The sequence below is a fragment of the Stegastes partitus genome, unplaced genomic scaffold (genome assembly GCF_000690725.1).
Source record: "Stegastes partitus isolate 25-593 unplaced genomic scaffold, Stegastes_partitus-1.0.2 Scaffold297, whole genome shotgun sequence".
NCBI classification, from domain to species: Eukaryota; Metazoa; Chordata; class Actinopteri; family Pomacentridae; genus Stegastes; species Stegastes partitus.
The window spans coordinates 210097-350985 of record NW_007578028.1 but is presented as its reverse complement, the minus strand read 5'-3'; the positions used below and the strand labels follow the sequence as shown (position 1 = coordinate 350985).

General features: G+C 41.3%; 10 protein-coding genes across 14 annotated transcripts in view; 5 read left to right on the top strand and 5 right to left on the bottom strand.

The window, feature by feature from the left end:
* LOC103358218 (intercellular adhesion molecule 2) overlaps nt 1–3398 on the bottom strand; it is a 4102-nt gene extending 704 nt beyond the window's left edge. The window contains exons 1-5 of the mRNA XM_008283096.1: nt 3127–3398; nt 1990–2265; nt 1570–1890; nt 1190–1453; nt 1–929 (exon numbers count right to left, since the gene is read on the bottom strand). The exon at nt 1–929 is cut by the window's left edge and continues 704 nt beyond it. Coding sequence (XP_008281318.1) covers nt 778–929; nt 1190–1453; nt 1570–1890; nt 1990–2265; nt 3127–3169 — 1056 coding nt within the window. The 5' untranslated portion in view covers nt 3170–3398 and the 3' untranslated portion in view covers nt 1–777. The remainder of the gene's footprint in view (nt 930–1189; nt 1454–1569; nt 1891–1989; nt 2266–3126) is intronic.
* An 880-nt stretch (nt 3399–4278) lies between these two features.
* On the bottom strand, nt 4279–18430 carry LOC103358217 (hemicentin-2-like). Its single transcript, XM_008283095.1, has 11 exons — nt 18238–18430; nt 16058–16333; nt 15663–15983; nt 15263–15490; nt 13549–13776; nt 13183–13446; nt 9388–9639; nt 9158–9304; nt 8562–8780; nt 8040–8282; nt 4279–5617 (listed from the first exon to the last, which is right to left on the bottom strand). The coding sequence occupies exons 1-11, from the start codon at nt 18293–18295 to the stop codon at nt 5415–5417; spliced, it is 2439 nt and encodes an 812-aa protein (XP_008281317.1). The 5' UTR covers nt 18296–18430; the 3' UTR covers nt 4279–5414.
* Nucleotides 18431–43001: 24571 nt separating this feature from the next.
* On the top strand, nt 43002–59471 carry s1pr2 (sphingosine-1-phosphate receptor 2). Its single transcript, XM_008283094.1, has 2 exons — nt 43002–43613; nt 56272–59471. The coding sequence occupies exon 2, from the start codon at nt 56398–56400 to the stop codon at nt 57511–57513; it is 1116 nt and encodes a 371-aa protein (XP_008281316.1). The 5' UTR covers nt 43002–43613; nt 56272–56397; the 3' UTR covers nt 57514–59471.
* A 1622-nt stretch (nt 59472–61093) lies between these two features.
* Nucleotides 61094–73791, top strand: dnmt1 (DNA (cytosine-5-)-methyltransferase 1). The gene is made up of 34 exons (XM_008283093.1): nt 61094–61323; nt 61782–61818; nt 62552–62659; nt 62763–63000; nt 63091–63163; nt 63290–63371; nt 63473–63513; nt 63594–63648; nt 63747–63830; nt 63943–64052; nt 64198–64316; nt 64437–64529; nt 64628–64779; nt 65031–65218; nt 67229–67409; nt 67543–67640; nt 67846–67993; nt 68096–68211; nt 68284–68485; nt 68576–68709; nt 68797–68976; nt 69568–69792; nt 69886–70078; nt 70262–70352; nt 70440–70580; nt 70701–70983; nt 71096–71237; nt 71565–71731; nt 71857–72034; nt 72123–72318; nt 72414–72577; nt 73032–73148; nt 73312–73405; nt 73499–73791. The coding sequence occupies exons 1-34, from the start codon at nt 61277–61279 to the stop codon at nt 73534–73536; spliced, it is 4515 nt and encodes a 1504-aa protein (XP_008281315.1). The 5' UTR covers nt 61094–61276; the 3' UTR covers nt 73537–73791.
* A 2101-nt stretch (nt 73792–75892) lies between these two features.
* On the bottom strand, nt 75893–78770 carry eif3g (eukaryotic translation initiation factor 3, subunit G). Its single transcript, XM_008283092.1, has 10 exons — nt 78672–78770; nt 78535–78581; nt 77986–78074; nt 77430–77489; nt 77213–77317; nt 76898–77093; nt 76681–76791; nt 76432–76568; nt 76085–76191; nt 75893–76001 (listed from the first exon to the last, which is right to left on the bottom strand). The coding sequence occupies exons 1-10, from the start codon at nt 78692–78694 to the stop codon at nt 75986–75988; spliced, it is 891 nt and encodes a 296-aa protein (XP_008281314.1). The 5' UTR covers nt 78695–78770; the 3' UTR covers nt 75893–75985.
* An 891-nt stretch (nt 78771–79661) lies between these two features.
* Nucleotides 79662–81186, bottom strand: p2ry11 (purinergic receptor P2Y11). Of its 2 annotated transcripts, none has more exons than XM_008283090.1 (2): nt 81094–81186; nt 79662–80841 (listed from the first exon to the last, which is right to left on the bottom strand). In XM_008283090.1, exon 2 carries the CDS (start codon nt 80770–80772, stop codon nt 79864–79866), a length of 909 nt encoding a protein of 302 aa, XP_008281312.1. In that variant the 5' UTR covers nt 80773–80841; nt 81094–81186; the 3' UTR covers nt 79662–79863. The 2 variants fall into 2 exon arrangements, with proteins under 2 accessions (XP_008281312.1, XP_008281313.1); XM_008283091.1 differs by having other exon boundaries at nt 79662–80786; nt 81094–81183.
* Nucleotides 81187–82673: 1487 nt separating this feature from the next.
* ppan (peter pan homolog) lies at nt 82674–86695 on the bottom strand. Its single transcript, XM_008283089.1, has 12 exons — nt 86493–86695; nt 86039–86209; nt 85723–85824; nt 85583–85633; nt 85224–85394; nt 84941–85017; nt 84562–84669; nt 84313–84436; nt 84146–84224; nt 83826–83955; nt 83589–83743; nt 82674–83501 (listed from the first exon to the last, which is right to left on the bottom strand). Exons 1-12 carry the CDS (start codon nt 86505–86507, stop codon nt 83083–83085), a joined length of 1602 nt encoding a protein of 533 aa, XP_008281311.1. The 5' UTR covers nt 86508–86695; the 3' UTR covers nt 82674–83082.
* Nucleotides 86696–92463: 5768 nt separating this feature from the next.
* Nucleotides 92464–97101, top strand: angptl6 (angiopoietin-like 6). Of its 2 annotated transcripts, none has more exons than XM_008283088.1 (7): nt 92464–92728; nt 93312–93644; nt 93904–94041; nt 94127–94334; nt 95207–95400; nt 96337–96607; nt 96696–97101. In XM_008283088.1, exons 2-7 carry the CDS (start codon nt 93327–93329, stop codon nt 96878–96880), a joined length of 1314 nt encoding a protein of 437 aa, XP_008281310.1. In that variant the 5' UTR covers nt 92464–92728; nt 93312–93326; the 3' UTR covers nt 96881–97101. The 2 variants fall into 2 exon arrangements, with proteins under 2 accessions (XP_008281310.1, XP_008281309.1); XM_008283087.1 differs by having other exon boundaries at nt 93312–93791.
* Nucleotides 97102–97268: 167 nt separating this feature from the next.
* On the top strand, nt 97269–102030 carry LOC103358208 (hemicentin-1). The gene is made up of 10 exons (XM_008283082.1): nt 97269–97500; nt 98230–98511; nt 98610–98927; nt 99050–99352; nt 99468–99743; nt 99906–100232; nt 100332–100568; nt 100720–100947; nt 101075–101335; nt 101464–102030. Exons 1-10 carry the CDS (start codon nt 97449–97451, stop codon nt 101652–101654), a joined length of 2475 nt encoding a protein of 824 aa, XP_008281304.1. The 5' UTR covers nt 97269–97448; the 3' UTR covers nt 101655–102030.
* An 87-nt stretch (nt 102031–102117) lies between these two features.
* trip10a (thyroid hormone receptor interactor 10a) lies at nt 102118–119677 on the top strand. 3 transcript variants are annotated; one of them, XM_008283084.1, is made up of 15 exons: nt 102118–102694; nt 108080–108195; nt 108793–108849; nt 109269–109416; nt 110228–110290; nt 110786–110890; nt 111005–111133; nt 111639–111785; nt 111923–112111; nt 114882–114905; nt 115522–115631; nt 115864–115996; nt 116259–116347; nt 116424–116557; nt 118153–119677. In XM_008283084.1, exons 1-15 carry the CDS (start codon nt 102671–102673, stop codon nt 118302–118304), a joined length of 1620 nt encoding a protein of 539 aa, XP_008281306.1. In that variant the 5' UTR covers nt 102118–102670; the 3' UTR covers nt 118305–119677. The 3 variants fall into 3 exon arrangements, with proteins under 3 accessions (XP_008281306.1, XP_008281305.1, XP_008281307.1); XM_008283083.1 differs by lacking the exon at nt 114882–114905 and adding an exon at nt 114426–114590; XM_008283085.1 differs by lacking the exon at nt 114882–114905.
* Nucleotides 119678–140889: the final 21212 nt, after the last annotated feature.

The following is a 140889-nucleotide window of genomic DNA, read 5'->3' as shown; positions in this document are numbered from 1 at the left end:
GCTAATGCATCCAAGATATATATATTCCACAGGTAGCACACAGTGGGTTTATCAGAGCTTTTTAGATGCAAACATGATGATAGCAGCTCAGATCAAACCATACAGTAAATGCGCAAACCACCAAAATCAATACAATGAGCTAGAAGAAGCTAAAACGCTCAGAGTTAGATGTTAATGCCCCTGGGTTCAACACTAATTCGGCTCTTTCAGTGTGTTGAAATGCTCAGCTCGGTCAGCTTTTGCGAATATGCAGGACAAAGCTGTTGGATGGGAAAGCACCGGTCGCTTGGAATTAGGTTACTGAGTGTACCGAGGATGCATAAGCAAAGTGACTCCATCCAGAGTAAAAGTAAAACTGAAACAGAAAGCAGCTGCCCAGAAAAAGCTCAGGAAGGGCATCACTATTGCATTTAAAGTAAGTGAGTCAAGCTTCCAAAAAAAAAAGGTTGCAGTTGGGGAGAAATCAAATTACTGACCTACGGGTTTTATACACAGATTCCCAGTAACAAGGCTACTATGGTTCATATAAATACACTCTGTATAGTAAATGTGCTACTTGTTAAAACAACAACATTGATTAGTGGAGCTTTAAAGACAGCAGCTGATGGAGATTATGCATTTTTAAAGATACCATGTCCAAGCACGAGCAGAAGCTGAGCAAACAGAATTAGACAATGCCCCTTAACGGTTAAGAAACATGCACCTGATATGTTTCCTGAAGCACAACATTTGCATAGTACCACCACGAAAAATTTAATTAAAAAAAAAAAGTCAGCCTCATATAGGTCCTGAAGGTTGTCCTCTGATATATTTGCTTTGGATGAAAGAAAATGTGCCATCAGGTTTCACAAAAAGTAGACCACCAATGACGAGCAGGACTCCCAAGGCGGCAAATACTCCAATTATGGCTGCGAGGGTTGTGTATTTCCCTGTGGGAGATGAGAATTTTCATTACATTCTCACTATCAGTTCATCTGTTCAGACCTTCTAGTCGTGCAACTGGAGAGTTTCTCTGTTTGTGATAAACCACACATGCCAAAACAAAGACTAAAACAAAGAACACAGCCAATAAAATCCCAGCAGTCGTCCCAGGGTGACTACCTAATGGAGAACAGCATGAAAAATTATACAGACAATAACAGTGTGGAGCCAGGTGAGAAATGTAATAAATATAGCAACAGTATCTTACTTGTAGCTTCGACGACGGTGAAATATTTTCTGCTGGTGCCCTGACTGTTAGAGGCTTCGCAGCTATAGTTCCCTGGAAACTGTAAGGATGGGGTCAAAATGGGATGGTTCACATTTTCATTCTTGCTCGCCTCTTGAACGGCTTGCGGGAAATGCCAGCTGTAGACTGGCATTGGGTTTCCCATCGCGTTGCAGTTCAAGGTTATTTTTTCACTAGCTGAAATTTCTACCGTCTCTGCTTCGGGCTTGGTGAAGGTTGGAGGGTCTGAGGACACACATCAAATCCAATTACAGACACAGAGAAAAAGAAACTTAAATACAAGCAAAATTCTCTTACAAATTTGACAACTTATGTTTGTTAAGACGGTGTTAGAAACTCACAGAGTACAGTCACTTTGTGGGACTTTGATTGCACTGCGGGAGGATTTTGTTCCACTAGCCCAAAGTCTAGCTTCGCTTCACACCAGATCGGCATGCCGTCATCATCCCTTTGGGCAGTCAGATTGAGGATGGATGTTTTACTGACTGGAGTTTGAGTGGCGTCTGGTAAAGTGTCATGATGGATTATCTTATTGCCTTTGTGCCAATACACACTGAGGTGGTTTGCTGGTGCAACGTTAACAATGTCGCACTCTATGGGATACTGTTGGCCCTCCACCATGGCACTGAGGGGCTGAGCTATAGAAACACTCTCTGGCATTTCTGGAACAAACAAACAAAAAAGATAAAATGAAAAAACAAAACAAAACCGTTGATTGATTATTCACAAAAGGACATAATATGAAGTGAAGGGTTACTTACGGTAAACGGTGACTGGCAGGTCTTCTTCACACTGCTCACCATTAGGCAGATTGACATAACAGGACGGCTGAATGACCCACGCATCCACAGAGCTAATATTAAAGGGAAGACTAGTGACCCCAGTCGTAAGACTTATTCCTCCGTGTGTGGACTCCCAGCCCATCCCCTGTGTCTCACTGTACAATGAGCTGCAGTTGACTGAGAAGGAGTCTCCATATTTCACCACAACTCTTGGAGGGCTCACCTCAAGTTTACAAGAGGCACTCGCAGCCTTTCCTGCAAGGACACAATAATTTAGGTAAGGCTTACAATGCATGCACTCATATACAAAACAGCTCTGTAGCCAGGTCAGGTCAGGGGACACTTTGCATGGGTTACACACCAGCCAGCAGTTCAAAAAAGGAGTAACTGACAGGAAACACTTGAAACTCAAAGGCTTCATTGGCATTCATATCAGTGCAATGAAGTTCTTAGCTCAGAAAAAACACATTTATCACTACTCATACAGACTGATGTGACGAATTACAACATAAAAGGAAAGTGCACAAAGGCTATGCATGGAAAAAATACTGTATATAAAAAAAGTATGTGCAATGTTTACAGTGCAGAAAAGTAATGATCTGCTCATGAGATTAGCAATACTGAATATACAAAGTACAGTGCCACAAGGGCATGTGAAGAGGAAAGTGTAAAAATAAAAAGAAGTGTAATGTTTATGGTACATGATGGAAAAATATTCAGTATTGTGCAAAACTGTACAGTAAGCATAAAACTATAAAAGTTTGTGGTGCTTAAAAACAATATTTGTGGTGATGACAATGATATTATTCAACTTAAAAAAACACACAATGGTGAGAAGCACAGTTCCTCCCGTGTTCTCTGATTTGTTGTCCAGGAATGGGATCTAAGATAACAACTTGGTAAAGGAGGCGAAAGTTAAGTAAATGATTTGCAAGCAAACACTAATACACGACCTATGAAATCATGCAGTGGTATGTGATCCCTGGAGCGAACACATAAAGTAGACAATGTGAACCGAACCATGGGCGTAGGCTCGCCGAGGAAAAGCGCTTGTAACGTTCACACCGTTGAATCACGACATGATGACTTCATGTACCTGGAAAACGCCGGAATTACCTGTGAACGCGATCAAGCCGCCGAACATGAAGAGGCACAGCATGGTTTCACCAACTTAAAAGCGAAGTGAAACATAAAATTGGTCCGGCTGTGTTTCCGAACCCGCGTTGCTCGTCCTCTACCTGTGTTTTCTTTTACCAGGCGACGGCAAAACAATTAGGTCCCGAAAGTAAAAGTAAAGTGTGATGCATTGAGGTGCCACTCGTAAACTCCCCTTGCGAGCTATGCAACTGCTTCCGACCCAATATTCTGTCACTCGCTCTGCTCCAGGCCCGTTGAGGTAGTTGTGCAAGTGTGGGTTAAAAGGAATAGTTCGACAATTTTGGAGGAAACGCCCAATAAAACTTTTATATGTTTGCGGTGGAGCAGCTGGATACAGCTGCCGCTTGATTTTAACGTTGCATAAAGACTGGAAACACAATTTACACAAACTGCATTTGAAAGTTATGGATGTGAAAGCCAGTAAATTACTTATGGTTTGGTGTTCATGCAGTTTCCACGCATAAAAAATCAAAGTGAATTCGCTGTAAGTGCCATGTTTCCGACAGCAAGGGAAGGCATCCAGCTCGTCAGACCTCCTGGATGAAGCTACAGCACCCTCCCGAGGAGCAGCTCCATCAAGGGATTTGGGCACCTTTGGCAAAGTGGACCACCCAAAGCACCAAAGTTTTCAGGATCTCCTCAGTTTTATCGCAGAAATATACAACACGTGTGCTAGATGGAGCAGATACTGCTGCTGCTGCCCTACAGAAGGTTGGTAAATCATAAACACCCCCAAAATCTGCAGAATAATAAATGCTTTTATATTATAGGCTTAGATCTCCTGTTATTCTCATCTCCGAAGACAGAAGAATTGCAAGTGCCAAGTTTGTGCTTTGATAGGGATACAAAAAATAATATTTAGCAACCTCTGATGTAAAGTATACAATTATTTAAATACAGCAGCCTGTTACTTGTCATGAACTTAAATATATACTCAGGCCTTTAGTTTTCTAACCGAATTGTCCTTGATTTCAATTTTGTTCATGACAGTGACCAATCACAACCATTCTGAAATATTTATGTAAATTCAGGGACAATTTAAAACCTGCATTTTACATTTCCTATTTCATTAAATGCTCATTTTTGTTAACCACACAAAGCTACATCATGTTTTAACCACATTAGAGTGTATTTAATAACACATCAATTTGTTTGAAAAGCCACATTTTTTAATAATAAAATACACTTTTACACCAGTCACAAATATTTACAGCAGTATTCACAAATGCATTACAATGTCCTTCATTTTGCAGGTGAATTCCAAATAAGTCTTCCATCATTTCCAATGTTTACTTACTTGTGTGCAGTCCATTTACAATACTAAATTGTTCAATCGTTACTGTTTTTTCTTCATAAATAAATAGAAAGATTTGCATTTACACAACATATTACTCAGAATATACAGTTCAGATAGGCAGTAGGCTATAACGCCTGCAGTCACTCATACAAAAGCACACAAGTGTGGAATAGGACAATTTGTCCCATAAGGCCTGAGCCTGACACAGTACGGCACTACAAAGGGGCCAGGCACAGAGAAGGATACAAACTCATAAACAAATGCAGAGTGGCTTACAAAGTGTAGCGACAGGACAGTGGGCTCAATAAATGGTATAAACAAGACAGATTCTGCAAAGCTGGTCCAGTTTTCACACGTTCCATGTCACACCTTTCAAGATACAAACTTGGAAGGCGCCGCATTACCGGTTAGTATGAGAAATAAAACCACAGCAGTCTCAGGTTTACAATATCTTAAGTGCTAAAATCACATTGAATTTGTAACAGAACTACAAACAGAGAGCTGACTTGAAATACATCATAAGGGGGCAGAATTTTATATAAAAATAATCAAACATTAGTGAAACAAAGATGACAAAAACAACAATAATAATCACATTAGATTCCCTTTGTGCTCATGAAAAATACAAAAACTTCTCTTGCAAGTCAAATTCCTTGCTCCTTCTTTCTATCCAGTGAAAACTGGTAAAGTCCAGTAGTACATAAAGAACTGTACGTCTCAAGTCGAGGTTGCTCCATTGCATAACTATATTACTCCTTAAAGGACGAAACACTATTATAAACGGGAAAACAGATGTGAGTGTAACTGGGTGTGTGACATATGAAGGAACAGAAGAGATTTCATAACTGTCCAGTGTCAGCCTGCTCTCTGAGCGCTATTCAGGCTTTAAAACGCTGCAGATCCAGGCGGTGGAGATGCAGAGTGGTCAGTTCTATCGACAGACGTACTGCTAAGACAGTTTAGTCATAGGCAGCTGCAGGTCCCAGCCGTTGTGAGCCACGTTGCCATGGTGAGTGCTGAGTTTGGCGTTTTTGAGACTGTAGCGGCGCATCTTGGTGTTCTTATAGTAGATGGAGTAGATGAAGAGGAAGACGATAGAGATGGCCACGACGGTGACAGCCACAAATCCAGCGATGAGGGGTAGGTAGTCCTCTGTAATGAAATTAAACAGGGAACATGTTATTGTTTAAAACTTAAAGTAATCCCCTTGAAATATAAGTAACTCTATTTCTGACATGCAACAATTCTTACTGCTCAAAGCAGATTCCCATTTTCTATGATAGTTGTACGTCACTGGATACACATGCACAGAGCACAAATATAGAAAGGTAGCGAAATGATCTGATTTTAGCAATTAACCTGTGTTCAGACAAGAATATAGCCCATTTGTATTTGTATGACAACAGAAACAACAGAGAACTATTTGCTATATTAAAAAAAAGCAAAACGTGCCAAAAACTTACCCAAGCTTTTGATTTCTGACATTTTGTTTCTGTCTTTTATGCAAACGGTATGAAATCATCCAGAAAAATGTTGCAATGATTTTGAAATAAATTCATGTGATTGGACTGAATCCTTCAAGAAGCTGATTGGCTTTTGCTGAGCTTTAATTGGGTGTTATTATCTCTATGTTGTTCTGTCGAGAGTAATATGCAGTAGCGGTAGATGGAAAGGTTTTGACGCCTTCTAAATGAGAGGTTATAGATTCCAATCACAGAGACAAAAATGGGAGGGGAATGGCTAAATATAATTTGGGGATTCTTAAACATATATTCCAAGTAAAAGTTCTGAGCAACAAAAACTGCATGAAAACTGTCTATAGTATGAACATAGAGGCAGAAGAGCAGACTACATTAGGACCTAACACAACATCAGTTCTTTGAGAATTACATTTGAAATGTTGGAAAAAAATTCCTTTGAGATTTTTCTCCATGTTTACATAAATGCATCACATTATTTCCCAGATTTGTCAGCTGCACATTCATGCAGATCTGGTGACTGGTGAGGCCACTGAAGTCCACAGAAGCAGATCACCTCATGAGAGCAGTTTGAGATTAATTGTCTTTGTAACATGGTGTATTCAGAGACTGTATATAAAAAGACAGATGCAGTCCCTGGGTTTGAAAAGTGAAGAAGATGTGCAAGTGACCGAAACCTGATTTTATTCAACAGCCAGCAGGGGGTGACTCCACTGACTGCAAAAAGAAGTCTGATTGTATAGAAGTCTATGAGAAAATGACCCCAATTCTCACTTGGTTTGTTACCTCTGTGCACATGTTCCTCGTGCATTCATGATGTCATTCACTAGTTTCAAGTTTGCTTTAATACATCACGATGTTCATTTAGTGAATGATGGTCCTTGTTCGCGTAGAATTTAAAGCAGAATCTGTTTTGAGGCGTGGGCGTCTTCGTCTGTCTCACACGTCATGTCTAGTCTCAACAAACTGAGAAGGCGATAATTAAATTCCAAACTCATCACTTTAAAACTGTAGTCTTCAAAGTAATAGGGTGAAGCCACAGTAGTTGTGTGTATCGTTTATATACAGTCTATGGGTCTATTATAAGGCTGAAAGTAGCCATTGAGGACTGTGGCTATGAAGAGATGCATGTGGTCAACAACAATACTCAGCCGATGACAGTGAAATGATGACTAATTGATATCATGTCTCAAAAAATACACTTCTGACACCACTACACCACCGCCAGCAACCTGGACTGTTGTGACAGTCAGTCAAGGCAGGTTAGGTACGTAAATTCCATCTGTTGTTGCCCTCTTTGACACTTCCATCTGTGCCTCAGCAGAAATCAGTCATTCCAGGCTACATTTTCCACTCTTCAGTTGTTTAATGTGCCTACTGCAGTCACAGATTTATGTTTTTGTGTTTTTTTAATGTAAAGAGTAGAACTGGTCCTCTTCTTTTGTAGCACACCCCGTTTAAGGTTTGAAGTATTGTGCATTCGGAGCTGCATTCCTGCTCAGAACAATTGTGACGTGTCTGGCCATTCTCCTCTCTCCTCTTTCATGCCTCTCTGCAGAACTGCTTCTCATTTTTTTGTATTCATACCATTCTGAGTAAACTCTAGAAACTGTTGTGGTGAAAATCCCAGAAGAACAGCAGGAAATAGTCAAACCACCCTGCCTGGCACCAACAATCCTGCTGCTGAAATCACATTTTTTCACATTAACTGAAGTTCCCGGCCTGTCCATTCATACATTTGCTATAGTCATTTCTACCCAGTACAGGATCTCCGGAGGACTGGATGCTACGCTAGCTGACACAAGGCAAAAGGTAGGGTCTCCTGAGCTGCATCTACAGGATTTTGATCATTGCACTGTTGCCACAGTATTAGCTGATTGGATAACTGCATGAGTGAGCAAGTGTACAGGTGCTCCTAAGAAGGTGTTAAGTCTGTATTGACCACCAAACTTCTGCCACAGGTCTGGTTGACCTACAGGAGCTGGGCTATGTACTTTATATATTTCGCAAAGAATTAACAAAAGTTTCTATGAGTCTGTTGTTGTAAATGTGCTATGCAAATAACATCGATTTGACAAAAAATATATATGCGTTACCTTTCAAAATCACTTCGACCGAATGCACTGTGGAATTCACATCATTGGTAGCGGTGCAGTTGTAGAAGCCGGCCTCAGACACAATGAGTTTGCCTTCAAGCTCATGAGGCGCCTTGTCTAAGTTGTAGAGCCACTTGATCTTTGGAGGCGGGTGGCCGTCAGCTTCACAAATTAGCTCCTCAGGATAACCTCTGAACACTGGGATTGTCTTCGGCAGCTTCGTGGTATTAATGGTAGGTTCATCTGTTGATACAGAGAAGGACATCAGAGCCGTGTGAGGACAAACACTTTTTAAAGACTATGACCCAAAATGTAAACACACTTGAGCTGATATGGAGTCCAGAATTCATGATAATATCTTAATTTTACTGAGAAAAAAAATTACAAGCTCGTGTGTACTACTTATTGGGAATGGAAATGTTTGCTCACTGGAATGATGTCACAAAAAAAATCAATCATCTGTCTATCATCTATCATCACCACGGTTTTATTGTGACTACAAAGCAGCAAATGTGATCTCACAGGAGACAGTGACGCTGAGAGGACTGGACATCATGTTTGGAGGAGGCTGTGGTCCCTCAGGTCCCAGGTCCAACTGAGCCTCACATCTGAAATCCGCTCCGCTGTGAGTCCGGTTCAGAGTGATGCTAATGGTAGAAGACACGTTTACCGGGGATCTGATGGCACTGATGCTGCAGTCTGGGTCACTCTCAGTCCAACAGCGAGTCGTTTGCATTGAGTCTGATGGACAAAAGAAGATTTGTGGGGGAAAAAAAAAAGACGAGATCAAGACAAAGAAGTTGTGTTTACATCATGCAGCCGTTTCTATTTGACCAATCAGCCGTAGAGATGGTAACAGTGGAACATGACTTCTGTGGGCTGTCAATAAAACACTGCTCACTCTCTGCTTTTTAATACTGCAGCGTACTTGTTGTCCTTATGTTGATAAATAAAGACAGATTTAAAATTATAGCCCATCAACCTAAAAGTTATCTAAAATCCTAATTCTAATATTTGCAACATCTGCTTCCTGAAGAAAATGTTGCTTTCCTGGAAAAACTGATTATTATTAATGTTCTCACAGAAAAGATAGAACATCTAAATAAAGATAACCCCACCTGGATTCATGGTTTCATTTCCTTGGTACCAGCGTATGCTGAGGTTTTGCACGGGAGCAACATTGAGAATGACACACTGTAGCTTGAGCTCTCTGTTCTCCACCACTGAGTTACCCAACTGCTGGACATCAACACTGTCTGGTGTTTCTACAAAAATAATAACAAATCAGCAGAGTTAGAAAATGTACAGTATATGACAGTAAAAGTAGAAAATTTGCAATAATACTTACTGTAGAGGATGACGTTTAAAGTTTTATTGCACAATCTCTCTCCCTTTAACTCCACAGCACAAACAGGCCTCGCGTCCCAGTGTTTGTGGGTGTCAGGAGACCAAACTTCGTTATCAGTCCTTTCACCCTGCAGATCCTGCCAGTATATCTTTAAAAATTTGTCTGTTGGCCTGCACGTTGCATTCTGCGCTGTGTTGTATTGCACCACCATCGGGTCTGGAGTTATGCTGATAGGACATTCCTGCTTGGCACCTGTGGAACACAGGGTGGGGAGCGAGAAATGTTATTCCAGCTCAGTGCAGGATAATAACACAACTTTTTGGAGCCTTAATGAAACGGTGTTGAAAAGCCAAAGGTCTCAAGAACAAAAAGCTATGTCTCTGGAGGCAACAGGAAAATGTTCAGGAAGGATATACCCCTCCCTTTGGGAAGTCTGCACTTGCTGCCCACCATTCTTTGTGCCGGACTTTACTGCAATATCTACACTTTAGTTTGAATGCGTCACATTCCTCCCTGGCAAATTCCTCTTGGTACAGTCAATAATGTGCTTCTAACTCACACAGACACCGTTTAATCAGACAGCTATAACAGCCACAGGGTGTGAGGGGCAGTTTAAAACATTAGATTGCCTATAAAAAGTCCACAGATCACACCACAAATGTAATGTCACAGATTTTCCATTTGCATTTACAGACTCAGTTATCAGTACTTCCCATTCAAAGCCTGTCTAACAGTGTCCTTACATTCACACTTTCCAGGATCCTCACAACTTCTTTTTTTAAACACTCCTGTGTCTCTTTAAGTTGGCAGGCAACATAAATAGGACTACCAGACTATAAACCCTGAGCGATCCGTTTCAATCTCGACACAAAAGAAAACATGAGGTCTCAAGTGTTCACACAACTCACTGTCTGTCCCGTTAGAAAGCGACACCAGCTCTAAAGTCAAAAGCACCGAAAGGAGACGAAGGGAGCTGAAATCCTCCATTGGAATCAAAAATAATAATAATAATAATAAAAAAAAGTTTTCCCCCCAACAGCTGTCGCTCTTCTTCCGTTACAGTGAAGTCACTCCTGCTTCACCTCTGCTGAGCCAGACAAGCGGACACTTGGTGACTTTTCAGGGGCGAAAGCTAAGCTAAGCTACACCGCTGCAGTCAGCCACAGCTCAACCCGGGCTGTGTCTGCATCACCGGGGAGGAAACCGGACCTCCCCCCCACCCCAACACACACACACACACACACACACACACACACACAGTGACCATATATGTAGAAGCTGTGCTACTAGCTGACAGACACAGTGCTATTAAAGTGTGTGTAAAAACACTGTGACGTCAAAAGTGAATTTAAAGTGTAATATAAATATAAGATAAACAATCCTTAATAATCTTTAACGGACTGAAATCATTTTACTAGTAAACAAACAAACAAATAAACAAAAACAGATGTCTTCTAAGAATTTTTCTAAGAATATACATATAGAAACTGTACTGTTAACATGACAGTCATATAGAGGGTTAAACAACAAGCTTTTTCTCTCTTTTTTTGTTTTTTGGTAAGTAGGACTTTAGAGGGAAGACGCCCCCCCATGGACACCAAAAGCTTTTCAAAACTTCAGCCTTTCTAATGTTATATTTCAGATAAATACATACAGTCGTCCTCAGATTTATTCATACCCTTACATTAAAGAAAAAAGGTAAAATTCCCAATAGTCACTTAAATAAACAAGTAATAATGCATTAAACAAAAAAAAGCTAAATTATAATGGAAATAAGTAAAATAGTGAAATAAGACATTGCTTTTCAATTGTGGTTGAAAAGAATAATTAAAAAAAGAAACAAACAAAAACAAACAAACAAACAAACAAACAAACTCTCCCAGACAAATTAGAGCACTTTGCTGATGAGCAGTGGGCCAAACTCAAAATACCTGATTGTCTGATTGAGAGTTACAGAAAACACTTTGGCTCAAAGGGTTGTTCAACAAAATATTAGTTTACGGATCCCATTATGTTTGTTTGCTTGTGTGTTGTTGTTGTTGTTATTTTTAAAAAATATATTTTTGTTGAACCGCAATACAAAAGCAATGTCATGATGTTCATTACATTTTTATTTATTATTACTTCAGTCAATATCAACTTACTTTAGTGACAGCTGTTTTTTTCCCTGCTTTAATGGGAGGATATGGATACATCTGAGGATGACTGTACACTATTCTCTCATGCAGTAACATAATAGTTAACCAGCAGTTAGTTAGTTAGTTAGTTAAATAAATAAATGAATGACTGACTGACGATATATATGACTGGTTCTAGGGCTGTTCTAAACTGGCTGTTTTGCTCTGAAAACCAAAGCTGCTGCTTTTCCCGCAGCCTTCAGGAAGAACACTCTGTCTGTTTGAGGTAGCCCCTGGTTCTTGTTTTTACTCGCTTATAAAGCTGGGAGGCTAACTAGTTGTAAAGTTATTAAAAAATGGCAGAGGTAAACGTTTTCATATTTTAACAGCTTCCATTGTACACCTTCAAGTATATAGCAACCACAACACACCAGAAAAATGGGTATATAAAACCAGTAAAACTTTTTTTCTGTTCAGGAATGCAAGTAAACAACTATAATTTGACATTTTAATCAAGAAAAAAAATACAAGTAGCATTTGTAAATCTTACATTGGGTGGTGGTCTAATAAATTTGTTAAGCACTGTAGGTGCTTCCTCCAGAATGTGCAGATCTATGAAGTCCCTGCCTCCGTCTCAACCCAGCCCTCCTCATTCCCTGCAGCTCGGGCACTCCAGCTCATCTATGCCTCTACTGAAACACTGTAAAACTACTCTAAGCTACTCGGTGGTAAGTTGTAATTAGATTAAATCTGCCATACATGTTCAAACTGGAAAGCAACTCTGATGAAGAATAATGACATAAAAAGTCCTACAAGACGGGTCCTTAGGTTTGTTACACATGAAACCCTGATGTCTGTGATTTCGAGGCAGTCATTGATACGCTGCAGTTTCAGCATATAAGAAACACAATGTGGACATGAAAACGTGATTTTCACCAGAGGGGATATTAAACAACAGCTAGCAAATGAATGTAGAGGAGTAAAAAGTAGAATATGTTCCACTGAAATGTAGTGAAGTTGATGAAAGTAAATAAATAAAGTAATATAAAGAACATAACATGAGGTGAGTGAGAAACTTAAATTTGTTCAAAAAGTTTCCAGTTTTTTTTTTGTTTTTTTTTACAGTGGCACATAAAGCACATAAAAGTAGTTTTCCAGTATTCTAGAGGTCAGAAGAATAATCTGAGATGAATGGAATTTAACAGAAGAGAAATAATATTGTTCTGCTTCTAAAACTTCCTTTTCTTTTCTTTCTGTGTTTTGTGAGAATTATCCTAAATCCTTGCTTTAAAAAAAAAAAAGGAATCGCAGGATAATGTTGCCTCTACAGGCCTTAAACAATTTAAAAGTAAAATATATATAAACAAAATTTGAATCTCTTATTAGTGGAAACCTGTGTTGTGATGGGGGGTAGCTAGCATGAACATATCCTTTTAGAGTGACAAGCGATAAAGGCAGAGGACCACTCATCAGGATACATGACTTTATAAATATAACACAGCTGAATTTAGCAGTTCAACTGTTTGAAGATGAATGAAATAAATAAGGTCTTAAATGGATGATATATTGTACGTGAAAATGCACAACAGAAATATAAGAAGATAACAAATATCTTTCGTTTTTTTTGTATCATCTGCTTGATTTCACTAATACAGTGCATGTGTTTTATTGAACCTACCTTTGACATTGACTCTGACTGTTTTGGAGACATTTCCTCCTTCGTTCCAGGCCTGACATGTGTAGGAGCCCATGTTGTATATAGTCGCATTGTGGATGAGCAGACGGGACACTCCATCTTCGTTTTCCTCCACTACATTGTCCATAAGGTAGTAATTCCAGGAATATTTTGGTCGTGGGTTGCCCATGGACGAGCACTTCAACCACACAGAGGACCCAACGTGGACTTCAGAGTCCTCAAGTTCAACTATCGGTGATGGTGGATCTACAATTTAAACAGCACACATGAGAGACAAAGCAAATACACCAGTGTAATATCATACATCACTGATGTTTAAAAAAAATCCTGTATGTATTAAGGACTTACATAGGACAGTGATATCCACTGTGAAGTTGACACTGGACAGACTGTTTGAAGCTGTGATGAAGTACTGTCCGGCGTCCCTTCTTGTTAGTTTCTCTGGAAGTCCCACCTCCTCACCGTCTTTGAACCAGAGAGTCTCAGGTTGAGGAAAGCCCTCAACAATGCAGGTAAGGTTGTGAGGAGCATATTCTACCGCAGTGTAAGTGGGTGGACACGTCAACTCTGGTCCATCTGAAAGGAAAAACACAAAAATATTTCAGACTCCTCACTGTATTTAACTGAACTGTGTTTAAGTACAAGGTTGGGATTTACTTGAGTGTTTCTTTCTCTGAATGTCAGAGGCAAATATTTGCCTTTTCACTTGTACATCACGCACCACGTTTATGTCACAGCCACTGTTACTAATTGCTTTGCAGAACAAGATTTCAAATGAAAAACATATTGTCAGTTTAGAAAATAAAGTACATTTTTAATTATCTTCTGCTGATAATATTTGGGCACTTTAACTTCAGTGTCATTTCTAATCGGTTAATTTAATTATAGCAGATTAATTTTATTTTTTAGTATTTAAAATTCTACTTAATTAAAGGACCTGAGTACTTCTTTAACCACTACATTTACCATTCAAACTGCATCTAGTGCAAACTTTTTAGTGCATCCAGCAACTTCCAAGTGGAGCACAAAAAAGCCCTCATATTTGTACTTTTTAAAAAAAAAAATCCTAAACTATTGATGTTTAAATTGGCATCTGAAATTTTAGCCTGATATATCAAGTGCTTTCTTAGATTATTATTTTTTCCTTGAATTGCCTGTCAACCCTCTTTTATCACATTTTTTCGCACATTAAAATCTGAGGCCAAGTTCCAGTGACAATATCGCAGGAACTATTAAAGATAGAAAGGCCTAAAATTTTCACTGTTATTTCTCAGCATGCTTTTTATTCAGAATCTTAAATTCTGGACAAGCCGTTCACATCATCTCTGATTATGAACTGAAATGTGAAAAAAATTAAAGCTATCATGAAAAGCCCCATCTTTGAGCGCACATTAGGCAAAAAATTGGTGACTCAGAAGTCAACTAGTGATATTTTCTGAACCATGTATAACTGCACATCACAGTCATACAAACCAAACGTAGAATACTTTACATAGATAGCCTAATTCAAGTAGAAAAGTGTTCTGGAGTTTTAAAGTGGAAACAGAAAATATTTGATATATCAACATAATATTTTACAGATATCAATATCCATCCATCCATTATCTATACACCGCTTAATCCTCACTAGGGTCATGGGGGGCTGGAGTCTATCCCAGCTGACTCAGGGTGAAGGCAGGGGACACCCTGGACAGGTCACCAGTCTATCACAGGGCTACACTTAGAGACAGACAACCAAGCACACTCACATTCACACCTACGGACAATTTAGAATCACCAATTAACCTCAACATGTTTTTAGACTGTGGGAGAAAGCTGGAGAACCCGCAGAGAACCCACGCTGCACGGGGAGAACATGCAAACTCTTGAGAAAGATCCCAAGTGTCTCAACCGGGGCGCAAACCGGGGATCTTCTATCTGCGAGGCGACGGTGCTAACCACCGTGCAGCGCCGTATAAAATCTGAGGCAGAATTTGCTCTAAAAATTTGATGATTTGAGACGGAACGACCCTGTTGTTTGTACTGTGGTGATATTGTCATAAACACTGAATGGAACACTCACATAAAACAAGAACCTGGATTTTCTTCGGGACAGAGGAAAATCCCTGAACGTCGAGTGTGTACATCCCAGCATTTTTCCTTGTCAGAGGGACAGTCAAGTTCACGGGCTCGCCACCTTTCAGCCATCTGACGTGAGGGGTTGGGTTTCCTGTCACAGGACAAGCCTCCTCCAAAGTTTGCCCTTCCAGTATCTTAATGGTAGAGTTAGAGCACTGTATATCTGGTCCATCTGAATAGAAGCAAAAAAAATTATTTATACGACTTAGATTTAAGAAATGAAAAGAAAATGAAGCACGAAAAGTGACTTTTAGACAGGTATGGTTTGAGAACAGCAGAACTTTTTATGGTGCAGTTAAATGGTGAATCTAAAGGACAGGAAAAATTAGCAATGATATACTTACAGACAACTGCAGTGCTCTGCTCTTGTGAGGATACATTCATTTGTGGCCCTTCAGGGCTCAGATCCATATATGCCTCACATCTCAACGAGGCACCGTTGTCTTGTCTGGTCGGTGTAAACCTCAGGACAGATGTTGCATTCACTGGCCTCTTACTGGTATTGTTAAAAGTGTCATAATGGATGATTGCATCTCCTTTGTACCAGCTTACAGTGAGATTTTGAACTGGTGCTATATTGGGGATGTGACATGTAAAAACATATTCTTCCCCTTCTTTCATCTCACCACTGTGATCACTGCTGATGGTGATCGTTTCTGGAAATGCTGGAGAAAAGGAAGATGTTATCAGACACAGTCATAGTATTATTCTTGTCTGAGCAAAACAAGCAAAGACTTACTGTAAACAACAAGTTGTAGCTCCTTGTAGCACTGGTCAAATGATTCTGAGCTGACGAAGCAAATGGGAGAGTTGATCCATTCTGTCAGACTCGTCACATTCCAGGGCAAATGGGTGACGTTCTCCAGGCCTGTGCCTCCTCGTGAAGCCTCCCAGCCTATTCCTTGAAGATCATGGATGTGCTGCATAGATACGCTGCAGTTTACCAAGACTGGGTCTCCATATTTGACTACAACGCTGGCGGGGCTCAACTCAATGGGACAGGAGGCATGTACACCTGCAGCATGGGAGTGGAGTTGCATGTGTCATATTGGCAAAATTAAGAGAAACATTTCACTGCAATGTTTTTGTGTATTTTCAGTTGTTTAAAAGGGAAAAGTACAGATAGTTGACAAATTCAAGAAAAGGAAAGGACACTGTAAATCAAAACAAAGCTGTTCTGAGTGATCACTTTTATTGTTTAATGATACATTCCTATCCTGATGGGAGTGGGCTTTTCCAGAACAACAAAGCTTCCATCCAGAGGGCACGAGGGGTCACTGAATAGAACTATGATTAAGACATTATGGCATTCACAGTCTCAGATCTCAAGTTGAACACTTGGCTATATCAAACAGCACTCTCCACCAACAAAATACCAAATGAGGGAATATTTTTTGAGAGAATAGTGAGAGAATGGTGTTCGTCCCTCTAGTAAAGCTCCGGAGAGAGTTTTAGAGTCAATACCAAGGCATGCTGAGTATGTTGGGATGGCCTAACAACTTACTTAGATCTTTTATGTTGGTTTTTCCTTGAATTTGTCACCCATCTGCATTTTCACCTACTGCCCCCCCACATGGAATGAATGCATCTAAAAGCCTCTTGAAAGGTGGTTTTATAATTAAAAAAAAAATAAAAAATTTGATTTAGTCAGACAAAAAAAAAAAAAAGCAGAAATCCTAATTTCACCAGACAAGAAACCCCTTGTAAAGCCTTCATCACCGAAATAAAAGCTTAAAAATAGGCATTCATGGGCTAACAAGAGCCCTTAGAGCGTTTTGTGTACCGTCCCATTCCACACATGATCACTCATGAGGAGGAATGTATATTAAACAGTGCATTAATGTAGAAAAAGATGTTGTTATCTTGCAGTTAAAGATAACACAGTGTTGTTTTAACAGCCCTGTCCAAATTTCCCGGTTCCAGGGCAGATATTGCTCACGGCCTCACAACCTTGACTTTTTTTTAAATTTTTGCCCAACACATGTGCATAAAAAGTCAAATGCGGTCAGGAAAAGATGAACAATGACTGCTGAAAAAGCATCTATTGTGGTAAAAAGGTCACAGGAAGCGATGAGAGATGGGATTAAGTCGCCAATTTGAAGGGGTATTACCACAAGACTGGTCACTATTACTGTTACAGGCCTTCCTTATTAACAGGAAGAGTGAACAATTTGACATCAGCTCTTTTACCAAATAATATATCTATATCTACATCTATGCAATATGTTCAGACGTTTTATAAATCTACTGCTTTTAAAGAATCCCCATGACATAATTAGACACAAAACATACACACATACACACAAGAGGGCAATGTAAGCAACAATGGGACCAGCTGAATCATATCTTTAATAAAGTTAAGCAATTGCAGATCTTGCTTCATCTACACATTCACCTAAACGTTTTCAAATTGTTGAAAGTGTTACTAAAAACTAAACAACACAAAAAAACGAAGTTGTAAAATAAATACTCTTCATTATAACTAATAGCTACACAGCTGCAGGAGAAGCACATTTTGTGAAATTTAGATTCATAAAGTGACATGACCTTTAAAAATGTTCTCAATGTTTACTGAAAAATTAACCCGAAAACTGTGAAGATTGTTTGATTTTTTTTCTTTCTTGCATACCGATCAGAGCCTCTCTCTTCCCACATGACACCGCTCCCTTCGGATTTAAACAAACTTCTGCACCGGTGGCATCTCCACAGTTTTACCCGCCACTATTAACACTAATAACCATGTGAGTCTTGGGTTGAACTGTATCTCCACATTTCTGTTTTTCCACAGATAGTTCGTTTTTGTTTTTTTGTTTTTTACAGTGAAAACATGCCTTCTGAGAAAAATACGTGACATGACAAACATTTACATAATAAAGCCTGCAGATCATCATTCCAGCAGTGAAAGTGGGATCAGCCTACCTGTCGCAATGAGAAGGAGCCCCGCGAGGAGTTCAACAAACAATGCACTTTTACTCATTGGATTTGTTTACTCATTGGGTCTGAACAATGTCCCTTCTGTCGTTTTATTCCAGCTCTGCTCGGCTTCACTTCTGGCGCTGCGCTGCCTCGATCAGTGAATCAGTGAAGAGCTGAAGAGGAGAGAGAGAAAGAAATACAGCCTCCTTCTCTCTCTCTCTCTCTCTCTCTCTCTCTCTCTCTCTCTTTCTTCCTCTCTCTCCCATCTGTCTCCCTCTCTCTCTCCTTCGCCCCTCCTTTCTCTCTCTCTCTCTCTTTCTTCCTCTCTCCCCCCTCGGTCTCCCTCTCTCTCCCCCCTCTGTCTCCCTCTCTCTCTCCTTCTCCCCTCCTTCCCCTCTTACTTTCTCCCTCTCTACCCCCATACCTCTCTCTCTCTCTCTCTCTCTCTCTCCTTCTCCCACCTGTCTCCCTCTGTCCCTCCCCCTCTCCCTTCCTCTCTCCCCCCTTCTCTCTCTCCCTCCCTCTCTCTCTATCCAACACACATTTGTGTGTGTGGGATATTTCTGTTATTCATGAGTCAGGCAATGTTACATAGTCTGGTACTTCCACTATTACACTTGCACAGATTCATGTTTGTATTGACACACATATTTACATGATCCACTGAGCTTTTTACTAGAAAGCTCTGTTGAGGTAAATATCCATCCATCCATTATCTATACACCGCTTAATCCTCATTAGGGTCGCGGCGGGGGCTGGAGCCTATATAAATTTTGTCTTGACTTGACTCAACTGTTCAACTGTAGCATGTTTGTGTTGCATGTTTGTATTTTTTAAATTAGATTTGTTCTCATTGTCCGTCTAATTTGACATTTGTCATAAAGCACTTTGTGACTTTGTTTCAGAAAGTTGCTATATCAAATAAAGTTAATATTATTCTCATATTATAGTTGGAAATACACATCAGTTTAATACTGCAAATGCAACATTTAAAAGCTCTGTTTTCAAAGAAAACACAAGTGATAATGCAAAAATTATTTCACAAATTGCACCGTACTTACTGTGTTCCACTATATTTTTTCACTATGTTTTAGTTTGCCAAATAGAGTTTTCACTGAAAGACAGGTCTGGTGTTTGTATGACATGGGACACATTTCACTGCCTAAACATACAGGACATACTTTAAGTCCTAATGTACACACTGACATCTTGAGCATGCACCTCTTTACCACGAGAATAAACACATCACTGAAATAAATCATCCAAGTAAAGAACACAGTGATGACAGTGACGACATCGTGTTCCTTTTCTCAATTAGCCAAGCAGTGAAAAATGTTTTGTATGCATGCTGAAAGTCTTCATTATGCCCACACATCTTAAGGTCACCAGCACATAGATTCACACCCACACACCACCAGCTCTTCTTGCAGTTTTGCATTTTTTTAGACAGTTTTTTAAGCCCAAATTAGAACGTTTTTATTATTTGAGGATGATTTTTTTATGCAACAGTGAAGCAGAAATGATCCTTTATCATTAACATATCAATGACTAGAGCTTGTAATGACTTAAACATGTTGGCTTATTGATAAAGAACATTTTATGGTTTGTTGTACTTCCAGGAAGAAGCAAATGTGAACCCTGGACTTTCCACATTTCCAGTCACATCCTGTTTTTAGCCGTTTCTGATGTCAGGACTTTGGGATATTCCAGGATATGTACAAAGTTTCCTTGAGATGAAGATAAATTTGAACTTACACACTGACAGAATGGATGTGGGAATGCCGATGATGAGTCACCTTAGGCTGTTGAATTCTTTGGAAGCCTATCTCTGACAATGAATAACAAATCTGGAGGCAAAGGCAGACTCTGTAGGAGGGTATAAAGGCAAGTAGTGTAATCACATCCTCCCTGAGCTCTTGTGACCCACAGAAATGATGAATAGAAACCAGAATGGTGTGTTTGTAGTTAAAATGAGGAGAGTGAGAGCGCTGAGAATAAGCAGCTGCACACAGCAAGTTGTCTTTAATCCACTGGGGGTCAGAGGTTATTTGAGCAGTCCATCAGGTGGGAGCAGAAGGAGGTGATAGAAGAAGATATGCAGCGAGGGAGGCTCTGAAAGACAAACAGGATGCTTCAGTTAAGAAAACAAGCATTGAGATTCCAGTCATGTAGCCGAAACACTTTCTATTCACAAAAAAAATAAAAAATAAAAAAAGGAACCACATGCACTATTCTCCACTCTCACTCCAGGAGGTTTATGCACAGCAGCGTATCAGCCTTGGAAGGTCGCTATTAAAATTTCAGTCAACTGTTACTGGTTTAGTGCCAATAGTGAGCTTTAATCTCCTGACAAGAGGTTTGTGTTTCCCAGCAACAATGTCAGAGGAATTGAAAACAAAACAAAGTGCTTCCAAACAGAACAAAGTGTGTTGGACTGCCCTGAATCTGATCAAGGCGACACTGTGATCACTATCAGCTTACTCTCAACTGAAAGTACTTCCCATTCAAAGACGTGCCGGGAACGAGCTCAGAGAGCCTCATCAGCCGCCTCTGAAGGCTTTCCAGATCATTTGGATTAAGTGTGTTCAGATGTTTACCCAAGAATCACAGGGTTACTAATGGTGTGAAAAATGGCAGCTCTGGTGCAGAATTTCTGTTTCTCACAGGAAAAAGGTTTCTTGTATGGAAATGCTGACGTGTCAATGTTAATCCACTTCCAGCAGCATAGTGGGTTATTTAAGTTTTGTTTTTACAGCGTTGGCAAAACACAGAAATCTGAAAGACAATAGACTACACAACCTGACAACATGATTCATCTTTTATCTAATTTCCTTCATCCTCGTTATACAAAGACAGATTCCGCTGGATATAGTTAACAACGTTTGTGCGCCCTCTCAAATCTGTCCTCATGGTATGAAAGAGATATGTGACATCAGAACAGAAATCCCCACCTTTAAGAAAGTTGGAAGTGATGGAACACCATAGAGGAAATCAACCACATGGTTGTTAACTTAAAATAAATAAATAAAATTCTGTTGAATTCACTATCTGCTCATAACACTGATTACTTATCTGGAACAGCAAGGAGTTTAAGGAGGAGAAAAAGGAATAAGTTGCCTGGAAGTAAACGAACCTGAGGGGTGCCGGGACACAATGTTACTTCATTAAACTTTTTCCTGTGACAAAGAGGAAATGGCGAAAACATGGCAATAAAAAGGCAGAGGACGTACACTTAACTGCTTGTAAAAGTTTGAATGGTGGCCTGGTACCATCCAGAGACTAATGACTTGTTGGATCACTGATTAGGATGACCTTGTACTTCTAGAGAATCATCAGCTTTGGTATCCAGATACTGTTTTCTCACCCTCGCTGTATCTACGTTATGAAACCAAGCAGGCATTTAATATTCAACCACTTTATTTGTGAAAACAGAATAAAATGAGGAACATTCACAGAGCAACAATATGAGTGTTGTCCATTTACTTACTGAAGCCTTGCTTACTGTAATGTGATCATGGAAAATGCATGAGTCAAACAGAGGACCCTCTGTGTCCACAGATTCCTTGTGTCTCCGTTGGCATTCTGAAGCCTTTTTCTTTATCTTGTGCAAGAGAAGTAATCCCAGTCTCAGGGCGACTGGAAAGACTCTGTAGACAAGTTTTGCTGAGCTGTCTGTTGACACACAGACAATCATAGATATAACTCTATCTGCACATACTGTACAGTGGAATTTGATCTTAGCTGCTGGGAATATAACATGATAAATCAAGCAACAGGGCTTGAGATTACCCAATGTGTTTCCAAAGAGGATATTTTACCACATTATTAGTGATCATTTCCCTCCCAACTTTGTCACAATCTTCCAGGAATTTCAGAGTCTTGTATTTCAGGTCCAACATGCTGTTACACAAAGGAAGTCATTTATCCTCCGATTCAAGTTTAGTTTGAATATAGTTTCAACACACTTTCCTTGATTTTTACACAGGCCTCGCATCGCACCAACTCCCCACTGCTACATACCACAGGATAGAGAAAGATGAATTCCCCTGCCAAGGACTGCATTCTTCCCTCGATCATTAACCTGAGCATATCTGGAGTGCATGTGTGCTTTTGGGAAGGGTACTGTATATGCATCTGATTTCATGCACATGTTACTGGAAGGATTCCCAGAAGCTGCATATTCCAGTCCAACCATTCAAAAGAAAGAAAACGTTGCACTTACTGTATCTTTACAACACTCATTCAACTTTGATTTTTGCAAAATGTGCTTCATACTTGTAACAGTGTGCCTAATATATATGTAAACATGTGACAGTTTTGGCCCCAGTGTACAGGAAAGACACTAATAGGAGTAGAGTCATACTTGAGGCTGTACTTAGACACAGTGATGCTTTACACCAAAGGCTAACATTACCATCAAGGGGCAGCCTCCAGGGATGAAAACTAAAGCCAATGCAAAAGTGGCTAAAAACTGCAGTTCCGCAAATGGCCACTTGAGGTGGCGTCCAAAAACAAGTCAGTCTCCATAGACCTCCATGTTAAAATGTCCAGATTTACAGCACAAATAAACACGTTTACCGCTTGGTACAAAAGCAGCTTTAGTCTCTGTAGTTGTTTTCCCCATTCATGACAGCTGTATTATATAACTCACCCTGTTAAATTGTATTGAGGCCTAAAATTATGCTTAATCAACGGCATGTCAGTAACAGGCGGGTACCATTATAGGTCAGTCCGCTTATGCTCCATAACTTTGCTCATTTTCGGATTTGCTGGTAGAATCAAGCACTGTCAAGATGGTGAAGAGCCACAACACTGAGCTTTAAAACTGCTGTTCAGGAAACCTCAAGGTGACGTCTTGGCTTTTTCGTCCATCTTTGTACCATCTATGATCAACATGCAAACATGCTGACAAACAAGGGCATTGTCCTGCTAACATTTGCTAATTACCAGTATATACAAAGCAGCAACAACTGAAATTTAGTTAATTTTGCAGCTATTTTGTTCTTTAAAAGGGTGAGTTGACAGACCAACAAAGATATTCGCAGTCTTATTATGAACCAAAGCAAGCGAGTGCAAGTTGCTGACCCTGTCCTGAGGATGCTTTGGCAAAACACGTCAAAATAAATTATTTACAAGACGATTAATTAGCGATGGAAACCTACCAGTCCATTCAACATTACTAGGGTAAGCGTGCGGTATGCAGGAACCAGATAAGAAGCAGGAAATATCTCATTTACTGCAGACAATTGCGAAGAGTTCACAAATGACAGGAAGAGTGTGAGAAGTGAAACATGCTAAATATTGTCTTCTTATCAGATGACTTTTTGTTCAGCTTATGAGGATCACATGCTTGGATCACATTCCTCTTCCCTGTCTCTTTCATTTCATAATTATATTTTAATAGTTTGCTTATATAATCACACTGTGAGCATTTTCCCCTTTTTCAACCTCTCCTCAACCTTTGCTTATTAACAAAGGCAATACATCCTGTGCTTTGAGCTTACTTAAAGTAGATTTGATCTCTGCCTGCCAGTGTGAAGACAGCATTGCATCTGCTGACCTAAATCCTTCTCTTGTTTTAAATTTACTCCACCCTCTTCTTTCCCTCTGGTCCTTTCTCCTGTCTTCTTTAAAATGCAGCAGCTCACTTCATTCGGAAATGAAGGAGTGTTATTCCTGATGGCTTTTAAAAGGCTCAGTCGAGACTAAAGGCCTCCTTTCACAGTAATTACATTGTTTTGTGACATTGTTTTGTGAAAAGAGGCTTACTCCTGTCCAGCTGAGTCATAGGACAGAGCCTCTCCAAGAACAATCTGCCCCTTTCAGGCACCCCCGTTTGCTCAACTGTGTACCAACAAAAATCACTAAATGATTACGATTGTGGACGTCAGGAGAGGATAAAACAGGACATTTAGATTTGCACAATGTTGGACAGATTTCGGAGAAAAGCTTAATCACTTGACTCGTGTTTGCAAGGACATCACTTTTTATTTATTTCTACCTTCTCTTGCTCTGAAAGGCAGTTTCAGAGAAGCCAAAAAAAGCGCATTCAGCAGGACAGATGTTTTCTGACAGTAGGTTTCAGATCCTCATGCTGAGGGAGGATCTAACTAGTCTATATGGACCAGATGGTCCCAAGAGAGGATCATTGCTCTGCAACAAAAAGCTTGACATCATTGTCATATGGAAATGTTTAGGGGGCTGCATTACAGGGACAGACAAAGTGCTCTGACAGAAGCTCATTCAGCTTCCTCAAAGTACTCATTTCTTTCTAATAATTCTAACACTGAAACTGAAAAATATAGTCCATAAGTGATCTTTTAAAGCTGCAACATCCTCAGTTTGATAAGTTTCACCTATAAGAAATCTGGGTTTAGGAGGGGCATGTGCTGTGTGAAGAGCTTGTGAAAAGTGATGTCACTCATTCTGGGAATAATAAACTGTAAATATTTTTCCAGCTGAACGCAGATACCCTCCCACATCATTCGAAATCCCTCTGAGGAGAAGTCCACCTAACCCTTTGCATGATATGCTCTAAGCCCACCAACAACCAATATACGTGTACAACATTAGTTCATGGCTTTAAATGCATCCGCAGGGAGAAAAGGAAACATATGGGAATGCTTTATCTTTTGGATCTCTGTTTAATATCTGTTCAGGGGCTTTCGTGCTTAAACCAGTGAAACCACTGCATGGAAGTCAGTGACCACCACTGATCTCTGGCTCCCTCTGGAGTTGGAGTGAACAAAGTAGTCCCACAGTAAATTACAGCACACAATCTATCACTTTAAACAAATTCAGTGTGAGACACACTTTTTCAAAGGGAGCACCCCCTGCTTTCACACCACCAACCAACAGGGGGGGGTAATATCCCCTGTCAAGTCCTCTCAAATGGCCTCCTCAATGTAGATATTACAAAAATAAGAGTGGTGGAAGTATTTTGATCCTTTATGAAGTAAAGGTACCAATACATCAATGTTACATTGAAGATACAAGATAAATCTGAGAAGGTTGCTGATAAATAGAAGCGGGAAGGAGTCTGTTTTCAGTTTTTGGACTTTTTATTTTAATCTTTGATTCCTGGTGAGATACTGGATCATTTTTTAAACAGTAACTGAAATGACATCATGTCAGATGTATGGAAGGGTAAATCACTATTTGGTGAGGCTGCTAACAACTCAGATATTTAAGATGTGGTGGGACGGCACACTGCTTTTTGAAAGTAGCCAAAAAGATTTGAAATTACTGGTGTTGTATTTTAAAATCTTGTTAAATGATCTGTTTTGTAAAATCTTCATCTTAAAAGTATTTAAGGCTGTCAGATAAATGTTGTCCAGATGAAATGTAGTGAAGAGGAAGTATAAAGTACCAATACATGGAAATATTAATACTAAGTAAAGAACAAGTTCCTCAAAATTGTACTTAAGTAAATATACATGGTTACTTTCCACTACTGCAAAAGCAATGCCCATAACTATTTCACATGACAATAGTTTTCCATTGTTTTCCATCATTTCTCCAGGATGCAACACAGTCCTGATTGTTAGTGACCACTAGATAGCAGCATAGTGTCAGATCACCACAACTCTAAAATGCATTCTTAAACCATTAAACAAATTTGATCTCCTCTGGCTGAGCAGGGACTTGCAGAGCCAGCTTGGCTTTTGGTAAAAGTGGAGGCGGGGGCTCCTGCAAACACTGGGATATCGTATGGATTTGGGAAACCTCAGCGGTGGCAACCTCAGCAACCGCATGCACCCATAACAAAGCTCAAACCCAATTAGGAAGGTCAAAGCCAACTGGCAAGAAACATGGGGTTCCTGTTTGTCACATTTAATTTGAATTAATCATCATTTGTGAGAAGTAAGAAAGAACCTCTCCAGGGTTCAAAGGCCTCCATGTTCATTTTCCTAATCACAAAGACAGTTGTTTTTTTTTTTTTAATGTCATCAGAAAACTCCGTAAGTAGAAACTGCGACAGCTGCAAGTCAATCTCACGTACACACTGTGCAGGAAATGTGATTCTAAGGCTGATTGTGAGAATGATTGTACTCTCATGTCACACTTCAAATGGAAAGTTCTGTGCACTTTGCTCTCACTTATGATGCAGTTTTATTTTCAAGAAACAAGTACTTATCAGTGCCACTCTAGGTAACAAACTACTGTACGGTTAATTTTATCTCAGTGTGCTATAAGTCAAACAAATGTCATTGTAAAATACCGCAGAAGGTGAATTACATATTTAAAATTGATTATATCTCACACCAAAATTTGTCAAAACTGGTTTTATAACTTGGCAGAAAAATGATGTTTGGGGGTGAGTAATGTTATTGCTTTAAATAAAACATATTTGAAATATTACAGCTTTTCCTACACAGGACTTGGAATTTCAGGACATTTTCATACTTTTATAGAAAGTATGCACTATCTTCCTTCATTATATGGCAACCAGCTGTGCCTCAGCCAGCTGTGTAGCTGTTAAAGAGATTATTGGTCATATTGTGGTGGAATAAACCACAAAACTGACAATTTCTCAGACCTTTGAAATGGTAACACGGTAATCCTCTGTTTGTAAGAACTTTAAACACACAGATTGGCTGTCTTTCTGTGGTTTAATTTTAACCTGTTTGTTTTGGGCCTTCTCCAACACGGGCTGCAGATGGACACTTTCTCACAAAGCTCTTCAGCCCGGAGCTTTTTTCCTCCTCTCTCCAGCTCACTCTCTTCTCTTTGGGTTTCAGTCTGGGGCTTGCTCGTGGCCTCAGTGGATCCACTAGCCAGTCAAAATGTTGTTGCGTTGTCTTGCTTCGTGTCCCTTTGTCCCCAGTCATAGTAATTTATGTCGAATGGTCTGTCCATGCCAAAATAAAAGAAACACCCGGTCTTTTGGAAGTGGTCTTGTGTCACTGATGGTCGTATTTCATCATTAAGCACCACAAACTTTCATAGCAAATGAGTATAAACGAATAACTAACAGCTTCTACGGCAACTGAATGAGTTCAAACACTGCTTTATAGCATTAGCTTTTACAGAAATATGCCCAGAGAGACTGTGACTGTCGATCATGTCCCAGGGAGTTTTAAGGGACGTACTGAGAAACAGATAGGACCCTAATGATTGGCTTGGAACATTGTATAGAACATAAATCTGAGACGGTGACACAAGATCATTTAGTGGGGGTCGCAAGGAGAGAGAGGAGGGAAGACAGTAACACAAGCTAGCTATTGAGAGTCGGACATTGATTTTTCATGCCAGAGGCTCCGTGAACTAAACTGAGAAGGAGAAAGCGGGAAGGACTGTAATAAGTTAATGAGCAGCAGCTGATACAAGACACCCAAAGACCCAACCCAAGGATACAGACAAATGAAACCCAATAGTATTTACCACCACTGCTGCCCATCTGGATAGAGAACAGCTGCAGAGGACTTTGTTGTCCTGTTTGTAAGTACACCTTCCTTTCCCAAATGTTACCAGGATGTCTCTTAAAACCGCACCCGGGTTCCTCATTAAGCATTTCATTTGAACCCCTGCTGATCAATGAGAAGAGAGGACAGATCAGCGATTACCCTGTGAAAGGGAAAGGATCCTTTAGGTCCTTTTTGTATGCTCAGTAGGAGCTTAAAAGGTCTTGTGACCCCCCCATCCCCTCCCCTCCCTTCCCCCTTTAAAGGCCTCCTGGGCACCATTAACACCATGAGAGAAGGGCACTGACTTCCAAGGTTTGGTACGGCCAGAAAGTACAGCATCCCAACATCTGGAAGGCATTATACTGTAGCTGCCCGAGGGTGAAGCGTGGGGAGTCAGTGACGGGAGAGAGAGAGAGAGTGTGTGTGTGTGTGTGTGTGTGTGTGTTTAGACCAAGCTGTGTGTGTTTTACAGAGAATGCCTTAATTGCATTGTTTTGTGTAGAGTGAGGTTATGAAACCGTGACCTCTTGAGAAATACTCACAGTTGAATGAGGGTGGCATCACAAAGTGAAAACAGTTTAAGATGAAGGGAGATAGCGAAATACAGTGTAGTCTTTCTGTGTGTGTCAGAGGGGTGTGCATGGGTGCTCGTATCCACAGCCTGTATGGCTCTTTGTTCATGCAACGTGTTTGAAGACTGGGTCTTTCACTGGACGGCAGGATGTAGCGCTCTGGACCCTTGGCAACAGTGCAGCTCCATCTGAGCCTGGTCTAAAACAAGATGGCTTTGTATGTAAGATCACCATCCTGCCCCTCCCTTCCTTCCCCTATTCCTACCTATAGCCTCAGCCTCAGGCGCTGTAGACCAGGTGCTCCCCCTTGTTAGTGTCATAGGAGTTTTGGTTCTGCTGCTTATAGGGAGCAGCAGTTACCTCAGAGCAACCTGACCTTCAGTGGGACCAAAGGCAGCCCGCTCTTTAATCAACAGTGCGCTGACATCAGCTGGGAGACAGCGAGAGGCAGGCAAGCTGTCAGGGCGTAGCATGTGATACCACAAGTTAGCTATTCCCTATACCATACATAAGACTCTTCCCTTTGTGCAAAAGTACTTCATTGTGACAGCATGACAGCTGTAAAAGTTCAACAGACAATAATGCAGCTTGTTGAAGGCCTCATTTTGCTGGTAATAAATGAGGCCAGCTTCAGGGTGACGCAGAGTGTTCTGGCAAACGGGGGCCAGATCTTTATTTGAACCCACAGATTAATACATAAAGTCATATTTTCGGTCCCTGCACTGCCTCGAATAGCAATTACTATCCGGGCCATATGTGATTAATGAAAAACAGAGCATTTAGTCAGACAGCTGAAGAACATTTTTTGAGCATTTTGTGAGATTTTCCTGGCGGTGCAGCATTCACACCCCCACCCCCTTTGTCAATTTTTTTTTTTTTTTAAAGAGAGAACTGAGTCCTCTCCATAATATGAACACATGCTATGTGCCGCCAACTGCCTGCAGGCCCTGGATGGTCTTTTCCCTCCTCTCCTCCTTCTCCACCCCCACATCAACCTGTCATCTACTCCTCGACCCCCGCTTCATGTCCCAGTCCTCCTATTCGTCTCTCCTCCCTCTCCCACCGTGCCCTGCCGTCAGTCGGCTGTTATTGAGCAGGCATTTCGCAGACACTCCCACTGAGACCAGTGACCTCATCAGCGGGCAGGAAGTCAAAGGGTTCAAGTTCCTCCTCTGAGAGTAATCCCACACATCTCTGTGTATTTGATTCAGGATGGGGGGAGCATTGAGAGGCCATGGGGGTGTGGAGTCCCCGCGCTCAGTAGTTTCTCACTATCAGACCATGCCACATCATCATGTCATCACACGGCCCTGGAAGGAGAACAATCTCAGTACAAAACCAGCAAAATCCAGGTGTCTCAACTTCCCCGGCTCCAAACGGCTGCAACGTGGCAGTGGAACAATATGGAGGAAGAGATCAGATTAGAAAAGAAAGGAGAGAAGAGGAAGGAGCTTTTAACAAATGATGAAAGACGTTGGGTATATTTAACCATTAATGGTCAAAGATGTGGTGTGAGGCCATTAATAGACAAAGACAGCTCTATTCCCTCATCTGTTGTCCTACATCAGGGAATAATCATTAATTTGAAACATCAGGGACACACAAACTGATTGGTGCTTTTTTTTTTCTCTGAAGTGGGTCAATGACCTTGACTGTTTGTCAGGCTCTTCCTGCCAAAGTTCTGTTGCCTCAACAAATGACATCAGTGGGAATATAAACCAACACTGAGTCAACTCCTGGCTGGACACACCCACCTGGCCTTATCACGGAGAGCTTACTACATGTTATGTCTTTTGTGGTTACGTTGCAGCATTTAAGTATTTTACTGAAGTTTACAAAAACAGTCAAAGTTGCACAAGACATTTTATGACAGTATAATAACGTGGGAATACATATACATTCAGAAAGCATTAAAAAGAAGTATCCTTAGTAATCTTGTTTGAGAAAATGCTGCATGTTATGTTCAGGGTGTTTTTGGCATTGCTCTATTGATCACCTTGCATTTCAGCCAACAAAACTGCATGGCATGGTTACAGAAAATCAATGTTGTACCAATTTAAATATGTCCTGGAGCTGTATCATGCAAGTGCACAGGCTCACAAGTGCAAGCTACCAAATGCAAGCGCAGATTATATATGTATGTCTGTATCTATATATATATTCACATCCTGTACATAACTCCTACTCCTAACCTCTTTCAGGAGGCTAAAGTGTGTAAGTTGCAACACGTTTGCTACCGCATTGTGCTGAGTGTGCAGAAAAACAGTTCCACAGAGATGCGTCTGGGCTTGGCCACTCCCGGCTTGCACGGCACAAAGAGGTAAGCACTGCCAGAAATCCCATAGCAATTCCATGGAGAATGAAAAATACAGAGAACCCCAGAGCAGTTCACAAGACCAGGCAAAAATCAAATGGAGGGTGGGGTGTGTGTGTGTGTATGTATGTGTGTGTGTGTGTGTGTGTAGGGGGTGTAACATGACTGTGAGCTGGGCAGCAACTCAGCTCATCACAGATCTTTGCCTACGGTTACATTGACGGGTTTGTACCCAGATGTGTGGGAGGGAGACGGAGCTGAACAGTCATATCCAGTGTTTGTGAATTCTTTCCAGCTCCTCAGACACAGGCCATTCTCGTCAATAAATCTGCCCTTACTTCCAGGCACTTGGCGTCAGTGACCAGATTACTGATTTAAACACTTGCAAATAACAAGCGTTTCTGGCCTTGGACATTATGTGCGTATGTACTTGCACTTCTGCACCACGCAGTTGTAGCAGCAGAAGAAGAGAAGCAGAAGGAAGCGTTAACATGTATTTTTATCCCAGAATAATCTTTCAGGAAGAAGAATGCAGAGATAAAGTGATGCAACTTGAACAGCGCTGCATGACTGTGAGGCCCACTGTCACCAGGGCACATATCACAATTAGCTCTCTCTGCATCAGATGTGCTGTCAATGTGGAGACTCTTTGTGTTTTAAGAGCATTTTCTGCTCTGTGTCTGACTCAGTGCCAATATTCATACTTTAGTGAAACAGAACATTCAGATAGAGACAGCAGCGAGACTGGGAGGACATTCACTGATAAACTCTGAACCCTCACAATGAGAACATTCAGACTTTGTGGCCAGAGATGAGTTTCTCTCACTCAACACCCTGCAGATCAGCATGGTGCCCCTCGTCCTGAGCCACATGCTTTCGTCATTCAGCGGAAACCTGATTACTCATTTACTTAGAAACTTACAGTTTGTCAAAAGAAAAGAGAGGGAGATTTTTTTTTTTGTTGCCAGTATTAGTGCATGGAAAGGTTTGTGTATATGTGTGATGAGGCAAAGAGGTGATAGTGAAAGCATGCGAGAGTGAGACAAGGTGTGTCTGTGGAGATAAGTTCAGGTCACTGGAGTCTGGTTGCTTGAGGGTCAAGAAGGTCAGCGCTGATGTAGAAACATGGAACGTCGTGAACCGTTGCTGTGTGGGAAAACTTGGGAAAGGAAAGGGAAATATTTTCAGGTCTGTTTGGGATAATTGAAGTGCGTCCTTCAGCTGGAGTGTGTTTCGACGGAGCATTGGTCATACAGAGGAGAAGAGGAGGGAAGGAGAAAGAGGGGATTTGGTCCTTGAGCAGGTCTGGTTCCCATTAGACCAGAGGCCCGGGTCGGTTTGTTTGTACAGGCAGAATGTCCCAAAGGAGAACAGAGGCAGCCTGATGTTGCTCCTCCCAACCAGGCCGCCATGGAGGGAATATCAGCTGCAGTGCTTCACTCTTTTGCCCTTCTGTCTCAGTCCCCTTTCTGCATCCTTCATTCCCACCCACCCCTTTGGAACAAAGTCCAAGCGAGCCCTCTAAACTGTTTACGGATGTTCTCTGTTTATGTGCTATTCATGAGAGCTGTGCCGAGAGTTCCTGTCAGAGCCCTTGGCCATACTGTCCCAGAAATGGAGGCCTGTGATGGATATGTTATTCAGATGTAAACCTAACCCTGCGTATTAATCAGCTCACCTGCATCTAATGGGCATGCAGAGACAGGCCTATCACTCATCTGGGTTGGGCTACAGCACTGCAGTCACACACTCCTTTTAGGCATAAACACAGTCCAATCAATAAAAATCTTATTCAAACTTTAGCACAATGGTTGCATAACACATTTTTTTTTTTCAATAAGCCTGTCATGTCATGGAACATTTTCCCAGAGTATATTTTGCAGATCTGTCCTTTTTAGTTGTTTGTATCATTTCTGCAATGTGAGCTTTCCTCCCACAATCCCCCTGCAGGAGTTCTTGGTCATGTTTGCCTCTGTGCTTCCTCTACAGTGACTGTTTGGAGATAGCAGTCAGTCAGACTTGACTGGCACCATTGTTGTGGATTGCCGGCAATAAAGGCCTAACAACAACACGACCACATGCAGAAACACTAACAGGTAAATAAAGCGGGGAGACTGATTGAAGCAGCGTGACTTTGACGCCACAGCGGTGTGACAGATGGAGGCCATAAAGATCTGAGCACGCATTGAGCAGCTCAAAGTGAAACAGAGACCTGTTGAGGTTGTGGTAAAACGGTGAGGAAGTTCTCATCTGCTAATTTTGGCTGCATTAAAACAGTCAGAAGGGGTGGGTGGAGCTGGAGGGGGTCGGGGAAAGGGAAGGGGATGATGTTTCTCCCTCGGTGCTCCACAGGGAGCGGCTGGGGAGTGGAACTGTGATTTATGGAAGCCAGAACTTAGCTGCAACTTTTCTTGGAATTCGGTGCTCCTCAGGCAGAGGGGGGGGGGTCGGCTGAGGAAGGGGTTAGGGGGCAAGACTGGTCCAAAGCCAGGATAAGAGCAGTATTTTACTGACACCGTTAAATCATTTTACATCAGAAAGAGTCAAGCTACAGGGCTGATGAACATTTTGTCTGTTCTGTCTGAAAGTAGCACGGACTTCAAGTCTGCCAGGGTCCCTCGAGGCTTCAGAGCTGTTTCTCCAAGATGGAGACCAACAGTTTAATCATGTTATTGGAAGTAGTTGAGGTCAGTGGTGCGAAACATTAGGTGACCAGCATTCACCCAAAGTACAGAAAGCTGCAACTGGAGGAGTTCTTCAAAACAGTCATAAAACCCACAGTTTGGACAAGGGGACCCTCCTGCTCTTTTCCACTAGGAGCAGCATGAATTTATTCAAGTGGAGTCAATGAAAAATGAAACAATCATCATTCAGATGTGACACCTTCACTGAATAAATATTTAGTACCACAAAATGAAAACATGTTATTGTATTTTTAAAGGATTAAAAATAACCCAAAGTCTGGGTTTAAAGAATTACACACCCGTGGACTCGATTACTAATTCAAAAATATGACAGATTTGCCTGCATGTGTGTTTGCAACATCAGACAACAATTATGGGTCTGGATTAGTAACACCATTTGAATTCAGTAAAAGCTGTGGTTCTCTTGCTGCTTTACAATACGAAAGAATGTCTAATTCAATCTGTTTTAGGTTAGTGAGATTACTGCCAGTCATAGAACAATTCGTGTGAGTTGTTAATTAAAGACACATTTCTTTTTTGTTATCCAGCAGCGATATTCAACAGTTTTATGGAGCGTTCTCTCAGGCAGCTGCAGTGCTGCCAGAGTCTACATTTTACGGTTAAACATCTCTGACTTTGCACTTCCCATCATCCAGCTCAAACTGCCCAAAGGACTGATTGCTCACAGCGGATGCTATCCCTATCAAACTTGCAGTCTGATTAGATAATGATGCAGCAGTCGCTTTACTCCACTGTGCAGACTTGAGGCTCTATTGGCATGACTCACAAATCTCAAAGCAGAACCACACCAGCTGGCAAGCAGCAGCATGAGCTAACAGTCATCATCATGTGAAAGCCTCACTCACAGATGTGTGTGTCTACAGATCAACTGACGTTAGCGCTCCCTGGGACACACTTGGTGAGAAGTCGATTGGAGGGCGTCATGCTTTAGTCACCGTGCCTCATCGTGAACTTCAGTAGGGGAAAAAATGATGGCGGCATGTTATTAGCTAGCATGGTTATTTAGTGATGAGATATTTTACTGTATGTGGGATGGGTTGGCCATACTTGAGTAATTCTGTGGAACTGGAGCTGCTGTTAATTATCGTAAGTGCTGTTTACATTGTGCTCCTACAGTGGGGCTTTTAATGTGTATGAATGGATTGACTTTCAATTGGGTTCTTTCTCTAAGGGATCTGCTAACTTTCCTTTAATTGCTGTTTTCATTCAGCTGTGGGTGATAAGTAATTTGAAACTTGATTGGCTACGGCCGTGAGGTCATCATGCAATTAGAGTACAGCTGAATCAATATTACCAGTCTGTCTTGGCTACAAAATCATTTTCCTTCTCCGTTTTCTCGCTTACTTAAAACGTTGGGAAGCTTGCTTTACTTTTGAAACTATTTTTACTTTCTCACCCTAAATGCTTCTTTAAAAGTTACTCGACAGTCCCAACAACAGTTTAATACATGAACACACAAGAGGAAACAATATCAAAACATTTGGATCACCCTGCTTTCTACAGTCACACTGTACATATACATTTGTATTTGGAGACAAAAAATAAACTCTGAAGCTTTATAGCAATGTTTGAACCTTGCTTGTGTCAGTGGTGTTATGATAGAGAGATTCGCCATTAAAAGCATCCTGAATATAAATATATTCATTCTGTAACGGCAAAGATGGCGGTGAAATGATATGTCTTTTACCAGCCAAAATGAGAAACATCCAACCAATCAGGAAACAACCACCCAGCTGGTGCTGTTGCACTGATACAAGCATATTGTACGTAGAAGTATAACCTGTGGGGGAAAAACGATTTTGAAACTTTCTTTTGGAGCAAAGTCATGAAACTTTTGTAATGTTTTTTTTATTAGATTTGACTGGTGATTCGATACAGCTTCTATGCCCCAGTGACCACTGATATTGCAGCTATGGCTCTGTCTCCATATCCATTTAGCTAGAGGCCTGTTCTTGTTGGCCTGAAATAACTGCCAAGATGGGTTTCACCAACATGCCTTCTAAGTGGTCAAATTTGCCTGTAAGGACTTTGACTGTATGCAGGGCTTTAATTTGACAAGTTCTGCAAGAAACATTTGTCAAAAGCTAAAAGAAAGAAAAAGCTTAAAATATGAAAGAGATGTGAGATAACTGTGGACTCCTTATAAGGATGGACAAACCCTCCATGATGTCACCTATAGGAATTCTGAACAGTGGATTTGAAGCTTAGTTTGGTGCCTAACTCTCAGCAAGTCAAAAAATGAGCAAAGAAGTGGAGTGAGAGAGAAGCTGAGGTAGGTCATGCAAACATTTCTGGGCATTGCTGTTAATTATGTAAAATTTTAACTTTTTTGCAATTTAAATGGTTGAGAAATATAAAAGTGCGCCCGCTGTGCAGTTGTCATGGATGGAAAGGTTAGTTAAAGAGACCAACAAACAGTTTTTTTGTACCAGCCTGGAAGCATGTTTATTTGTGCTGTGTAGTTGGATATTTTACCATGGCTGTCTATAGCAGGGGTGCCCAACCCTGGTCCTCGAGAGCCCCTATCCAGCATGTTTTAGATGTTTCCCTCTTTCAACACACCTGATTCACATGATCAGGATCGTTATCAGGCTTCTGCAGAGCTTGATGATGAGCTGATCATTTGAATCAGGTGTGTTGGAAGAGGGAAACATCTAAAACATGCTGGATAGGGGCTCTCGAGGACCAGGATTGGGCACCCCTGGTCTCTAGGGATCGAGGATTTAGAGTCGCCTCAAGTGGCCATTCGAGGAACTGCAGTTTTCCCTATGCTGGCTTCCTTTTTTAGCCCTGAAGGAGATGACTCACACAGAATAACAAGACAGAACCACATCCCCTGTCAACAATCACATGCATTAGTTGGATATAAAGCTATTTGTTTAGAGGAGTGATTAAAATATCATATGAGTCATATTTGTAATACTGAACGGTTTGGTTACAGTATTGCTTTTTTTTATTTTTTTTTATTCCTTTGTTCGCATGTTTTTTTTTTTTTTGCACCAGTCAAAACATGAAAGACATTACTCACTCTTAATTATGTGCGCTTATGAAGTAAATTAAGGTAACATGTTTGTTCACTCATTGTAAATGAGAAGTGAAGCTGCACAGGTTCTCAGTGAAGCCACATCACTTCCCCATACAAATGTCAGAGGTCGTGGAAAACAGAAGAGAGCAGCAGGTGTGTAACTGAGCGGCTTGTTCAAACATAATTTAACAGAGAAGAACAAAAAGGAAGAAGAATTTATCTCCAATTAGCTGCAATGTATTGAACAGACTAACATGATGGTCAACCTTCAGGAGGGAATCAGACAAAAAATGACACATTTCATATGAACCTGCAGGGAAACTTTTGGCTGGGAGTCGCAGTCAAACAGAGGCGGTCCGTTCCAGCTTTTTGGTGCGCGATTTTGTCAGCGCGACCTTGATGGAGTGAGGTCTGAGAGACTGGAGGTGTTCCAGCTGCAGCCAATAATAAACACTGGGCAGGGAAGTGAAATGATGATGGGAAGAATGTGTGCCGCGTGCTGATCAAAGCAACACTTCCCGGGTGGTGTGTGGAGCTTGACCACAGGGGAGGTAATAGTGTGCAGTCAATAAAACTGGGAGGGTTGCTCTGCGGTTCAAAGGTGATTTTGAGTGTTAGAATTTGTAAAAAAGCAAATAAAGTAATAGTGGAAAATGTGGTCCTTGATTCCTACATTAATATCCCAGCTCTGTTCTCTTGTAAAGGATTATTGCAGTAATACGTTTTTAAAAGTCGTTTTAAGATTTGTACATAGCTTTCCTTTTGCTTGTAGTTACGTCAACAAACAAAAGGCCAAATTTGTCATGGTCTCTGCTCAAACTTTGATCTCCCACCCCATGTCTGACCAGGTCTGGCCCACAGTGTGTATGTTTGTGTGTGTCGGCTTTCAAGACGGAGGGCTTCAGGCCGTGTCAGGAAAGTGTGAGACTTCGACCCCTGCTGCCCACCTGCCATCTCCCCTCACACTCTTTGTTTTCTTTTTTATTATGCATTTTACTACTTTGACAACATAACTCGGTTCTGCAAATGCTCACCTTTATCCAAGGGCATGGAGGTCACGTGAGAGAACAGCTGGATTAAAGTAATGGCCTGACCCTGATCCTTCTAATCTCATGACCCCCAACATTGACCCCGGCAGCCAAGTGCCATCCTCCCTTTGGGGAACACAGGATAAATTCTTCTCGAGGTGAGACATGTGCACCTTTTGACGCATGTGTCAGGACAAACGCTCTTTTGTAAACACACTTTCACAAACAAATACTGAGGCCTCTGCCTCAAGCAAAAATACACAAAGATCAACTCATTGAGTCCGGCTTCTCTGTCTCAGCCAGACAACATCCATGCTTCTTCAGGCAAGAATCCAATAGGTGCACGCTTGACCTGGTTACTGAAAGCTTATTTTACCCTCTGTTGACCAACTCCACTTCACTTCCTTCCCTCCTCTTCTCACACACATTCATCTCTTTTCTATTTCCTCTTTTGACTCCTTTACCACTCCATTGGCTCCGTCTGTCCTTTTCTGTCATAAAATCTTCAGAAGCTTTCTGCATGAGAAGACAAAAAAAAAAAGATTCTGCTGCTGTGAAACATCTGTGGTTTACGAGTACTGTCTTACAAGCACGTAGCATTCTCTGAAATCCTGCACGGCAAAGGTCAAAGACTGAAAGCTGGTGTTATATAGCTATATAGCAAACTGCATCTCATGACCGGCGTATACAATCTGAAAGTGGAATGACAAAGACTGTCTCCTCTGTCAGCGAAGACACAAAACAGTGGGAATCAAGCAAACAGAAGTGATTCTTAGGGATGACGTTTAATCCTGGTATTGCTCTTCACTGCCGCTGACTCACACAGACACTTCCACATGCAAACTTGTGACAATCCTTTTGAAGTTTTTGTGAGCGAATTAGCAAGAAATGTCAGGGTTGGGTTTCTACGTCGATGCAAGAGGAGCCACTGATGGCTGCCATATGGTTTCAGGTCAAAACAACAGATTTTTAGCCGTGCCCTTTGCGATGCCTCTGAAGATTAAATGACAGGGATCCTATCTGCGGCTCTGCTAAAAGCCAAACCTTTGTGCTGTTGCTGCACCTCAGAAAATACACCTCAACTGCAAAATGACTGTTTGACCACAGAGCAAACAGGAGTTGCATCACTTCTCCCGCAGCTCCTCTCGGCAGTGTAAAAACAAACACTTTGAGTTATAATGTTAATGGAAGACTCTAATAATGAATGTGCGGATTTGAATGTGTTTTGCTAAGAGCACGTCAGCATGGCTCTATAAACACTGCTCTAATCTGCAGGAAGCCACAAAAGTCATGACTTGCCCCCCCACCTCCACCCGTGTGGGCCCCCATCTTTACTATCCACTAACACTCTTTCCCTCAGTGGACCGTAGGATTGTGAACACAACAGACACCCAATACTAATACTCAAGCGTGGTAACCAGTACACAGACCAACGCAAAACTGGACCATGGGAACAGCCTTTTCAGGCCTTACTGTAAAAATACGGTAACTTTATACTCCTGTGAGAGACACTTCAGTAGATGGGTGGAGCGATGAAATATTTTAAAAGAGCGGCATTCAATTCAAATAATAAAGGCAATTCTGCAAGGAAATATATATATATAAACACGTTTTCATGGCAGACCCTCAGGATAAACTGCCACACAAGAAGGTACAAACAGCGTGAGTTATATCACAACTTGTGTTTTTAGAAGTTATCATCGGCGACACATGAGGCCGATAATTCTTTTGTTTGCTGGCAGATAGAGTGACCTGAATGCAGACAGTGATTCAGGTTTTATCCCTGCACAGTGAACAGATCAAGTTCTTTCGTGCCAGAAAAAAAAAAAAAGTTTCTAGATGGTCTACAGATAAGAAGTAAGATAACACTGCAGGTTTTTTTGGGGGGAGTGAATGCAGGGTGGACGGATTTCTTCTAAACCTGTGAACAGCAGAGACATGTGGCACGGCCAGCACTTAAGCCCACTGTTTAGAGTGCAGAGAGAGATAAGCTGCCCTGACTCCAGGCAGCTCTCTTGCTGTTAGGTATTAAGAGGTGAGACCAAACTTCTAGCAGTCGGTCTGTGCCAATTAACTGTATGTACTCTGTGCAATATGTCTTATTGATTTGAACGAGGCAGTAGAGCATTTTGTTCATAAAGCAGATCTTCTGTATGAACTAAAGCTGCAGTTTTATTGTTTATTGTCCACCTACTAGGCAACTAAAGGGATAAAATAAGTGCAAATGCAACGAAGTGACAGTTGTGACAACAGTTCCTCACTTGCTAACTGATCCCATTCCCTCTTCTGTTTATGAGAGCTCAGAACCCGTCATCCGGATCACATCGGTCTTGAACTTTGATGCACGTGATCTGAAGAACATTCTCAGCACTAAAAATACACATCTAACGTTGGTCAGAGCATCTGTGAGGGAAAAGGTTTCCACAGAGACTTTTTTATGTCTGGGAGGATTTTTTTTTTTTTTATTATTTGGAAGAGGAAGTGCTGGGACATCTTTCCCTTATGGCTCGCTTTCTATGTCTATTTTATTGTTTGTAATTGAAGCAATGTCTTCTTGCCTGGATAGATTAATGCATGTACAAAATGCAACACGACCGGAAAACAAAAAAAGGAGACCGCACTGACGCGTTGGGGCCCAGATCTGTTGCCCTTATTTCATACTCTGCACATTGACAGCTGCATCTGTAGTTCTACTTTATGTACTATAAACAAAGGATGGAAAGTCCCCGATCTCACACGACATAGAGCCTGAGAACAGTAAGACTTTACTGTTAATGACTTCCCCGGTGTAATCCTGTGCCTAAAAGTAGGAACGCAGAATATTTAGCTGCTCCTCTCAGGCCACTTTGCCTTTTTAGGTCTTCAGCTCCTTGACCAAAGATCTGCTGAGATGTACATAACAAATAATGCAGCATCTTCACTTTGTAAGTACGATGCAGACATTTCTGTTGGGGGTTCAGTCTGTGACACAAAATCTGCTTACTGTGTCTCTTCTGGCAGGTTCAAACACAGGCCAAGAAACCACAGCCTGTTTGAAAGCTCCGACACAGTTTTGTAGTCTGTCTTGTGTTGTATGTGAAGATAATATCTTCTAAGGAGTAGTTGGAAAATATGGGGAAATAAAGTTCTTTTCGCTCTCTTTTTTTTTTCCTTCTTTTTTTTTTGAGAGTAAGATGACAAGGTCGATCGCTATCACTGTTATGTCTGTGTGATAAAAATGATGCTGGAGTCTGCTGTCAGCTGGCTGAGTTTATCACAAACACTGTTAAAAGCCTGGCTCTGGTCATATGTACCAAAATCCACCTACTAGAAACTCTCAACGCTCGCAAATTAACATGATTTGTCTCATTGTTTCATTTGCATAAATAACAAAAGTGCAAAGGCCAGTTTGTACATGTGTAGTTTGACTCACTGGATGTAGGCTGCAGGTATGAGCCTGCTACTGGCTGCACATTTACTTTTTCCTCCCCTTCCACTGTCAACGTGTTACCGATATCTAAATCCCAACGACACCATAGTCCAAGCTAGCAACCTACAGCTTTGAAAATGTCACGTTTTTGCAGAGGATTTGAATCGTGCAGTGAGGCGTTCCTGTTATTTTTTCTGCCATTTTAATGACAGCACTCTGCTCTGTGCATACATATGTTCCACCAAAACAGTTCCCCCTTTTGCTGCTTTGCAGGAACAATATTGCTGTATTCTTGGCTTAACGCGGTTATGATTAGATTTAACAGAATTAAAAGAAGTCTGAGTATTTTTTTCCCACCCAATAGCATAATGATATTAAGGTGCACTCGGGCCATTCTGCAGTATAGTAACAACCACATGTCCCTGAAACTCTTAGAATGGTTGAGACTGTGTAAATTAGCAAGCTTTAAAGTTTCACGTACAGGTGGAACGTTGCTGCTGGACAGAGCCAGGCCAGCTGGTTCCCCCCTTGTTTTCAGTCCTTGTGCTAAGCTAAGCTAATCAGCTGTTGTCTATAGATTCACATTTACCAAGCATTTGTAAGAACAGCACATCTCTGCATTAAAAGTAAAAGATTTCCCAAAATGTGCATTGCATTAACACCACTCCTTCTTATTGTAGAGTTAACTTTCCAAAACGTGCTGTCCTGGCATGCCGGGCTCATGAAATGATGCCATCCCAGAGAGTTTATTTTGAAGTGTGTGTTGGGGCGCACATCCACCAGCACATGTAGTATTCTTCCTCGCGGGGATGGAGGGGTTGGATACAGGAGGTTTGCTAATAACAGCTGCCAGATGTGCAGGGTCCCCCGAGCCCGTGCACATTCTCACAGACAATGGAATGCTTGTGAGGAGCCCCAACAGGAAGTGAGGTCAGGGCTCTTGACCCCTCCCCTAAAAGCTCAGTGAGAGACACAGCAGTGGGGCAAGCTTTAGTGGAGCAGCAGTCCCATCATAAACCCGCTGACAGTGAGCAGAGAGTCCATAAAGCTCGTCTGCTGCACATCCATTACAGACTGACCTGCCTGCACTTCAGCTGAGAATGCAGAAAGCGGGAACAAAAGCTTTTTAAGATGAACCGTTAAACCGTTAAAGTTGGCTCCACATCCTGAGAGATTGCAGGTTAAAACGATTTTGGCAACTCAGACGTATTGCAAAGTATTGAAATTTCTTTTTCACAAGCTGTTCTTCTTTTTTTTTTCCTTTAGAGTGAGCACTTTCCACATAACAGCCAGTGCGGGGGTGGCAGGGATGAGTGCCGTGAGAGTGGATTGCACAATCCTCCCCCCCCCACAGTAAGTCGCGACATGAGTCAAAGTTGTCGAAACTCTTCGGAAGAGTACAGACACACAAAGACTCAAATGGAAACTGCCAGTGTGTCTCCATTTATTCCTATAGCCGGGCCGCACTGATGTACTTTTTCTGTGTGATGTGCTCTGACATCATTCAGTCACGTATGACGTATGAACGTATGAGTGCCACCTGCTTCCTGCCATTTGGATTGAGGTCGTTTTAACAGGAAAACCACCTGAAACTTCCTCTCTTAGTCACACGGTTGTTATCCGTTTCAACCAAAGTCTTTATCGTTCCATTTTCTTTTCGCATCTGTTCCCTCAAGAAAAAAAAAAAAAGTTCCTATTAAATTTAAAAACAAAAACCCCCAATAATATTTTCAAAATCTTCCCACAGCCCCTTATGCAAATTCAAATGTCTGTAGCGTAGAATCCAGGAAAGGCTTTAGATGTTTTGTTAAAGCAATAACTCCTATGATAGCATTATGCAGCTCCTTCTTCAGACACATGACATCATCGCCACTTGGGATGACTTTAGCTTTCAACTTAATGACTGTGAAGACATTATTACCTCCAATGGGGTTAGACGCAGGTACTTTGACTGCAACCAGCACCTGCCCCAGTGTAAGTCTAGGCACATCCCTGATGACTAACAAGCCCTGACTTACCTTCACCTCACCCTCTTTTTTTTTTTTTTTTTTTTACACCTCAACCCAGACTAGAGGGATGAATCTAAAAATTACAGCTGTGACTCACCAGACACAAGAAAATGAAATGAAATAAAATCACATGTTGATGTTAACTGCCACACTTTACTGAGCTGTAGTATCTATATCTGGCTCTCAAGGGAAACTGAGCCAAGATGAGCTGAGAAGTGTGGACTCCAGTTCATGCTTGGATCTGCAAGGAGAGAGGAAGTGAGGAGGTGGAACATCTGGACTTCATTTGTGCGCTCCAGAGTGGAGAAAAGAGTCCAGAAATCGGCTCAAAAACGTATTTTCCACATTAATCGCCGTCTACGAATCGGCACCGTGATTATATTTCGACACTAAAATTCGCGTCTCTTTATGGGCATGACGTTTCCATACACTCCACGCCGCCTGTCGTGTGTGTGGGTGTGTGTTTACCCGTGTGTGTGTGTGTGTGTGTGAGCGCGTATTGTGTGCGCGCCTACATGACGTTCTACAGCCTCTTGGAGCTGTCGAATCCCAGAGAGCAGTAGGACAATCAGACGGACTGCTGGATTAGAACAAAAGAGAAAGTGCAATCGCCACTTTTCTACAAAGAAGTTGGTTTTGGTCATTTTTTCCCCCCCACTCTGGAATCGGTTGTCTTTGTACGGTTTCCGCGGTGGCGCACAGACCGGTATGGATTTACTACAAGACACGCCGTCTAATCCGCCAGCAAAGTTTTGATTGTCACCGTGTGCTTGTGGACGCCGGAGCAGAACTGGAGAGCGCTGAACTTTTACGCAGCTTTTGTGGAAAGTGGTGACCACATGTGAAGACATTTGGAGGCAAATATTTACCGGAGCGTGTTTTCGCTGCTCTCTATGAATTGTCTCATGGGGTAAGCAATGGCACCTTCATAAAAGTATTGTTCGTGCAACCGCATGTGCTGCAGCAACCTAACAAAAGGATCTCCTTTACTATTGTAAAATCTGACATTAATGTGATCATTTATGGGGATTTATTTGAAAATGAACCAAAAATTCTTTATTTGGAAACTCTCATTGCATCAAAAGATGAGCCAAGAGAATAAAAGCGCATGGAAAGTCTCCACTGACGCTAAAATAATCATTTAAAAAAAAAGTCTCGAAATGGGCCACTGAGGACTTATGACAGCATGATCGCCCACATTAAGCAACACGCCACTTTTGTACTTGCCAGAGGCTGAAACTCGATTGCAGCCTCGGGCCACGATGAGTGTTTGAATTCTGATGTGACAGCTGCGTTTGTTGAACACGCTGCGTTTTTAATGAATAACGTTGTTTGGTGTTAAATATTAACACGCGGGGTTACAGCTGTCCGTCATGCAAGGGATGGGGGGGTCGGCTGCATCATATGTAGACTGTATTAGTTGTTGTTTGGGGGGAGCTCAGATCATGAGCTGGGTGCTCCACACATTCACACACTCGGTTCCTTGGAGCCGTTGCGCAGCCCTGCTGTGTTTGCCCCCCCTCCCTCCCTCAAGCGCTGACCTCCGATGTTGTTGGGGCTTGTTCATCCGTCACTCTAAAGAAGGCATTGTATTGAAAGGATGTATTAATAAGACAAAAGCCCCCATTATCCCCATGTACCGGAGTTAATCTCGTGGGGTTGGAGATGGGCTCCTCGGAGCTCAGGTCTTAAAGTACATTGTTGTCAGGGATTTAAACAGACATCACACTTGAATACACTTTTATAATGCGATACAGTTGCATGACACACAAGTGAAATTTGAAAGTTGACCCAGTAGATTTCTTTATGGCCTCGCTGCTGACAAAGAAAGCACATGTAGTTTGTTCAAAAGAGTAAATCTTGTAGAGGAGGATACATAGGTGTCAGCAGTCCAGTAGACACCCAGAGAGATTCCTCAAGTCCCACTGAGATAAGATGATAAGGTAGAGGAACTGATGTTTATTGCCCAGATAAAAGCCCCATCCGTCATCCTCTATCCTGTGCTCACCCTGCGTCAGTCTGCACAGTGTGGTGCTCATTAGCAGGCTGTTTGACACTGCAAAGGCCTGGGATGATATTATCTCCCAGCGGAGGTAATAGGGCGAGAAACCAAACTCTCACGTGCGCACGGATGCCGCAAAGCCTGCTGAGTAAAGACCAGCAAACATTTTCGTGTGATAACATCAAGAGTGGGGTGGTGAAGAGGAAGCACGGTCAGCAGCGTTAGGATGGGGCTGTTGAAGGCCTTGTCAACAGCTTCATTGATGCTGCTGTTGTGCAAGAGCAGTTAGGTTTGTTTAGGGCGTGCATGGCCGCTTAAGGGCTCGGGTGGTTCTTCCAGCAGGTCTTGGACCGGCTGGAGTTGGGGCATGATACAGCCACCCGTCCATCTGTGTTTGGTCCATGTGACTACATGGCTCATTGCTCCTGAACAACACCCGCCACCCCACTGGGCCCGACTGCTGCCAGGCTTCCTCACTCGCCCTGCACCAGCCTTGGCCTCGGCAAGAGTCACCAGAGGCTGCTGCAAAAGGCGTCAACTTATTGGCCAGATACTCCACATCTCCAGCCTGTCACATAAGTAGAACACACATGGTATTAGTCTTGGCAGTCTATATAGAGCAGCTTTAAAATCTTTTATGTTCGAGAGCAGCGCAGCAGCCCATGACATCATGAGCTCAGGATTTGTGTGTTTGTGACCCAGCTCAGTGGCCCTGTTTCTCCATACGAGATGACTGCTGTAATTGGAGCCTTCTGAATGGGGACTGCTGGAGATAGCGTGAGAAATGAAGACAAATAGATGCGTTGAATAAATAAACAGATCTCTAAGTGAATGGACGAATAAATAAATTAATGGAAATTCGGCGGTGGGAACTAGATTTGGGGGACTATTTCTAATGGAATGGGTCACTAGGGGGTTGAAGGCGGGGATGGGTGGCGGGTGGGTGGTGTCGATCCCTGAAGGATGCTCAGGTTTCAGCTCAGGCCTGGGAGCGGTCTGCGAATAGGAAGCAATGAGAAGGCTTTTCCTTGGAGAAACTGACTTCTCCTTTGTTGTGTACACTCACCACTTGATTCAGCCAGATCAGGTGGGTAACAACACTGAGAGATCAGAGGAGCGACCTGCCAGAGGCACCCCGTCTTTCACCTGGTTAAATGAAACCAGTTAGAGGTCAATGCATGCATAGATACTTTTAAAAAAAGAACGGGAGTCGTGGCAGATAACAGAAGACAGTGCATGTGTTTCCACACTTCTTTTGGGTTTTCTCTGTGATATTAATTGTGGTCTGTGGATAGCCATCTGGGTTCTTAAAGCTCAGAGTTCTAGCTGGTACTCCCCTTTGCAGAAAAACACTTTCCTTGGGTGTGGCAGCTGGAGCAAAATAAACGCCTTCTGTTCACAAGCTACCGAAGCGCAAGTCACAACACACAGCTGACAGCATGTAGCTTTGTGATTCACAGCCAAGAGCTGGGAGTGTCTCAGATCAGAAAAATAAATATGGCGTCCTTTGCTTTTTACTCATTTTGCACTCACACCACTGAGAATAGGATTTGCTCGATGGCAGATAGAGAAATACACATACACACTCTTGCTTGCCTCATCCATCTCCTCTTTTTAAAACAACCTCTCTGAGTGGTAAAAAGCATGCTGTCAGTGCTGTTCTGATTATTACATAAACATTTACATAAAGTGATATTTTGTGAAAAGGAAAAAAAAGTCTGAGTATTTTTGGATTTGTTTTACCCAAGGAAAGAATCCATTAGCTTTAAAGTCTCCTCTTACATTCCTTTTCCACATGAGGTACTTGGGCAAACTATAAGACCCCCCATGACCAGCACTGATGCTTGTAGCAGCATGCCAGGATTTCCTGACGCTTTCTGGTGCGGGGATAAGTCTGTTCGTCTACTCTCACATTTCAAGCTTGGACCAGCCCGTGTTCCAAAGCGCTGCCAGTTGGAAATAATGCAGAAAATGGTTTTCAGAACTCTTGACTGGCATTTTTCATTGTGCAACGTTTGTCTGCAGACAGGAACATTATACGTCTTTCAGAGACACTGACAAGTAGATTGAGTACAGGGTTTCTGGTTACTACTGTGGCTTTGGATGGGATCGGCAGCACTTTGCAACCTCTCTGTAGGTTGTACAGTGTGATTTATGAACTGAGTGGGAACAACCTCATACTGTCTGTCCTGGTGGCAGGCTTAATCAGTGTGGTCATGTCGTGGTTTCCTGATTTCTGGTCATTCTCAGAGCTCAGGCTGAAGCGATCTCGGAGCAGGTACACATGAAGATGCTGTGGTTTTCGAGCCCACCTCCTCCTCTTTCTTCTTCCCTCTTGGAAGTCTTTGTTATCCAGTCGGCTTTGTTTGTGCAGCTGGAAAACTCAGCAGGATTACTTCAACAGCCCACCTCCCCAGATCCAGAAGTAAGCTGGAGACGGTTTTCTTGGATTTTTAATCGCTCTGTGCAGCCAGTAAGAGCCTGTTGAAGCCATTCGTTTTATTTGGAACTGAATTTTAACTTGGTCTCTCATCCTAATGAGCTCTTTTAGCCTTTAGATTTTCTAATGACTGTCAGACTTGCAAATAGTCATCTGTGATGGCATGTTATATTAGTAATAGCTATTAAGATTGTTTATCCTGTAAAGACCTCAGCGTGAGTCTTTCCAAGCTTAAAGACCTGATGGATTTATCCTACAGCCAAACACAAGCCGGGTCATGATAGAGGCCAGACAGCTCTGATGGAACAGACAGATTGAGTGCAAGTGGATGTTGTTTACTTAACTGGAAACTGCTCCAACATGTCCATTTTAGATGAGCCTCATTTAAGTCAAAGTCAAGTAGTTGCCTTGTGCCCCCTGAAAAGCTACACCACAGCCATAGTCGCATTCTGACCTGTTTTCTATTTCTGAAAAATATCTCTTGGCAAGCCACTCTACCCAAACCTTGCATAAAACTCTGTAAAACTGCACAAAAAGCCAAGTTATTTACTGTTGAGACTTTTGTTTTTTAAAGAATTCACTTGTGTAATGTTGCCAGGATATAAAGCAGACATAGTATCCATCCAAAACTGTGCAACTTTAAATACTCTCGGGTCTCCTGCCCTGCACACATTCACAGGTCTTTAAATTCACATTGTAATTGCACTAGCCATGCAAATGTTTTTTTTAATTATTTATTTTTTTTCACATTTTAATCTACGACGTGCTCATGTTGAAGAGTTTTTCAGGGAATAAGTTCTGCTCTTCAAAGCAAGAAATTCTTAAATTGTATAAAATACTTGGATACAGCTGTAGACTGTGTGGACACAACAATGTTCCCTCTCCAGGCAACCGTGTTTTTCTCCAAAAACAGAGCTATGTTTAATGGATCTGTGTTTGCCAGAGGAGTCTGGAGTTGTTTTCCTATGCTGGACCATGAGGAGAGATGGAGGGCCTCCATCAATTCATCATCTTATCGGTAGGCACTAGGCAGAAGCAATCAGGGTGGCTTTGTGCCCCTGTGTGTTAGCCTGTGCAGACGTTATCATTTTCCATTGTGTGGTGCTTTGCTTTGTCGCCAGCACCTTCCCTGTTCTCTTCCCCTCTGTCTTTGATTTTGGCATGCTGTCATGCTACTGTTTGTTGTGATGTTCCGTGCACTGAAAATCAATGCAGCATCAGTGGAACAAACACGAGTGTCACAGTCACGGCAACTCTCGACACTATCAATATGAACCGCGCATGCATCGATACGTGTCGTCATGCTCGCTGGCATGCCATGTAACAAATGTCACAAGTTCTCTCACGGCATCCACACAATTTCCCAACGAAGCAGGAGAACATGAGAAGGGGTGGAGTTCAAGGTCTAGCAAGAGAGTGGAATAGGAGCAGCGACAAGGACAAAAGACGCATAAAGAGGGCTGAAAAGAATTCATTAGTGGAGACCTCACCGTAAAGACAAGAACATGGGAAGGTGCGAGAGGGGCAGAGTGGTTGAAACCTTAATCAAGCACGACTCGGCTGTCAGACCGGTGGTTTTCTGATGCAATCCATCCGGACTTAACTTGGTTTATTTTTCTGCATCACAGAAACCAGACTGTACTTTGTAGGTGGAAGCTGCTATTTTAAAAAAAGCCTTGCAAAGTGCAGAGATGAGCCGACAGCGTGCACACGTGATGCAAGCGTGTCCGGTGTCTCGGTTAATAGCGCCATGTGGTTAACACTAGCCAGCCTCCACACTTGCAAACCCGAGAAACTCATAGTTAAGCGTTCGTATGTGTGGTTTCCCTCTGTCCTCGCTTAACCATGACTTCTTAGAACAGCTTATTCCTTTTTTTTTTAAAGCTAATCAAATCTCAGGACGGTTTGTACGTCACATGTACATCTTGCATGCTGAAGTAATGCAGAAATGTGTCTCCAACAGACAATGACATGGATGATAACAGCGCTTAAAATTTTTTTTTAAAAAAGACCAGCAAATCTACATGACACATCCCAAAACGTTTGTCTGACAACGAATAATGAAGTTTCTTAGTCCAGAGCTTCAGAGTTTGCTCAGTCGAGAGCTGATTGCACAGTATGTGCTGTAATGAAGTCTTTAATAGGGGGCTATAAGAACATTTCTGCTCCAGATGTGTGCTAAATAAATCCCTCTTGATGTGCATTTAATCACCTCTTTGTGGCCTTGTCTTTTGATCTTTGTGGTGAAGTTTAAAATATACGAGGCGAGGAGGGGGTGTTAGAGTGAGGACGATGTGGCTCCGCAAATCAGGGAGCCAGCATTAAAGGGAAATATGCAAAATAGAGTAATATAAAAAGATGAATAATTTGGAAACGAGACTTAAGTTGACAGGAATGGTCTGAGGGTGAACGTATTACAGTAATTGCCTCTCAGGCGCCACCTTTGGAGATCCCCCACCCCCCAGTAGGGTTGAGTGGAGGGAAGAGGGGGTGGCAGTGGGGGGGTTGTGGCACCTCAGGCTGTATGATGCCCTTCTTTATACAGCTCTTTGTCTCCAGCTCCTCTCACTGCCATTCTACAAACTCCACAGCTCATGAACAGCTGCAATAAATGAAGCAATGCAGAATTGCAGAGATGAAGTGACTGTGGAGAGGAGCAGAAAATATCACAAGTCACTGTGAAACATGGAGTAAAAAAACAAACAAAACAAACCTTTTTGTTCCAGACTGAACTGTGTTGACAGATTGGAAGCCTCAGAAAAGGCTGTACCCAAACTGTCAAACTGTTTGACGAGCAAAAGGGTAATCCCTAATTATATGTTGAATCTGTGTATTGGGGACACCCACTCCCCTAATATCCAGCAGCTTAAACATGGTTTTAATGAAGCAGGAACGCGTTAGCATAAGAGCAGACAAAGAGAGAAGAAGATTGCTGTTTGGAGCTAAAATTAAATCATGAAGTCAGCATGAAAACACAAGAAGGAACTGTCTACCGTGTTAGTAAAAATTAAAGGAACTAGGATTTTATTTAACACTTCAAATGCCCATCATGTAGACACAGGTACAGATTTGTAATGAACACTTCTGTAATTTTTTTCGTCACAAAAAAGGATGTGATTTACACAGGTCGGCAACATCGTCACATAGCTGTAATATTACAGACATTTCTTTGTCATGTTTTTTTTTAACTGTTAGATTTGTTTCCCTAGTTCACTTCCGCTCCAAGCTATAAACTGTGAGATACTGCAGGCCCCATCTCTTATTTTCTGCTCTGTTGTAGCACAAAGTAAAACAGGCTCTCTTCTTTCTCATTTGTGCTTCCCCTTAAAACCTTTAGTTTTTGTTTCTCTGGTGATTTTATGGTTTGCCGGTGTTTCAAAATGACAAATCCAGACTACTTATTGGCTAATATTCTACTTGTCTGTTGTCAGACCACTTTTTTTAAATTTGTTGCTCAGATACAGAGTTACGGTGCGGGAAATCACTTCCAGAATGTGTCAGCCCGTCTTTCCGTCTGGAGTTTACTACTATAGTTTCCACTGTTTAGGAAATACCAGCTAACACCTGTGGTTATCTAGTCAAAAAGATAAGAAGGGGAAAAAATTACTTTTTGAACGAATTCTTTGTGACATTTAGTATGAGATGTAGATGTAGTAATAGGTTAAGGCTTGCGGTCTTGACATTTCTATTTTGGGTTACAGGACCGTTATTCTGTGTAGAAAGTTTAGGTGTTTGATACTCCAACCTGTATGTTCTGATGTCATCTTCATGTCAGCTGTTGTTCTTTATCGTCGCTGTTTTTGGCTCAGTTTTTATCAGTGAGCTTGTCTGCAGCGTGGCATGTAACAGAGATAAGAGCAGTGGCTTAAGATAAGCTCAGGCAGCCATGACTAAGTAAGAACTGTTCTGGATTTTTCTGACCTTACAGAAGAAACATTGACCAAATAAAGGTCACTGTGCATGACTGTAGAGTGTGCTGTGTCCAAGGTGATTTCAAGGACCAGGACACAGTTCAACGACATGAATCCTCCTCACCCCTGTTAAAGTGATACTGGAACCATGGATGTCTTTTCCTGGAAATTGCCAGCCAGCGATCAATAGTGTTGCTGTGCTGATGTAAAAAGATTTCACAGACACAGGCCTGGGGCTTCGCAATGGAAAGAGCAGTAGATAGACTCTGCAGCCATCTGCCAGCAGACAGTCCATCCCTGTGTTTTCTGGTTGCACAGCATGACTGCATCTGGCTGCTCAATGCAAAAACAAGGCCTGCTTGATGAACCCATGTGTGCACTGGCTTGTGTGTCTTCTGAGGAGCAATGAGTTGCCAGTGTAAAGACAAAGACCTGTATGTCATCACTAACAAAGTTTAAGAAACGGAAAAGTAAAGAGAACAGCTGCAAGGTGGTTTTCTTTTTTTGAAAATACAGCTTTCGGTTTAGTCATTTCCTTAGGACTTCTGTGGTAGTGGTGGTGAAACTTTGTGGTGGTAATAATTGTGTTTTCTCCCTTGCGTCTGACATGTCAACACTTGACTTGGGAAACTTTCTGACTACTTTGCTTATATATGGAATTCACTTCCTGGGAACCTGAGGTCTTGTTGTGTATTTGCTCTCTGCGCTGTCATATGCATTGCTTCAACCTAAATTGAAATACACAAGAATATTGAAAAAAAAGAAAGAAAGATTTTTGCTGTTCAGCTGACTAACTCCATTATTCTAATGCTTCCCACGCAGTCACTAGGTCTGCAGGTCAGTTACAGGATGCTGGACATCAAGAGTAGGGGGAAGAAGAAGGATGTTGGCTGATCTCGCTCGTAGTTACAGCAGAGCACTCTCAAAGATAAAATAAACACTAATATGAACGGCACGGAAACTGAACAGGAAAGAACAAATCAAAGCAGCAGAAGCTTTCTGTGTATTCATGATGGATTACTTTATAGCTGTTCTAAAAACTAAGGAGAGATTAGGTCTCTAGAAGAAAAGCTGAATGTCTCGGAGAGGGTGCAGGAAGCCATTAAATCTCCTTAAAACGTTAAATGTGCGTATTAGCTTTTTCATATTCTAGTCTTAACAAAGAAGACCTTTCTTTTGTAGTCTTGTACCGCTGCCTTTTTAGACTGCTATGAGGAAACACAAGAGGCTGGATTAGTGCTATGTTGCCATTACAGTGGCTTGTGAGCTAGGAGTGTGAAGGGCAGATGGAGAAAGATGTGTCACAGGATGTTTCAGACCACAAACTGCTCCACGGCAATACGCTCTGAGCACACCAACAGAAAACCTACCTGAATGCAAATTAGATAAGATGCAAATATAAAGTAACTAATTCACAGTTAGTCACTGCCTTTATCTAAAATAACTGTGGGGGGATTGTCGAGTGTGTGAAAACGCAGGAATTCTTGCTGCATCAAGATTTAGGGGCTCCCTTTTTGTTTAAAGTGCTCCCCCCCCTCCCCAGAGAAAGTGGAGCCAGGTTCAGGCAGAGTGTAACAGGTAGCAGGTGGCGTCATGGGGCGGTGTTGCCTTGGTTTTTGGTGAGCAGGCGTTCAGCTAATTGGGGCTTATCAGGTGTTTCTGGGAAAAAACACCTGAGGCTTTTGTGTAGCCGTCAGTCCCCCCCCTGATAAAGAGGTGAACTCTGTCTCTTGCTTGGATTAGAAGAGACCGAGAGTCATCTTTCAGCAGCAAAAAAAAAAACTCCTTTCAGTCACATTTTGCGTGTTGGAGAAATCTGTGCACTAAATACAAGTGCATGCAACTGTGCTTCTATGGTCAAATGTAGCATTAGGTTTTCATCTGCATGCATAGCTGTGAAAAATGTGGGCGTAGCTGTGAAAACCATAAAAAAAAAGGTTTTGGCTTGTGCGTGTGAGAAAATGCACCACAAAAGCACCTTGGCGTCATTCTTCAGACGATCAAATACATTTTGAGGTCTGGCAATGACAATAATTTAATAAGCTTTCTGATAGAATATCCTGTCGCAGGTGTCTGTCTCTTGTCTGACTTCCTTTGTCTCGGTGTCATCTGCTTTTACTCTCCTGTCCACAGTTGTTTCTTTTATCACCTCCTCTAACTTTGTTTGAGCCGCACGGTGAAATCCAGACAGGATGCTATGTTTACTTTTTGTGACTGCAGCCTCGGTGCACTTTCACTTAGATCACAGTTCACAAGAAACTAATGCTGCTCAAAAGTAATTGTGCAAAAGTATTTCACATACAGTCAATGTAGATGCATGTCCAACATCTCTATACATCATTATAGACTTTACTCACATAATGAACGAACTTGTGAACAATTTAAGTTGCACAGATGTTGCCCAGAGTATGCATCAAAATTTAAAAACTATTGATGCAAATAATTGTGTGTATTATTTTTATGTTATATTGAAATGTATCCTTAATGAATAGATGCATTAAATGTAAAACTGCATACAGCTGCAGTGTATAAAAGTAATTCTAAGACGTACACAGTATTTAAACATGCATTGGAACAGTGGCTTAGGTATTTTGAAATAGTATTTAAATATGTCACTAAATACCTTGCATACTTTTTGTATATTTCAATACAAAAGTAAGGCTAATGTGAAATGTAATCATTGTTTAAATACTGAAGTTATTCCGTTGATATTGATTTTTGAGAGTGTTTCGCTGCTGTTTCTTTCCCATTGTCTTAGTTAGGAAAGGAGTCATTGGTTGACAGTCGGCACGACAACATTTTTGACAATGTGTTATGTCTGCTGTGACAGTGACGTCTGGGTCGAATGCAGGGCACAGTTTTTGCCGACTGCTCGGGAGGGAGGGAATACACTGCAGGAAGTGTGCGCTGCGGGTGACCAATCGCAGTGGAAACCAGTGAACGCCACACGGCAGGTAGAGGGGCGTGGCGTGGTTGCTGCAAGACTGTGCTGTAGGCAAACCAGCCTGTCAGGTTTCCCACATACAGTGAAATCCCTTGATGACAGACACCAAAGACTGTGCTGGTGACGGGAGGACCTCGAGCTGTCTGCACGACAGATGGAAAAGAGAGCCGTCCTGAAAAAACCTGGCAGGGCTGAGAGCAAATGAAACAATGCAGCGTGCTTTTCTCTCAGCAGACTGGAGACTGTGGAGATACAGAGCCGATCTTTTCCATGAATAAAAAAAAAAAAACATTACAGACTCCAATAATGTCAGCTAATGTAGTTACCCTGGTGCAGCTGCCACATGTGCTTAAGCTCAATCCTCCTATTTGAGTCTCTTAACAGAGCTAAAAAGGATGGGGAGGAGATGAGCTGTCCTGATACAGCAGTCTGATAAGCGAGTGCTCAACTGTAAATACATTTCTGCTATGATACAGTTGCCGCAGCCAAATGGAAGTGCGCTGTCCCATTATTGAGGCTGAAGGCCAATGCTATCCACACTGAAGGAGACTATTGTTCTTTGTTCCTGCTCGAGGAAACAGTGTGCTGGTTATTACTGGCAGCCAATAGCAGCTGTGCGCTCAACCTGCCTGCATACGGGGGAAGGATTTGCTACACTACTCTGTTTCTGTCACAATTAGCTCTGTGTGTGAGGACAGATTTCTGTGCACAAGCAAAATTCTGTGATGCAAGTTTGTGTATGTGCGTGCACGTCACAGTGATGTCTCAGATTCCTGCCTTTGTGTCCAGATGCCGTTCCACATGCATGCTCTCTGTCAGGCTTTGTCTCACTCCTTTATCTTTTAGTCACTCAGGTTTTGATTCAAAGTCCAGCAGAACAGGGAAAAAGGTTCAGGCCCAGTTTCCACTATTTTATTTTATTTTTTTTGTAGCCAAGAGTTGCTGTAGCCGTCCAGCCCAGCAAAGACACACAGTGGAAGCATCAGTGTTGAATTACCTCGGGAGCTGGCCTGCAGAGGGATCTTGTTACTTTTGACAGGTTTAAGACACCAGCTCCACCTCTAATTAGATTTCCAGAACCTTCAACTTTCCTTTGTTCTTCCATCCTGTCGCTGCAGCTCACTTTATTTTGTTTTTCTGTTTGTTTATAGGTTTCTTCTTGAAAAGAGAAATTTTACAACAGGTTTGCATTTCACAAGGTTTTTTTCATTGTGAATTTGTTTAGGCGCGCCATCATAAAACTCTACACTTCATCAGTTTTAAGTTTTTCTGCATTGGTTTCACGCCAGTAATTCAGATTCAGTAAAAGTGCAATGTGGCCGTACAAAAAAAAAAAAAATCTAATATTACGAGACCTTTTCTGTAAATTCGGGATGCCTTCACCCTTTTCCTCTCGGGTATCTATTTGATTTGCTGTTGGCTTTTTTTGAACTGGTTGAAAGTGGGTGGTTGGGCAGGTCAGGATGAAGAGGTCTGGCTGATCCACATGCTATGCAGAAGTTTCAAGAGGTAGCTCACTGGAGTGGAATGGTTCGCTCTCCACAACAATGCCGTGTGTTGACAGCCGAGTGCACGGACAGGGTTAGTGGAATGTTCCCCTCAGACTGCAACTGCAGCCTTTTGTCAAAGCGCCAGCACTCACAGAGCATTCATTCATTCACCTGTAGACGATCACTGCCTGCCCAGGTTCACCTTCAAAAAAAAGGAAGACCTCTGCATGCTGTTATTCCTCCGAGCAAATTTCAAATTCCCCTCAGAGTAATTTTTTATGATAACATGCAAAGCCCTTGTGAGCCACTGGATTATTACTTTCCATTCCTTTCAGACCGCAATAAACTGCGAGGGTTGCCTTCGTGGGTTTTTAGTTTCGGATTTAACAAATGGACACAGTGAGTGCAGTGTGTTCACTGTGTTGCCAGTCATTTGTGTTATGTGATTGTAAATGCCAACTCCTAATTCTGCATCAGTTTATCTGTTACATCAATTCAAGGACTTCTGATAAGACGGGGGTTTTATTTTAACTCTGTTCCATTGCTGTTCCTACTTATTTTAACTTTGGGTCATCACAGGGGACTCCTCAAGTGAATTAGTTTAGTTTCCACTGTACAGACTGAGAAACAGGTTGTTGCCTGGATACTGTGTTTTGCTTTAGGCTTTGCCTTTAGGAGTACATTGCTTTGCTAAAAATGTGTGTTTTCCACAATTTATTTCATCAATGCCACATTTTCTTTGTCAGTAACCCAGCATTTCTCTTTATCTTTGTGCTTGCAGGTGACCCACATAGAGCTCCAGAGACGTGACTGTCGGACAGGCGGTCTCCCTCCCAGCCTTCCTCCTGTCCTTTCCTAAAAGGCAATAATTACTGGCACAGGCCCTCTGCACAACTCCACTGTGTGAATGAATCTTTGCCGTAAAGCCGCTGTGCTCTGCCACCCTGTCACCATGAAGAGCAAGTATTCCGAATATTACAATCGGAGTTTGATCCACTCCTACTATGCCTTTGCCAAGAACATGACCACCCAGGAGATGGATAAACACATCGAGAACAAAAAACAGCTCACCACCCTCAACATTGTCATTGTGGTCCTCTGCACCATCATCATCCTTGAGAATCTGCTGGTCCTGATTGCCGTCTGCCGCAACAAGAAGTTCCACTCCGCCATGTTCTTCTTCATAGGCAACCTGGCATTCTCCGACCTGCTGGCCGGCTCGGCCTACATAGCCAACATTTTTCTATCAGGGTCAAGGACCTTTAAACTGGTGCCTGTACAGTGGTTTATCAGGGAAGGCACAGTGTTTATTGCACTGGCAGCTTCAGTCTTCAGCTTGTTGGCGATAGCATTAGAGCGCTATATTGCTATCACCAAAGTCAAGGTGTACGGCTCCACCAAAACATGCCGCATGTTTCTCCTGATTGGAGCTTGTTGGGTTACCTCCATTCTGCTCGGAGGACTTCCCATCATTGGCTGGAACTGCATTTACAACCTCCCTGAATGCTCTGCCGTATTGCCTCTCTACTCCAAGAAATACATCCTCTTTGTTGTCACCATTTTCAGCCTCATACTGCTCTCTATTGTCATACTCTATGTGAAGATCTATTTGATTGTACGCTCCAGCCACCAGGAAGCCACCAACTCACAAGCCTATTCCCTTTTGAAAACAGTCACAATAGTGCTGGGGGTGTTCATCATGTGTTGGCTGCCAGCTTTCACCATTCTACTCCTAGATTCATCCTGCAGGATACAATTCTGTCCTATCCTCTCCAAAGCAGACATCTTTTTTGGCTTTGCCACCCTGAACTCAGCGCTTAACCCAGTGATATACACACTGCGCAGCAAGGACATGAGAAAGGAGTTTCTGCGGGTGTTGTGCTGCTGGGGAGTTCTGCAAAGTGGACGGCCCTCTGACCGTTGTCTGGTCCCTCTAAAGAGCTCCAGCTCTCTGGAACACTGCACCAACAAACACGAACACCAGACCACACCCATCATGCAAGACTGTACTACCTGTGTTTGATATGGTGCAAACACATCAGACATCTGGTGTGTATGTGTGACAGAGAGAACGCGGATGTGTGTGCGCATATGAAATCAAGAGGAGACGCTGTGATGAGATGGACAGATGTTAAAAGAGAAGCACACTCTGGGACTAAGATGTCTGGTAAGGCTGGGGCGCAGCTGTCTGTTGAGACATGTTCTACAATGCAGACGTTTTTTCTTGTTACAATCAAAATCGTGTGAATTCACAATCTAATTCACCCAGACAGACTAAAACCAGAATGTTTCAAGAGGAAATCAATGAGGTGAAAATGTTCAGAAATGTGAAAATAGCTTTTTCTTGGGTACTTTTATTAATTATTATGGAGCAAACCATTTTCATGTATATGCCTATCATCTTGTTTTTGCTTTTCTTTCTTAATATGTAAACCCCTATTAAATACCAAAAATACAAACATAAAATGCATAATATCATAGTTATGGTGAGTTGTTTTGAGCCTTTCAACAACTGTGTCAATGCAAAGCTTGCAAAGTTGCACTTTGGAGATTACTGTAGAGATTGTTGTCATTGTAAGGTTTAACCACATTACTCTCCTTCATTGATAGAATTCTACATTAGGCCTATAGATTCATTGCTCATTCTTTACAGAGCCAGAGGCAGTGATCAACTCCAATGGGCACTCCATCTTACAGAAGCCAAATTACTAAGTAGCCCCTCAGCAAAACCAGGGCTATATATTCTCTATATAACCTTGCTTACACCATTTGATAAACTACAACAAACTTACATAATCTGCTTACATTTAATGCATGAAATTCTAACTCATTTGTAAGTGCTAATGTGTATGATATACTCAAGCTCCAGCTTCCACCACTAACACCCCTTCCCTCATTTGTCCTCATAATCTGTCCCTCTTGCTTTTACTGTTGTCTTTTGTATCTTAACAGTTTCCGTCGAGGAAGGCCTAGTCAGAAAGCACATTTCCTTAAGTGAGTTGACACTGATGTATTTTACTCAATGACAGCTGTCAAGCAGCTTTGACTCATGGGACTGATGTCCCGACAGTGTTGTAGCAACGTAGCAGCAATGTGCTGTCTCTGTTTGTGCCTTCCTCCTGAGGAAAAAGGCTGAATGTACGTATGAAGTGTTTGGGGCTTGTGCTCCATTGTTGACAGTATTATAGACCATCATTTTGAACTACCAAGTCATTGACGAACAGAGAGTGGGATGAACAGGGTTGATCACTCTCACTGTGAAGTCTTAAATCACACCAAGAACAAAAATTGGTTGTGAACATTCTTTTTTAATTTGCTAGCCTAATATGCCTTTTGCAACTGAAGATGTAAACGCATCTCTTCTTTCCAAAGACCCCTTACCTCCTCTACAAAATAGGAGAATATCCGGTTTCAAATGCACAGGAGGGATCTGCCCTCCTGGGAGGTCAGCTTCATCCTCATTCTCTGACATCCTACAACAGGCAACTTCCTTAAACTGTAGGAAGTCCTGTTTTTCGTTGTCCGGTTCCTGTTGTTCAGGGTTACACTAACCTTCTTCCTGTACACACAGAATTAAAACTCTTCTCTTCGTCAGTGTTCTTTTTATTGACTTTTATATTTAGATGGCCAAGTAGAAATGGTGAAAAGCACTTTGGCAGCTTCAGTGATGTTTGCTTTCCCCGGTTTATTTTTTCAGATGGAGAGGTGTTTTAATCTGTGTACCTATGACTTCATTGTATGTCTGACTCTAATTTTTTTATGATGAATATATGAATAACTATGTATGTTTGTAAGTATGTATGTATGTATCTATGTACAGTATGTGTGATTTTATGTATGAAATGTCTCGTGTGCAATAGCCTTGTGTGTCAAGTAGCACGCTGCCTGTGTTAAATTGGTACAAACACTAATGTAGGTACATAAACGTTTTGTTATTTGCATTCCAGTTTTATAAAATAAATGAAACAATGAAAAATTTAATTGTGTGTTCATTCACGTTTATTTTTGAGCTGTATTCAAATTAGCAGCAGCTACAATGTCTCTGCAGGTCTTGAGGTGTATTCTTGTTGTTCCTCGTCTGACACGTATTCAAAATGCAGCATTAAATCCAAACATGCTCTGACAAGGTCAGAAAAACACTAGCTTCAACATGAAATCCTGAAATTGTTCATGCAAAAGCTGCTTGGTCATTAATCATGGTTCTCTTACCTAATAAAATTGTACGTTGCTTAAAGGCTGAAGCAAGACGGGGCTTTGCTGGGAAGCTGGGCAGAGCACGGAGGCTAAAATGGGGTGTGGTGCGAAGACTGTCTATTTGTATGATAGTTTGTCTGAGAGAAGCATAAAGAAAGGCCCCGAGAGAGGTTTTCGGGTAAGGGGGAGACTTGGGGTGAGGGGAGAGACTGACTTATAGTGGCCTTGGGAGAATTGGGCCTGTTTCCTGTCAGACGTCCAGGATTCCTGGGTGGGAACATTGGCTGAATCAGCCCCAGGAGGCTGCACTGCTGGGATGTCTGCCAAGTCTTTCCATTGCCCTGCAGGATATTACATCAGACTCTGAAACCTGTAGGTGAAGTTGTATACACAAAAACGTTTAAGTCATGACACAAGACCCACTTAAGTTCATCCTTGTGAAACAGAACAGTTTGGGGTACTTTACAAATGATACTAAAACGCAAAACATGGACAAAAAAGACACTTGTCAATCATCTATATTACATTTGGTCACAATAGTACATGCATGTGTACACACACATCACTAATCACTATGCAACTAATATAAGTCTATACACTGGACTTGTGCCTAAGCTGGCAGTAAATGTGGCCACAGCGGGTCAGGGTCACAGGGAACATCGGTAGATTGTAGTGTCTATCGATATGAAAATGTTTAGCAAGTGATGTGTTTTGCCTGTGACAAGGTGGGAGGTGCGACCAAATAAGTAAGTTGCTTACAATGACAATTGTGCCACCTTGTGGTAAAGCAGGCGAAGATCTGGCCATATTTGAAGGACGTTTTTTCCACACACTCTTTAACGACATGTCTATAAAAACAGCATTCGTTCAAATTTATATGAGACTCATATCAACACATACCTCCGAGGTAGCATCACCCAGCCAGGATTTAAATCATACTCATGCGGTTCGGTAACACTGGAAACAAAGTTACCCGCTACTGTTACCCTGCAGTAACACAACTACTGTACATTTCACTACTGTTTAATGGTTTCGCTAAAAAATATAGATAAGTATTCATACAGTATGTTTTTTTGTTTTTTTATTAATCTAAAATGCGGAAACTCTGATTCTGTTCTTGTGTATTAGTAAACAATATTCATATTGCTTCCGCCTGGTCAGTTGACTTCGACATCTATCAAACAGTAGGGGTAAGTCGTGCAGGTTTTTCATTTTCAGAAAACGATAGTTTTTTTTCTTTTTAATGGCACAAGTAGTGTTTATGACGTGTGTATAGGATAGATATGACACAAAAAATATGTTTCCTGTCACGAACGAAGCACTAAACAGAGAGATATTACGCTCCACACTGAAAATAACTTACCTGTGGATCACTGTAATGGTACAGTCCACAACACCCGGGTTTCCGCGCGAAAAGACGGCCCGCGCGCCCGAATTGCATATAGCATCCATTGCAAACAGCAGCACGCGACAGGCAGTCACGGTGGAGCCGAGCTGTGGTGAACAACGGCGGCGTGAAATAGGGTTTTTTTTTACCGGCTTTTAACGCAATTTTATCGCTTGTGTTTTACACTTTTAGATAGCTGTTTACGATGCCATCCAGGACGTCCCTATCTCTGCCAGACGATGTCAGGAAAAGGTAACGATAGTAACCTGAATGCTAATACTGTTCTGATGGTGTAGCTAGCATGCAGCTTGTTGTCTCATTTCAAAGCAACAACAACAACGGCAACAGGGAAAGCTGTGTGAGTAACCTCGCCGCTGTAAGCTTCACTGTATGCCGTTATCGAACACTGTACCTCTTGCTTGTATTAGCAGCTGCAGCTAGCGTTAGCTTGTTGCCACTTGACAGTCTGGGCTGATACGGCATGCATTAAATTAGTCCCCGTTAACGTTAGCCAGTTAGCATCGTTAGCCCGTCAATGGATGGGGCAGCGTGTAAGATTTGGCGCCAATCCGGCAGTTTTGTTACCGATGTTTCTGCTGGCGCGCTGTCACAATGGTTTCATTGCTGCAGCATTGCAAGGAATGTGCTCTGAGACGATTCGAGCTGTTTAACTTGACGTAGCGTTGTTTTGATGTGTTCTTTAATTACAGGCTTCAATCGTTGGATGACGATGGCTTTTCTGATGAGGTGAGTTCTCTATGGACCTGTTGTGACTGATACCCTGCAAGTTGTCTCTAGAAGTGCTACTGCAGCTGCTCTCTAAATGTTACCAACGTAAACTCGGTTTGGAACTTCAAATGCCATTCACTATGATTGCAAGTGTACAGTATTATGTCACCTCCGATGAAAACATCACCGCCTGTTTAGATTTCACTCATCTAAAATCATGTTAAATAGTGACTTTGAATGAATCCGTCAATATGCTTAATAGCTATTAGTGTAACTATACAGACGACGACTTAAAAACTACTCCCAGGGCTGCTTATGTTTGCCATGTTTATTTTAAAGCAAATCTGGATTGAATCTCAATGTCACGCCCAAAAATGCCATGAAGAAACCATTAGCATACATGTTAATTTGTGGTGTACATTTGTTGATGAAAATCATCTGTCCTGCAGCAGATTTAAAAAATGAAAGTACAAGATATCTATGCTGAAATAAGTATATTTTTCCCCCCTAGGTATTAGACTTTTCAGGCTGCAAACAACCTCTATGATGAAGTTTTGCCCGTCATTTGGTGGCAATGGTGGCTGTCAACACAAAGAAATACATTCATATATTATGTGGAATTATTTCTTTTAGTATGCAGTAGAGATGTATTGCACTTTTTGTAAACTGTCAAACTTACACCTCTATAATGTTTTGTGTCTTAAAGTGTGACTTTCAGGACTACATCTTTTTTTTTTTAATGTCTTTCCAGGACCATGTGAAAGAAAAGCTCAGGTTGGTGCAGGACTTCCTGCACGTTGATGCTCAGGACCAGCTGACCAACCTGCAGGAAAAAATGAAAAGTTCAGAAATCTCAATGGTCCGTGTCTCTTTAAAATATCCAAATCACTATTACTCCAAAGTTTACTGCTCGTAGTTTTTTTTTTCTCTGACTTGTGATGCATCCCATGTACTTTAATCAGGAGGTCTACATCTCTAAAGTAAAAACCTTGCTGGGAAAAGAACTTCATCTTGATAATGGCTCTCATGTTGATGGGGTGGAGCAGAATGGGAAGGCAAATGGTTTCACCAACGGTTCCCACAAAGATGAGGATGAAAAGGTAACAAGGGATGTACAGGAAGAAGAGGAAGCAGTCAAGTCACCAACTGGTCCCAAAGGGAAAGGTGGACGCAGGAGCAAGGCAAACTCTGACACCAAAAGTATGTTTTTAGATGTATTGCTAACATCGTGTATCAACTACTTTTCAAAAGGAGATGATCCACTATAAGAATTGTTTTCTTCTTTTGTAGAGTCTCCACCCAGTACCAGGGTCACGAGAAATGGTGGGAAACAGCCAACTATCATGTCCATGTTCTCGAAAGTGTGCGTATGAGCTTGATCTTTTGTCTTAAAAATTTTGTCTTATTTTGAACCAAGTAAAAAAAAAAAAAAATCCAATGACTGCAAAGCGGGTGTCTGTTTTCTATTTAACGTAAATCTGTCTTGCAGTCAAAAGCGCAAGTCTGAAGACTTGAATGGCGAACCTGTCAATGGGCAAAATGAACTCAAGAAAGAAGAGGACATTGAGGAGGTGATGCTTTTTTATTTATCAGTGATTTTTCAACGTCTGGAGAGACTTTATTTTTTATTATCTAATGAATAACACCGCACATGTTTGTAAATCTGTTGTAGACTCGGGAGGAGAAGCGTCTCAAAGTGGAACCGGATGAAAGGTAGGTCTGTTGCCCTCTTAACACTGACAATGATGATGGCACTTACACAAGTGAATGTACTAACAGTTTGCTTTCTGCAGTGCTGTTCCAGAAGAAGCAAAGAGTGAGATTATTAAACCAGTTTCTGCTGCAAAGGTAATGAATTGGGTCCTTCAGCTCTGAGCCATAGCTGTAAACATTTTTCAGTGCTTGGCAATGACATATGTCTAATAATTGTATTTTTTTCTCTTCAGACACCACCCCCTAAATGCCAAGACTGCAGACAGTACTTGGATGACTCAGATCTCAAGTTCTTTCAAGGGGATCCTGACAATGCGGTGAGAATTTGTCACGTTCAGTCTCATTCAAAATTTATTTATTTTTTGCTTTTTGAAGTTGCCGTTACTTTGAATTTGGAACCTGACACATTTTTGCGATTTACATATTTAGCTGGAAGAGCCAGAAATGTTGACAGACGAGCGCCTCTCCCTCTTTGACTCAAATGAGGATGGATTTGAGAGCTATGAGGATCTGCCACAGCACAAGATCACAAACTTCAGGTAACCAATTCTCCATCAGGATTCAGGAGACACTTGACTGGTTAGTCTAGAAGAATGAATGTGGCTCCTCGCGCTGTTGGATAGTTTTGTATTCCAGTCCTTGATGGTTTTTTGGTCTGACAGTATAAACTGTTGTGTCTTGCAGTGTGTATGACAAGCGTGGCCATCTTTGTCCATTTGACTCTGGACTGATCGAGAAGAACGTGGAGCTTTACTTCAGCTGTGTTGTCAAGCCCATCTATGATGACAACCCTTGCTTGGATGGTATGGAAACCCACATGTTAGGGATAAAAACTTAATCTTGGTGGTACATTTTTTAAATTATTTTTTTTTACCCTTTACAAACAAAGAATCATGCTTTTATTTATTTTATTTTTTTTTTAGGTGGAGTTCCTGCCAAAAAGCTTGGACCCATCAATGCCTGGTGGATCACTGGTTTTGATGGTGGAGAAAAGGCTTTAATTGGTTTCACTACAGGTACTAAAGTTCAATGTTTTTTTTTTTTTTTTTTTTTAATGTATTTTACCGTCCATAGACGTGATGCACTAATGGTTATCTATACTTTCCTTATGCAGCTTTTGCCGATTACATCTTGATGCAGCCCAGTGAGGAGTATGGTCCTATCTTTGCACTGATGCAGGAGAAGATCTATATGAGCAAGATAGTGGTTGAATTCCTCCAGAAAAATCCTGACGCTACTTATGAAGACCTTCTCAACAAGATTGAGGTGAGGTTTTCCGGAACAGACTGGCGTCTTTCGTTGTCTTTGACTGCCATGTTATCCTTTTGGGAATTAAAAAGATATCTTGCCATATTCTGCGTGGTTCCCTTCTTCTTGAGGTTGTATATCATCGCTGCTATAATGCAGTTTATTGATAAATTTGACAGTACTGGATTCCCCCTTAGCACAAAGCCAGATACTGTGGCTCTTAGCACTACAGCACAGTGCTAACTAACCGCTGTTTCTTCTGCCCGCAGACAACTGTGCCTCCTGCAGGGCTCAACTTCAACTGCTTCACTGAAGACACGCTACTGCGCCATGCTCAGTTTGTAGTCGAGCAAGTGGAGAGCTATGATGAGGCTGGCGACTCGGATGAGCAGCCTATCATTGTTACTCCCTGCATGAGAGACCTGATCAAGCTTGCTGGAGTCACTCTAGGAAAGAGGTACTGCGACAGATGATTAGGTTATGTCAAAGATCCTGAAGCAGGGGTTTTGATTTTTGATTTCTGCGCCTTTTTAAAGAAAAACATTCAGGTTTATGCACAACTTAATTGTTAGTTTACTGCAGTTGAAAGGCTGGGTGTTTAGAAGAGGCTCAGTCTTTGCTCTTGAATTGTAAATCTACAGACTTGTGACCTTTCAGAATATGCAATCTGGAAATTTTACTGTAAATACTGGGAAGTATTAATTTGTTGTACCATTGAAACAAGTACTTTTTCCGAAGCTGCTGTGTGTTAAACGAAAGCAGTGTTTCTGCACAGTGCTACATATTTAACCTTCACCTAGTTTTTCTAGCAACAGCTTCTTTGTAGCACAAGCATCACGATTCTAAGGTTTCCATTTTTTGTTTTTTTTATTTTTTATTTTATTCCTGTATTTCTGCTCCTCGTTCCTTGTTCTCCCTAATGTCTAACATTCCTTTGACATTTCCTAATGCAGCATGCTGCTGTACTGGTAGGTAGGCCTTGTTGTGAATGCATCCTTAGCTTGTTTGGTGGTGTGTTAGTGTGCAGCATTTAGAAACTCTATTTGATAACGAGCACTATACTAGAGTTCATGCAAAAAATTTTCTTTCAAATTTTGCTCATTTTCTATATATATTTTGGCTTTACATTGTGGTTTATTTCAGTTTATCTGGCATATTTGAAATCTGGCCATACATCACACTGGACCAGTGCCCATAAAATGTCTTGAGTCACAACTGTTTGATTATTTGTAGAACAATCTGGCAGGATTAAAAACAATCAACTTCAACTGTATAGACTGGCTCACCCCACTGTCACAAACATTCTAGTTACGAAATGTAATTCTTTAAATATGCAACATTGCTTTCCTCCTTTTCCCACCATGCAGTCGTGCAAAGTTTTAATTCAGAACTTGAAACATGCAAACATTTTGAAATGGAGCATGTAGAGTCTGATCAGATGAGATGTCCTCAAAAGGTAAATGGTAGGCAAGGGAAGCATTATTATTATTATTATTATTGAAATGGAGCATGTAGAGTCTGATCAGATGAGATGTCCTCAAAAGGTAAATGGTAGGCAAGGGAAGCAGTATTATTATTATTATTTTTTAATATGTTTATTTTTTATATTTTTATATAAAATTTCAATTTGTTTTTTTGCGCAGAAGTGTTTTTGTTTTTTTTTCTTCTCCCTTCTCTTTTCTCAAAGGAAATCAGTTGAAACCTTGGGCTTAAGCAGTGTCTGCTAAGCGTTTTTCCTCATGGTACTTACTCCATGGCACAAGAGGCCGTGGGACTTCCCCACTGCCTTGGTGTAAACATCTCGGTTGGAACAAAAATGCTGCATTCTTTTCATTATCTAGTTAAAGCTCAGTAACTCACGATGACAGCGCTCTATGGATGTTGGCCCTTTTTGATAATTGTTTATTTTGCATTACACATTTATCCAGAGCTCAATAAATCAAGTCCAAACTTAAGGGTCAAAAATTGAAATACTTCAGGCTCTCTGTAGGAACGCATTCTCCATAGTGTCATTTAGTAAGACAAAGTGAATGCCATTTACTCTGCAGATTTGAGTTTAGCCAGATTGAAGCCATTTTACTTGAGCGAAGTCCCTTAGAGTTGCTTATTTATAACTTACAGAACAGAAGAACAAAAGCCAGATGAGATCAAAGCACTCTAAATCTTTTAGGAACTTGGCGTGTGTTGGTGTTTTCTGTGCCAGCCAGATTGCTTCCCAGTTTGGGAAAAACTTTACCACTTACATCTAATGGAAACTCTGCATTGTACATCTTTACTGTGGTTTTTTTGTTTGTTTTTTGTTTTGTTTTGTTTTGTTTTGTTTGCTCGTTTCTTATGTTGCATGGCCTGATGCTGTGGTGTGTTGACGGCCAGGGCCTTCATGATGCCATCGCTCCACATATCATCAGGTGTTTGTGCCAAAGCAAACAGGCTTCTCCTCTGAACACAAACTTTATTCTGTTGACAGGAGAGCTGCCAGACGACAGGCTATTCGCCACCCAACAAAGATAGAGAAGGACAGCAAGGGACCAACTAAAGCGACCACTACCACGCTAGTCTACCAGATCTTTGATACCTTCTTCTCTGATCAGATTGAACAGAACGACAAAGAGGGTGGAGTCAAAAGGCAGCGCTGTGGTGTCTGTGAGGTGAGTTACAGAGAATGAAACCCTTTTGTTTCAATGTGCATTTGTAAGACAAATGCTTTACATCTGATTTGCCTTTGGTTTGCACCCCTCTGTAATTTTTAGCGATAAAAATCATGCTGTTGTTTGTCTTCAGGTTTGTCAATCTCCTGATTGTGGCAAGTGTGCAGCTTGCAAGGACATGATCAAATTTGGAGGAAGTGGCAAAAGCAAGCAGGCTTGTAAGCAGAGAAGGTGAGCATGTCAGTTTCTGAAATGTTTATCTGCTGTCCACAAATATCTGTTCTCAAAGGTTCTCTAAGCTTTGTTGCTTTCAAGACGGAAGAGCAAATGTGTGTCGGACTCTTCACAAGTTTACATATACTGTTGTAATAGCGTGGTGCATTTGTGTCTGTAGTCCTTATTTCCTTTTATAATCCGTATACATTCCTCTGTGTAGATGCCCAAACCTTGCAGTGAAGGAGGCTGAAGATGATGAGAATGTCGACGAGGAAAATGTTCCCGTGGAGAAGAACAAAAAGCTTTCTCATGCCAAGAGAAAGAAGCAGACACAGTGCAATCTTTCATGGATCGGAGAGCCTGTTCAGGTATATATTTTTTCCTCCTTTTTACAAAGTTTTCCTGTCATGCATGAGGATGAGGAGCCAGCAGTGTATGTAAAAAAAATATCTATCTCAATCCCTCCTTAGACTGAGGGAAGGAAGCAGTACTACAGGAAGGTCTCTATGAATGATGAAGTGCTGGAGGTGGGAGACTGTGTCTCGGTTTCTTCAGAGGATCCGTCCACTCCTCTGTATCTTGCACGGTACGACATTTAGAGAGAGATAATATTTTGTTGATAGAGAACACCTTGTATTAATGTAATGTTTCTTCTCAGGATCACATCGCTGTGGGAGGACGTTAATGGGAAGATGTTCCATGCCCACTGGTTCCTTCGTGGGATTCACACAGTACTTGGAGAGTCTTCTGATCCACTGGAGCTTGTCATTGTGGATGAGTGTGAAGACATGCTGCTTAATTATGTCCAAGGCAAAGTGAATGTCATGTATAAGGCCCCATCTAACAACTGGTTTATGGAGGTACGTTTATGACAGCTGATCATGTTGCTTTTCTTTTTTTTTTTTTTTATGTCTTTTTCCCTCGTATCATGGTTGCATTTTGTCCTTCAGGGTGGCCTTGATGTTGACCTTAAGGTGATTGAGGATGATGGGAAAAGTTTCTTCTATCAGTTCTGGTACGACACGGAATTTGCCCGATTTGAGACGCCACCGAAGACCTCTTCATCAGAAGAGAGCGAGTTCAAGTAAGCACGAGCCAAACGTGTATTTGTACAGCTAATGATCTTTGCTTTGTTTCTTCACTTTATGGATATGCTTGCTTTTTCTTTCAGGTTCTGTGGTAGCTGTACAAGGACTAACGAGAGAGAGGAACAGGAAGTGCCTCGTGCGTTTGAACCTGTGGCAAATGAAGATGGTGACAACAAGGCTCTTTATGCTTTGGCTTGCTTTAAGGGAGATCAGTTCAGAGTGGGAGACAGCGTCTACCTGCCTCCTGAGGGTTTTAATTTCAGGTGAGGGAAGAGATTTTTACACTTCGGCCGACCTGTACAGCAATGACAACTAGACATTGACTGCATTGCAGATCACAACTTGGGGATTTCTAAATACTATACCTCGATGCTGTCAAACATAGGATTATTTTTGTGTAGCCTGAAAGAGAAGCTGTTCATCTGTGTGTGGTGTGTAAAGAAAGTTGCACCATGAGATGTCCCTCAAAATTCATGTAGCTGAGAACAGCCAGACAGCCAACTGTTGATTAGGATATATATGCTCTAAGCCAAGTAAAGATCAATTTCTTTTTGGCTGGTTTGCTTGGAGGCTAACTGGACTATATTACTCAGCCTTTGTAAAATGATGTATAGGCCTATTTTTGTTCCTTGTTAAGTCCAAACTCCTGCAAGACTGATGTTTGGTCTCGATATTTTTAGCAAGCTTTAACTTGAGTCACACTGCATCAGCAAAATATAGGCCAAAAGCTTTTAGTCCTGTATAGCTTGTCCTCTTTATCTTTTTTTTTCTGAAGTGATGTGGTATGAAAAAAGAAACTGCCATCTAAGCCAAATGAGTGTATGAGGTTTATGGCCTCTGTTTCTGGTTTTCAGTGTGAAGCCAGCCAGCCCAGTGAAGCGCTCCCATAGGAAAGACGATGTGGACGAGGAGCTCTATCCAGAGTACTACAGGAAGTCCTCAGACTACATCAAGGGCTCAAACCTGGATGCTCCAGAGCCGTTCCGTGTCGGGCGCATCAAGGAGATCTTCTGTCACAGGCGTAGCAATGGGAAACCTGATGTCTCAGAGGTCAAACTGCGACTCTACAAGTTCTACAGGTAAAGGCAATTACAAATAATTTGGTTCCCCTTTGGAGTTTAATGAGTAACAAATGCTTGTTCAGAATTAACCGGTTTTGTCTGATCTCCCAGGCCTGAGAACACTCACAAAGGTGTCAAAGCCAGTTACCACACAGACATCAATCAGCTCTACTGGAGTGATGAAGAAGTGACAGTCAGCATGAGTGAGGTGCTCGGCCGCTGTCAAGTGGAATATGCAGAGGACCTGATTGAATCAGTCCAGGACTATTCTAGTGGTGGACCTGACCGCTTCTACTTCCTGGAGGTACAGTTGTGCTCATTGCAGATACAAATATTACAAGTAGCAATGAGTTAAAACATCTCTTATTGTTAGTTCAAACAAAGTGGAGTTTTGTAATGGCTACCACACTGCACATTGTTGATAACCGTACAGGGGTAAGAAAATAAAGATGTCTGAAGTTTAATGTTATACATATTTCCCTCACAGGCTTATAATGCAAAATCAAAAAGCTTTGAAGATCCTCCAAATCATGCCCGCTCTGCTGTTCACAAAGGAAAAGGAAAGGGCAAAGGAAAAGGTACAAATGCAGACATGGAAAAAACAGATTTTCTTCATGATTAGTTTTGTGCTTGCTTAATTCCGAATCTATTTTTATGCCCACAAGGTAAAGGCAAAGGAAAGGCATTGGCTGCCCAGGAACCGCAGGACACTCCTCTAGAACCACAGACACCTAAAGTGTCCAAATATCGCACACTTGATGTGTTTTCTGGCTGCGGTGGACTTTCTGAAGGCTTCCACCAGGCTGGTACGTGCTGATCATGAAATGTGTTGTCACATCCACAAATGCTGACTGGCAGAAAGTATGGACTGCTACATTTTTATTTCTAACTTTAATGCTCAAAACTTGACTGCGTGTTGCCTCTAGGTATCTCTGAGACCCTGTGGGCCATAGAGATGTGGGAGCCAGCAGCACAGGCCTTTAGGCTCAACAACCCTGGCACCACAGTGTTCACGGAGGACTGCAACGTCTTGCTGAAGTTGGTCATGTCTGGAGAGAAGACTAATTCTCTTGGCCAGAAGCTGCCTCAGAAGGGGGATGTGGAGATGCTGTGTGGAGGACCTCCTTGTCAAGGGTTCAGTGGGATGAACCGTTTCAACTCGCGCACCTATTCCAAGTTCAAGAACTCACTTGTGGTCTCCTATCTCAGGTGAGTACAAGAATATATTCTCATTTTGCCCCTTATGCTACATGATGTTTCTTGAGTACAGACCAAGCAGCCCTAACTGCACACATACAATAACCCATTTTGTTTCTTGCAGTTACTGCGACTACTACAGACCCAAATTCTTCCTGCTCGAGAATGTAAGGAACTTTGTCTCGTTCAAAAGCTCCATGGTCCTGAAGCTGACTTTACGCTGTCTTGTGCGAATGGGCTACCAGTGCACATTTGGTGTCCTTCAGGTGGGTCTAATGATACAGACTAATATATTCTATATTATTTGTATGACAATATTTATTCCCTACTGTACTTTGAGCGTGCGGTCTGGGAAATTGGCATGAGTGTGTATCTGTGAAACTCTCCTGGTAAAGCTAAGATGACAATCTGACTTCCCAGTAGCATGTGATGCACATGTCTTTGGAGCCCTATTTCGGTAGCTCAAAATTAGATTGTCTCTTCCTGTGATCTACGGTCAGAGGTTCTGTTTTTTGCATGCCAGTACTTTCATATGACTGAAATCTGCTGCTTTACAAGTTTACTAAGATGCTCCTTTCTTCCTGTCTCATTAGGCTGGTCAGTACGGTGTAGCTCAGACCCGCCGTAGGGCCATTATCCTGGCTGCAGCCCCTGGAGAGAAACTTCCTCGCTATCCTGAACCTCTGCATGTGTTCGCTCCCAGAGCTTGCTCTCTGAGCGTGGTGGTGGACGAAAAGAAATACGTCAGTAATGTTACACGGTAAAGTAACTGTTTTCCCCTACGATACTGTTTTATAATCTGTAATTCTAGATTTCAAACCTTTACAGCTCCTTGCAAAGTCTCAATGCGATTGTTGTCAGACTAAATGTTCTGTCTTCCAACAGAGGAAATGGTGGAATCTACAGGACCATCACTGTCAGAGATACCATGTCTGATCTGCCAGAGATTCGCAACGGTGCAGCTGCATTGGAGATTTCCTACAACGGGGAACCTCAGTCTTGGTTCCAGAGGCAGATCAGAGGCACGCAGTATCAGCCTATCCTCCGAGATCATATCTGCAAGGTGAGCTACACTGTGCTAATGTACCATCACTCGTCTAGTTGTTGGTAAAGGATGACTGTATAACAGAAGATGTGATTGCTGTTCTCAGGACATGAGTGCTCTGGTTGAGGGTCGAATGCGTCACATCCCCTTGGCTCCAGGCTCCGACTGGAGGGATCTGCCCAACATTGAGGTTCGGCTGAAAGATGGCACCATGACCAAGAAACTGCGTTACACACACCCTGATAAAAAGAATGGACGCAGCAGCACTGGTGCACTCAGAGGTGTTTGTACTTGTGCAGGAGGTATGTCAGTCTAGTGTGATCCATAAGTAATGGAGATGACAGGGCTGAGCTCTTCATTGTGGAGACGTCTCATATATTTTTACATGTCGTTTTAGGGAAACCTTGCGACCCTGCAGACAGGCAGTTTAACACTCTGATCCCCTGGTGTCTGCCCCACACTGGGAACCGCCACAATCACTGGGCTGGACTCTATGGCAGGTTGGAGTGGGACGGCTTCTTCAGCACAACTGTCACCAATCCTGAACCCATGGGCAAACAGGTAGACCAGCTATCTTTTTTTCTAGCCAAAATGTTCAAAACTAGCTCAAAAGTAGGGCAAGTTTCTTGATCTATACCATGAAGAATTCCTCTTACTCATTCGTAACTAACAGACCACCTTCATCACAGGGGGAAAGATTGGGATACGTATTGGTTAGAAAGACCTCATTGATTAATTCTCAGCTAACTCAGGCTTTAGGAGATTCTTTTAATTCATGATGGTGAGAAAGGTGTATTCTAATTCTAGGATTCTTCTCTATCCTAGGATGGAAATTTATGCTTTCAGGGCCTTTTAAAGTATTCCTGTCTTTGGTTGTTGAGATAAGCCTTAATGGGAAACTTGCAGGGTCATACAAAAAAGCAGATAGTGCTGAAATGTAGGGACATGATTAGGAAAAAAAAAAGCATAACTATTCTGGATTTTGTTCAAAGATAACCCCAGCATTTGATTTCAGGGCCGCGTCCTGCATGCTGAGCAGCACAGAGTGGTCAGTGTGAGAGAGTGTGCACGCTCTCAGGGATTCCCCGACACCTACCGCTTCTTTGGAAACATCCTTGACAAACACAGACAGGTAAAATCTTCACCTCCGTAATGTTTACACCAAATACAAGCAGAACTGGGGGTGTTTTTGGTAACCAAGTGGCCAGACACATGACTGCAAATGAATAGTTTCTCTTGTCTGCCATCCCAACTCATCTAATTGCTTACTTCTGTTTTCTGTTGCGGTCTCCCAGGTTGGAAATGCTGTGCCCCCTCCACTCTCCAGGGCCATTGGGCTGGAGATTAAGAAGTGTGTGATGGACAGAATGAAGGAAGAACAAGCATCAGGTGACTTTATCTGAATTTTACTGATAATGTTCCTTATTAACATCAATGCATGAATACAGAAATCCTCATTTAAACATTTTCTTCCCTCCACAGAGAATGTCAAACAAGAGAAGATGGAAATCTCTGATTAGTCCCTTGTTCCTTTCCAGCAAGAATCTGTCCTACCGACCCTGATGCTGATGTCAGGAAATAATTTCATTTAAATAAGCTGGCTTTTAACTGTGTCACTAAGTGGCCACTATGGACATTCAATGTAGTACCATTCCATGTTGAGTTTTAAATGTGCTTTTAATCACGTTCTTGTTGTTCAGTGTCAACATAATGTGTGACAAATTGTATGTAGTTTTTATATGTAAAATTTCAAATAAAGCTCTTATGAAATCTTACTGGTAGTTTAAACTATGCAGTTAAGGAACGAGGTTAATGGTGTGGTGTAGAAGTCTAAATGTTCAGACTGAGCCTCTCATATCTACACTAACGGTGTAGTCTTAGGGTTTTGCTAACAGCTTTTCATCAGCACATGCCAGCTTGTGTTTAACACAAACCAGTATACGTTGCCAACAAATGTTCTCTTGACAACAGAAGCTTTGGTGTTTGTCTTGGACCATTGAGAATCACTGCAGGGAAAATTGAAGTAATCAGCTGAATTTGGAAAAACTTGCATTAATTTAAAGGACTTGAACCTGCTGGATACTTTAATGACTTTTCTATAGAATGTCCAGAATCCACCAATGAAATCAATAGTTGTTCATACATAAGGTGTGTAGTCACGCCCGCTGATAGGGGGGGACAAACGGGTCTGTTGTCCCGGGCCCAGAGTGGCGGGGGGGCCCAGAACTGGACCCTCATTGAATTCTGGATTTTTTTCCCCAAAGAAGGGCTATTAATGGAAAGAAACAGGGCAATATTTGAGTCAGAAGTTTGAATTTGTTTTCGTCTGAACTGTCCTTAATATCTTTGGAGTTGCCCTCCACCCCCACCTCCAACATTAAATGGTTTGGCCCCTGATCAACATTTGTTGTCCTTTTATTGGAAGTTCGGATTTTGCACTTCAGCACCAAAATGTCCGCTCAGCAGAAGTTTGGTGCTCAGAAAAGGAAAAAGAAGAGAAAAAGAGAGGAAGAAAATAGAGGCCTTAGAGATTTGCTTAAAAAATACTTTTTAAAAAAAAGGTGGTGACACGAAGCTGGAACGAGTAAAGTCAGTGTAGAGCGAGGTAAGAAACAGCGGAGCCAACGTTTGTCAGCCTTGTAACGTTGTTTAGCTAGCTCTTAATATCCATTAGCTGCGATAAAAATCCTGACAAAACACGGGTTGTTTGACAGAAACGGACGAGTTTAGTGTCTCCGTCAGAGAGGCCGAGGCGAGAGATCCACCTGCCGTCAGGTAACAGAGATGAGGAGGAAGGGGCCCGCTGGTCCACCAGGGGGGACAGAGTCAGACCACGGATGAGACTGAGAGAGGGAGCGAGTCAAAGTGCAGCGGGAGGGTCTTGCTGCCCAGTCGGACAGTCTGAGCAAGATGGATGAAAGAGATGTAAAGAAAGAAGAATAGAGGAGAAGAAGAGGAGGCAAGGTGAGGAGAGGAAGAGCAAAGAAAAGTGGAGATGTGGGTGAGTGGAGCGAGGGGGGGGGCATCTAATATCATCTTGTCCTAGGCCCAGGGAAGGCTGTCAGCTGGCCTGTGTCTAGTATTGATGGCAAATGAAGCTTTTGTCAAGCCCTGAACCATTTGAGCCAATTGTTTCGATAACGGGTTCATTACTTGAAGCTTCAGTGACAGTGACCTCTCCTGGTGAATAACAAGGCTGCAGTCAAATGAGGTAGGGCAGGGGTCTCGAACTCCGGTCCTCGAGGGCCGCAATCCTGCAAGTTTTAGATGTTTCCTTCTTCCAACACACCTGATTCAAATGATCAGGATCGTTATCAGGCTTCTGCAGAGCTTGATGCTGAGCTGATCATTTGAATCAGGTGTGTTGGAAGAAGGAAACATCTAAAACATGCAGGATTGCGGCCCTCGAGGACTGCAGTTCGAGACCCCTGAGGTAGGGTATTCTGAAGGGGAGGCTTTTAATTACATACATGCCACACCTCAATGAGCAGTGCTGGAGAAACTAGTTTACTTCAGAATTTTCTTTACACTAAAACAAGCTTTGAAGCAGTTCTATGGAATTATAGTTCAGGGTTTGAAGCATGTATCGAAGCTTCAGTGTTGCGCTGCTGGAACAATATTCAGGACTCATTGCAGGCACTGACGTTCAAGAAACAGTTGACCATGAGTTCCTTTTATGTAGCAAAGGAAGAATTATAGCACGATTAAAAGTTACTTCTCTTTTGTATTTACATCTGTAGATTAAGTTCTGCTGTAAAGCACATTTTAATTGCCACTTGGGTCTTAATAGATTTAGTATCGAGCCAATGTCTGTAGCTTTAACAAACAGAGAACTGCTGGTTATTGCAAACAAGAAAGACAACACTGAAAAGAAAATTGTGACAATTTTTCTTTTTATTTAGGTAACAGCCATATTTCACCACAACAATAAAATCTGGCATCTTCCTGGAACATATTCTGTTGAATTTCTTAGTTGTTTGATGGTCTGCAAAGAGAGGTAAATTAGGTCAGCAACAAGTTTACTTGAAATGCTAATCACTTAATTGACAAAACCAACAATTAACTTACTTGGCCCATTCAACGTTGAGAATAAGATGATCATATCCGAATCCTGACACTCCTGCGATGGCTCTGGCTGCATCCTCCCGACGGTGGAAACTGATGAAGGCAAATCCCTGAGAAAACACAGTAAGCAATTGATAGATTAGACAATGGCATCATGCTGTGAAAAATACAACTGCAGTGCCAGCTGGTCATTAACTCAACACTACATACTTCGTTAAATAGATGCAAAAAGCAGTTAAAGAAAAAACACTGTCGTCAATTTACGGCCTACAACTTATTGCAAATGATGTCTCCAATCCACAAAGTTAAACGTCTGCTCTAAAACTTCCCATTGCAAAATCAGCACAGACCTTTGACTGCCCCGTGTTCTTGTCTTTGGCCAGGTAAATCCTTGAGATGGAGCCAAATGGTCTGAAGAGCTCCTGCAGGTCTGTCTCACGGGTGTCCTCCGACAGGTTGGTCACACGAATGGTAGCATTGTCATCAGCTGTAAGGTGCAAACGTAGTGTGTTTATACTGAGCAAGACTATTGTTGTTGTACAATGACTCCAGTAGAGAATGGATGTTTAGACTTAGAGGTTACACCAACATACACCCACCTCTGCGGTTAGGCTGCATGGACTCTCCTCTCCTTGTGCCTCCATCCCTCAGGCTCGGGGGCACATACTTCCCTGTCTTGCTCTGTGCAGGCTGTGCTGGCTCTGGTTCCGCTGGTAAAGGAGGGGAAACATCAGGCCAAATTAACAATGACAACTTTAGGAATATTAACCACCAACAGTAAATAATCTGGTTGTGTGAATGGTGGGCTGAGGGTACCAGAGCCAGCAGGTTTCTCCTTGTCTCCAGTGGAAAGCCCAAGCTGTTCAGCCAGCTCCTTCTGCATTGGGCCCAGGGTGTCCTTGTACGGACAGCGGGTGGTCCAATGGTCTCCTTTGCAAATACGACAAGACACAATCTTCTGCCCTTTCAGTTTGTTCATAGGATCCTCATCCTGGTCTTGAGCGTTCAAATCCTGCAAAAGAACATATTGGGCATTCAGGCACAACCAAATACAGACCCATCTGAAGTGTTTGCAAGCACTGGGTTAGTAACAGGCAGCAAAAAAATGCAAGGCTCATAATTGATTCTCACCTCTTTGCTGGAGATGAAAGTCATGAAAACATCATCGCTGACTGTGGTGGTGGCAACATTAGGACCTGGTGCGTCAAACTCAGAGTTTCCAAATTTCTTCCAGTTCTAAAACGATAGAGCAGTTTACTATGTGACACCACATCTGATTTCAGAAGTCTTTTTCCAGAGTCATTTCAAAGTAAATGCAACTTTATCATAATTCAGTGTAAACACAGACCTTCCTTCTGGCAACAGCTTTGGAGGCTTTCCTCGTCTCAATCTTGAAGGTCCGCACAATCTAGAGGACATTCGTACATCAATTTTATTTCACAAATGCAAGTGTTTTTCTTACTGTAGTCAAAATGTGCATGATGAATGGAAGTTCCAAACTGCTGTCTGTGGTACTAACTACAACATAGAAACACCTTGAAGCATACATTATATTTCGAGTTCTATTTTTAGTAATTAAGGTAAACAAGGATGATAGAGAATCAATGTTATACCAATGAATTGCTAAACCTGTTGTTTTTCTGTTTTACATGCCAAATGGTATATGTATGCATGCAAATACAGTATGTCAAACTATTTTAACCATTTCTACAAATGACAAGAGCCCTGATGTTATTAAGACAAACCAATAAACACATCTGTACCACAGTGATGCTCTCATAACACATCTACTAAAATGCATTCTGTAAACCAGCTTAAGGGCTTAATCAAAGGTTGCACCCATAAAATGCAATCATATACAAAGCACAACTGCGACAAAGTAAATCTTAATAAAACTTAATTACCTTGAACTTCTTTCCATCATCATCTATTTTATATTCTGTGACAGTTTTAATATTTCCTTTGATGGTTTCCTTGGGAGATGGCAGTGTGCCTGACAAAAAATAAAACAGAGTTTAGTCATTGACATTGTTAGACAAGGAAATATTTTTCCTGCCCTCTTTCTTAAATGTTGCGTTTGTGTAGTTTTGAGTAATTGAGTACATAAATTGTGCAGCACCTGAAGTAACTCCAGCAACACATATGTATTGCTAACGCAGCCTGCTAGCTATTAGCTGTCTACTGAAAGACCTGCTCATGCTACAGCAGGCGACGGCATATGTCAGTCACACGTTTCACTTAAAAACAACGGAATCTATGTCAGTCACTCAAAATTTCTATTACACGCCTTTAACAGATAGATAATCAAAACATCATGGGTAAGTACATTTTAGCTCGAGTATTATGCCCGACAACCACGTGGAAGTGGAAGCCGCGTAGCCGGCCTCGTCCTACGGCCACCAGACCACAAGAGCTGTGCTAGCATTAGCTACGGATGCTAAGAAGCTCTTTACCTTCATCTCCTTCCTCCTCGACTTGGTCTGCCCAGCTGGGCTTGGAGCTGGAAGAAAGAGACAAATAGTCAATATTAAACCAAGATCATACGCCAAGCATTACCATAAAGTAATAATACTCTCTGAAGAAAACTCACTCGTCGTATTCAATCGACGGCATCCTTTCGGCTAGCTTAGCTTCAGGGCAGCTAACAGACCGGGAGCCGCGCCTCAACGTCACGCACCGCCACAGTTCTGCCTTCGCAGTAAAAGCATGGCGTTTTGCTTCACAATAAGAGTCCGTCCATGTTTCTAAAGCAGTTTTAAACGTTGAGTTGGTGGGGTCGACAATAACTTAAAAACATGGCTATATCGTGTTGAATCCTATGCCGATTTCAACCCTGTCAACTTCTAAAAATTAAAACTGAAAAAAAAAACATAGAAATCACTAAGGGAGATTTTAATACAGTAAACAGTTTTTGGACATTTCTCTGATTTAATGTTTGTTCTTTTTTTTTGTTAAGGATAGTGGAATACTTTTACAATTTTAAGTCTCTAAAAATCTTTAAATAAAACTGCAAAATAAAAAAAAAAAATCTAATCACTGCTTACTGCCACATGTGTGATATGTGATTAGAAGGTTACAGTCGACACTGGTTCATGAAAAATGTTGGAAACCACTTCAGCAGGAGAACTGGATTAAATCCTTATATTAGGCCAAATTTGAATTTAGAATAAACTGGGGTTAGACACCCCCTTAAAAACAATGTCTGTCTTCTTTTGAAATATATATATATGTATATATGTATGTGTGTGTGTGTGTGTGTGTGTGTGTATCTTTAAAAAAGGACTATGGGGAATCTTACTTGCTAGTCATTTTGACTATACAAACTTGTTACTTATGCATAAAATTAAGTTTCAAAATTTGATATTGCCTTGACTTTAACTATAACATAACATACATTAAATTTTCTTATCTCAGTTTAACGATTTCACTTAAATTTGACCCTGACTTCTCTTATTAAATGTGAAACTATTTGTGCAGTCATAGACAGTATCACCAATTAGGACTTAAATAAATCAAAATCCCTGTAATGGTTGGCATGCATGAGTCAGAGGAAGTTAATCAGAAGAGATAATCAAAGTTGTTACACATTACGGAAGTAAATAAATCTTTATTACTTATGGTTGTGTTTTCAAAGTTAAAACAGAACAGTGACATTTCTCACTTACAAAAATAAATCTCCTTGTAAGGAACTTCTTTGTAGAAATATAATTTTTAAAGAGTTTTTCCAGCATGAAATAAAAATGTACTTTACACAAAAGCTACCAAGCAACAGCTCTACTTTCTCATCTCTCCTCTGGGCTCTTCCCACAACACGCTACTCTTATACTGTCAAACACAGCCATGTAAAGGATTGGATGGATGCACATGTTCAGACTTGCCAGACCCTTGGACGCTTGGTACATGTTGTAGATCCAACAGATATTATTGTTGGGATCCTGAAGTTTCAGATGCAAGTGATAGGTCTGAGAGAAATGATAGGGCAGGAAGGAAACTGCATACAGCACAAGCACTGATGCGACTAACAGGGCGACTTTACGTTTCTCTAGTGTGGTTATGGTGACATTTTGCCACACCACCCGGATCACTGCGCAGTAAGCAGTGAAAGTAACCAAGAAGGGAAGAAGACACCCAAACACAGCGAGAAATACTTTGTAAGTGAAGTGAGGCTTTTCATTTTCAGAACCACAGTAGGACATGCACAGAGTGTTCTTCTTGTTCTCAACGTGGCAAATGGAGGCAAATTTCAACACAGGGCAGGAAATGACTCCCACAATGACCCAGATGATGACACTGATGGCCTTGGCGTGGACAGGCTCCACGTGAGAGCGTGTAAAGAAGGGCCAAACGAGAGCCACACATCGGTTCACACTTATCGCCATGATGAAGAAGATGCTCACGTATAGGTTGCAGGTGAAAAGAAACTTCTCAATTTTACATGCAGCGTTACCAAACACCCAGTGCTTGTCCATTGAGTAGTAGGCAATCTGCAAAGGCAGGGTGAGGACATACAGCAGGTCGCTGATGGCCAGGTTGCAGGACAGGATGACTCCAGTGTGCCAGTTCCGTCTCTCTCTAACAACCAGCAGCCACAGGGCAAACAGGTTTCCTGCCGAGGCCACGATGAACTCAACCCCATACACCGCAGGCAGCACGCCTTTTTGAAACCTCTCGCAGTCAGAGAAGTTGGCCATCGTCTTGCTTTCTGCTGAAAGTTATTTTGTTATTGAGCTGCTTTCATGAAATTTGTACCGTCTCAATACCTGTAAGAGGAAAAAGCTAAATTATTAAACTCCATCATTTGAATAAGTGAGAATAAGTTTGACTCAAGTATAATTTGTATTTGATTTCTGCGGTTAAGTTGGGGAAGTTAGAGAAGCTCTTCAGAGAAAGAACTGATTTTCAACTTGCTAAAACAAAACGGTGTACATTAAATTTTTGAAACGATACACTGCTAACAGAGATTTACCTTAATAATTAGACATGCAGAAATGAAAGCAGTGATCTTCACTTACCGAAAGGCAGATGTGCAGGGCATGAAGACGGGTACGCTTTTGAAGATTCATTTCCTGTGACATCTGCAAAGACAGCACGAAATACCCCTCCACTATCATACGTAGCTCAGGCTACGATAAAAGTGAGAGATGAAGATGACTCACAACAACCTCAAAGTCAGTTCCTCATACCCTCTGTCTGTATTTCACAATTTGGAGAAGCAAAACTACAGTGACCCCAGCGCCATGCATTTGCAGCACAAATTGGTAATAAACAGCCCTGAGTTAGTGTTAGGAAACAGCTGAAGCGCTTTATCACTCTCTGTCATCCTAATAAACACAACCAAAGAGTATCAGATTACCAGTATATTTAATCTTTCTAGATTTCAAGCTCAATACCAGCACACAATAACATTAATAGTCCAGAAGGCCCATAACCAATATTTGGAGGTGGTATTCATTTGCAAGAAAAGAGTTAAAATTGAAAATAAACTGCAACCCTGCAAACCTTCTTTGGAATGCCTTTTTTTTTTAATGTAAGTCTAATTAAAAGACAGCTTATGAACATTAATCACTGTTGCTAGGCTATTATCTGTGACATGTAAGCAGTCAGATAGTTCTGCATTCAGGACGTTGCTCAAGATCACAAGATTACAGTGTGGTAACCGGGGGGGATTAGAATATGAGTAACATCAGGCACAGCTATTTTCAGGAATGCAAATTTTCTACCTTTGGAGGATATTCTAATCATAATCTAATTTAACATTATTAACTGCTCACACACAAAACTTTTCTTATGATTCACATTGCAGGCTGCAGTAGATGCTCCTTGGTGGCTGTGGTGTGCTCTGACCGGTTTGCGACCAAAAATGACGCTAAAAATAATAAACTAAGGCGTTCTAATGGCAGATTTGTCCGAGGTTAAACCCAGTTACATGTATTCTACACGTGATCTTTTCTGTGAGTGGAAAAACAGCGAATGCAGATGCGCTCCGTTTTTCATGAGAAGACCTCATTTTGAAGTGTAGATACTGTGGTCCACCGAAGTTATAAAAGTCCGACTTTCCACTACTGTAGTTAACACAGCAGCTTCCTGTTACAGTGACACTAGTACAGCTTCATGATCATCATGCTCATCAATTCACACTCTCAAAGAGAAGGTCGCAAGCAGTCTGGAGCCCTGCTATTTGTCACTTGCGGCAGATAGAAAAAGGCAAAAGTATCCATTTTAAAAAATGATAATCGCAAAATAGCTGAATATCAGATCTCAGCCAGGGCAGTAGTTGCTTGGCCTTTAGTTTTTAAAGTCTACATAAAAGCAGAGCTGCCGAGTTTATGTATTTATTAATCCTATGATATCCTGTACTTGTACAACACTAACCTCCATTTATAAGTCATTCATTCCACTAAGACATCAGTGAAAAAATTAATTTTCATGGGTGGCATTAAATTAGTCTTGTTGGATTGACAGGTTTCCTGCTAAATTAACGAACAACATTAGTTGAAATTTAGGTTATACCTGCTGCTTTAAAAAAAGAAAATCAAATCCTCCTTCAATTATTTGCCCTTACTTCAGCTTAAAATACAAAAAGGACCAAAAGTCATAAAAAGAGGACTTTTATTTTTTCCTTGTGTATAGTTTCAAATTCAGAGATCTGGAACCGACAAGAACATGTTTGCATACAACTGACAAAGAACAAACCCAACATCAAAAGGAGTGCCTGCATACAGCATTGTTATGGTCTTGTTGACAAATATAAATGTGGAAAAAAGGGAAAGACATTTCAGTATATGGCTCCAACCAGGTATTATTCTAAAAAGAATGGCTGCATCATGTTTTTCCTCCCACTCTTCCCAAGATGCGCTTGTTGCTCTTTTTTTGTCCATCTGCTAAGCAGCATCACTTATAGCTAAACACTTCACTAGCTGTGGCAATCAGAACATGTGTATTTGCTGCCATCTTCTGCTTCAGAATAAAACTGCACCAAAAGTCCAGACAGACGAAAAAGTTCAGCCTTTTCCTTTCCTCTGTGTGAAGCCTCGCTTTGTTCCAGCACCTTTCCTCTTAAAGCCCGACTTGTCTGTCTGACCTTTAGATCTGAATGGTTTGTCCTTATTTTTGTTCCCATGAAATTTCTTTTTCCCACCAAACTTATTTTCTCTATCCCCATGTCTCTTTACTCCGAATGCTTTTCCTGTGGGTTTCATTTTCTGTCCAAATGATTTCTCCCCATCTCTGGATTTCTTCCATCCTTTTCTCTGTTGGTCTTTTCCTTTTTTATCTCTGTGCTGTCCTCCTGGTCCTTTTCTCTTTGGTGATTTGGAGTCTCTGTCTTTTCCTGAGGGTTTACCAGGGGACAGCTTCCTCTTCTTGGCAGGTCCATGGGACTTTTCTGAGAACCGTCTCTTCTTGGCACTAGGGAACATGTCTGCACAAAACATATATTGGTCAACATTTAGATAAAAAAAACAAAAACTCTAGAGCAAACAGTTTACAGTTCATTAGTGACAGTCACCTTCATCTGGCTCCTCTCCCACCGCCTGTCTGTAGTACTCCACCTCATCATCGGATTCAACAGCAGCCTTATCATCCTGCACCCCTGGATCCTCCACCTCACTGTCCTCCTCAGCTTCAGCATGTTTCCTCTTAATGCCTTCCAGGCTCTTTTTCCTGTCAAGAAGGAAAAATGCTATTTACACTTGAACCAAGTGAACAATTGATAAAACAAAAAGGTCAAATTATTTCCATTTACTTGTGGTCTTCCCGTTGCTCCTTCTTTTGAGCAACATTCTGCGCCTGCTTCGTGCGGCGAGCCTCCTTCTCTTTTATCTGGGCCTCCTTCCTCTTCAAGATCTCCTGGATTTCTTCCTCTGTCTTGGAGACTGCAATTATGGTAAATAACAGAATTCCCACTGAAAAACTGGTTGTGACAGGTGCACATAAAACCATGTGCGCTCTAGATGCATCAGTAAGCGTTTACTTTTGGAGAGAAATCATGGAACTCATACTTCTTTTGTCATCATATACATCCAAATACAACAAGCAGAAAGACAAAATTAGGAATGCACTCACTTGTAGAGTGATAAAGAATATTCCCATCGCCCATCCCTTCTTGAATCTTCGTCAGCTGCAAAGTCATGCGCGGACCAATCTAAGGACAACACAATTCAATATTTAGCCGTTATTCATCCGTCACTGACAGATCGTTTTCAAAAAGGTGAATGCCTCTGCATACGTACTTCAGTCAAACGGACAGCGCTCTGTTGGGACGCCATGTTGCCTCTTCCAGAGTAAACCTGTGGCAATTCAGTTATGTTGTGCTCCCCGTCTTGCTCAGGTTCACTTTCTGAAAGGTTTGCCCCTCTGAAAGTGGTTACAGAGCACAACATATTGCATCACATAACACAAAACAATCACCAGTTATGCTCCAAATCTAAACACTTTACAGCCTCAGGACTACAACAATTGTACCTTCATAAGAACCTTACTTCATCAGAAGCTCACTGATATCCTCAAACTTGCTCATGTTGGGGAACTTCTCCTGCATCAGCTTCTTGACGCCGCGGCTCATTCCCACAGGGACCACCTTCAGGCTGCTGCAGGTTAGAAATAAGATCACGTTGGTCAGTTTGACATGATAATTAAAAATCGGGAATGTGCTTTATTCTGTAAGGGGCCCATCAGTGCGTTTACTTTGGACATACATCACTGAACAGTCAAGTCATGGTCTGTCATCATCTGAGCCCAACTAAACAGGATTGTTTTACCCAAAATAAATCCAATGTGAATTCACGTAACTAGTCTGGTTCATCACATGCAATCACTGACAAAACAAATACTAACTTCATGGTAAATATTTTTACTTACTAATGTCGAAACTCGATTTCCTGGGTCGCTGGGTTGTAATTTAACAGCACACACCTCTTGATGTTGTTGAGGCTTATCTGAAAAACACCATTATTTCTCACTAGTATTCAGGATTAAGCTTTCACATTACTGAAGAGCTCATTGACAGAGATATCAGAAAGCGTTTACTTTTGACAAATCTTCACAAGAACTCAGAAGACTATACTTTCATCATGCAACAATGCTTTTAAAATTGTGTCAACCAGAGTGACGAAAAGATAACAGTTTTACAGGCAAAACATACCGAATGCACATTTATGGAAGGAAACATGTTTTGAAACATGGTGGCCATGAGTTTGACATGCATGCCATCTACTCCAAAGTTGTTGAGGATGAGCAGCGGGTGATGGGTGAACTGCTGCTCATGCATCCTGTGCTTCTTCAGAGATGAAACCACATCTTTGACAAGAGAATACTGGAAAAAAAATGGCAAAATGCTTATAAATGAAAGAAAAAGGAAGGAGGTAAGTATGACTTGGGTAGATTGGGCAATTCAGTGCGTTTACTTTGAAAAACATCACTTAACAGTCAAGTTTGTAAATATCATCATCAAAACCCCAATATTTCATTAAACAAGCTTTCTTCAGAAGTTATGATATTTACCTTGAGGACTCTGAAGTGAAGCATGGGACCTTTGGGAAGTCGAGCAAGCCTCTGCAAGGACAAGAAGTGGGTTGTTAGGTTGATAGCAGTGCAAATTTAACATGGAAGAAGTGTGTGATTAACTTTGATGATGGTCTCACCATGTTGATACTGCTGGGTGTTTTGCTGAAGATCATGAAGTGTGTCACTCCCAGCGGTCCTGCGATGGCCACAAAATCTTTTAGCACATTCTTTTTCCGAACCTGGTTTTACAAAGGATAAAAATAAATACAATTAAAAAAAAAAAAAAAAAAGCCAGACATGGTGAGTGTGTAACAAAACTTTACAAGGGTACTTTGACAAAACATTTGTGAAGAGGTGTGCAGTAACCCAAACTCCCAAATCAAAAATTCTTCTTAATATAAAACAACGTGGTCTTCTGTCCTACAGACAGCTGTGATCAGCAGACACACGGACCTTCAGTGACTCTGCGGTGAATGGCTCCATGACTCTCCGCACGTCCAGGATGAGCTGACCCACGTTTTTCCCAACCTGACCCCGCTGAAACACGAAGGAGTGGGGCACGGCTGCGTAAGTCTCTTCGGCCACATGGTTGGCTACTGCTCGGGATTTCTTCTGGTTCTTGGTCTGACAAGCACAATGCGGTAAAATGTTAAAATGACGCAGTTCTCGAGTGGACCTCGAAGTTAACTTTGCTAAAAAGACAGCTAACATTACAAAAACTTCACCACGGAGCTAAGCTAAATTTACGACAACGTATCCAAAGAGCCCAAAGTTATATTTTAACAAGTGAACAATTAAGAAATATAATACAAGTTATATTTTCACAAATGAATAATTAAGAAATACCCTTTTCAAAGTTAGCTTTAAGTCCATATCGGCTAACCTGCTAGCACAGGCCGTTACTTACCTTTGATTTGCCCATTATTCACCTCGAAACAAAGTTGGTGAATTTAGTCAACACACGCACAATAATGATCCTCTACACTATATTTAAACTAGCAAGAAGAACTACGTTCATTATTTCGGAAAAAAATGCATTCAGTAGCAGTATCAAAATCTCAACACCGAAGTCAACGCAACACCCTCCACATGGTTCTCCCCCGGTGTCACACGCTAATATGTTCGTGTTGCTCATAGGGCTGTTGGTTCCTAGTTTCTTCTTCTTCTTCTTTGAGCGTTTAACGGGGGATGCGGACTAACTTAGCGCACTACCGCCACCCTCCGGATGCATTGTAAACGATCACTCTTATGGCTCACATCTTTGCAGAAAAAAGGCGTAGCATGCAAACCACACACACACACACACACACACACACACACACACACACACACACACACACACAAAACAAACTGAAAAAAAAAACCAAATTATATTCTTTTTCTAAGCCCTGTGTTTGGTAAGAAGCCAAGTAAAATTTTAATCACTTTGTGCTCTGATGGCTTAGATAATATGCCTCTCAGGTGGAATGTCTCGTCTACATCCTCAATTTTCCTTTTAGCTATACTCCTCTCTCTGTCATACTTTATGCAGCTCATAAGGACATGCTCTACTATTTCAGGTACACTACATATCTCACAATCTCCAGTGCCATGCTTGCCTATCAAGTCTAAGTATTTATTTAATCCTGTGTGCCCTGTTCGGAGCCTAGTAAGTATCACCTCTTCTCTTCGACACTTTCCTCCTTGCCGTCCCAAAGAAACTTGAGGACTGATATTGTACAAGTCCCTTCCTTTATATTGGTTCCTAGCTGAGCTGGTGTAGATCAGTTTGAGGAGCAGGAGGAGGAGACTGGTGGCAGCATTTGAATGAATGTCTTGTCAAACTTTGAAATCCTCAAAGTCCAGCCTCTAAGTTTTACATGTGTTTAAAGATATGAAGCTCAGTTAATTTTGCGTAATGACAGTACCTGCATCTGTCATATTTTTGTAGTTTTACAAGGGCAGCTTTTATACACTTATACATCGTTCTGTTTTTACTTTATTCATGTATTGTCCAGGGAGTGTGCTTGGTTGTCTGTCTCTAAGTGTAGCCCTGCGATAGACTGGTGACCTGTCCAGGGTGTCCTCTGCCTTCGCCCTTAATTGGCTGGGATAGACTCCGGCCTGTATTTTTGTTTAAACTAATCATAAGTTGTGACAAATTTTGTCAGAAGCTATTTATGGTCAACTAATTTTCTTGTCAGGCCTACTCCATTCCTTCGCAGTGCAACACTGTTCATTCATCTTTTATGGACACTAATACAAAAAACAACTTTATAGTGTAGTGCTGATGTGGAAATCAAGTCCTGCTTACTCTAAAAGATGTTATTTAAAACTTTTGAGTACTTGTGATTAAATGGAAGACAAGTGCTAGTTGTGTTTGTATCTTTCCACACCAAAGGGCTGTACAATGAAACAAGTTTGACATAGTCAGGTTTTCTTTGTGTAAGCCGACTCGACAAAAACTAAAGCCCCAGTCAGGGATCACAGGTACCACGACGGTGGTTATCAACTTTCTTTGTCAACTCAGACTTTCTGCTTCAGACTCTGTGTGCGTTAACATAAAAAGGGGCATTTAACGCATCACATGACTCTTTTTCTTCAGAAAGTTATTCAGGCACTTTTGTTTGCATCATAGCCATCATTCAAGAACTAGCCCCCTGCCATGTCTATATGACAATTGTATTTTTCTCAATCAGAGCTGTCAGAACAGTTTTATTGAGATCAGTTGCCATTACACACAAAATCCCATTGCACTGTTTTGACTGTGTTATGGGACTAAAAATACAAAATGAATGTTTTTTTTAGTAGTGCAAATACATCTCAGTCCCCCCTTAATATCTAGCTGAATATTTCACTCTTGCAGAGACAATAAAAAGTTGATGTAACAATGATGTGTTAACATGGTCAAGCTGCAGATATGACTCAGCGTGTCATGGGCCGCAGTGATGCTGTGTGTGGACACATCAGCTGCTGCAGGACTATAAAATAATTTTAGTTCAATAACTTCCTTTTTATTATCTTATTGTCACTATAATGTTTCAATCAGAGGCTGATCCTGTTAGAAAAAGTTCAGATAACTTCAGGCCTCTGTGCATTTGTGACAGAGGTGATGGAAACTCATGCTCATCCATGGAAAAATGTCAACATTTGAAACAAAGACATTCTATGGCAATATCGACCATTTATTCGGATTCATATGAAAACTAGCCAAGCACAGGTGTGTGCGTGCATTATTTGAAGCCATGGCAACAGAACAGACGCGCGCTTATAAAAGGCCTGCACACCTTTGCTCATTTCCCTTTTGCACTTGGACTTTGACTTGACCTTTTGCAAATTGACGAACTTGCTGGAAAGCCCTTGCGAAATAAACACTGGATAGCATCCACAAACCAAACGTTCCTGAAGAAGGAAGCAGCAGCAGCAGAGCAACCTGTTGGAGAAGCCCCCAGTCAGAGAGAAACACCCAGTGGCGTGCAGGCAGGGTAGGCACAGCCTACCAAGACTGAAAGGAATCAATGAGATCATTCCATTTCAATAATCAGTTTTTAAATATATTTTTCAATTTCTTTTATTTTTTTTTTGTTTGTTTTATAATTTTTCAAATTACAATTTAGATGAAAGAGAAAGTTGATGTGAAAGTAATTAAACACATTTACTCAAGTACTGTATTTAAGTAAAATGTTCTGGTACTTGTACTTTAAGATACTTTATACTTTTCTGGGATGAATATTATACCGTATATTGTCTTGTGTTTCTTTTATATCTTTTTCTGCTCAGATATGTTTGCTATCTTGTGTTATTTTTATTATTATTATACATCTCCTGCGCAAATATAGCAGCCACACAGAGAGTATCTCCAGTTTTTACCACAAACATCAAATATAATAACATAAACTACATTTTTCTTTATAAATACACTGTCATGTGACTACAATACATACAACACATACTTTCATACTTTAATGAGAATACTTTTTTCATTTAAAATGTTAATACAAATATCTCAAAAGCTATACTTAAATACAGTAACTGATAGATGCACAGGAACATGAAGTGATGCATTTCTTGTGGCATATATTACAAGTAAATACAATTATAAAGCATAACCATTATTGCACACAGTGAAATTTGCCTTATTTGTTTAGTCAGGCTGTGAAACTTCATAAATATTTTTGGGGAACATATTACTGTTTTTGCCACAACTCCAGCTGCTCCTTTAAATATTCAACAAATCTCTGGGTGTCTGAGATGCGCATGCGGTTCAGTTTGAGTTCTTTGTCTTGATTCTGTAAAAACCCATAAAGAGAAAGAGCAAATTAGAACAACACTGAGACAAAGAGGAGAAGTTCCTCATCCATGTTTACACTCATGTGATTGTTTAAGTGTAGTGTCAGTTCTCTATCGCTTTAATGAGGGTCACTTTCCAGCCACTGACACCCGTAAACCAACTGAGTCTCTCGGTCACTGATCTTCAGCAGGTGGTTATCGTGCATCCATCACCGTGTATTTCTCTGTAAACAGCCACACATAGAAAACAGAGGAGTGCAAGAATGAAGCACTGATGCTGTTAATTCAACACGTTTTAACCTCGTCTGACCTGCACTAGACCGTACATAACCTTTTTTTTCTTTTGAAGGGAGATCAATTGCTTTATTTTTTTTCACTTTTTAAAAACTCGTGGCCGTAGCCTTCAGTTGTGTTCAATAATCTCTTGAACTGAAAGTTGCAGAATTGAGAAAGAAGTCCTTGCAGATATTTTTGTTTGTGTGTTTGTATGTTGTCTTGTGCTTCTCTTACATATTGTCCTAATGCATTCATGTCTCAGATTTGTTGCTGACACGTTTTTTTCAGGAATAAATATTTCTTCCTTTGGCTTACAGCAGGGGTGTCGAACTCCGGTCCTCGAGGGCCGCAATCCTGCAAGTTTTAGATGTTTCCTTCTTCCAACACACCTGATTCAAATGATCAGCTCAGCATCAAGCTCTGCAGAAGCCTGATAACGATCCTGATCATTTGAATCAGGTGTGTTGGAAGAAGGAAACATCTAAAACTTGCAGGATTGCGGCCCTCGAGGACCGGAGTTTGAGACCCCTGCAGGCTTTGTTCACCTCCATGGATTCACAAGCTTGGATCTCCTCTCGACTAGAGCGCCAGCACGAGAAGATCACCACGCGAGCACCAGCATGGACACCTGCACGGGAGATCACCCCTCACCGCGGCGACCAACGCACCTGCCCCGGATACCCTCACCTACCTCCCGGTGCCCCACACACCCTGGTCTCCCTGTTACTCCCTTACCCCGCTTCCTCTTCGTTTTGAGTCCCACTCACACAGCTTTTGGCCACAGGCCATAACAAAAAACTAATGAAAAAAATCCTGAGTCGTATTAAAGCTGTCTTGTTTTGGAGCCAGTTGTGGTTTTACAGGATTGTGACACTTCGGGGTTGAGTTGACATTTTTCAGGGCCGGTTGCTATGTCCATCTTTCAGCTTGACAAATACTCATTGCAGATCATGATTGTGACCACTAGAGGGCAGAACACTAACATGACAGCACCATTGTTTTTGAAAGCTGCTGCATGAATAAAACAGTATAATTATTAATAAATTGTAACTGATATGAAGGATATGAACATAGAAATAAGCAAGTGAAGAAGAACACTGTACAAAAAAACAAGCATGTTATTTGTTCATTCATTTATGCAACCATACTTTTAGATTATTCAAAAAGATAAATATGAAAGGCTATAGTTTAAACTGTTTAAACTGTTACATTGCGATAAACCACTAAACAATACATTAACTACATCAAGTTTTCCGAGGAAAAGGCAGTTGATATGCAAGATATGAATTACATCACATTCGCATAGCAGAAGTGCAACTCTGTAGGCTGCTTTGAAACCACAGAAAGGAAAAGAAAAAAAAAGTGTAAATCATGGAACGTCATTCTTCACCCTTAGCACCAAATGAGCTTTCACAAGTCTGTGGGTTTGCCAGTAACAAGACCAGAGATACTGGCAACGCTTTTGTGCGAATTGGACCTTTCCCACAGTGCAACATGCAAATGGTGTCACTTGTGATAGGGGATTTTGGTGCTCTACTGATCTGAACATTGCTTGCCACACAATGTGGTGAAACATGCAGTTTCAATAGAGAAACCCCTGCTGCAGCACAAGCAGTTGTGATAGCATCTTAAAGCCACATTTCGATATAGTTTCTTGCTGTTGTTGTTATCTAGTTGCACAATCTGTTCCCACCTCAAACCTGATAAGCTTTGATGTCACAAACGAGGTGTGACTGTGAGTGTAAGGAAATGGAGTCATCCAACAACAACAACAACAACAACAACACTCTAATTAATCAAAACAATGCAAAACATATGCATCCATATATGAAACTGTAGCGTGGCAGCAGTCTTCTCTGAGGGAACTTACTAACAGTGTGTTTACAGAGAGGTATTGCTACTTTCATTTCAGTAAAAAAGATTTTTTTTCTTATTTCTTCCTCCTGCCTTCACCAGTCAAAGACAAAAACTCCTATGTTGTCAAGAAGACACATCCGAATGTGGATCCCTAGAAGCCTCCAAGGGTAGTGTACCAGTGTGTGGAAGGATTCCATTCTGAATTTTTTGGAATGAGAGAACACCGTCTCTCACAGATTAAAAAAGTGTGCCAACTTCACACCAGAGGACAAAAGCCACAAATCATATTAAAGATGTTTAGATGATGGGATGAACGTTTAAATCACAGCATCAGCATGCCACACGTTGTTGTGGGATGGAGTCTGTGGCAGGATTACAGTGTGATGGCAGAGGGAGGAGACATTCCAGATTCCTTCAGTGAGCACCAGCCAAACAACAAGTACCGGGAGGCGGCGTCATTAGGATGGTTTGTAATTAGTTGCCTTCTTCTTTGGAGACCCTGAGACAGAAACTCTGGGGTTGGAGACGTAGTGTAGCCAAATCTGTCTGCCATCAGCTTCAATTCAACCTTTACAAAGGACCACAAACGCTTTCTAATCTTCTAATTGTTTATGCGACTCTTTGTGATCTTTGAACATGTGATTTTTAAGAAGTGTTTGTCTCAACGTTACATCGTGTTGGGAGCTGCTGCTACACACTGGAGCAGAACAAAGACAGCCAACCCACTTTACAGCAGCTACAGTAAGTTATAATTGATCTTTCACTTTTTAGGAAAATGTAGGGAATAGCAAAATGTACAGCACTGTTTAAATGATTCTAATGCGAATTGGTAATCATTAGTGCCAGAAAAAATCCTATTCTTGCACCGAGTAATATATGTGGTTTGTTTTCAGTTGCCAAAAAAGATATTATTTTACACATAAACACATGTTTTTTGGTACCAGTAAAATATCACAATGAGAAAATTGTACACCTTTGAGTAAGATGACCTGTTTGCATTGTTTATGATGTTGACCATGGTTGTGGTGGCTGGATGTGGAGCTCAGTGGTTCTGTTTAACTGTGAGATAGAGTTGTGTTGATTCTTGCTGGTTTGTGTTGACCGTTGTCAACCTCCAGTGTTGACCTGCTAAGTTTCCGCTTGGGAGAAATGTGTGCTTAGCTTTACGAAGAAGCATCTGGTGAACAGACAAGACCCACCGAAAAACTCTTTTCCTTGAATACAAAATGTATGTGCATATATCAAAGTGAAAGAAATGTTTCTAAATCATTGCATTGTGTGTGTGTTATTGTTGTGGTAATTGTGTTTTCTACTCCATTACCAGGTTGTTGTCAGATTCATGGAGAAGACACTGACAATAGGTCTGACTCTTTTCCTTACACTTTGTGTGGATATACCACAAGCTGGGGGGCGGAAGGAGGGAAGCAATGCAGAAAACAAAAGTTCATCACGTTCTTCAGATGCAAAAGCAGGCCGTTGCTCCTACACCTTCATTGTTCCACAACAAAAGCTGACAGGGGCGCTGTGTTTGAACACGCAGTCTGCTACTACCAACCACTCAGAGGTGGCAGCGCTGCGGGCGGAGCTCAGACGGCAGCAGGAGCAACTGGAGAAGCTCCGGGGCCAACTGGAGCAAGAAGGGACTCTTGCCTTGGAGGTAAGGACTCTGCGCAAAGAGAGCATCAGCATGAATTCTCGTATTGCTCAGCTCTATGCACAGCTGCTACATGAAGTCATACATAAGAAAGACCAGGCTTTGGAGCAACAAAGGGTGGAGAACCTTCTGCTGAATGCTACAACACAGGTGAGCAGAGCATTGCAGTCTCTGTAAGTGTGTGATTCCTGCCACTGCACAGCTACATCTCATCTTAATCATTAGTGGACTCATCCTTTATGTCTGTTGTGGGACATCTCAGGCACTGCAGGTGTCCAGTAATTACAGGGAGCTGGAGAAGAAATACGGAGCCCTCACCTCCATGATGAGCTCCCAGAACCAGTTTATTGCTCGTCTGGAGAAGCAGTGCCAGTGCAGGGACTCCACCCAGTCCTCTCTGGTAGGGACCAAACTGTGGTCTGCATGTTGCAGATTTTACTGGGTTTGTGCACAGGGACTGAGGATGGTGTATTGTTTTTGTGCAGGTGCTGACTGAACCACCAAAAAGCCAGTCTGTTGTGCATCCTAATTACAGCTCTGAAGCCATCGAAATGACCAATGATGTTCAAAGGGACCAAAGTGCTCCTCCACCACAGCAAGCACACACAGGGGGAGTTCCCTCCCTCCCCACCACTACCCCCAGCACTCCTACAGAACCTCCCTTCGTTAGCTTCCCCGTCACAAAGACTCCAGGTACATCAGTGTGCAAAATTGTCTTATAGCAGCAAATGATTCGTGTCAAACTTGCGTGTTTAAATGTGTACATTTTCTGTCAGCATTATTTAACGACTGAGATAAGAACCAGAAGCTGATGGGGTCAGTGACCTGCTGGTGGGAGGTGCTATCTCTCTGGGAAGACCTAAACAAAGCCAAAAACAGCTTGCAGCTCTAATCAGAGCACAGGCAACTTTATAATGAAGACGTACTTGTAGCACTACCAGTGTAAACTTGCACAACTGGAATGTTTGAAATAACAAAGGACTGCGCAAAGAGGATTTGAGTTAGCAGAACAAAAGTGACTCCAGGATGCCTGTGACTCAAAGCTTCCTAAAATGTCTAATGAAAGAGCACACATTGCCACATCTTGTGAACATGCTTGTCACGGCAGACCATTAGGTTATCGCCTGTTGTGGGAGATTTTCCTTTATGTATACATTTCATCAGTGCAGATTCCAATGTCCATCTTATCACTGTGACACAAGACACTGACCATGTACTAGAGAAAAAATTCTTAAGCTCCAAATAGATAAACTGAGGCTTTAGTGTATATGTAATCTTCCTGACATTCAAACAAAGTTGCAACACCTTCTTGAAGCAACACCCTTTTGTGTTTTCCAAACTGCGTCTCTCAATGACCCCTGACCCAAAATCGTTTTGACGATGAATAAAAAGAAAAATTTCAGATTTAAAAGATCCAGTCTATATTTCCTACATTAATACTTGATGGTATAAAATTTCAAAATATTATGTATATTATAATCTTCCAAAAATATGTCTTCATATTGCTTTTATTTGTAATTTTTTTTACACCCTCACATAGTTGCATATTTTTTTTCCAAACTCAGGGCCATGGAGGGACTGTCAGCATGTGCTGGAATCAGGTGAGGCCATCAGTGGGATCTACCTGCTCCGCCTACAGAGCGCCAACCGACTCCTGCAGGCCTGGTGTGAGCAGAGTCAGGCTCAGGGAGGGTGGACGGTCATCCAGAGGAGACAAGATGGGTCGGTCAACTTCTTCAGGACTTGGGAACAGTACAAGGTGATTTCATGCATCTTTAAAATATGGAAAACAATGATGAAATAGTAGAAACAAGACCAGGGTCTATGAGGCTGTACCTCGGCATGGTGACAATTTCATTCTAAATGCTAATGTCACTGATGGTTCTTCCATGCTTTCAGGTATTTGGTCATAAACCAAAGTATTGGACGAACTGAAATTTTGACTTGATGATGATACAAGTCAGGGAATCAATAACTAGTTGTCAAAAGTCAAAAATATCAACATGTTGGTTGTAGTTATGGAAGAATCCAAGATTTACCAAAGGCGGTACGCCTTATCCCCTATGAAAGTATATACGCAATTGTCATTTTTCATTCATTTGCTAATATCAATTAATATTCAGCATTAACCCCTTTTGCCCTAAACATTTTTTTCTTTAGATTTCAACCTGAAAAATCATCCCCAAATCCATTCAGTAACAGCTCCAAAACTGTAAATTAGAAATAAAATATTCTTACAGTTAGAAAGTAAACATTGATGTTACCTGTTCAAAAAGCTGTAACTCTACCAGATGGTGCAGATATAAAGCCCAACAAATGCTGCATCCCTTTTAGTTGTTGTAGTATTAGACAGCCTCTTCAGCTCCTACACAAAGCATGAGAACCTTTGAAAAATGACATACATGGCCTGATCCTGGTACAGTGACCTTAATGGGGAAAGTGGAAGTTATTATTAATATCAGTAGCAAACATTTTACAGGATAAGTGAAAACACTGGCTGCTTGTGATACTAAGGGAACAATAAGTTATAACCAAACTGATTACAGTTCATCCTGAAGAGGACTTGAATGCATTTATCAGCTGACAATCCATCTTGTTGCCAGATATTGCTAATGATAAAAGCATCCTTCTAGCTTGTCTAAAATCAGAGTAGTTATGCAAATTACGCTGAAACCAATGTGCCGCTGTGTTACAGCAAGGCTTTGGGAACCTAGATGGAGAGTACTGGCTCGGCCTGGAACACCTCTACTGGCTAACCAAACAGGCCCAGTATAAGCTACGGGTGGCCCTGGAGGACTGGCAGGGTCGGCAGGTGTTTGCTGAGTATGACAGCTTCCATCTGGAACCAGAGAGTGACTGGTACCGACTGCGGTTAGGACAATACCACGGCAATGCAGGGGACTCCCTCTCCTGGCACAACAACAAGGCCTTCACCACTTTGGATCGAGACAAGGACAGCTACTCAGGTCTGCTCCTCCCCTCCTGATAGCTCTCTGTTGTCTGCTGAATATTTCTGTCAATAAGTTTTTTTCTGTCCCTCTGTTGTGCCATCAGGTAACTGTGCTCATTATCAGAAGGGAGGCTGGTGGTATCACATGTGTGCCCACTCCAATCTGAATGGTGTGTGGTATCGGGGTGGACACTATCGAAGCCGCTACCAGGATGGGGTCTACTGGGCAGAGTTCCACGGAGGGTCCTACTCCCTGAAAAGAGTTTCCATGATGATCAAACCCACATAACATGGTGTCATTATGACCATGTGGGAACTAAACACATAACTAATGTGGATAAATGTCACATCCATGTAAAGAGAATCAAGCAATGTCAACCCTTTCATGTCTGTTTAATAGATAAATTGCACGAAAGTTAACAAATATGCTCTCTGTGTTGCAATTTCCTGATCAAACCAGAGGTTTTTCAACTTGTAATGTACTTCTCAATAAAATAATGTGAAAGTAGACTTGACATTTTGCAGTTTTATAAACACTTTTGAAAAGGCACAGTAAATGACTACACAAAATATGGGAGGAGGGCATCATATCGTGTGCAATTGCTTCACAAACAGCTGACTGTGGTCATGGTTTCATATTTCCGCTTTACAGGCAATTTCCTGTACATCTGGGCGTTGAATTTTTCCTGTAGCTAACACGTTTTCTACCTAAGCCTGTTTAAGTGTCAGCAGCATTAGGGGCCAGCTCTGTGCCAGGTTTGATCTAATAGAGATCTTTAGGCTGGACATCCTCTGGACCATCCTGAAACACACCTTACCTCTTCCATCCATCTCCTATCTCCTGCAGTTGATCTAACATGGTGGCTCTCAGGATTCTGGGCATTGTCTTGCTTGTGCTTTTACAGCGTGGTGAGTAATAGTGATGCTCTGCAACATGTCTGCATTGATCTAAAATGTTTTATGTTATTTAATTCCATGGTTTGCGATAAAAACACATTCAAATACGTGGGTAGTTTTGTTGCTTGCTCTTAGTTTCCACGTGGTACCTGCCGTGGTAGCTACAGAAACGTGGGCCGGAAAATGAAATCATAGAAAACATTTTTCTCTTTGTATGACTGTTAGAGAATTGTAAAGGAAGACAAAAAGATGAAAATTGTAGTGGTTGTAGCATTTGACTTTGTGTAAAGTGAAACATGTTAAAAAATAAGAGTAAACTTGTGATATGAAGTGGGAGAGGCAGGTGTTATCATGTCTGTGGTGAAAAAACTTCCGCTGATATAGCTGTTGACTATAACTGGAGCCGGGTGTGGTGATGGAACGTATATAAACAGGAAGCTCATATTTAATTTTAAAGTTAAAATTTAGCATTGTCTTAAAAAAAAAAAGAAGCTAGGTGCAAGTTCTCTCTGTTAAAAGTGTGAGTGTTGATGATGAGTATTGATGATTGTTTCAATGGAACAGTGGTAAAGTCTGATGAGACAAGATTACAGGTTTGGAGGTTTAGCTCTCGGATTACTGAAAACTTTCTGAACATGACAGCGTGCTGCGTTCCATTTATCAGCATAAATGAGTATACGCGTTAGTGAGCCACCAGAGTGCAGCAAAGTCTGTTTTAAATTGCTGTTTGTCTGTCCACAGATGCAGACAGTGCATGCCCTGAAGAGCTCAATCCTCTCAGCCTGGAACCTCCTCGGATCGTAGAGGAATATGGAATGGAAGTCAAGGTTAACTGTACCAGCACATTTGAGGATCACGACATGATTTACTGGAGAGTTGGGAATAAAAGCTTTCCCCCCGTAGTGGATGAAATGTTTGTTGACCAATCAGTGTTGCTGTCAGACTGGAATGTGGGAGCCGAGTGCAAAATAAAGTTGAATGACTCCCATGAATGCAGCAAAGAGCTTGAAATTACTGTTTACAGTAAGTGGAATTTTAAATGCGTACAGTACAGTTGAAAGTCATAGACAATGTGTTTATTTAACTAACTTTAATCTTGTTTTTGTTTTATTTTTTGATAGAGAATCCAGAAGTCATTTCTTCGGTAAAGTTTGTCCAAGCAACACCAGAAGAGACACGATACGAGCTGAAGTGTGACGTCGTCAACGTTGCTCCAGTTCAAAACCTCACTGTGAGGTTTTACAAAAACGATCAACTCAACGGGACCAGCTCTTTCAACGACACAACCAAAACACCGGTAAATGAGACTTCTGTCCTGACATTCAACATCAGCACAGGAAGAGAAGAAGTTCGGATTAGATGTGAGGCTCAGCTGGACTTAGGGCCAGGTGGACCACAACTTCCTGTTATTTCTAAAACATACAATGTTTCGGCACACTGTGAGTAAACATCCTGTTGTTTCAAGGCAAGATAAACGTTTTTTTTTTTAGATTCAGAAAAGTGGAACTCTGTGTACTTATCTAAATATTTGAATAATTAAAGCCTACATTTGCCTCTTTAGATGCTCCAGAGCTGAAAAATGATACTGAGGACATCTTTTTACTTGAGGATGATGATGTTACTCTGACTTGTGAAGCTGAGGGGAACCCTCTGCCTGTCTTCCATTGGACCTATAATGGGGTTGCTATGTTGGAGAGTGCAAGCAGTCTCAACATTACTCGAGTAAATGACAGCGCAACCTACACCTGCACAGCTACCAATGATGTGGGAAACACAAGTAAGCAATTCCATGTTCATGTGATAAAAATGAGCATGGAAGTCGCTCCTGCTGCCATGCCCACCCCTGAGGCAGCCACACCACCAGGTAAACATCCTTGCTGACTTTACAGCTAGTGTCAGTCTTGATCATCTTTTCGATTATACGTTTCTTATTGTGTACCAAAGCAAAGCGCTGACTGAATATGTTTGCTTGTGAGTAGCAGATGATTGCCCCCTCACAATGACGCCGTCTGAAATTGTGGTGAGATTTGGAGATCCGGCTTCAGTTAACTGCAGCACATCAGCCACAGATGCTGTGGGAATGGGCTGGGAGGCTCCAGTTGGCGGCACGGGATTTAAATCGCCTCCTGTTGTCACTTGGAACGTTGAACAACTGAAAGACTTTACTGTACCTTCATGCTACATTTCTCTGAATGTTCTTGATGAACATGGTAACACAAAACAGTGTCAAAAGAGTCCAAACGTCACTCTTTATAGTAAGTATGCATCTTTAATGATGAAATTAAAACAGGCTGGGTTATAAACCAACAATAACTCAGTAATACTAGTAAATGCGTTTGTGCATACTGATTGTATGTTAGGGATATTAATATCATGCTTGGATTTTTTTCAGTTATTTTTCTTTGCTTCATTTACAGAGACTCCAGACACAGTGTCAGTCTCTGCAGTGCATCCTGGTCCGATGGTGGAGGGCACAGACTACCAGTTGAAATGTGACATCAGCAGTGTAGCTCCAGCGGGGAGTCTCACAGTGAAGTGGTACCGTGGCAATGAAACTGTGTTCGCAGACAGGATTGTCAGCTCCATCAAAACCCCACAAGATGTGTCCTCTAAGCTCAACATCACCACTAAGAGAGAATACAATGGATCCATATTTAGATGTAAGGCTGAGCTGCAACTTGGACCCAACGGACCAGAGTTCCCCCCTTCTGAAACATCAGCACCTTACACTGCTGTCGTGCACTGTAAGCATTCCACACAACTCTTTATTTACTTTTTTTTAACTCACTAAATACTTCCCAAATATACATTTTCGATAAATCTGTTCTGATATTTACTTGTAGATAAGCCGTTCATCAAAGCTTGTCCAAGCAATATCGCTCGTGTGGAACACAAGTTCAGTATGGACAAGTTGCCCTGTCCAGCTGAAGGAAACCCTCCACCAACTGTTCAGTGGTTCTATGAGGATAAACAGATCAGTTCATCTAAGCCACTCAGAAGGTCTGACTCTGGAAAGTACACGGCTGTAGTTCAAAATAGCCTGGGCAGTAGCAACTTCTCTGTTCAAATCACAGTCGAATGTGAGTGCATCCTCTGGCTGATTGTATATTTCATTCCAATATAGATCATTTTCTGAGATTTCACATGCACCGTATCAAAGAGATTTATGACAAGTTTATATTTACTCTGCCAATGTTTGCTCTGAAAACTATGTTGATATTATGTTCACAGATGAACCGTTTTTTGACTGTAATAAGACCTATGAGGTTGAAGTGAATGCTATACTCCAAACCAAGTGTGAACCAAAGGGATTACCTGTGCCCACCCTTGCCTGGTTTAAAGATGGAAAAAGCATGGATTCCTCACAGCACTGGAAAAAGCATGATAGTGGAAAATACTTACTCAGAGCAACCAACAAACATGGACAAGCCGAACACACTATGCATGTTGATATTTTGTGTAAGTTTTTTTTTTTTTTTTAGCATTACACAAATTGTCTTTGAACGTTGTATGTTGGTAGTGAATCTGAAGTCTTTTTCCTGCATATTATTTCTTCATCTCAAATCTCACCCCCCCCTCCCGACAGATGCCCCTGAATTCAAGGAGGGAAATTCCACAAAGGAAGTGACCTTGGGTGAAAATGTGACTTTAGACTGCAGTGCTGAGGGCAACCCTTCCCCTGTGATCTCCTGGAAGTTCAGCTCTGTAGCGAATGTGAAGGAGGCCACTGAGAGGCGCCAGATTACCATCACTGTCACAGAAGCCACGTCTACCACGTCTGTTTTCAGCTGTGTTGCCACGAATAAAGTTGGGACAGTGACAAGATCTGTCACACTGCAGATGAAAGGTAGGATTATTGACCCTGTGTGGAAATGTACACAGTGAAGTTGTAAGTGATGTTAATGTTGCTATACACAGAAAAAAAAAGAGGAATACTTTATCAATTTATGGTACTTTATTTCACTTGTCTTCCAGATAAATCCAGTGGAATCCCCATGCCAGTCGTTGTGGGGCTGCTTATTATACTGGTCATCATCATCATCCTGCTCCTCTTGGTCTTACTCAAACAGCAGAAAAAAAAAGGACAATATAATTTTGTCCCTGACAGCGCCAAGGATGGTTCAAGTGTCCCCATGACTACTATATCTGAAGGGGTAACAGCTTGATTATGTGGTGCACGCTGAACTGTACTTCACACCTGCGGAAACAGAGGAAAAATATCTTTTGTACAAAGGAGAGGTACCAGTAGTGAGCACATGTTTTCCAAGCAAAGCTACTGATGAAGCAACTGTAATAAAGCTACACATACAGTAAAATAACCATTATTATTAATATGCTGGGCTTTAATTTGGAAAGTTTTTTTGTGATATATATATATTTTTACATGTGTTTACAGTCAACAAGGAATGTATATGTGTATAAACAGTGTAGGTTAGGGCTGTGTAAACTATAGGCCTTATGTGACACTGCTGCAGCTAATGAAGTGGAAAAATTGAAAGGGTGAGTTTGATTAAAAAAAAAAGAAGAAAGAACTGCACCCCATTCCCACGCCTCAGCTCTTCATTGTGAGTCATCCATGGCTTGAATCGTGCTGTGTGTGAATGTCTAAACCTGCCAGCATCAGTCAGTGTGTTACAGCATCAGCTGCTGAGGACAATGTGTGATGATTGATGATGAACTCCATGATGTGATTCATGTGGGTAAGTCTGACGCGCGGCATGTCTGGCACAAAATGTTCGTGGATCCTTAAAAAAATATATATAATTAATATAAACCAGGGTAGAACAGAGCAACAAAAACTTAATTTCTCCCCCTCCAAGCTGTCAGGAGGGAGCTCAGTCCCAGCGGTCAGGCTCGTGTGCGGCTGGCTGGGCGCGCTGCCCCTTTAAGACTTAGGATTTGGGAGTGACGCGGATACGAAAGCTAGTTAGTCCCTGTTTCCTTCGCTATGAAAAATATTTGGACAAACTGGACTAACGACTGCCATCCCAAGTTAATTAGTTAATTATGATGCCGATTCACGTTATTTGTTGAAGAAACACAAACCGCACCGCGTCGTGGTTTGCGATTTATTTCTCACGTCGGGATTATTCTGGCCAGGGCCGTCCTCCGAGCTGCTGGATAACTTTGGAGAAGTTCTTTGTATTCGGGATAGTCACTCAGCTTGGCCGACAAGCTGAACATGGATTGGGGAACAGAGCTTTGGGTGAGTCCCTTCATCTGGCTCGCTTGTGCTGACATTTAGTATTTCTTTTTTGCTCAGGATGGCAATAATGCGTTTTGTCGGACAGTGCGCGCTGGAAAAGTGTCTCCTCTGGTGAGGACTAGTGAACGTGTGGAGAAGCGGTGGAACGCTGGCTCCAGCTACCCACTGGTGTTTGCAGAACGGTGCATTCACGAACACTGACCCATATTCGGAGCGTTTTCTTGTAGTTTGAGCTGAAACAAAGAGTGAAGCCACAACCAGCATGTAACTCAGATGGAAAAGTGAAGCTTAATCCTGGAACTACGTTTGCACACATAAATGGTCTTATTTGCATCTTTGCTGTTTACCACAGTCCTTTTCTCTCCCTGTCAAATTAGCTGCTTTTCATTTTTTGTTTTCTTTAAAAAAAAAAAGTTATATCTGCACACACTTGGTCAAAAACAAGCTGGACAGCAGGTTGATGAGTATTTCAGATCATATGAGCCGGACATACAGTGTCACTAGAAAAATGCTGTCAAAATACAGTGTTGTTCTGCCTACAGAAAGGTTTTTAACTGCAGATGTGGGTTGTACCCTGTGGGATGCTTCACTGTTTACACTGGCACACCTTGCTTCCATAGAGATGAAATCAGATAGTGTGATTTACCTTGACAACCACAAGCTTCTTCACCGATAAACTGCATTATGTGTCTACTTTTGTGCGCTGATTGCAAGAGATTCCTTTGTGATAGGGTGCTTTGGGTGACTGAATGTTTATATAAACAGATTTGACTGAATATGAGTTTTTCTTAGCCTCAGTCAACCTATATAGAATTCAAAATGAACAGTTTCAGCCGGTAATTGTAACATATGAAGGCTGTCTAGGAGGTCAAAACGAATCTGTGAAATAGTAAACTGTGAGCACAATGTGCATATAGAAGCAGCGACAGTATTCAGAACCTAAACAAACCCTTTTGTTACACACTTTCTCAGGGAACCTGTAAAATGGAGCATTGCAAAGATGAGGATAGGGAGGTTGTGACCTCATTACAGTGTCCCCCTAGGCCTCCTACCCTGTCCCTTTTCTGTCGTACGAGCTGGTGCAACAGCCTAATTAGTTTTGCCCTACTTTGATTGATTCAGAGAAACATCCGTACCCCAGTATTAATCAGAGGCTCTGTTTCAGTATGAGTCTTTCCTCTTCCGTCGCATGATGTAGTTTCACTGCTTGTAGAGGAAATTCTCCACACAAAAGCCAGTATCCTGTCCTTGGCTGTTTTGAGATATTAGTGACTTCATTCAAAGTTTTTGTACAGTCTGTGCCTTTGGTTGTTGCCTCACCTGTCTGGTTAGACAAAGCCCTGCAGACATAATTGGTTCTGTTAATGTTTAGCTGCAGCCAAGTCAGCTCAATGGCATCTGTCTCCTGATTGTTGTTAATCCACTGGCTATTTTAAGGCACCAGTTTGCAGCGTGCAAGATCAGTGTAAGCATTAGCTGTGATAGTGAGTGCTGCGAGGCCACTCCTGAGAACTGCCATGAGGCAGGTCTGGCCTGGCCCCTAATTTTCTAAAGACAGGGTGACTCAAGGCTGAAACATCCATCCAAGACTTGTATGTTGGTGACTTTTAGGGTGACTCCTTTGGAAGTTATGTGGCTTTCACTTGATGCCAGTTCCTCTCTGGGATTACTGGAAGTATTGAAAGATAAGGTGCAGAGGACGCTTTGGACGCTTGCTTTGTGGAGCCTCAAATGAGACCTGAGACCTCATGATGTGGACTATTAGGCTTTTATTGCACCCCCCTTCCCTAAATCTGTGCAATAAAAAATAGGTTATTGCTTTCCTTATTTAGAAGTTCTATAATTACAAGGGCAGAACTAGAGTATTTATCTAACCCGTCAAAAATGATGGAATGAGAGAAGGAGAAAAAGATACAACTGGTGCTACGAGACATTCCTAAAGAACGCATTACAACATTTCAGAAATACTGTAATTCAAAATGTCTAAACTATGGGAAGGCATGCACGGAGGGATGAAGTTGTAATGAAACAACAGACATGCAAACCATACTAGTCAAACATGCCATTTGCTCTTCAAACAAAAGCATTAACATTTATAGGTTGTATATTAGCAGACATTTGTGATTTATGAAAATCTGTTCGGTACAAATTCCGTCTATGGGGACCTGTAAAGATTCTGACTGTGGCTTTGGATGGTGATAAATGTAAATAGTCTGACAGCCACTGCTGTTTGACAAGACTCTGATTGTGTCCTTGCAAGCTATTTTTAATAAAGTTGCTGTTTTGTAATTGCATTCCTGTTTTGAATTAAGTAGCCATTATGAATTCATAGAGATAAGCAAATGCTACATTTTCTGCCATTTCTAAAAAAAAAAAAAAAGAGCTCATAGCTAGAGTTCATTTAGGGGTAATTTTCTTTCAGCAACGCTGCACTCCACCTGAGAACCACAATGTGTGCACAACTATTTACTTAGACTAAGAAAGAATGCATAACCCAGTTCTCTGTTTCAGTATTTTAAGTGTGCATTCACTTCATCAGCTGGATTGTGTTTGGTTTACCTCCATCCTTTCTCATAGGTTTAAAGTGTGAGAATCTTTTCAGCCTTGTTGTCAGTTGCTCCTCAGGTCAGTTTCTCGCTTTTTTTCAATAAACTGATGCTGTTCATGATATTGTTCCCTGGCTACATTAATTTTCTTGGTGATTTTGCAGGGACAGATACACTAACGTGAAGGTTGACAACATCGTCGTAACATCAGTGTACTCCAGTAGTTTCGAGATTACAAACAAACAAAACAAAATCTTCTATCATGGTGCACTCAGGATACTTACATCATATGTAATCATATTAAATGTTTTAAAAATGCTGTTAGACTGTTGGTACCAAGAAGCAAGAGGAAAACAGTCCAGTGAAAGTGTTGTTTTCTACCTTGTTGTGAAAAGTATACACTCAGCAATGGGTGAAAAACAGCTTTTTTGCACAACTTACTTCCAACACTCCTGACAGCATAAATGCTTTGACAAGCTACAGTATATGTCTTGGGCTTTTTGTTACATCATGCTGGGGCAGATATGTCTAATCTCTCTAATGTATTTCTAGATAAAGGATGCTGGCTGACACTCCCCAAAAGATCTGTTTATTAAAGTCACAGTGATTTTGCTATGCTTTATCCAAGAATGCCAGGTATACTTGTTGTGTTTCTGGCTCAGAATGGGTATTTGGCTGGTGAAAACCACCGGTTAAACTGATGAAAAAAAAAAAAGAATTGCTATTTTTATTCTAAATTCTTATCAGTCTGGTGCTCATGCTTTTCCTTGGGGGCTGGCTTAAAGCTTCATCATGGGCACCAAGAATTCCTCAATGCGGGAAAAACCCTGTATACCACAAAAAGACTATTGAAAGATGGCTATCATTAGGTACAGCTGTAATGCAAGAAATTTTATCTTACTGCAGAGGTGCTCCATTTTTTAAACATATTTCCTGATCAAATTTGTCAGTATTGAAAAGTATGTATTGTGCAACTGAATTGTATACAGATGTGTGTAATTGTTGGAGTGGGGCATCTGTATCCCTTGAAGTGGGAGACAAAATGCTGGTATGGGGACAAACCATCTGCCCATCATACACAAAGGCTACACCCAACACATCTAACTTAGCAATTCTATGGCCCCCATTAATCTCCACAGTAGTTGGCCTTTCCTGTACACTATGCCACGCTCTGATCAGCAGTCCAGAAACTGAATATGCAAATAATAGACTTCTCTATGCAAATACATATATCAAGCGCTGCAGGCAGAATAAAACTTTCCATTTGTGCTGCCATAGCCTTACTATATACTGATGCATACACTCCTCGTAGTCTTAGAAAACTGTAAATAAAGCCTCAAAATGTGATCCCAGTTACCCTGGTGGGAGTGAGTGTAGCACCAAGTTGATGACACTGACACTTTTATGTTGCATATGCTGATTCTCCGCTTCTGCTACTAAGGTTTCGAACACTACTTTAGTTTATTTAGGTTTCAATCTTTCATATATGTTTTACTTCTATCACATCTTGCCATACAGCTGGTTTCACAAAACCTCCTGATAATTTGACGGCAGCTTTTAGGTCATTCCTCGACTAACAGGCACCAAAAGTTAGCAGCTATATTCTGCATCGCTCCTTAGCAAATGAATTGTATCCAAGTTGTATTTTGATTCCTGCTGCCCTTCACTGCTTGGTTATTTTGTGTGTTTGGGGTTACTGGGTTAGAGGCAGCACATCAAGTTTTTCCCAGTTATGAATCTAAACCTAAATTAACTGTGTTTTACGGTCACTGTAGATAATTGCAGCCTTCTGTTCTGCTGATGTGGTGAGGGTGTACTGGATGCCGACCTCTACTGTTCAACTTCAAGTCCTTTATAAATAAATAGTCACTTTCTAGCTTTAAGCAAGCCGCATTTGAACAACGTAACGCACTAAAATCCTCTATTTTGTTTCTCCACTACTCTTCTCTTTGCTACATTTACCCATCTTAAATGAACATCTGTTGTGAATACAGCCACCTTGGGAAATTGGAAAGTTGGCCGTATTGTCTATCATTACTTCTGTTCTACAATTAATGACCATGAATTACAACCCCAACAGTGCCTATTGGCTAGGTGTTATTGTGGCGATGGATTGCAGGCCTCCGTCCTTTAAACAGCGTTCTGTAATTAGGTTCAATGTTGTCTCATTCTTTTGGGGTTTGTCTCTTTTGTTTTACCTGAAGGGCAGGAAGGGTACAGAAGAACATGGCCCAACTTGTCAGGAATCCCCTTTCAAAATGCCCCCACCTCAAATGCTAAAGTCAGCAGCAAAGAAAGCTTGGGGGGGAATTGCTCTTTGTGTAGAATGAGAGGAGATTGGCTTCGATATCATCTCTCACTCTTAACAGACTTGTCTGAGCTTGAAGGTGTCATAAACCGCCTTAGCAAATGAGCGATGAAAGAGGAAGAGAAGCAATATGCGGCTCCTTTATACTGTACAGTGTGAAACCAAAAAGGCAGCAAATTCCGTTGTAGGTGAAACATTATTGAGAACCCTTAATGATACATTGCTTTAAAGATTACTATTACAGATGAGTGCCTCAGTTTTCCTGCCTGACATGTCTGGCTCCTGTTGTGACCCTGCGTCCTTTGGCTGTTGTTTTCCTCGAAAAACATGATTTAAAGCTAAGCGGAAGTTTAGAGACCATTGCCAAGATTTTCTGCACACTTGGAATCGAACATGCAGGAATGATCCATTCAAGATTCTTCTCGGTGACCTCAAACTCAACCGGAGGAACATCCCAGTTACTACCTAGAAGTTGGCACATGTTCTGCGTCTTTTCTTTTCCTTATTTGTCTCTCGTGTTCTTTCCCCCAGGACCAATATGACATCATTGAGAAGCACACACAGTCTGGCCTGGAGCTGGTGGAGAAGTATGTGAAGTTTGTGAAGGAGAGAACAGAGGTTGAGCAAAACTATGCCAAACAACTGAGGTAGGCCTTGTTTTTGTTGTTGTTTGCCTGTCTCAAATGCTTGTGCACGAGTGTGTTGCTCAAAGCAGCTTGCGTCAGTGTGTGTGTGTGTGTGTGTTTGTGCTCGGACTTGCATGGGTGTGCGTTAAAAGGCTGTTTATGAAATGTTTGTTGGTCGTATGACTAGTCTGGGACAGAATCACACTTGTCTCTGAAACACTAGCCCAATTCTCCAGCTGCAGCGCACTCTCAGTCTCTCTCCATAGCTCCCTTCTCTGGCTTCATCCACAGTGCTTCCTTTCCCAGTTGTTTCCCAAGTCACAGGCCCACATCTGTTGTAGTGCTGAGCTTTGCTGGAGAGGAGAGGAAGTGGGAGCAGACTGGCGCATGATAGACAGGATGTGGTCAGATGGAGAGTGAAACAAGGAAGAACAGCTATTTAAACATGTTCATAGTGGAGTTTTGTTTTTAATCCTATTGTGTAGAAAACAGCCAGTGATTACATAAGAACAGCTTCATTTAATGAGCTTTCTTGCACTGTTATCCATCCGTTCATCCGTTTCCCACCGTGTTAAGTATTTGTTTAAAAGTTGCCCGATGCACTGTCGCTGTCCGCAGGAACCTTTCAAAGAAATATAACCTAAAGCGAAGCAGCAAAGATGAGCCGGAGTGCAGGTGAGTGGGTTTTGTAGCAAAGTCTTTCTTTAAAAAAAAGTGTAATTTTTGAACTTCAAGTATGACTTTTAGTTGCAAAGCAGTGTCAGCTGAACCTGAGCTCACTGTGTCAGTCTGGATTTACACCCTGGCCCTTAAGGCATGTTAAGCACTGAGGCACCCAACAAATGAGCAAATCATATCATATTTCAAACTGCGAGGACTTTCAGTTACTGGTTTCATCCAGTGCAAGTTTGTTGTTGGTGCCATTTAAACGCCCCTGGAGGGAAGCAGGAATAAGGAAGTCATGATCTCCTTATCATGACTTGACTCACTGCTGACTTCTCTTTGAGCCTGTGTATTTATCATCTTATCAAGTGGTCCCATCACTGTGTCCTTACTTTTCCACCCTTTTCCTTTCCCCTCCTCTTAAATGGTAGGTTTTCCAGCTACCAGTCTTTTTTGGACATCCTGAATGAGATGAATGACTACGCCGGGCAGAGAGAGCTAATTGCCGAGAACCTGATGATGAACATTTGCATCGATCTCACCAAGTACCTGCAAGAGCTCAAGCAGGAGCGAAAGACGGTGAGGCTGATATGGAAAGAACCAACTGGGTTATGCTCCGTCCCGCGTTGAGTCTGTCTTTGTAGTGACGAGCATACGCCAAATAAACTGAATCTGGCACGTTTTCACAGGTGAAACACAATGTGTGCTGGATGTTTCCCTGCAGCTTTGTTGACAACCTCATAATAGCCATTTACCTGAAGCTGGGTTGTAGTGATCTTTTGGGCCAGTTCTGTTTTACTTTCATGGCACCACTTGTACTAGTTTCATTGTCTACTTCTTGATTTTAGCTCCTCTTTAAGCTCCCTTTTATCTGAGATGCTGTCTTCATTGGTGTACAGGCCTACAGTAACATGTTTAACAAACGTCTGACGGCGTGCCACACTGGATTTTTATTTGAAATGTGCAGCACCCACTTATGAAGAGGAATGTAAAGAATAAGAGGGGAGGAGAAGGAGATTTTAAAAGAGGAGTGAAGATGTGGAGATCTCGCTACTGTGGCAGGAAAGAAGCCGTTCTTGGTGTCTCCTGAGGGAGGCATTGGTCTGAGCAGTGGTGTGCCATTTCTCCTGGAGGAATGCTTTGGCTTTGTCCCGTTGGATTACAGAAGAGTGCAGCCATGTACAGGCCCTCGCTGAAGACGTTATGTCTCAAACAGACACACTGGTATTTGTTTTCATGTCTGTTATGCTGTGTGGCTTTTGGAGGTCATTGTTTATTCTGTCTGCCCCTACACATGTCTCTCTCTCTCTCTCTGTCTGTCTGTCTCTCTCTGTCTTTCTCTGTCATCTGACCCCCCTCTCACTCTGGCTATTTTTATGAATGTCTGCAGTATCTGATGGAGGCCAAGAAGGCCCAGCAGAGTTTGGAGAGCACCTACAAGCAGCTCGACAGTGTAAGTATAAGTCTTAAATTCAAAGATCAAACGTCATCTTAACCCCCAACATGCCTCGTCGACTACAACAGCATTTTCTTTAATAATGAGCAAAGTTCTTAGGTTGCTTTTCTTTCTGGTTTTTGTTTGTGCTGAGCTCAAAGTGAAAGATATGAAAGTCTCTCTGCAAGTGAATTGTTGGACACTGAGTGTGGTCAGTCAGGTGGCAATATTTGTGTATAGTAAAAGCAGAAGAGCAGAGTGGAAAGCCGCCCCCTTTTAAGCTGCTACTACATCATCAGTCCCAGTCCTGCTTAGTGATGAAGGGAGATGTTATGCTCCCAAAGCCTGAAACCTCCCCTGTCCCTCCTTTCAGACAGTTTAAAAAAAAGAAAAGAAAAGAAAAGAAAAGCTTTGCTCAAAATAGTAGAACCTCTTCATATTTCATTCAGGCAATGGCCTCGCTTCACACAGCCGTTCTCTTATTCTCTCTCTCTTTCTTTCCTTCCCCACCAGAGTAAAAAGCGTTTCGAGAGAGAATGGAGAGAAGCAGAGCGTGCGGCACAGTATGCAGAGAAGACCGATCAAGACATCAACGCCACGAAAGCCGACGTTGAAAAAGTAACAAGGAGGGAAAACTACATATTGAATAGTTAGAAAATCGACATATAGTATTTAGAATGATAGAAGATGAGATGCACGTTGCCAACCTGTTTGTGTTATGTGTGGTTTTAGGCCAAACAACAGGCTCACATGAGAGCACATGTAGCAGAGGAGTGTAAGAATGACTACGCTGCCCAGCTCCAGAAATACAACAAAGAACAGAACCAGTTCTATTTTAGCGACATGCCGCTCATTTTCAATGTAAGTGAATTACCTACTGAAACATGACAATGTGCCATCATCGTTTATTTGAGTTGTGTGTGGAGATATAACTGTTGTTAGGCAGCCAGAATTGAAAACCACAACAAAAATAAAATACTTAGTTATTTGCATGGAATATTGCAAAATTAAGTAACTGAGTAATAACATTGAGATTGAATTTGCCTTGAACTTTTAACCAAATAGCCAGTCGACTTATATTGATTTAGAGCCAAGATGACGTCCTCATATAATTTTGATTCACCTATTTATATGCTAAAACTCTCGCTTTGAAAATTCCATAGCAACTTCAGAAAGAAAATCTTAATAACTAAACTTATTCAGCTATTATATGTTATTATATTTTCCAAAGAAGGTTCTTAATGATTGAAATATTGTATCGCAAGCTCAATATTCAAACGCACATTGTGGTTTGGGTTATGCTTTGGCCTTTGTCTTATCTCTAATAATGTTAGTTTGTGAGCAACTGTTGTTTTGTGTTCACTAGAAATTGCAGGATCTGGATGAGAGGCGGGTACAGAAGTTGGCGCAAGGCTACATCTTGTTCTCAGACACAGAGAAGCATGTGATGCCCATCATTGGCAAGTGCCTGGAGGGCATTACTAAAGCCGGCACTAACGTTAATGAGAAAAATGTAAGTTGTTCTCAAAACTGCCAAATGGTTTTTAATATGTGGCATGGCTGTGTGAAGCTCATGTAGAGCTGTATCAGCTATACATCTGTTTGAAAATAACTCTTGATTGCTCTTATCCATAATTGCATTAAATGCAGGACTCCATGGTTGTAATAGAGCAGAACAAGTCAGGCTTTGAACGTCCTGGAGATGTGGAGTTTGAAGACTACAGTCAGGGCATCAACCGAGCCTCCTCTGACAGCAGCCTGGGGACACCTAAAGGCCCCATGGACCTTCTTGGGAAGAACAGAAGCAAAAACTTTTGGCTTTTCAGCAAAAGGAGTAAGGTAGGACATTTCTCTCAAGCAGAGCACATTTTGTTAATTTAGCCGAGTGACGTGGCCTCACATTAACGGATGTGGTTTTTTTGGATTGTGGAAGTTGTGCGGTGAATGAGTTAGCTAACCCATGCATTAGTGATTTTAAAATCTGCAGTCAGTCATATTAGTGGGTGACTCCTTGCATGGCAGAGTCAGGAAATTCCCAACGGATAGCACACATAGTGAACCCGTGGTTGCAACAACACACACAGCCTTTTCATCTCTAAAGCTCAGTATCATAATGCATGAACCTTTTCATTATATTATACATGAACTCACATACACCCCAACACTTCTAGAAATGGTCCCTTGCATGACTCTGTCCCTGGCTGTGAGTGAATAAACCTTGACCCCCCCCACACCCTCCCTATCGCTGCAGTGTGGTTTGCAATAGGTCAACTGGCAGTCAGCATTCTGCTGTGCTTGTACTTTCATCAGCACGGGACCCAAACAACATTGAATTTTCCTCTACAGGCATCCACAAACACACTGCTTCCATTATACTGCCCAGAACCTGGCATTATGTGTCACATCACAATAAAATCTTTGTACCAGCATCAGAATGATACCAGGTTTACCCGGTCAGAAAAAAAAAAACTGGATCCTGTTCAAACACACATTTATGCTTTAAATGTTAATGCTGATATTTTTACATTTGCACCTTAGTATCTATTTGGGGCAGAAGAGCTTCACTAAGTTGTGAATCATGAATGTTATCTCAATGGAGCATTCTTGCTGAGATCCAAATTTAAACTGGTGATATGAGTGGCTGACCACTAACCAGCTAATGGTCCCCCTCCTCCAGTCCCAGCTCTAAATGATCCCTTCTTTCCTCCCTGCAGTGTTTGCTTGTTCAGCACCTCTCTTCTCCCTGCATGTCTTGGTGGCTGTGCTCTGCTCTGCGCTCTCCCTGTTCTGTGTATGTGTGTGGCACAGCGCTCTGTGTCATCAGTCATGCTCTCCCAATTAGGCCTGAGCAGTATGAATAGGAGGCTGACTACATCGGCTTGACCGAGCTCTTGGTTTATGTCTGGCTCCTAAACATTCCCATTCTTAACTGCTCTCCTGTACTTAGATCCCCATAACTCTTAAGAAAAGTAGCACCTACGCAGTAGATGCTCACATAATAACAGTGTTGTACTTTCAGCTCTCGGTATTTACACAGGGGACCTTGTTGTAGGGCTGTTTTAGATATTCAGGACTGAAGACTAGAAGCCATCAACCTCCTGTGTAATTTAGCTAATAGATCCCACCCCCACCTCTCCACAAAGATGTGCGGCTCACATCAAGAGATTTTTGCGCAGTTCACTCCGGGCGTGTTTTCAAGTTAACCTCTTTCTGATAGGTCACACGGGGGATTCATCAAGCCTCAAAAATCTATATACCACCATCCCACTGTGGTAATTAAGCAGGCTATTTATAACAGCTGTACTGGTGTATGAGTTGATAGTTTATCTATATAGGTCACACTCATACAGACTTTTACTGGGTGAGCCATGATGATGATTTTTCTTTGCACTGAATCCAAATGATTGAATTTGACTTTTTCTTTACAACACGGGTCTTGTTTTCACAGTTTAAGCAATGATATCTGTCATTTATAATGGTAATAATGAAGAAGCTGACCATTTTTTGTACCGTGGACACTCAGGAATGCTGCAACCAAACTTTACACAGCTTTGTAAACTCTGAAATTGGGGCTATCTAAAAAAAGATCTATATCACAAGTTAGCCCACTGGAGCATAGCAAACACAAGAAATCCTGAGCAATCTGTAGTTGTAAAGCTTTGTCTGCACTGAACATGGGGAGGAAAATGTCGTTTTATTTATGATTTGAAGATGTTGATACGTTGTTATAAGAGCCACGTTTTTCAACTCTCATCAATATAAATGTGGTTTCGACTGCTGGCTTGCTCACTCTGCCCAGGTGTTGGGCTGCTGTGGCACCAGTGTGGGAGCTGTGGTTGGTTTGCTTGCCGTGTAGTTTGTGTGTGTGTGTTTTTTTTTTAATGTCTGTGTTTATGAGCGCCAAAGAGACAGTTTTGTGTTTGTGCTTTCATGCTCTTTGGGCTCGTGGCTGGGTTTGCTCCAGTGTTGTCTTCCTGGCTTTGTGGTGTGCTTTAAGGTGTTGACGGTGTCTTTTTCTTTCCCTTGTCACCTTGTTGTTTTTGTCTTCCCAATTTCTCCTTTATTCCTCCCCTCCCCCTCCCCCCCAATACACCACTCTCTGCCTGCATACCTCATTGTTGGGTGCTGGTACTTTGGTCTTGCCCCACCCCAGCTCTCTTCCTCCACGCTCAGTCCTTTCTCCACACCCCCTGCCCCGTCACCTGCTAACGGACCCCCTTCCCCCAAGTTTGGCCGGGACCCCCTGTCGTACTGTTTGAAGGAGATCAATAAGACAGTCAAACCCAGAATCTCTTCCTTCCGGACACTCAGGAGATCGGTGAGTCACCAGAGGAGACGGTTCGGGTGCCAGGAGACCTCCACTCATAAGGCCTCACTCATCATCCTGTGTTCAGGCCTAAGCAAGAGTCACTGAATTCCTCAGATGAATGAGAGGATTTACATTTTTAAAGAAATGCAGTATTGATCTTACAGTTTGTATTTTTAACATTTCTGTACGTTAAAATATGAAATGAATTTCTTTTTGGAGTGGAAAGGAAGAAGCACATTTAAGGCTTTTTGGATTTATTTTTTGTTTTCATATACACGTACTGTTTCTTTTTCCCCTCAGAAGTTTACTCCAGAGAGGATCATGGTAATATGGACAACAAAGCTGGTGTGGGGGGGTCTCAGCTGTTTGACACATAAAGATGGCCACCTTTCCTTTACAACAACTCACGCCATTATAATTTCCCTTTACACGTTTCTGTAATCCACAGACTGAACAAGCTGCATCCATCATGTTTTGTGGCAAAAAGCTTGTCCAGCTGAGTTTGTATTGAAGAGGTGGCCACCTGGTGGTGGAGGAAGGGATTGATGCTTGGTGTCACAAGAGGAAACCGAACACTCAGTAACTCGCTTTTGAAATTGTGCTCTTTTTTGGTGTCACCTCTTGCCATTAAAACTACATTTAATAAACTTTAAGTTGAAAAAAAATGCAATTCTAAAATGTTGGTCCATGGGTGGTGGTCTTGTGTTCAGCTTACTGATGTACTGTAGCTTTCCATGGAAACGAAACCAACCAAATGTAAAAGAAGGAGATTTGAAAGTAGTTGTCAGTTGGACATTATTTCCTGAGCTGAACTCAAACCACAGGCTTGGTGTCCCCCTTCGGTTGTATTCCTCTCTCACCATGGTGACTTCCATTATGAAACTGTGTGCGTGTGAGAACCAGTTCAGTGCTAACCCACCCTTCCTGTGACCTCTTACAGCCTACAGTGACAGAGGACTTCGCCCATCTACCCCCGGAACAGCGCAGGAAGAGGTTACAACAGAAATTAGAGGAAATTTGCAAAGAGTTGCAAAAGGAAGTAGATCAGAGGTGTGTGTTTTTGTGCATATGTGGGCATCCTTCTGCGTGTTAATAACCGTCTCTGTTGGAACTTCTTTGGCGGGAGTGTGGATATAATATTCATGCAGTGTACTTACCTCTGACATCTGTTTGTTTGAATTGTTTACTCACCCCTGAGCTCTGCAGGGAACTGGTTTCTGTTGAAAGTCACTTTCCCCTCTCCCCCCCCCTTGTTCCTGTTTTTCTTTCTTTCTCCTTTCAGTGAAGCACTAGGAAAGATGAAAGATGTTTATGAGAAAAATCCTCAGATGGGAGACCCTGCGAGTCTGGCATCCCAAATCAACCAGACATCCCAGAATATAGAGCGGCTCAGAGCAGAGCAGAACAAATATGAGGTAATCCTGACCTCTGTTGTTTATTCATATTACGAGGCCCTTATTTGTTAATTCTAATATATTATAATGCAGTTTTCTTCATCCTTGTCTGCATGTTTTATGAGTGCATCGCAGACAGGAACTACTGCTAATAACTATTCAGCACACTTCTAATGGGGTGGCACCTGTACAAATGAAAATGGCTCAACATTTGTATCTTTAAACGCTCAAAAACAGCCAACACTGATGATACTTTCTGCTGCGCCTCCTTTTCATCTTGTAGACATGGCTGGCTGAAGCAGGAGGTCGAGGAGACACGTTGCGCTATAAATCTCACGCATTTAACAATAACGGAGCTCATGATATACACAGGTAAGACCGAATTCTGCTTTGAAAACACTGGTTTGTTGTTAACTCTGTACAGAAAACCGATGTGTTTTCTTCCCAGCCCTGACGGCGCTCACTCGGATGAAAGCACTCCTGATCCCTCCCAAGCCATTTACGCTGAGTTTGACGATGACTTTGAGGACGAGGAACTAGCTGCTCCTATTGGGAAATGCACGGCCATGTACAACTTCCCTGGTATGTCACAGGCTGTGTTCACTGACTGACTTTCGGCGTTGTTAAAGAGCACGTTGGCAAGATGAGGCACACAGTGAAGTGACTCTGTTGACTAGTACGTGTGATGAGATGAGTTTCAATTAAACTTCAGCTGTTCTAGTTGTCTTCCTATAAAGTGGAGTTGTGAGGTGTTCTTTACCATTGTTGTTGTATCAATGTAGCCAGAGAATCTGGGTCATCTTTGGAGGGGTATTTTGAGCCACACAAACACCTGAGGGTTGTACCATGACGCTGTTTTCACACAGCTTGGTTGTCTTTGTGTAAACTGGCTTCACAAAACCTAAAACCCCAGTCAACGATATCACAACAGTGGTTGTCAGCTTTCTTCGTTAAGAATGGCTTTCTTCTCCAGACCAAATGAAAGGGGACATTTAACGTGTCATGTGACTGTTCTTCTGAATGAAGTGGGCCAATGGTGTGCTGCCTACCTCAGTCAAGAGGAACAGATTGTTATTCCGGAGAGCTGTGGGGAATATAAATATTCATTATGGTAAAAAGCGCTGTTACTGCAAAGGATTGAAGACTGGAATGCTGGTAGAAAATGTTAATCGGATGTTCATAAATGTATTTTCCTGATACATGCAGCTGCAGATTAGAGCTCTTCAGCTTTAATCTTCATAAATTTAAACATGATTTTAAGAAAGTGCATTAAGGTCTGACTGTGTCCCATGATGAAGGATATGTGGAAATCACTTTAGCTTTTGGCCAAGATCAAAGTAAAATTAATTTTATGGATTGAATATTCTCTGTAATAAATGCCAATAGTGTAATTGATTTTCTAATCTGTGTTCTATTAGCTGCAGAAGCCGCAGTGTAAAACAGATCGGGCAGCAAATCAGGACCAAGTATAAATGCATATATGTGTTTTTTCTGCATTACCAACTGAATGCATGTATGTATCTGTGGCAATGCAGCACATACAGTGTGTGATACTGTAGCTGCACGGCTTCGTTCAGTAGAATTACTAATGTACAGTGCAACAGGTTTACAGATGTACCTCATTCCCTCAGCTGAGAATCTGTATTGCTCATAGAGAATCATCAGGAAACTAATTGGTTAAAGGGTGACTCTTCTTAGAGTGAACTTATATCCGAAACTCAGGACATAATCTCCTCTGAAGCAGGATAGCTGTACAGCATAAATTACCATGGTGATTTAGCAGGTTTAAAGAGAACCACCCTTATGACACTGAAAACTTTGGCTTTAGGCTCAGCATACTTTACTGACCCACTAATGTTGCTTCGTAGTACAGTTCTCTGGAAATTAGGGCGTGCTATTAGTTAAAAGATGCAGGGACAGTCATGTATTTTATACGTAAATATAACCTGTAGGTTCTCCCAACATCATAATACATCCAGGAGTGTCTATGTAGCTTTCAGTAGGACGGTTTACATTTCTCAAACCAATATAAGAAGGCTGATCACAACCATTTATGGACGAAAAATCGTGAGTCAGTGTTTTTGCAATGGTTCGACTGAGCAAGGTTTGTGCAGACTTGTATGCAAAAATGAACTCAGCGGTATTTGCTATCATCTAATCTAATCTTTCCCTTTCAGGTGCCAGTGAAGGGACCATCTCTATGCAGGAAGGGGAGGTGCTGGCTGTGGTAGAGGAGGACAAAGGGGATGGTTGGACCCGTGTCCGTAGGAACAATGGGGATGAAGGCTACATACCTACATCTTATGTCACCATCTCCCTTAACAAATGATAGACGCATGAGGAAAGGGAGAAAAATGGATTAACACTTCACATACCTGAATGCAGTTTATCCCTATTGGACCAGTCACTAATGGGCAGGAGCACCAGAGTGTCTGAAAGGTTTAAATAAGGTGGCGCATTTGTGCAGAGAGATGGTGCTACCAGTATGTTTCTCATAGATAACAGCACATTTTTGCAGTCCCAGTTATACCATAAGGTTATTTCATTTTCTGATATTATGTCATAATAATATTTTGGTTAAAAAAAAAAAGTCATGCTTACATCTTAGGCACCATTACGGTACAAAACTTTGCCTCGTTCCACAGCCTAATGAGGCATTCGTTCTGAATGTGAGAGGAAGAATTAAGAGGAGGAGGACGATGAGTGCTGCTGTCATCTTCACACTGAGTTTTAACATCAGTAATACTTAGGAGGAAGTTACCTCACATGTTTACCTTTTTCAGTTCAAAACTGACCTGCTCTGACTCATGGCAGTCCATTCCACCGCTGGAGCTAGAGTATACGACCTGTTTCAGCTCTCATTTGTCTCCACTGTGCCACTTCCTACCTTTAATAGCACTTGAGTGTCCCCAGGGGAGGAATGAGGTTTTTTTGGGGGGGAATGCTTTACTTTTGGTTTCCAACAAACTGTGGGTCCAAAGCTCTCCTGCCATGGTAAATCACACACACACACACACACGACCAAACAAACACTTTAAAGTTCAGACAATCACAGCCATATCATTTTTTTTAAGTTCATTTCAGACCTTTAGCAGTAGTGAGGATATACAGTAGCTGTTACAGTTACAACCTGAACATTGTACTAAAAATAATTTATTACAAATGTGTATAATTAAAATGTTCATGTTTGACAGAAGTTGTACTTTGTATTAAGGATGTTTTCATGATGTTCTTTTCTCCTTGCACACATAGTGGACAGTCTGTAGCCACAAAAGGGAGTAAATAATGCACACATAAAATGTGCTCCATTGTATTTATGTAATAAATAATATATATTTTAGCTATCACAACACCACTATTGTCTTATTAGCTTTTTAACCATTTCAATAAAGATTGTTACATTGTGAGAGGAAAACTAAAAGTATCTAATTTTGTTGCTACTTATGTTTTATTTGGATTTACTTCACACCTTCTCAAGTTGATCCATGTCCTGTTTTTTACGGAGCCAGCAACAAGCATTACTTATCAAGTAACTGCTCATGTGTCTTTGGTGCCTTTCTGGTTAAAAGCATTGTGTATATACCATTTTTACATTTAAGATATTTTCTTTTTTTTCCAAGACTTAATAAATGTAAAGCACATTTCAAAGTTAGAAGTGGTTGTGTCATCTCTGGACTTGAAAAATTAAATATTTTAAACAAGCATGGTATCTGGCCGTCTTGTAGAGTCTGTGCAGTTTTCTTGTGGATTTTTGTGACTTTGAGGTCTAAAGTTATTTAATCCAGTGACAAAGAGTTTATGTCCCCAAGAACAGCCCAGTCGATACATTTTCAGCTTCACAGCACATTTAAATCAATACTTGTGAACAAGCATCACTTTGAACTGAAGCTGGAAACTGGAGAACATGAATTTGTGGTTTCAGTGGGATGAAAAATGTGGCTCCACGCACCATTAAATGAATGAGGCAGTGAGTGCAGAGGGGGGGTTCTGTTTTCAGGCTTGCTAACAGATTTCACATTGAAATCGCTATTTTCCAAATCATGCCATGGCTTTACATATTAATCATTGTTTTCAGAGTAGCCTCTAATTTTGCATCTGCATTGTATCAGCTATTTGATGGGTTTCTCTTTTATTTTTAGATGCCAAATGAGCACAGACATGCCGAATTCTGAAAGGTTTTTCCTCTGTGACTTGGATACAGTGTTGAATGTTGTAAACAACCAGAAAACTACAAAATGCATCTCTTAATTGCAAGACAATCCAGCCACATCCAAATCATTGATGAGTTTGATGAATTTAAAGTGCATTGTAATAATGAGGGTTCTTTTTCTCTAAGTTGCTATTGTTTTTGGCAGAAAGCCCTGCAACAACAACAACAACAGCTCAATGCAAAATTCCAAAAGCTTGATAAAATGAGGAACAAGGCCCAGAATGTACTGCCGTTTCCGTGGTAATCAATAGAGTGCATGCAACTCCTTCTCAGTAGGTGGCATTGTTGCATCATTTCTTAGGGTAGTGTCATAGATCTGCCATCTACTCTCCTCACTGCATAATTATGTTTTCAATATATAGGCCATGCATTTGCATACCTGATTAAATTGCACTGGCTTGAAAACCATAGTGTTTATAATGAGTAATTAAATAACCCCAAACTGGCATGTGTCCCACTTTCACATCACCTTTTTCACAAAGACAGACAAGTGAAGAGAAAGACAATGAATGTGAACTTGGTTTAAAAAACAAAACAATAAAAAAAGAGGTTTAAATAAATTATTCTATCATATTTTTAATGAAATTGAAAATCACCAGGAGAAATGATGGAGCTCAGCTCAGGGAGCTTTCAGCAGCAGCAGCATGCTGTGGCATTGACTGACTGGCCAGATGACTGAGGAATCAGATCATCATTTGTATGCAAAGCCTTTATTCTCAAGATGCGTTAAAGGTCAGCTTTTCAATAAGACCACTGGATCCAGCCAACATCCTGCCCCTGCATGCAGCTGGGAGAGAACACTGCATCCTGGCACCTCAGCTCACCCTGGTGGGGACGTTTGTGGGGAAACACACTCTGATCATACAGCAGAGAATAAAGCAGCTGCTGTGGGACACGCTGTGAGTTCATACTTCAGGCATACTGCAGGCCTGGCCACACCCCAATCGACTCCAGCAGCACCTGTTGTAAAGATCAGGGCTTGATACCGGACGGAAAAGAAAACGTGTTGGGAGGTATAAAACCAACACAGAGTGGTGCAATGGCTTTTTTGCATCCATTATAATGTATTATTAAAACGGATAACAGAGCTGACTTTACTTCCACTAATTGAACTATTTCTATTATCTCTCACCTAATGACTGGAGCTGTTCCTGTGGTTTGGAACATCCATCCTGCTGAAAGACCTTTGGGCACATGCCTCTTACTTAACATGGCCCCTCAGTATAATCTTTGTTCATTAATAAAACATCTCTATTTAGGCAAATAATAAAAAAAACATTTACTTGTTTCAGCAGTGTAGAAAAATAACTTATGCACTTAGGCCTTTGTGTAAATGAGCAAAAATACTCATTACGAAAATTGTGGAATAAAACAGATCACTTACTGTTTCTTATTAAGCCAGACTGAATTCACATTTCTCAGCATTTGATACGTGAATATTTCCTCTGAATTTGTATAAGAAATAATATCACCGCTGCAGAATCAGAGGATTTCCCCCATAAAAGTGTGAGGTTGATGATGATTGATTTTAGCATATGGTGATGGTAAATGGTTACTGGTGGATTACTGTGCCTTTCACATGTCTGCGGTAGCAAGAGATAAATCAGGACCTCAGAGGTTGCTCTGGTTCACGCGGTGCCGTGGTTTCAGGAAATAATGTCTGCAAATACTAGTTTTTATTTTAGCAGAACAAAAGATTGTAGAAAAGTTGCTCGCCTTCCTCCACAGACCTAATTTAACCAACAACTTGATCATCATTAACAATCTTTTCAGGTTTGTTGAATAATATGATAATATTATTGATATAGAAGCTGTACTGTAAACATCATCTCCTGGCAGTAATTCAGTATCTGTATTCTGTGTCAGTCTCTGTAGACTGTAAGTGAAGTATCATACTCCGTTTATTATGGTGGGTGCGTTTACAAAATAACCAATTATTTCTCTGCCGACTGCACCACAGGTGATTAAAGATTTAAGAAATCGATCTTCCACCAGTTGCAGAAAAAAAAAGACAAAGATGGAGGGAAACCTTTAAGCCTTTCAGCAGCTCTGTGTACTCCAATAGTGTATGATCGCACTTTACCATTAAGAAATTTGAAAACACAATTTGCAAGATTAGTTGGACATTCTCAGGATAATTAATATTCCAGGTTTGCAGAGCTTGTGCAGCACCTACTCATTTTCTTTGTGATACGTATAATGACATTCCTGAATAAACAATTAAGTTTTGCAACCGCTTTGTACATTTTTTAAATTGTAGCTTTACTGTAGATAAATAAATAAAAGTCCCTCAAATTAATCACTGCCTCATGCTTGTTCCTGCAGCACAGCTTGAGGCCAATTTTCTGTCTGTTTACAACTTCTGTCTTCTCATAGCCATTCTGCTGAAGCTCCCCCTCTCCCTCCCTGCCACATTGGTGGCATGCTGCATGTGGATCCAAAGAGCCTCTAATAAGCTCCACCAATCAAAAATATTTTAACACTGCCATCAAACCTGCATTCAGCTCCGGCAGCGCCAGGAATAGCGCAAAACTGCTACGACTCAGCTGTCAGCTTCATTACTCAGACATAAATTTTCTTAAATCCTTATAAGCGGTAAATAATGATCAGTGTAATACTGAGTCATTTCATCCTCTGAGACTTCACAAAACCACATATTAAATCTCATTTTCAGAATATAGTCACGTTTTAAAAGTCCCAGCTGACACTTTCTTTGTCAGCATTAATTTTAAAAAAAAGAAAGAAAGAAAAGAAAAGAAAAGAAAAACGAAATTGCCATAATTTAACTTTTCTCTTTTATAAAACAGAAATGTTTAAGAAAGTAATATAATTATGACATGTGTGTGATTTAAATTCTCTATGTTTAGATTAGGGATGGTTGGGGTAAGCTTTGGGTTTCATGTGAGTAGGGTTAAAACTGTTATTTTGGTCTGTAGCAATGACGTAATCAAACTTTTCTGATAAAGCAAACCAAAAAAAGAAAAGAAAAAAAAAACACAGTGGAAGGTTATATTTGCAACGCAGCTTGCAATGCAGAGAGACTATCCTTCTAACTATTTATTCTATATCTATAGGTGCAATCCAAGCAGACCCACCTGCTGTAACACAAGCATGAAATGGTAAATGATTTCAAATGAGACTTCACCGCCACTGTGTTTTACTGATTTAAATAAAGCCCTTGAAATGTTGATAGAGGTCTACCACAAAGATGATGCCATTTCTTGCAATCTGCTCATCATAAACCAAAACTTCTCCAGGTTTTGGTTGCCCTCACGATGACATGATTATCTTTCTCATGCAGGAAACAAGGGGGGAAAAAAAGATAAAATACTAAAAACCCAGAGATTATCAATGATGACTTGTAATGCTGCAGCCATTTTACTTTTCTACATGCATTCTATTTGACAGAGATGCTTTTTAAAAAAAATATTATTAATTAGTGGAGATAACTTCACTACATCAACACCAGTAAGAGCTGGAAGGCAGAGGCATTTTGCGCTTTTCATTTTAAGGTTCTGCTATCCAAATCGCAATTATATTTAATAAGCTTTGCTAAATTCAAAACTGCAGTGCCACACCACAGCATAGATTCGCTTTAAGAAGTGATTTACGCTGTAAATGATTTCTAAATGAATCAACCTTAACAAATATTATCAAACTGTGAAAACTTTTAAAAACTATTGACTTCATGCCCTTGCACGACACGTAGTGAATACTGAGAACTTCTTTAATATTTTCATAAGCTGATGGCTAAAAAGCAATCTAAGCAGAAGTTCAGTCATGTTTGACACTAAATCAAAAGTGCAGACTCACATATGCTTCTTGTTTTTACAATAACCTTATACATCAATTATCTCTCAAAGTGGCAAACCAAGGCAAGAGTCTAATTTGTGGTTCTGTCACCAGATTACAATTAAGATTGCTATGGGACGTCAAAGTCAAATTGAAGGAAACTGATGTGATGACAACATATGCTTGAATTTAAGAAAATGAGGTATGTGCTTCAGCTTCAGTTCTCTAACTGTAGACATGAACCATCCCTCGTGCTCAGCACATGCTTCAACATGTTCCGTTCTTAACAAAAATGCACTGAACAATACAAAATTCAATTAAAGCTCAATATTACAGTTTTTCATGTCTGGTAACCAAATGAGCAGAACTCAAAGCAGACATTATTGTCAGTAGTTTATTTCCCCCCCATAGACTGTGTATTGAAGATCTCAGTGTTTGATATGCAGTCTATGATCTTCTCCTTGAATGCTACTTATTGCCTCAGAAAAACTGAGCATCTTTAGTCATTGGTGCTTTATATTCTTTAAAATTTAGGCAAATATCTCTTCAGATTCAAGAAGTTTACAAGTTCTACACATCAAGTTGTATGAATTAATGTTTTTTAATTGAATTACAGGACACACAAAAGAGGTCACCACATGTTACATATTTGTGTAATGGGGGTGATTCAGTTTAATAGCTCCTCAGTCAAATTGCCAGGTACTTAATGAATAAGTATTTGCAGAGTTCAAATTTTACATGCAAATGGGGGTGATTAACTGAGTGAGGCAATTTGGCTGCTGAGACATTTGAATAAAGACTTGACAGACATTTGTACTTAATGTCTAAACCAACACACCAACAACAGAAAAATGCAGGGGACAGGCGAAGGATAGAGACATTTTTCTTTTAGAGACAGTGTTTTTGTCCTGCTTTGATCCCCTCAGGCATCATGCTTCAAGGCCACGCAATGTCCCCCAAAAGTTCAACTAATTAAGTGGTTATATTTTTGAATTAGGCTTGATATTCGTAGGGTTATAGCCATGGTTAGGGTTTGGGTGTCTCTCAATCAGAGTGAAAGAGGTGGGATTTGTATTCAGCATGAGAGGAAATCCTGTCTGGGAAGCTCAATTGGGGGCAACAGAAGCTAATGAGCTCTTTTCACTGGGAGAAAATGCATGCTGCCAAAATGTATTCCCGCCCTCTATACTGCAGAAAGTTTGGACCGTAATGAAATGCTTTCTGTGGGCCCGGGGAAATTCTGAGAGTGATAGAACATTTTGTGTGGCAGCCAGTTGTATACATAGTGAGTTCATCACATCTCATGATATCTTTTCCATTGTTGCTTTACTTTGGCACTGGTTATTTTGCCTATCCCTCCTTCCACACAGTGTGCTGATAGGTCCAACTCAGAGCACAAAATATGTAATTAGGGTTGTCCGTGGCCTCTAGAATGACAAATAGCAGCATTTCCTGATCTGACCTCCCCATTAGCAGAATGATATTCCAGTAGCCCGCCCCAAAGGAGAAACCACATACAGGAGTGAAAGCATGAACAAAATGTTAATAATTACACTGGGCCTTCATGCAGCCTTTCAGTTCATCTTCATTTTAGCTCCTCCACAAAAGCCCTCTTTCTTCTGATTGGCCAGCTTCTGGAAGCCTGCTGAGGGTGAGTGTGAGCTGCACTGCGTGTACTTCATGGTTGTGCTATGACGACTGTACACTCAGAAGCCTGAATGTTTTCTTCACAGGGATGACTTTTTCCATGCATTTGCTCCATTACTGGCAACTTTGGCCATGTTTAGCCCTATTTAGGACTTTTGGGGTCTTTTGGACCCAAGGCCATTTGGCTTAGGTGACAGGTATAGTTTTTTTATTTTTTTTTTCAAGATTTTTTATTTATTTATTTTTTATATAAAAAGAGGGACATTTGTCATGCATTTGGAACCAAAAAAATATACCAAATTATCAGAAAATGTATTTAACATAGTGTAAAAGTCTATAATGAATTCCAACAAATATTTTGAACATATTCTTTCTTGGGGTCCAATGAACCCTGAAAGACGTAACATCCAACATTGTAATACTGTACAACAGATAATATAACAAAGTATAACACATCTCCCAAATCCAGAAATGTAGCATACTAATAGAGAAAGCACATGCTGAAAGAAAAAAGGAAAAAGAAAAAAGCAAATTTGCTACTGCAGACTGTGGGATGTAAACAGTAGTGACTGGCTTGATTTGACCTTGTGGTTCAATAGATAGGCAAATAGATGCGTGACTCCCTTAGTGTCCTGGAGCACTTTCTTTGTAGAAATTTAGTTTATTTCATTTTCTGCTGTAAGTAGATTAATTGAGATGGAAACTGACTTGCTGGAGGAAAATTGTTAACAGGTACAAGGCCTAAAGTAATAAAGCTGTAGGATACACTTTGTTTTATGGCAAATAGATTGAGATGATATTAACTGGAGCGATCCTTAAATGCTTGGCTATGCTTAAAGGCGGCTGTGACTCAGGTGGTAGAGTGGTTGTCCTCTAATCGCGAGGTTGGCAGTTTGGTCCCCCTCCACAGTTGAAGTGTCCTTGGGCAAGACACTGAACTTGAAGTTGCAGGCAGCACCTTGCATGGCAGCTCTGTTGCTATTGATGTATGAATGTGTGTGTGAATGGGTGAATGAAAAAACATTGTAAAGTGCTTCAAGTACCACTAAGGTAGAAAAGCGTTATATAACTGCAGACCATTTACCAATTAAAGAAATATTGAGGTAATTTTAAGGTGAAAATGGAAAACAAACAGCCATTTTTTGAAATCCATCATTTTGTTGGAAAGACTGCAATTTCACCTTCTTACTGCAATTATTCTATACTCTGCTAGGGGGCTCCACTGCTAGAATGCAAACCCAGGCTTGCTTGCTTCCTGTGAGTCAACCTACCAGCATGAAGGAGCTACATTTTCAATTGAGAGTACAAGAACAGTATACAGAGTAAATTGTTACACGGAAAGTGAATAATTTCTCTCTAAATTGTTTGTGATGTTTGTTGACAGACGGCGTGTTGCATGTCACTTTTGCATTGACTAATAATGGTGGAATTCCATAGTAAGAGAAAAAATGTCTAAAAACATATAATATTAAGTAACTGTAACAAGAATTTAACAAAAAAAAAAGTGTCACAATGCTCATTTAGTCACATGCTATCTGTTTGCTTATATTGTAAGGAAATACTGCTAATAATTTACTCTACTTGCATAGTTCAATCCGAATTTAAAGAGTAGGTATGCATCATGTTTATTCATGTAGTGGGAGCATCTGTCTGGAAAGTTTGGTATTTCCAGATGGCCCTTGAACACACCATCAGATGTAGGTCAGCTCCTCCCATTGCCCAGCCCCTGATTGAGGGTATTTGAAGCACCTGTGGCATCGTGGCTGCCCTTTTGTGTCTGTTTGAGTGCCACATGGGCTGCTGGTGACTCTGAGGTAGGTGTGTTGTTTGGATTGTGGACAGGGTTTTGACTGTTTTCAAGCTGTAATTCATTTTCATGATGGTGACATTCATTTGTTTGACAGTCTTCCCTGCGTACTGGTGTCTGTTGGTTGAGGTTTATGCCAAGCTTGCCTGCCTTGGCTTAATGTGGACGTTGCTGATTTCCCTAGTATCCGTACAACAAAGACTGTTACATCAAGGTATGAATAGTCTACTCAGCAGTTAAGAAGGGTGACTGTTAAAAGGTAGTTGTTACAACCATGTTATAATCATGTTATAAACCTGTTGTTAACATGTAATGTCTTTTGTTGTGTTGTAGGGTGTTATCAGCTGCTGTTTTGCCTTGGTTTGCTCTTGGTTGCCTCTGTTTTGTCCTTGCCGGTTTTAGTTTGGCTATGTTAGCCTAGTGGTCGCATTTTAGATTGAACAAACTGGTTTTATGACAATTCCCATAAGCTAGTGGACAAGGTTGCCGGCTGGTGGTGGAGGTTGGATATTGTGTGGTTTTCTTTCACAGCTTGTAGTGGTAAGAGCACTGGGGCACCTGATCTTACACCGGTGTGGTAGTCCTGACAGATTGCTGTGCGCTCATGAGTGGTTGGTGGTTTGTTTCACCTCTGGATATTTAAGTAATTGACCACCTCTCTCCCCCCGCTGGCTCCCATCCACTTTGCTCCCTCTTCAGGTTCATTTTATTCTGGAAGTGTCCTTTGTTTTAAAATAGTTTCATTGTTAAACAGAATTACATTAATTAAATAAATATCTTTGTACATTTCAATGATTTGTTTTTGTACTGGCTTTTAGGTTGCTTCTCCCGCAGGCACTCCAGAAATCCAGTTACTAATCAACCATTCCACCAAATATTCAATAAACTGCAATTTCTTTGGATTTGAACCACGTCTCTGTCTTCTCTTAGCAAATGAACTTGTGTGACCTTTGTGACCTGTGTGACTAGTTGTGGTAGTTCACATTTGACTTGTAGTTCCTGGGGTGAGAGTCCCCAGGTGGCGTTGTCGGGTTGTCTAGATACTGGTACAGCTCACGTATTACTCCCTCCTACGCCCCACTCCCCCCCTTGGTCTAACCCCGCCACATTCACATTTATTTGTATTGTGAAATGTCAGTTTATTATAACTGACCTGACAACAATAAATAAAAAAAGGTAAATGAGAAAAAAAATGCATATTCTCGGTTGCAGCTTTTCTTCATGCTATAATTGTGTTATGACTGTGACAGCTGCGCGCCATAGCTGTGGAAAGGCAGCAGTAACGCCAAAGGGCAGCTTAGAGAAAAGGTAAATCAGTGCAAAGATGTGCGGCTCATCTTTCCTCTCATCAGCGTGCTTCCAGCCATCGGGGATGAATGGGCTTCTTTAAATAGCTCTGATTAATTAGAGGTTTTAATTGGAAGGGTGTTGGTGGCAGCCACGCTCTCGCTCTTCTCCCAACCAGTCATTTAGGGGAGTGGTGCATGTCAAAAGGACACCTGGCACGGTCTGACTCAACACCATCAGCCAGTGTGCTCAGCCTCCTCCACGTCGCCTTGACGGCAGCCTTAACCACAACCGTGTCGTCTTTGTCTTAAGTGTCGGTGACAGGGAACATGGTTCGCTGTAGGTACCTCCACCTCCATCTCTCGAACGCTCGCTTTGCTTTTCTTCTAATTTTTCCCCTTTTTTTGCTCTTTCTACTCTGTTGCATCAGCGCTCCGTTCCTCTGTAGTGTGAGTGATTACCCCCCCCACACACACATATTCTCAAATCTCTTGGGCCTCTTTCATTGTTCCTTGCATTGTTTTGCATCACTATGGAACCTCCTTACAGTACCTCCATTCACTGAATTTATCAATGATTTCCTGTTTCTCCCTTTTCAAGTTAGTGATGTGCGATTCACGAACTACCTGTATATTTGGCTGACCTTCTAGTGAACTGCGACTGATGATGATTTGACTCTTTGAGGGCACTGGCTTTGTTTCAGCCAAGGCTCCCGGGCATGTACAAAGCTGTGCAGCACTACCTGAGCCAGCATACACTTTCCAACAATGCTGTCTGCTTGTCATGTTTGTTGTCCTGCTGCTTCTGCTTTTTGTTGATTCAAATATTACTCATGTAATATCAATTAAATTTTCACTATTCAAGTGTACATGCACAAAGATGTTGTGGAGGAAGTTTTTTCTTTCATTCCAAGATCTATTTTTCTGACCTGAAGAAAAATAAATGTAATTGTTTTATTGTCATTTCACTGAGTGGTTTAAAGTAGTAGTTTTTCCTTCATTCTGCAAGTGGCTTCTTGGCCTAGGGAATGACATTGCTTGGCCTTTCCCACCTTCTGCAGCCTGCTTGGGTATGCACAGTAGCCCCTGGTGATTGATGAGTGGGCAAGGGGAGAGGAAATCTATCCCCAGGTTACAATGCTGCTCTGGTGATGGATGGGCCCTTAGAGGTCTTAGCAGAACTGATGGGTCATGGGCCTCAGAGAGCCCCGAGCTGGGAGTGGGAGTAAGAAGACAGATAGGGAAGAGAAGGATGAGGATGCAGAGACAAAGGTTGGAGAATGGGAAAAGGTAGAATGTATGACACAACCTGTATATTTTTTGCCTGCAAATATAGCAAAACCAGCTTCATTTTCCTCTATGCGAGATTAGCTGTACAAGACTCACTGAACTTATCAGGTTTATGGTTTTGCTCCTCATACAGTGATATCACAAATCAAAAGTCTATTTTTTTTTTTTCAGGTTCGTCTTCTAGGCAAAGCTTCCTCCCAAGCTGCTGGCAAATCTTCCCCCTTTACAAGCATGAGGTGAGCATAACCCTGAACCAAACCTTTGATAACTCTCTTTGGTGGAGATCTGTGGAAGCAGATTGAAAGGAAGAGAAAGCTAGTATTGGCTCAACTTAAATATCAAGTACGTCAACATAAAAATGTTACAGATGAACTTCAACAATGTTCTCCTTTGTGTGGACAGTGTTCTGCATTTTCTCCAGGTACCGTCGTGTTGTTGAAGATAAACTCGATGCGCTTTTTCAGTTTGTGACAGCTTAAATGTCAGCATCATCTTAAATGAGGTTTTGTCCGGGAGACACACCGAGGCTCTTATAATCTGTTGGTGTACCACCTTTCTGAGACACACATTTGATCATCCGCCTGCAGTGAATTTACTGAAAATCAATCACGATGATGCACAGGGAGCGTGAAGAAACTGACAGAAAATAATATAATCTGTGTTTTTATTATCACAGGAGACGCAGAAGATGCCCCTGAATACCGGCAGTGATTTTAGGGAAATATTATGTCTGACAGCTTTAGCCCTGTGAACACATACAGCTCCTATTAGGCTTGGCCTCTTGGTGTGAGCTTCTTTCATAAACAAGCAATGAATACTTCTACATTGCCTTATGCATGTGATCATCAACTATCTCTCAATGCAGTAAATATGGTAATGAACCTCTCAAGAAACTTTGTAATGCTCTTTTCCTCCCTAGGCTATTGAAGAGATTCATTACTGTATCTCCTCACAACAGCAAACCTGGCCAGCTGCCATGCAGCTATAAAAGGTGCAAACAATTGTTTCTTTTATGACCATCCGCTATTTTTTTATTCAAATACGAACATGCCCACCTCATACCCATATGCAACACATGCAGCCCCCACACGCACATACAAAAAGGAATAAAGGGAAAAACACCTGCTATTTGCTCTGTCAGTGCCAGAGGTTCACTCTGAAGCAATATACCACCCAGTAGGATCTGCTGCGGTGGGCTGCAGTGGTGATAAATTGGCATGGATTAAATGTCAACACTGGAGCAGATTCACCCTCACTGGAGCTACAGTGAATCTCTTCATATGAGAACAGGTCAGACAAATTAGTTCAGGCTCCGTCCTTAGCTTAACATAATGTTTTTGTATAGGAAGACAATTTAGCAGACAGGAAGACTGACAGAGGTGCAAGTCAGTTATGAAGGCACACAGATGAGTTGAGGCTGGCTTTAGGCGTTAAGTCTGTCAATTGAGAGCAGCTCTGTAACAGAGGTTTTACACAATGTCTTGCAGTTTCAGTGAATACAAAGTATTGGGAAAATATGACTGACTAATAAGATCCCTAAAATAGACACCTCAGTACAGCTAAAATGGCACTAAACTTGCCGTTTACGAACACAATCCCAGTTGGGAATTCGTCTATTTCAGCACAAAGAGACATGAGTTCTGGAGAGTGTAACAATAGTCTGCATTCAAGCACAACAGGGTGATAAATACAATTTGGACCACTGCTGTCAGCCGCATGTTTTCACTCCCTCGACGCCTGCCCTTGGGCTTCACTGTGCAGTTTCAGTGGCCTGCACATATTTACCTTTGGCTAAATGTCTTTCTTGCACCATGTCCAATATAGCCATCTTTCTCCAGTCCCATTATATCTTAACTGTGTTCTCACACCAGCAGGAGCTACGGAGCAGTTGTGGCATTCAGAAAATAAAGGACAATTCGATTAAACACTGTTTGGATTACAGGAATTCATTTCCTCTCGGGCAATGTTTCAACAAAACCAAAAAGCTGAATGAGAGTTGGATAGCTCACCAGTCTGAGAGTATGAGGGTGTGAATTTGTGTGTGCTTGTGAGTGTCTGCAGAATTTTGAGAGCACTGCTCATTCGCCCAAGGGCTGAGTGATTTCCCATGCGAACGGCAATTAAACAAAAGTCTCTGGTGTAGGAATCAGATCAAACCTCACAAAGTGAGAACCTAAGTTGTGTCGTGTTTTTATAACCTTAGGCTAGCACTGTAGGTGTCTCTGGAGGAAGACTTGGTCTTCCCTATCCTTTATAAAACTTTTAAACTGTTTCTTTGTGCCTTGTCTTCTGTCTGAGTGCTAGAAGCGGCTGTGATGTGATTTATAAGCACTCTGGCCCCCCTTTGGCAAGTTCGCATTTGTATTTTAATTTAACAGAGACCTCTCCATCGTGCCGCTTCAACAAGCAACTGCTGAAATTGCTAATTGGCATCTCTGTTAGTATATACTATGTGCTTAGACCTCTGGTCAACCCCCCAGACATGTTGCTATTCCATTATGATGCTCTTGCACGGGCATGCAGGGATGCATGATACATACAAGCACAATATGTGCGGTTGCCCAGAGGCCCCCAGAACCATTACTGCGCTTTCAAAAAAACATTGAAATCAACTTAGCATAAATGTGCGAGCCATCAATCATTTACCTCCCCACACAGTTCCAACTGCCTCATACATTACGGATTTTTAATATCTTCATCCTTGCTTCTCTGCCCAGCTCTGGCTTGGACTACATCAAAGGTTGCAGTAGTGAATTTGCCAAAGGAGATATAGCTTGCAGTAGTGATGACACAGAAAACAGGGAGCATTCACCAGACTTTTTTAATAGCTGCAGAGGACAGACCAGCATGCGTCTTGGGATTGCTGGTTTGTCTGGCAGTCAACCAGGCCAGAGATGAGGGCTTGGGATGTAGCAAGCTGGACAAAATGGCTGTACTTGTGCTCCCGCTCTCTCTCTCTAACACAAACTCTGTGTTTGGACTCTGATGGACGACTGCCCAGAACTTAGTTGTTTCTGGGAATGGGGGGTTTGGAGTAAGAGCGCAACACTTGTTCAAAGGGGGGGTGGCGGGACTATTTTTTTCATTCTAATGAACACAGAGAGCAATCATAAAACACAAACTGCTTGGCAAGTGGGATGCTGGAAATGCCTGAAAACCTAATTATTACTGCTACAAGGCAGTGTGTGAAATCAGTGAGCTGCATCACACTCCAGTTCGCAGACCTTTGTCAGCTCTCTCTGCCACTACTTGAGATGCAACCAGAACCTGTCAACAGCTACTTAGTTCCTTTGGATGGGCAGCAGATTTATAATACACCTGCCTTCTCAGTATTGCCTGCTTGCCTTCTATGATGTGAAGTGCATGCAACAGTCATTTGGCATTAAACCAGAAAAGGTACTGCAGTGGCAGAGATGTTCCATTGAGGTGGCTGGTAATTGATGTATGGCTTCAGCCATGTTAGGGCTGTGTAGAGGAGAGGAGGAAAGCAATTTGTGACTCGGCTAGGGGCCCTCTCAACAGCTTCAGTAAGCACTCCAATTTCGCTTTCATTCTGCCCAGAGCTTTTGTCTGAGGATAAACGGCAAGCTGTGAATTTCCTCTGATCACATGGGCTCTCTGTTACTCACACACACTCATGGATGGATTGGGCTTTTTGGCCTCTTCAAAAGAATGTTTTCAAGGCACAGCAAGTATGAGTGGATTCTTTACTTCTGATGCGCGAGTAGGACAGGCAGCGTACACACGGAGGGGGAAGAAACGGGTGTGTTTGGGTTTTTGCAGACAATTGATTGAGGGGCTGTTTGGGCTCACAGACGAAGGGAGTAGACTCAGTTGCATTTTTTGGCTTTCAGCTGCAATACTGAAGTGTTCCCATGTGCACCTCTGTATAAATATTCATCTTCCTCAGTGTTCTGCATCAACAGCTGAAACACTTTCATCTATCTGCATTTGCAGTTTCAGAAAATAGATCACTCCTAAGTTGTGAACAGCATAGCATTTGCAGTAAGATCGACTTTGTTAGGATTATCCTTTCTAGAGTAGTTAAACACATGGCGCTGGTAACAGAAAGAAAATCTAGGGATTTATACAAAATGGATGACAACTTGTTCGATTTTTTTCCGTTTACAAAGATGTCTTTGCTCTACAACATCTGAAGCTATACAAACATGTGTCATACAGCAGACTGTGCTCTGTGCAACTTTGCAGCTGATGTTCTTCAAGTGAAAATGCTTTTTACATCCCAATATATGCACGTATAACATAAGAGAATTGCAATTAGAATTTAATGGCATCTTCATTTACATTTAAATGTACAGTCAAATACAGACTAAATGAAATTTACATTTCTACCATTCTCTTAATTTATAGTCAGGGACTCTGTTGGAGGTTAATGCAACAAAACCTGCTTGCCTTGAGCTGAGAAATTAACATAATGACTTTGGTGTTGATGCTGGAGGGATACTTTAAAGTCTCTGCAGCAGGTCTTGGTGGTTTTTTGACATATTGGTACATAAAAGTGCTAAGTGCCACCAAATGTAGTGCAGTGTGTGTATATTCCATATGTATTGATGAATTTGTAAGGGTGAGAATGTGAAACAGAAAAAAAAATATTAATGAATACATTTGACTATTTTTCATGTTTGTCTTCTTCTTCTTATTTATAATGTATTGTTACAATTATCATTACTACTAATAATAATATATACTCATGTGGATGCAAAATCAACAAATAAAATATTGCCAGTCAATTTAACAATCAGTTTAAATATTTACTGATACATAATCCAATGAATTTTAATGAAACCTTGCCAGACATGAAATTGCATTGTGGAAAAAATGCATTTAATCCCCCAATGTATTGTTTTATTTTATATCTGTCAATTTATACATTTATATTTGCAATATTGAGCTGTAATATATTATGCAAATGTAGAAATACACCGTAGTTGTCTGTGTTTTTTTTTTCCAGTGCTGCATGCAGCCTAAGTTAATGTTTTTGCTGTAGCTGATGGTTAATCATAAGCACTTACTGTTGATGAAAAGCCTTGTCAGTGTTTATCTACTGTGTTCAATTTTCAGTTATTGCAAGGAAATTAAACATGCCTGTCAGTTTGCGTTTCCAGTGAGGTCCATCATGTTGTGACAAACAGGGTGGAACATTTTTCTCTCCTGTGCTCTACATTTATCTCTCTCTCTCTCTCACACACACCTGTTTCTGTCTCGCTGCAATTGCATGCTGTTCCACATACATCATCTTTCTCCAGACTATTACTTGTGCCTTATGGATGTCAAGGGGGAATAAATAATAACAATAATAATAGTGGTTGCAATGAAAAAAAGGGGGGAAAAAAAAATCTCATAAATACATCAGACTATGCCTAGAATTCAGGTCTCAATAAAGCTTTACTTTCTGTGTTTTCTTATATCGCATTTTTGCATAATTATTTAGTTTTCTGCTCCCATGGTAATATTTTTCCTCTGAATTGACTGCAGTTTCCCTGGTGATGCCGCTCTTGCTCGTGCTCACTCAGAAATATACATGATAATGTTAAGTACAGTACGAAGGGAGGGCCTTGAAGCTCAGGAGGGCTGGGACTGCAGTCTAAATGGTCCAGTGGAAATTATGAGAATTATTGTAGCACATCTGAAAAACCTCTTGACATTAATTAAACAACCCTCTGCTGGAAAGTAACTCCAGCTTATCCCATAAATTAATCCATAGACCCAAATGCAAATTCATCTCTTCATCCCTTCAGTTTCTTAACTGTTGCTACTTTTGCAGATGGTTTAGAGAGACAGTCGCCCTCCTCTACATCATTCATAATGCATGAGCCAGATCATATCAGTTGGTGATCAAAATTCTTATTTTTCATGCTCTCTTCCTTCAAGGTCCATATAGTCTTCTATTATTCTTTTTCTTTTTTTTCCCCCAACTGGACACACACACACACACACACACACACGCACACCTTTTTCTGGAAACAGCTTAAACATAGCGCATGTTTCTATTCTTTTCATTTTAGGAAGGCATTAGCAATTTTGAGACTGTGCTTGCCCTTTTCATACTACTCTCATAGTGCCAATCCTCTATTAAATGGGACATGCACTGACAGGATAGGCATTCAAGAAAGACTGCAGAAAGCATAATTTCATAGCTCAAATATAGAAACCATAGAAACCTTTAAATGGGATTTGAGGTGGTTATTACAATCATATTCTTGCTTAGAAATTCCGGAGTAACGTCTAAAATAACTGAGCAATGTTCAAATTAAATAGAATAGACTTTCTCTAAATGGGTCTAAATCCGTTAAAGATTTACATGATTGATGATTCCTGCTAAAAATGAAGGGAAGCTACGATATGTAACTGCACCACAGAAATGAAGCGCGCTCATTTTCGATATTTGGGAAAAGATTTTAAATGCTTCTGTTACAGATGACTGACTTCTGAATTTAAAAGGTAGCTATCACACAACTTTTAATGACCATTTTTGTCTTCATTTAGTCAACTTTTATTTAACTGAGAACACTGCATGATATTATGCGCAGACTTCAGATCAGCCTGTGCCAAAAAATGCATTAGCATGCCATTAAGTAATTTTGATAATGAACTTTAAAATCTAAAGCAGGTGTCATGTTGTAGCTCTGTTCCGGGGTTCATTCCGAAATCATAATTTTAAAAAAATGGAACTCTGTGGCTGCCTGGAGAGAGAATAAAACTTCCAGAAAAAACCCGAAAAGCTTTGATACATGCCAGCAGTACTGTACAATAAAAAAAACACAGGTATCATCTTTTAAAACATTTTTTTATGATGTGGCTTAGTTAATAGACACTCTGAGCAGCACTTTCTTCGTCGCTGTAATTCTGTTTCTTTTAACTCCAAATTAGATCTTTTCATACAAAAGACCTAATTTGAGTGTTCTTTGTGTTGCTTTTGCCCCTGTTCTTATTACGTCTGGAGTGTAGGAGTCACTGAGTCGATCGAGGTGAATGTGTCGGATTTGCCAACTCACTGTCTGACTCCTCGTACTGCCCCCCTGTTTCTTTTATTTTATTATTTATTTTTCCTTTAAATGGGTCTCCTGAATATGTAGGGGCTGTTACGCATAGTTGTACCTCTTGTAACCACACAGCCCAAGAGCTACAGGGAGTCGTAAAGGTCCAAGAAGGAGAATAGCAATGGAAGCGCAAGTGCAGCAATGGGACCTCTCTGAGCTAGCGATTGTGTGTGTTGTGTGTGTGTGTGTGTGTGTGTGGACGTGGACTATACTGTGATGTGAATAATAACTCTTTTCATTCACCAGTGGCCCTGAGTGTCTGAAGTCACTGCAAATCCTCATTTTTGCCGACAAAGCAAAATGCCACGGGGAAAGAAATGAGTTTTATTTTAAAGCTTTGTCTCATTCAACAGATTACATTCCTCTCCATCTTAGGTGACTGCATACAGCCTGGTTATCTGGCCGCACTGACAATATGTGGAGACTGTCGCCCAATTTTACTGCCTGACTTATAATGCAGTGTTGTTACTGTGGCAATTTACTCCAACTCAGAGTTGGCGCTTGGGGTTATTATGTTGCCTGGACCAAAGTGGCTTCCTATTATATCCATATTTTTATCCAGTCAACCTTAAACTTTGAAATAGCACTGCTATGCCTCAATATTATCTCTTATTTTGATAACACTTAATCCCCCTATTTTTACTTCATGTTCTCTCCCAAAAGCCAATTATGTGTTGCTTGAAGCTGCAGCTAATTGAGATTTTTTAAAGTGCTATTTACAATTTCAAACATACCAGTAATTTATATATTTATTTCCATGCATGCACAGCCGTATTCCCCCTGCAGTTATAGTGCTATTATAGAAGAAAAACCTGAAATGCTTGCATTCCCTGCAGGTCCAAACAACTATTTGTTCAGCTGTTATAATTTTCTCACTGTAGAGAATATCTCAGACTGCCCTATCTTGCAAAAAAGGGATTCTTGCACATTGCAACACTTAAATGAATGGATTTTTATGACAGGAAAGGAAGTGTACGTGAGACCTGTTATATTTTCTAGAAATGAAAATGAGTGGAAGTATTTTGGAAGAAGGCACAACACCCCAAAAATATGTTCAGGAGAAACGTGACAGGCTATTATAAACAACAATAATGTTTGAAATTAATTGGAAAACACAATTAGACTGTATAAGTTTGGTCCCCAGCAGTCATTGCTTTAGGAAAGAGGACATGAAAAAATCCTCAAAAATAACAAATTTCTGTGAAAAGCCCAAACAGCAGCTCAGTCACAAGGGGGCTGCCAGGCGTTCCCGGGGTGTAATTGGCCACCGTACATGAGTCAGCAATTTAGCTGGCTCCTACAGCAATTCTTCTCTGCTGGCTCTCGCTTTCTCCCCTCTCCATTTTCCTACTCACTCAGGCGCATATATGCACACCTTAATTGCTAACTATAGGCCTGCACATGTGTGCCATGCACACAAACACAGCCTTAGTGCACACCGGCAGCACACGGTTACAAAACGTTTCTTTCTCTCGTCAGAATCCATAATGCAATGATTCACTTCTGTAGAGAAATAAATAAACTCACCATTTTCTCTACATCCTCTAGGACAAACCTTGTAGCAGCAGAGCTTTGCCAGCTCCAGGGAGCCCAAATCCTTTCTGTTGCTTTTTCATCCAGTGTTTACCTGCTATTTGTTCGCATTATGCTCACTACAGACTGAAGGGATGAAAGCTGATTTTTTAGACTAGAATAACTTTGACAGCTGCTGTGTAAAACCCAAGTGGTCCGTGCATTTCTGACATGACCACTTGTCACATGCTGTCATTTCAGTGCGACAGGGTCAGTGATGCAATCTTGGTTCGCTCAACACAGCTGAACTCTTTGATAAAATCACAGTGCTGTGTCTTTCCTGGTGGCTTATTTTTTTGTATCAAACCTTCCAGTAATAGAATTTATAAGTTGTGGCAGAGCCCATATGAGAAGCTGCAGGATTAATCTTTTTAATCTTGTGTGATATTATACAGATTGGTACAGTATAAAACTTTCTTTGTGCAGGGGCTTTTGTGGGAACATTTTATTTATTGTCCTAGTCTGCTCTCTTGATGTGGTGTAAAGAGAAATGAATCGATACTCTCGCTGCTTCAAAGCAAACAGTTAAAGAACAATTGAACGAGTGCCTCTCAGACTGAGACAAATGACTTTAATCTATGAGTGATTGGACTTGTTGCTGCCTTGCCCTTCGCTGCCTTATATTTCTTCCTCGCTCCTATTCTTCTTATTGCCTTCTTCCATGCTAAATTGAAATTCAAATGAGCCTCAGTGACTCGGCAGCAAACAGTATTTGTCTGCCAAATCATCTTGTAGACACTTTTGAAGCAAACATTTAAAAAGCTAAGATGAGATATAATGGAAGTTTAACATCACATATCCGTATTAGTCGCCGGAGGTTCTTGTTTGAACATCCAGGTGTATTTTTGCTTCATTATCATTCTATTCCCTGTTGACATCCCAGCTGATGCCGGCACAAATTGCTTCAGTGAGAGTCTGGCAGTCCAGTGCTTTAGAACTAAGAGAGGAAAGGATACAGAGTCCAATTATAGATACAGATGTCTAGTTTTATTTTTAACAATATACCTTGAAAAGTGGGTAAGTGGTCGTTGCTCTGCTTCATTGCCAGGGATATCCTGTACAATTCTCATTTTACACTTGACGCCTTTATTTCTATTTTATTCCACTATAGCCTGTTTGTGTGGCCAAAGTAATAGGAGTTTGTGCTTGTGCTGTTTTTGTCAAGTGTGAAGCACCTTATGTCAGATTTCTTCATAAAATCCCACTTCACCTATAAACTGAAATTAAATTCACGCAGTGTTTTTGTGATGCATGACCTTGTATTGTGTCTCATTACTGTCAACTCTTCTCTTTGTCTTTTTGCTGTCTTGTTCTGTGTTCTTGAATATTAGTATTTCCAGTGATGGGACAGACACATTGAAGGACAGCTAATAAAATCTTTGGAGTACCTAGATGGAGAGCTAGATGCACAGATCCCAGTCATAGTAGCACCAACTATCCATTTCTCCGTTCATCTGGATCCTGCTTTATCTGGATGTGTGTGTGTGTTCCTGGGTACTTACATAAGAAACACTATTATATGTACAGAAAAGTAGGCCAAAACCTATTTAAAGAGGCCATGTTAATTAAATGCACAATCTATAATTAGAAATCTGAGATTGCAGTGGTGCACTCACAAAGTTTCTGTTGGATGGTATGGTGAATTGTTATGTGATTTAGTGTACCGCAGCTTTCATCGCTGTCTGCAAATAACAAATTAAATAAACTGCTGCAAAATGCAAATGAAAAATGCTCATAATAAACCAAATTTGCTGTCCTTCTGGCAGTAAATGTGTTTAGCTGTGACTGAAAGTTGGGAAGATGTAATTCACAGCCACGCCCAAGCTAGTGGCCCCGTCCATATGTTACGTTTTCTGAGCTATGAAAATAGGATTTAACTTGCAACAACATACAGTTCCTAAGCAACCCTCCTTCATTAATGATATATGATGTGCAAGAGGTCAAATATAATATACATTTTTTTTCACTGCACCATAAACTGAGGGATTATTCAAGATCTTTGTTTTCTCTGATGTCTGTCCCAATAATGTCGCCTCTTTTTAAACATGTGTGGGAGACAAAGTGGTGACTAAATAGCTAGCTTCACTTTGCAAAGTGGCAGCCTTTGGAAAGACGTCCTCCATCTGTAACAAAGATCAGAATGCAGGATGACCCCAATCTCTCACTCATCATGAGAGCTCCCCATTCACATTTCACACTTTCCCTATCACACAGATGTATGCTTCTATGCTTGTACTTGCCCTATGCAC

Coding starts and splice junctions, on each gene's coding strand:
- LOC103358217 (XM_008283095.1), bottom strand. CDS start 18,295: ATGAGTAAAAGTGCATTGTTTGTTGAACTCCTCGCGGGGCTCCTTCTC. Junction 13,777..15,262: donor AATCCAGGTTCTTGTTTTAT/GTGAGTGTTCCA, acceptor TTTTCCTTTCAG/ATGGACCAGAGTTGACGTGT. Junction 13,447..13,548: donor AGTGGATATCACTGTCCTAT/GTAAGTCCTTAA, acceptor TTTAAATTGTAG/ATCCACCATCACCGATAGTT.
- s1pr2 (XM_008283094.1), top strand. CDS start 56,398: ATGAATCTTTGCCGTAAAGCCGCTGTGCTCTGCCACCCTGTCACCATG.
- dnmt1 (XM_008283093.1), top strand. CDS start 61,277: ATGCCATCCAGGACGTCCCTATCTCTGCCAGACGATGTCAGGAAAAG. Junction 63,372..63,472: donor AAGAAGAGGACATTGAGGAG/GTGATGCTTTTT, acceptor AATCTGTTGTAG/ACTCGGGAGGAGAAGCGTCT. Junction 63,831..63,942: donor AAGGGGATCCTGACAATGCG/GTGAGAATTTGT, acceptor TTACATATTTAG/CTGGAAGAGCCAGAAATGTT.
- eif3g (XM_008283092.1), bottom strand. CDS start 78,694: ATGCCGTCGATTGAATACGACGA. Junction 78,582..78,671: donor CCGTCGATTGAATACGACGA/GTGAGTTTTCTT, acceptor TCTTTCTTCCAG/CTCCAAGCCCAGCTGGGCAG. Junction 76,192..76,431: donor AGAACACGGGGCAGTCAAAG/GTCTGTGCTGAT, acceptor GTGTTTTCTCAG/GGATTTGCCTTCATCAGTTT.
- p2ry11 (XM_008283090.1), bottom strand. CDS start 80,772: ATGGCCAACTTCTCTGACTGCGAGAGGTTTCAAAAAGGCGTGCTGCCT.
- ppan (XM_008283089.1), bottom strand. Junction 85,825..86,038: donor TCACCGCAGAGTCACTGAAG/GTCCGTGTGTCT, acceptor TTGTAAAACCAG/GTTCGGAAAAAGAATGTGCT. Junction 83,502..83,588: donor GGGAGAGGAGCCAGATGAAG/GTGACTGTCACT, acceptor TGTTTTGTGCAG/ACATGTTCCCTAGTGCCAAG.
- angptl6 (XM_008283087.1), top strand. CDS start 93,327: ATGGAGAAGACACTGACAATAGGTCTGACTCTTTTCCTTACACTTTGT. Junction 95,401..96,336: donor GGACTTGGGAACAGTACAAG/GTGATTTCATGC, acceptor GCTGTGTTACAG/CAAGGCTTTGGGAACCTAGA. Junction 96,608..96,695: donor AGACAAGGACAGCTACTCAG/GTCTGCTCCTCC, acceptor TTGTGCCATCAG/GTAACTGTGCTCATTATCAG.
- LOC103358208 (XM_008283082.1), top strand. CDS start 97,449: ATGGTGGCTCTCAGGATTCTGGGCATTGTCTTGCTTGTGCTTTTACAG. Junction 100,233..100,331: donor TTACACTGCTGTCGTGCACT/GTAAGCATTCCA, acceptor ATTTACTTGTAG/ATAAGCCGTTCATCAAAGCT. Junction 100,569..100,719: donor TGTTCAAATCACAGTCGAAT/GTGAGTGCATCC, acceptor TTATGTTCACAG/ATGAACCGTTTTTTGACTGT.
- trip10a (XM_008283083.1), top strand. CDS start 102,671: ATGGATTGGGGAACAGAGCTTTGG. Junction 115,997..116,258: donor CAGAGCAGAACAAATATGAG/GTAATCCTGACC, acceptor TTCATCTTGTAG/ACATGGCTGGCTGAAGCAGG. Junction 116,558..118,152: donor GGCCATGTACAACTTCCCTG/GTATGTCACAGG, acceptor TTTCCCTTTCAG/GTGCCAGTGAAGGGACCATC.